At 37.7% G+C, this 142055-nt stretch overlaps 8 protein-coding genes and 1 pseudogene across 17 annotated transcripts; 3 read left to right on the plus strand and 6 right to left on the minus strand.

The window, feature by feature from the left end:
- The first annotated feature begins 30144 nt into the window (after positions 1-30144).
- LOC130738352 (rhamnogalacturonan I rhamnosyltransferase 1) lies at positions 30145-38254 on the plus strand. Of its 2 annotated transcripts, none has more exons than XM_057590323.1 (9): positions 30145-30569; positions 30654-30968; positions 33088-33155; positions 33237-33325; positions 33414-33576; positions 35558-35847; positions 36606-36810; positions 37129-37286; positions 37627-38254. In XM_057590323.1, exons 2-9 carry the CDS (start codon positions 30698-30700, stop codon positions 37898-37900), a joined length of 1518 nt encoding a protein of 505 aa, XP_057446306.1. In that variant the 5' UTR covers positions 30145-30569; positions 30654-30697; the 3' UTR covers positions 37901-38254. The 2 variants fall into 2 exon arrangements, with proteins under 2 accessions (XP_057446306.1, XP_057446305.1); XM_057590322.1 differs by having other exon boundaries at positions 30145-30539.
- A 1069-nt stretch (positions 38255-39323) lies between these two features.
- LOC130738353 (ABC transporter B family member 28) lies at positions 39324-50296 on the plus strand. 2 transcript variants are annotated; one of them, XM_057590324.1, is made up of 16 exons: positions 39325-39760; positions 41022-41209; positions 41375-41398; positions 41821-41922; positions 42201-42291; positions 42587-42687; positions 42786-42836; positions 42924-43052; positions 43163-43225; positions 43307-43586; positions 44141-44289; positions 44378-44467; positions 44565-44699; positions 49143-49199; positions 49472-49528; positions 49708-50296. In XM_057590324.1, exons 1-16 carry the CDS (start codon positions 39388-39390, stop codon positions 49942-49944), a joined length of 2127 nt encoding a protein of 708 aa, XP_057446307.1. In that variant the 5' UTR covers positions 39325-39387; the 3' UTR covers positions 49945-50296. The 2 variants fall into 2 exon arrangements, with proteins under 2 accessions (XP_057446308.1, XP_057446307.1); XM_057590325.1 differs by lacking the exon at positions 49472-49528 and having other exon boundaries at positions 39324-39760.
- A 1009-nt stretch (positions 50297-51305) lies between these two features.
- LOC130738358 (uncharacterized) lies at positions 51306-52841 on the minus strand. The gene is made up of 2 exons (XM_057590329.1): positions 52116-52841; positions 51306-51927 (listed from the first exon to the last, which is right to left on the minus strand). The coding sequence occupies exons 1-2, from the start codon at positions 52563-52565 to the stop codon at positions 51649-51651; spliced, it is 729 nt and encodes a 242-aa protein (XP_057446312.1). The 5' UTR covers positions 52566-52841; the 3' UTR covers positions 51306-51648.
- A 679-nt stretch (positions 52842-53520) lies between these two features.
- Positions 53521-60560, minus strand: LOC130738356 (putative pentatricopeptide repeat-containing protein At1g12700, mitochondrial). Of its 7 annotated transcripts, none has more exons than XR_009019350.1 (5): positions 58776-60560; positions 57309-57454; positions 55967-56010; positions 55790-55869; positions 53521-53702 (listed from the first exon to the last, which is right to left on the minus strand). XR_009019350.1 is itself a non-coding variant. In XM_057590328.1 (2 exons), the coding sequence occupies exon 1, from the start codon at positions 60398-60400 to the stop codon at positions 58778-58780; it is 1623 nt and encodes a 540-aa protein (XP_057446311.1). In that variant the 5' UTR covers positions 60401-60560; the 3' UTR covers positions 57171-57454; positions 58766-58777. The 7 variants fall into 7 exon arrangements, 1 of the variants encoding a protein (XP_057446311.1); XR_009019348.1 differs by having other exon boundaries at positions 55967-56004; positions 58766-60560; XR_009019345.1 differs by having other exon boundaries at positions 58766-60560.
- An 18531-nt stretch (positions 60561-79091) lies between these two features.
- Positions 79092-80529, minus strand: LOC130736646 (putative pentatricopeptide repeat-containing protein At1g12700, mitochondrial). The gene is made up of 2 exons (XM_057588449.1): positions 79303-80529; positions 79092-79241 (listed from the first exon to the last, which is right to left on the minus strand). The coding sequence occupies exons 1-2, from the start codon at positions 80527-80529 to the stop codon at positions 79092-79094; spliced, it is 1377 nt and encodes a 458-aa protein (XP_057444432.1).
- A 1164-nt stretch (positions 80530-81693) lies between these two features.
- Positions 81694-83724, plus strand: LOC130738354 (protein MAINTENANCE OF MERISTEMS-like). The gene is made up of 3 exons (XM_057590326.1): positions 81694-82418; positions 82504-83264; positions 83353-83724. The coding sequence occupies exons 1-3, from the start codon at positions 81764-81766 to the stop codon at positions 83707-83709; spliced, it is 1773 nt and encodes a 590-aa protein (XP_057446309.1). The 5' UTR covers positions 81694-81763; the 3' UTR covers positions 83710-83724.
- Positions 83725-91071: 7347 nt separating this feature from the next.
- On the minus strand, positions 91072-94346 carry LOC130736648 (pentatricopeptide repeat-containing protein At1g12300, mitochondrial-like; annotated as a pseudogene).
- A 9072-nt stretch (positions 94347-103418) lies between these two features.
- LOC130738355 (putative pentatricopeptide repeat-containing protein At1g12700, mitochondrial) lies at positions 103419-105150 on the minus strand. Its single transcript, XM_057590327.1, has one exon. It carries the CDS (start codon positions 105042-105044, stop codon positions 103419-103421), a length of 1626 nt encoding a protein of 541 aa, XP_057446310.1. The 5' UTR covers positions 105045-105150.
- Positions 105151-113968: 8818 nt separating this feature from the next.
- LOC130738359 (calcium-dependent protein kinase 26-like) lies at positions 113969-117332 on the minus strand. 2 transcript variants are annotated; one of them, XM_057590331.1, is made up of 5 exons: positions 117124-117332; positions 115863-116647; positions 115459-115758; positions 114589-114990; positions 113969-114499 (listed from the first exon to the last, which is right to left on the minus strand). In XM_057590331.1, the coding sequence occupies exons 2-5, from the start codon at positions 116446-116448 to the stop codon at positions 114234-114236; spliced, it is 1554 nt and encodes a 517-aa protein (XP_057446314.1). In that variant the 5' UTR covers positions 116449-116647; positions 117124-117332; the 3' UTR covers positions 113969-114233. The 2 variants fall into 2 exon arrangements, with proteins under 2 accessions (XP_057446314.1, XP_057446315.1); XM_057590332.1 differs by having other exon boundaries at positions 115459-115755; positions 117124-117331.
- Between the last annotated feature and the right edge of the window lie 24723 nt (positions 117333-142055).

Below are 142055 nucleotides of genomic sequence, written 5' to 3' on the forward strand. Positions count from 1 at the left end.
GGATGAATAACGGGAATGGTCCATCCAGGATGGATAACGGGAATGCTTCACTTGTGGCGAACGGGAACGCGTCACAAATCCGGATTCATGATTGCATATCACGCATACATTCATGCTGACTTGGATTGTGTGCTGGTTGTTTATTGAAGCAATGTTAGAGCCATAACATGCTAGGATTGTTTATATATATATATATATATCAACATATATCTATACCCCATATCACATGTTGAGTGTATATCTACGTATTTCTGTGAGTTGACCCTAGCGCCTTGGCTTTGTTTGTATGTTTGTGTTTGGGCGGTCAGCCTGCTGCCAGATGTCGATGGCCGACTGGTTCTCGATGGTCTCTCCCTCGGGGGGGATCAGATATGAGCTGCTGGATCGGGATGCCCCCACCGCTTGGGTGATTGATGTCCCTGGTCACCGAGCGACGTATAGGGGAAGGGTCATGGAGGACCGGACGGATGAGCGAGGACGCCTGACGAGAGGAGTGCTACGACGTATGGAGCTGAGTTTTGACTTGCCGCCCTCAGTTCATTGTGGACCAGGCACTGGACATGCACCACCTGCACCACCTCCGACTTCACTTTCTGTTGAGGAGGACCCAGAGGAGATCGAGCCTGCTGCTGCTGCTACACCTGTTGTGCCACCTCCGGCTACTGCCATCGCTTCTACCGACGTGGCGTCGTCCTCTAGGCTCGTACAGCCGAGGAGGGAGTCCGTTGTCCCATCCGCCTCACGTCTCTTATCTTTCTCTTCACCGCACGGCTACCGTGTGGACCCCTTGATGAGGGTGGTGGAGGAGGATGTTCTCACAGGAGAGGTGGATGTGGAGACCGGCTCGACTAGGGCGGTGCGCAGGACAGTGAGGAGGGAGGTTATGGACTTGGACACCGAGATGATTACGGTGGATTCCGACTCTGACTCCGAGAGCAGTGGGGAGAGCTACTCGCCGAGCAGCGATGAGGAGGAGGAGGATTGGTGAGCTGAGCTGGGAGGGTAGGTTAGGATTAGCGACATTTTTTGTGTAGAGCTCTGATCGTCAGTTTCTTTTTGGGGACAGGGTAGGTTCCGATGTGTGGCTTTTTGTGTGGTTCTTTTGAGGAGGATAACAGAGAGTCTGTCGGAGTATAGGGGTCTTTCTTTCAGGCCATTTTTGGGTGCCGACTTTCTCATTGGATGACTGTATTTTGATACTTTTACTCACAGTTCTGGTTTGTATATTTGCCTGCGGGCGTACTACTATGGAGTCACTGCGAGTTCGCGTGACATGGAGTGCAGCTAAGGCTGTACAGATGTATATATTGTATATCGGTTAGTTTAGTTGTTGGGTTTTGTCTTTATGTCCTTATCGCTTTGATTTAAAGGAAAGAAAACAAAAAAAAAATTACCTGTTTTCCGCGTAAAGTTTATTTTTTGTTACTAAAGTGACACTTGGAAATCGGGGTGTTACATTGTGGTATCAGAGCTTAGTCGAGTCTTTTGGGAGTCTTTGGGGAATAGTTCTTCTGTGCTAGGTTGTGTGACTCTGCAAAGAGTGAAAATTGATTGTCTGCAGAACGATTTTTCGTTCTAATTGATTGTATTATTATTACTTAATTATATGGAGTAGCTTTGGTGCTATTCTACGAGTAGGACTAACCGTTTTCTTGGGGCTAACAGACGATGGTGAACACGAATCAGCTAGCGGAGATGATGGCCACTATGGCCCAGGCAATGACTAACCAAGCGAATGACAATGCTTTGAGACGTGCTGCGGAGGAAGCGCGTGATCAACACCAGCGTCAGAGGGAGGCGACTCTGGATCAGAACAAAGGTTTGAATGACTTCAGGAGACAGGATCCACCTAAGTTTTCGGGAGGTACTGACCCGGACAAAGCGGAACTCTGGATAGAAGAGATTGAGAAGATCTTTGGAGTGTTACAGACTGCTGAGGGAGCCAAAGTGGGGCTGGCAACCTATCTGTTGTTGGGAGATGCTGAGTACTGGTGGAGAGGCGCCCGAGGGATGATGGAAGCCAATCATGTTGAGGTGAACTGGAATTCTTTTCGAACTGCTTTTCTCGAGAAGTATTTCCCTGACAGTGCTCGTGACGAGCGTGAATCACAGTTTCTGACTCTTAAACAAGGAAGCATGACCATTCCGGAGTATGCTGCCAAGTTAGAGTCTCTGGCAAAGTACTTTCGGTTTTTCCGTGATCAAGTTGATGAACCCTACATGTGCAAGAGATTTGTGAGGGGATTGAGGCCTGACATTGAAGACTCGGTGAGACCGTTGGGGATCATGAGATTCCAGGAGTTGGTTGAGAAGGCAACTGAGGTGGAATTGATGAAGAATCGGAGGTACAACAGGGCTGGAACAGGGGGACCGGTGAGGTCGGCACCACAGAGTTTTCAAGGAAGAGGAAGGTTCCAGGCGAGGAAGCCATATCAACGTCCTGCGGGGAGAGGGTTTACCCCGGGATCTTACAAGCCGATGGCTGCTGCTGCTACTTCTGGAGGGTCGGGAAGTCGTACCCCAAACCGCGAGGTGACTTGTTTCCGGTGTGGAGGAACCGGGCACTATGCAAACAATTGCACGAGGCCACCAAGATGCTACAACTGCAACAAATCTGGGCATCTGGCTACGGATTGCAAGGCACCAAAGGTTGAGCCGTCTATGAATGCTGTTAGTGGAAAGCGCTCAGTGGCGAAGGGAAGAGTGTATACAATGGATGGAGAAGAGGCTGAAGGAGCTGATGGGTTGATCAGAGGAGAATGTGAAATTGACGGTAATCTTCTAACTGTACTCTTTGATTCTGGTGCAACTCATTCATTTGTCTCTAAGGATTGCGTATCAAGACTGCATCTGCCTATTACTACTTTGAGTTTTGATCTTATGGTAACTACACCTGCTAGGACTCTAATTGCTAATGCCGCATGCATGCACTGTTCAGTAGTATATAAAGATAGAACTTTTCATGCCAACCTAGTATGTCTACCCCTTAAAAACCTAGATGTAATCCTCGGGATGGATTGGTTATCCCACTACCATTGTCTTTTGGACTGTAGTCGAAAGAAAGTGGTGTTCCCAGACTCGGATCTTTTCGAGTATCTTTCTATTAACCACATTAGTGCGTCGTTGAGCGAGGGCACTCAGAAGTACTTTTCATTGCTAAGTCTGGAGGGGAAGAAGGAATCGGATATTCGAGGTATTCCGGTGGTTCGAGATTTTGCGGATGTTTTTCCTGGAGATGTACCTGGACTACCGCCTGTACGCGATGTAGAGTTTGTGATCGATATTGTACCCGGAACCGGACCGATTTCGATCGCACCTTACCGTATGGCACCTGCGGAGTTAGTGGAGTTGAAGTCTCAGTTGGAGGATCTTTCGGCAAAAGGATTCATTCGACCAAGTGTTTCACCGTGGGGAGCGCCAATGCTTTTAGTTAAGAAGAAAGACGGAAGGTCGAGATTATGTGTGGATTACCGACAGCTGAACAAGGCGACGATCAAGAACCGATACCCGTTGCCGAGGATAGATGATTTGATGGATCAGTTGCGAGGGGCTGCTGTATTTTCGAAGATAGATTTAAAGTCAGGTTATCATCAGATCAGAGTGAAGATTGAGGATATACCAAAGACTGCATTCAGAACACGCTACGGACACTATGAGTACCTAGTGATGCCGTTTGGAGTGACTAATGCACCTGCTGTTTTCATGGATTACATGAACCGCATCTTTCATGAATTCTTAGATCGGTTTGTGGTGGTGTTTATTGATGATATACTGATATACTCGAAGGATGCAACGGAACATGAAGGACATTTGCGCCAAGTTCTACAAGTGTTGAGAGAAAAGAAGCTGTATGCGAACCCTTCCAAGTGTGAATTGTGGCTGAAGGAAGTTAATTTCTTAGGCCACGTTATCTCAAAGGAAGGCATAGCTGTGGATCCGGCGAAAGTAGAGACTGTTTTGGCTTGGGAGCAACCGAAGACAGTGACAGAAATCAGAAGTTTTGTGGGTTTGGCTGGATACTATAGACGCTTCATTGAGGGATTTGCTAAGATTGTTGGACCTTTGACTCAATTGACGAGGAAGGATCAACCTTTTGCATGGACAGAGGCGTGTGAAACAAGTTTTCAGACTCTGAAGGAATGTTTGACGACGGCACCTGTACTTATTTTGCCGCAACCAGAAGAACCTTACGAAGTTTATTGTGATGCTTCGTATCAAGGCTTGGGATGTGTGCTGATGCAACATCGAAAGGTGGTGGCTTATGCTTCGAGACAGTTGAAGACTCATGAGAAGAACTATCCGACTCACGATTTGGAGTTAGCTGCCATTGTGTTTTCGCTGAAAATCTGGAGACATTATCTCTATGGTTGTACTTTCACGATATTTAGCGATCACAAGAGCCTTAAATACTTGTTTGATCAGAAGGAGCTGAACATGAGGCAACGAAGATGGATGGAGTTCATCAAGGACTATGAGTTTACGTTGCAATATCACCCTGGGAAGGCGAATGTAGTTGCTGATGCTTTGAGCAGAAAGATGCATGTCTCGTCAATGATGGTTAAAGAGCTGGAGTTACTGGAACAATTTCGAGATATGAGTTTAGGCGTGACACCGTCTGAAGGAAAGTTGAAGTTCGGTATGATCAGAATTGCCAGTGGACTGATGGAAGAGATTAGAGAGCAACAACTGCAAGATGAGTTTCTGCTGGAGAAGAGGAACTTAGTGATTCAAGGGAAAGACCCGGAATTCAAGATCGGAACTGATGATATCTTAAGATGCAAGGATAGAGTGTGTGTACCCAACAAACCAGAATTGAGAAGGCTATTCATGGATGAAGGACACAAGAGCAAATGGAGTATTCATCTGGGAATGACAAAGATGTATCAAGATTTGAAACTGAATTTCTGGTGGCCAGGAATGAAGAAACAAGTGGCCGAGTATGTTGCTGCATGTTTGACTTGTCAGAAGGCAAAGGTAGAGCATCAAAGACCTGCTGGTATGCTACAGAGTTTAGACGTGCCAGAGTGGAAATGGGATAGTATATCCATGGATTTTGTGGTAGCTTTGCCAAGAACACAGAAGAGATACGATTCGGTTTGGGTGATTGTAGATCGTTTGACCAAGTCAGCGCATTTTCTACCAGTGAGGACTACCTACAATGTGGAGAAGTTGGCTGAGATTTATGTGGCGGAGATTGTGAGACTACACGGAGTTCCGACAAGTATTGTGTCTGATCGGGATCCGAAGTTTACTTCGCACTTTTGGGGAGCTCTTCATGATGCGTTAGGAACCAAGCTGAGGTTGAGTTCGGCATATCATCCACAAACTGATGGGCAAACTGAGAGAACTATTCAGCCGCTAGAGGATCTACTACGGGCTTGTGTGTTAGATAACAGAGGAAGCTAGGATGATCTTCTGCCATTGGTTGAATTTACCTACAACAATAGTTTTCATGCGAGCATTGGGATGACACCGTATGAAGCTTTGTATGGTCGAAAGTGTAGGACACCGTTGTGTTGGTATCAAGATGGGGAGAGTTTGTTGATTGGGCCAGAAATGCTGCAACAGACGACTGAGAAGGTTAAGCAGATCCGAGAACAGATGAGAGCTTCACAGAGTAGACAGAAGAGTTATGCTGATCAGAGACGTAGAACCCTAGAGTTTGAGGAAGGCGACCATGTGTTTCTACGAGTTACTCAGACTATGGGGGTTGGACGAGCTATTAAGTCAAGGAAGCTTACGCCAAAGTTTATTGGGCCTTATCAAATCACTCGACGTGTTGGACCAGTTGCGTATCAGATTGCACTACCACCATTTCTTTCCAACATTCACGATGTATTTCATGTGTCGCAATTGAGGAAGTACATTCCAGATCCGACTCATGTAATCGAGCCAGACAATGTTGAACTGAAGGATGATTTGACTTTCGAGGCACCGCCAGTGAGTATTGGGGATAGAAGAGTGAAACAGCTGAGGGGAAAGCAGATTTCGTTGGTAAAGGAGATATGGAACAAGGATACGGGGGATGCTACATGGGAATTGGAAGACAAGATTAAGGAACTGTACCCCGGACTTTTTGCTGAACTCTGAGTTTCGAGGACGAAACTTTCTTTTTGGAGGGGAGTATTGTAAGACCTGGATTTTCAGAACAAGCTAATTTCCGACTCACGCGTAGAATCAGTGTAAGCGTGACAGGAGTTTGATATTTGAGAAAGATTAATGAAGAAGAAAGTTCAGGAATTTCTTGAGGAATGTTGTGTAGTTGTTTTCGGAGTTAGTGCGAGTCGTCTGCACACTTGCCTTAGGGCGAGCGTGTCCAGAATAGGCTATTTCGCTCTTAAAGAAACGTTTTGAGTGAGATTTCGAACTCTTGGAAAATTTAAAGATTCTCTTTATTTTTCCATCGACCAGCGTTTCATTTCGGAACTCTGGACTATACGCACGATAGGTTTCACTTTTCGGATGTCCGCCGACGCTAATTTCTTTGCTTCGAAACCCTAGTTTTGAGCGATGGATGAAGACTTTTTCTATTCGGGACTTCTAACAAAGATTCCGTCCGCGTTGCCAGACTTGTTTCGACATTTCCAATCTTTCTTCAGTACAAAGTTTTGTCGTTTGAGCATCACAGCAAAAAGTAGTTTTTCGGGACAGACTAACTTACACCGCTTTTGGCGTTTTGGATATCGTTTTTCCCAAATCCTAGATATTTGTTTTGAGTTCTGGAATTCTGACGCCAGAATCTCTCTTAGAATTTCACGGTGAACGTGCTGCAAAAATCGGAATCGCGAAATTTTCATTTTCCCGCGATTTCACCCGCCTATAAATAGCGCGAAAAAGCAAAATCCTTTCATTTTCTTTCCTCAAGAGCCGCGAGTTTGGGAGAGCAAGGGAGGAGAAGATTTTCGCGAAAACTTGACCAATCTTCGTGCAGTTCGTCCCTACTTCTAGGTATCGAGGTAACTATCATGATTCTTACCTCTGATTACTGTTTCTGCTGAGTTTCTGAAGTCGTTTCTGTGCTCACAGTTTTGAGCTTTTTCTAAAATTGTCCGATTTCCTCGATTTCTTGGTTGGGTTATGTTCTCTAGGTTCCCAAGAGCCTAAAACCTCTGTCAGTAAACTCTGATTGCGATCCAGTTGACAGGGATCTGAAAAACTGATTCAAAATCCTTTTTGTCTCACATTTCGAAACTTTATTGTCGAAAAGCTATAATCTGACTTCGTGCCTTTAGGATTTGTTGTCACGGATGTCATGAGGATCATTGCTGTCAAATTTGTTTTCAGAACTGATAACTTTGAAGTTTTGAGCCTTTATTTTGGACCAAAATGCCCCTGGATAGCCGTATTTCAACCCGATTGTCCGAAAATTGTTCTGACAGTTTCTTTGCCTTAGTTTTACCCTAAAACTACCTTGTAAACTGATTTGATCGAAGAAAAAGGGCTTCTCTCCTTATGGCCGTGGGCTATTCCTAAAGGGGGGGAGGGGAGTTTTTCGTTTTCGTACCCGATTGTCGTATTCTGAAGCTTTAATGCTTTGTCTATCGTTTATGCATTGTATTGCGATCGAACTAATCGATTTTGTTTGGTTTCTGCTTTGTTTTCTCCGAGGTTCAGTTGAAGGAACTTTGGAATACTCAGAGCAATTGTTTGAGGAGAACTTTGTTTGCGAAGCTGGAACAGCTCGAGGTTAGGGCAACTTACTATATATTAGCTATGAATGCATGATAGGCGTCGATCAATTCGACTTATGCTTTACTTTGATGTTGATTATGTTGATGAACTGATGTTGTGATGTTGTGCTTTGTTGGATTGTGCGTTTTGACGCGACTTCGGAGTGGAGATTCATTGATCTGGTGATCTTTGATGTTTCGGGTTGGATGAGCAACCCTAGGCAAGTTCAAACGAGGGGTTTGGGACTTAGCCATTTGTTGGGATTCGTTGGTTTACTTAGACTTTCCCCGGGAAACTTCTTTTGGGTGGTTGGTTTTCGGAAAACCTAGAATGAATAGAATTTTGTAAACTAGAGACTTTGGGAGACTTAGACTTTGAGAAATAAACTCATAACCTGACTAATTCAATTCGAAACGTTTTTACTAAATGAATAGTCATAGGAGAACTAAAGGGGAAAACATTTACGAAAGACGGGGAAAAGTCGACCTTTGTTGTGGGTTTGGAGAGTTATCGGAATTGGGGAAAGCCACTAAGGTGAGCTATGGTGATGATTGAAAGTCACCGAGTACTTTAGTACTCTTGGGGAGTGTTGTGGAGCCGTGTTGTATTGACCGACACCTAGTGCTCTTGTTGTTTGGGCGGTGTTGTATTGACCGACACTAGACCCTTGTGTATTCTGTGGATGGAGTTGTGTTGTATTGACCGACACTCACTCCGAGTTGTGTTGTATTGACCGACACTAACTCATGGGTTTGTTGAGATTGGGTTGTGACCTAAACACTTTCGTGGTAAGGACGATTCGTTGTTTGGCTAACCATATTGCATCAATCGGGTGAATAACGGGAATGGTTCACCTGTGCATATCATGGTGAATAACGGGAATGGTTCACCTTGCATAAATGATGAATAACGGGAATGGTTCATCATATGGTGAATAAAAGAAATGGTTCACCAAGGATGAATAACGGGAATGGTCCATCCAGGATGGATAACGGGAATGGTCCATCCATAGTGAAGAACGAGAATGCTTCACTTGTGGCGAACGGGAACGCGTCACAAATCCGGATTCATGATTGCATATCACGCATACATTCATGCTGACTTGGATTGTGTGCTGGTTGTTTATTGAAGCAATGTTAGAGCCATAACATGCTAGGATTGTTTATATATATATATATCAACATATATCTATACCCCATATCACATGTTGAGTGTATATCTACGTATTTCTGTGAGTTGACCCTAGCGCCTTGGCTTTGTTTGTATGTTTGTGTTTGGGCGGTCAGCCTGCTGCCAGATGTCGATGGCCGACTGGTTCTCGATGGTCTCTCCCTCGGGGGGGATCAGATATGAGCTGCTGGATCGGGATGCCCCCACCGCTTGGGTGATTGATGTCCCTGGTCACCGAGCGACGTATAGGGGAAGGGTCATGGAGGACCGGACGGATGAGCGAGGACGCCTGACGAGAGGAGTGCTACGGCGTATGGAGCTGAGTTTTGACTTGCCGCCCTCAGTTCATTGTGGACCAGGCACTGGACATGCACCACCTGCACCACCTCCGACTTCACTTTCTGTTGAGGAGGACCCAGAGGAGATCGAGCCTGCTGCTGCTGCTACACCTGTTGTGCCACCTCCGGCTACTGCCATCGCTTCTACCGACGTGGCGTCGTCCTCTAGGCTCGTACAGCCGAGGAGGGAGTCTGTTGTCCCATCTGCCTCACGTCTGTTATCTTTCTCTTCACCGCACGGCTACCGTGTGGACCCCTTGATGAGGGTGGTGGAGGAGGATGTTCTCACAGGAGAGGTGGATTTGGAGACCGGCTCGACTAGGGCGGTGCGCAGGACAGTGAGGAGGAAGGTTATGGACTTGGACACCGAGATGATTACGGTGGATTCCGACTCTGACTCCGAGAGCAGTGGGGAGAGCTACTCGCCGAGCAGCGATGAGGAGGAGGAGGATTGGTGAGCTGAGCTGGGAGGGTAGGTTAGGATTAGCGACATTTTTTGTGTACAGCTCTGATCGTCAGTTTCTTTTTGGGGACAGGGTAGGTTCCGATGTGTGGCTTTTTGTGTGGTTCTTTTGAGGAGGATCACAGAGAGTCTGTCGGAGTATAGGGGTCTTTCTTTCAGGCCATTTTTTGGTGCCGACTTTCTCATTGGATGACTGTATTTTGATACTTTTACTCACAGTTCTGGTTTGTATATTTGCCTGCGGGCGTACTACTATGGAGTCACTGCGAGTTCGCGTGACATGGAGTGCAGCTAAGGCTGTACAGATGTATATATTGTATATCGGTTAGTTTAGTTGTTGGGTTTTGTCTTTATGTCCTTATCGCTTTGATTTAAAGGAAAGAAAACAAAAAAAAAATTACCTGTTTTCCGCGTAAAGTTTATTTTTGGTTACTAAAGTGACACCTGGAAATCGGGGTGTTACACCCGCCACAAAAAGCACTTCAATACCATCAAGAACATCCAATTAAAAAACTCATAAACCCATTAATTCATAATCTCACATCTTCCTTCATTAGTTTATCAACTTCTTCATCATGTCAGTGCTGCCACCGAAAACCACCACCAACTCCTCCCTCACTCCTAGCCACAAAAACCACCAGCACTATCACCCAAAAAACCAATGAACCAAAACCAGAAAAAACCGAATCGGTTTCAGTCAATTACCCCAGGTCCTTGATCTCAATCAGTTTCAATAAGTTCCAATCAATCATCAATATGGGTTTGGTTCAAATCTAGGGATTTTAGAAGAAGAAGAAGAAGAAGAAATATGGGTTTGGTTCGGATCTAGGGATTTTAGAAGAAGAAACATAGAACTACCACCACCTAGAACCACAGACCCTCCCACCCAGAACCACCGTAGCCCACCCTAAACCCAAAACCCAACCCACCTAGAACCACTACCCATAACCACCACTGTAGCCCACTTTAAACCCAAGACTCAACCCACCTAGAACCACTGCCCATAACCACCACTGTAGCCCACTTTAAACCCAAGACCCAACCCCAGAACACAACCCAAGATCCAGAACCACAACTTACCCGCCGAACCCACCCCAGCCTACCCCACACAACCCAACCCTAGCCCTCACCCTAATCACAACCCTCACCCTCGCCTTCAATCGCAAGCCTAACCCCCAATCACCCACCTCACATAACCGCGATTGAAGAAGAAGATAGAAGAGGCATGATGTTGGAGAAGGTTGGAAGAAGAGGTGGGTTTTGAACTGTTGCTGGCGATACAGGGAAGAGAAGAGAAGAAAATGTGAAGAATTGGGGGTGAGAGAAGAAGATATAAGAAAATGTGCAGATAGGAGAAGAAGATAAGATTAGGTTTAGTTTTTCTTTTAATGGTTTAGTTTAGGTGAATTTTATTTAGCTTGTTTCTTTTCAATTAATCATTAAGTTATTTTATATATTTTTTTAAATAAAATTAAAAAGCCACATTTTTTTTACGTGGCATGTAAAAAAAAGTCACGTCAGCATCCTCTGTTAGGTTTCTAACTTCTTATTGATGGATGGGCATTCGCTACCCTCTTTGAAAAAATGAAGGGTAGAAACGTTAACAAAAATAGAGTAGGGGCAGAATTTGCACAAACTTGAAACATCAGAGACCAAAAGTGTTTTTTAACTTAAAAAATGGTAGAATGGAAAGAAAGCACTTTCAGACTACCGAACAGAGCGTCATCAGCATGTTAGGAAGACTAACAGAGACCCAACCTAAGTGGGAGTATCGGTAAATAGTTGATTATCACAAGGTAGGAAAGCTTGAAAAGTCATTTTTTTTTCCAGATCTTTATGTTGTTTTCCCTCTCAATCTCAATTCTTTTGTATGTTGTATATCATATCTATCTATCTTCTATATATATATATATATATATATATATATATATATAAATAAAGACACTTGAACCTTATCATTAAATGCATTAAGCAATAAATTAATTTCTTTGCATTAAATACATTAAATAATAAAAATAAAAACTTAAAAAAACTACTTCTACTTTATTTTTATTTTGGCTAAAAAGCACTTTTGCCCCTGATGTTTCAAGTTTGTGCAAAATTTGCCCCTACTCTATTTTTGTCGATGTTTCTATCCCTCATGTTTTCAAACAGTGCACTGTCTACCTCTCCGTTAGTCATACGTTAAAAAACTAATGAAATTAGTTGATTTGATTTTTTTTTTTAATTTTTTTGGACCTACTACGTGGAAATTACAAGTGAAATTGGAAAAAGGGGTATAGGAGATTCAAACTCAAGACATGTAAGTAGCAAAACATGCATTTAACCAGTTCAGTTACACACATAATTGATATATACATCAAGCAAATTTAATTTATATCATTTCCTTGATCATCATCAACTTCATATACTCTTCTTCATCTCTCCAATTCACTAAGGAACATCTCCTGAGAAAGCCTGACTGAGGGAAAGGTAGACAGTGCACTGTTTAAAAACATGAGGGGTAGAAACGTCGACGAAAATAGAGTAGGATTGAATTTGCACAAACTTAAAACATGAGGGGCCAAAAATACTTTTTAACCTTTTATTTTTTTCGAAAATGAAAAGATGATATATATCAAAAAGAGCAGTTTGCTGAGAACAACCTTCTCAGATTAGGGAACAAAAGATAACCACAAGAAGACTAAAACTAAAAGATAACATAGTCTTCTAGTAAGAAAAAAAAAAAAAGAAAAAGAACAAAAGATAGAAGGGGCGTGCAAACATCTTGCAGCAGCAAAAGAAACAACAGCATCAAGAAAGAAACATCACTACTTTATTATTGATCATTATATTAATTAATAATTGTTAAAATTTTCAATTTCTCATATTTAAAATTAAATATTAATATTATTTTCATTTTAATTATTAATCACAACTTCAGGTGAAATTTTGCATAAAAATAATAATTAAAATTGACTACATTTAGGGGAATAACCCTTCTTTTGTAACAAAAATAATAATTTTTTTCAAGAATACGACACTAATCCTTTTATATATATACATACAAATGAGACTTGAACTTTATCATTAAATGCATTAAACCATAAAAAATTATTTTGTATTAAATAAATTAAATAATAAATGTAAAAAATAAAAAAGTACATCTACTTTATTATTTATTATATTAATTTTTAATTGTTAAATTTTTAATTTATCATATTTAAAATTAAATATAAATATTATTTTAATTTTAATTATGGATCACAACTTGAGAAGAATTTTTTAAATAATAATAATAATTAAAATTGACTATATTTGGTTGAGTCATGCACTGTCTATAGGGTTCTTTTGCTTTTCTTTTTTTTGGGTGCCTTTGTTGAGAAGCCCTCGCAAATCAGATTAGCTCTAGGTGGTTGAGGCATAGTTAAGTGGTTGGACTCTTTTGGGTTGATTTTGAGTCCTGCAGTGTTTTTTTAGAGAACAAAACAGAAATTTATTAAAAATAAGAAAAGGAGGTGAAGATGCAGATTCCGATTACTTTAATCCTAGGCTCAGGAAGAACGAATGAGTCATGCAGAGTTCATAGGGTTCTTTTGCTTTTTTTTTTTGGGTGCCTTTGCTGAGCTTTAATTTCTTTGGTTTTTCTCTTAGGGGTTGCTATTATTTCTTTGATGATTAGCCTTTTGTAGCACTAATCATCCTCTACCCATTGTATTCTTTTGAGCTTTGTTCCTAAAGCTTTCGTATATATGTCTGCCTTCTAAACAAAAACAAATTGAAAAAATTGAATTGTCAAAAACTATTCAACTACCTATATTAAATAATAATATCTATAAACTTAAAAATTTACTTCACTTTTGCATCCATGAAAACTATTAAGAATTAAAATTAATAAATTATAAAATAATATTTATTCATAAATAATTTAGATAAATATTTTTAAAATTAAAATTTCCATTATAAGGTATTTACTATTAACTATAATGTATATGTGTATTATGTAAAAAAGGTTCTTTAAATTTAATTTTTTTATTCATTATGTATTAGTAAAAATGACTTGAGGAAGCATTATGGAGGAAAATGATTATTACAAAACTTGAAAAAAATTTAAATTTATTAAATAATATTTTAAGCTATGAAATATAATTCAAAAAGTTGAAATTAAATTAAATTTATACCTGTCTAATCTGGAAAATTGTGGTTGTCGCTCCGCACGAATGACTTTTCCGATATAAAGTATAATGTACAAAAATATTTTATTACAATTTATCTGATGATATTGAAAACTTATTACTTAATTCAAAATATTTAAATTAACTGTATGATTTTTCATATTATTAATTTTTTTAAATCACTTCAAAACTAATTATTAAATATTAATTAGTAAATTTAGTAATATTAATATTAATTATTTATAAAATACAATTGAAATACTTTTTTATTAAAATGTCTAAGCACAATTATTTTCTATTAAATTATTATAATTAAAAATTATTCTATTTTTTTAACCCATAATAGCATTCAGATAATGATAAAAAAAATATTGTAAATAAACCCGTGCAACGCACGGGTGTTATATCTAGTAAATACCTATAACACACTCATATTACGCTTTTCAATTAAGATTCATAACAAGATCGTTTGAAATCTATTGGAAATTCATCCTCTAGGGTTCTATTTCGATCTCTAGTTGAGTCTTAGAATTCAAATGCTCGTTTCACTTCTCATTTTCTTTCACCATAGATTTTGGTGTGTGAAGTGTATGCAAGTGCGGTGCTTGCAAAGTCTTGAGTTTTGGATTTCAAGATAAACTTTGGTGTGAGGTTTGTATTTTTATCTCTCTCTTCCCTCCACAATTTTCAACCTAAAGGAATTTTTTAGAAAATCGGACCATCCTGTTTGACCGGATCAATAAAGATCCGGGCTGATGACTGATGTAACACCCCGATTTCGGTGGCGTCACTTTAGTAACCAAAAATCAAATAAAGCGAAAAAGCAGGTATTTTTTTGTTTTCTTTTTAAATAAAAAGACTTGTCGAAATAAAGACTCAACCCAATCGCGATTAACTGCGACTGATATACAATAAAAGCACAGCCCTTGCTGCAACCAAAATCATCGTCACGAGTGTCCTCAAGTGACGGAAAGTAACATCAAGTAACTAAAAGTGTTGCCCAACGGCAAACAAGTGCGACCCATAGTTAGAGTCATAAGTTTTATAAATACAGTCCTCCAAGAAAGTAACTCAGCCCAAAACGGCCTCCAAAAGACTTCCTACGTCCGACAAACTCCCTGTGATCCTCATGGAAGGGAATCACACAAAAAGCTAATAGTCGGGGACCTACCCTGCCCCAAATTAAGAAATGAAAATCAGAGCTATGACAACGAAACCCGATATACTACACCCCTAACATCGACCCTCATCCGATCCTGCATGAAGTCCGGGTCCACGTCGAAGGCTCAGTAGTAGTCATTTCGCTCCGGGTCTTCCCCGAAAGACGAAGCATCACGAAACAATCCGTCAACGGCATCTGACAAAAAAGGCATACATAGCCCCCCACACACAGGTAGCACGCGCAAGGGTCAACTTACAGAATATAGTATAATGAATACAAGACAAAAGGTAAAGTATAAGGGGGTATATATATGTTGTATATATATATATACATATAAGTTCTGCATTGTCTACTCTAAGGTATATACATAGCATGTTATCAAATCTCTAATACAATTCAATTATCAAAACATATAACGATGTATATCAACATTAAATCATCAAAACACATAACGATGTTTATCAACATCAAATCATCGAAACACATAACGATGTTTATCATCATCAAATCATCAAGATCTCAACAAATATAGTTAGAGTGCATGTTATGTCAATGCAACGTCAATTCAAAAGGTTCCGGAAGAAGTAGGCTGGGCACGACCGAGTCGGTCCTAACACTGGCATTGTGTCGACCATAACCCTCGGGTGTCACTTACAACCTTGACATAGCCGGATCAGTCCTAACCCTGTGGGTCGACTTTTCCCTCCGCTATGCCTGACAATCAACAGGTCGATCCTAACCATACGGTCGATCATATCCCCCATCGAATGCCCGAGTTACCCGAAGGTATATACTGTACCCGAAGGCATATACTGTACCCGAAGGCATATACTGTACCCGATGGCATATATCGATTCTGCGACAAAAGGCAGATAACTATAAAAAGAGCGCAATCACTCATGATAACTTCTCGAGTCATCCGACTCATCTAATTCGATGGTCAAAACTGCTCAGCGAGCGAAGAGTAACAATGTACTTGGAAACTTATAGTTCCCTGACTTATCCTTTAGATAGTCCAATAAATAAACTGCTCATCGAGTGGAAAAGTATAAGCATACTCAGAAACTTTTGAGCTTCCCCAAAGCTTCGATTCGGCGACACTTCTCATTTTCCAAAACTAATATCCAAATCCTAGAAGTTCATTTGAGATCCTTAACATTTAATTAAAAGAGTTTGAATGTTGTTTAAAGCATTATGGAATTTCTCATGAAAATCTTTTCTTTCCAAAACTATAAGTTCAAAAGATCCCGATATCCCCAGAATCCCATGAGAATGCCTTGAAACCACAAAAGAAGACAAGAGTCTGAACCTCAGTTCGTCTTGTCGAGATGAACCCTTAAGAATTCGCCACCAACGGGGCATAACTAACCGTTATTCCTCACATTTTGGTGGTCCACGAATAAACGATATAAATTGCACTATATGGTCAGCATATTCCAATAATAATTGCATGTTCCAAAATAATGCGCACAAGTATTCACATAGCCTAAGATTAACCATTTAATCACTTAGCAAGTATGGCATGTGAATCAAGTAATTGCGGTAAAACATAACCCAGTCCTATCCACTAGGAAGCAGCAAGACAGAAACCAGTAAACGGCCGAAGCCTCTCAGAAAACGGAGACTCACGTCTCATATTAGTTTCACACGGCCGAAGCCTCAAAACATTTTCTCCAGTCAAAGCGATAAAGAAACATAAATAAGCAAGTCGAAATTATCGACGCCTAAAGCATTAGCTAGCAGTGTAAGTTGCCCTTACCTCTAGTTCTTCCAGAATCACAGTGTAAGTCACACTCCCAAGCTTGCTCAATCAAGTCTAAGGTTTCCACAAACGAACCTTAGAGGGCAAACAAAGCAAAATCAATCAAAAAAAGTCGATACACTCGAAACAATACTAACTAACGTTAGACAAAGCTCAAGGAGTTTCAGAGTACCACATTTAGGCACGAATGGAAAGGCTTTTCCCGAATGGATGAGTTTTGACTCGATTCAAGTTTTGTACAAAAACACTTTATTCGCTAAAACATCCATAACTCGAGCTACAGAACTCAGAATGACACGAAACCAAAGCCAAAATTTCGACAACGGAGAGAGCTACGCTATAACTCACGTCATACAGACCCAAAATTTATTTTTGGACACGGTACCATGGCATATAAGTTTCGGCCACTATCAAAATAGGGCTTCCCGAACTTTTTCTTCGATCTAATTTAATTCCTAGGTATTCTTAGGCGATATCTAAGCCAGGGAAACCATCAGAAAAATTATCGGGTCGAAAACTGTCGCAGGGGTATTTTGGTCAATATTTTTAGCTCAGAATTTCAAAATTGGAATTTCAAAAAACAAATTGGATGGGGACGTTACCAACGACGTTTATGACAACTAATCCTACTAGCGCTAAGCTAAGTCGAGAGTTTTCAGCTTAAAGGATGAAACTTTGGCTCAAAATGGGTTTTTCAAGCATAATTGGAATTCGGCGGCATTTCGGCGACATTCGGCAAAATGTAATCCGCTAGAAGTACTCTTGGGTACGTAGGGAATATGTTTAGACACTAAAATCAAGTTATTTGGACAGTTTTACAAAAAGCTCAAAACTTTGAGCACAGAAAGACATAGAGAAAAGCGACAGAATTGACGATCAGAAGTAAGGAATAGCATCTATACCTCGAGGTCTACGCGTAGCAACGAACGGTGCAACGATCAGGCAAGAAACGACGAAAATCACCTCTCCTCCTTCCTCCTCCAAGCTCGCGGCTTCCCTTGGGTTTTTGGGTGGATTTTTTTGATTTTTTTCATTTTTCCACCTATTTATAGGAAAGGGAAAATGCGGGAAAATGATTATTTCGCGATTCCGATTTTTCCTGCGCATTCCTCTGTGAATTCTAAGATAGGTTCTGGCGACAGAATTCCAGAACTCGAAACAGGTTTCTTGGAATTAAAGCAAACGATCCAGAGTCGGTGTAAATCGATTTTACCCGAAAAACTACTTTTTGCAATTGATGTCGAATGAGAAAACTTCGTTCTGAAGAAAGATTCAAAACATCGAAAGAAATAGGTATACGCGTGTGAAATCTCCGTTTAAAGCTCCGAATAGAAAAAGTCTTTATCGTCAGTTGATTTTAGGGTTCTTGAACTATCAGGGGTTTAGTTTCGGCAAACCTCCGAGAATTGGAATCGGACGTTCGTACATCCCAGGGTTTCGTATCGAAACACTGGTCGTGGAAAGGAATAAGAGAAATTCTTATATTCCTCTGAAGATTTTTGGAATTTATTCCTATAGTGTTCCAAGGGTTAAATTAATCGTTTCCTAAGGTTCTTGTCCTAGGCGTAAACGAATAATACTTGCGTCATAAGTTTCGTCGATTTGAATCTTATCCTTTACCTTCTCGTGAAATGTCTTCTCTATCCATTTATTCCATTTAATAAACGTTTATCCAGTTTTCTTAATTCACGTCACATCGAATTTATTCGTGAATAAGAGATTTCATTAATTTATTCTAAGCTTAAAAACTTGGGTCTCACAACTGATTTGATCACTTGACAAAATCATTGATCCTTAAATAGGAAAGTACCGATAAAAAATTGATTGAAGCGTTCCATAACTATAATCACTTGGTTCATAATTGTCCCCGAAGGATAGCTCAAGTGGTAAGAGCTAGGGACATAAGGGTTGGGTGGGATGAGGGGTGAAGGGTTCCGGGTTCGAACCCGGAGGAGGGATTAATTTACTAACATTTCTAAAAACTAACATTTTCCTATAAAAACAAACTTGGTTCATAATTAGTGCTGAAATCTAGTTGAACCGGTCAACTGTTATTTTTTGCTTTTTTCATTGGTTTTTTTTAATAATTACAAATTTATTATTTATTTGTATCATATAAACTATATAGTATGAATAATCTATGATAATTTAAAATTTAATTGGGGTAAATTTCTTGTGTAAATATATTTCATATCATAGATTGTATTTGGGGAAGGATATTATGCCTAATATATCTACTTGGTGGAGCATTTTATTGAAGGAATGTAGTGCTATTGGGATGGCTGGGTCATTTTATGTGTGATTTCTTTTATTGTAAGGGATGGAAAATTGGCGATCTTAAGGATGTGGTACTCTTTTTCCTTGCTAGGTTTTTTCCCACTGGGTTTTGCTTAGCAATGTTTTAATGAGGCTCATTCTTAAGAACTAGTTCATAGCCATATGGCAGGGTTTCGCTTGGGGTGGTTTTCTGTGATCTGTATCTTGTACTTCTTTTCGGCCTTGAAAACTTTTACTCATGGTTCTTTATTAATAATATTACTTTCATTTTCAAAAAAAAAAGTAAATAATTTTAAAAATATTATTCAATTATTATTGGTTGAACCACAATTTAAACATAATTGACTGTTGTCTTGACCAGTTCAGTAACCTTTTTGATCATCTAAACATTGCATAAAAGTTGTGAGTGAAATATATTACTTTCACAAAGTCTAGTCTTTTTTAACCTATTCCTGGGGTTAGAAATGGGTTGAGTTAGACTAGACTTTGCTTAAATAGGTCTGACCTACTTAAAAAATTGAAGGCACAAGTCTGACTTGTTACTTGTCACATAATTTCTTTTAGGCTAGTGTGCCTTTTGAAAGCCTGACTTGACCTAATAGTCTATTTAAAAATCCGTTTTATAATAAGATATTCGAGTAGACTTACAATTTTTTTTTGTAAACATGTCAACAACCCTATTATTGAGCTAAAATATATTTAAATCATTATATCGTCCAAATTAAAGTAAATAGATCATCATTCCATTTCTGAAGAGATTTATATGGTTAAATCCTTACATAGTAACGTGTCTATAATCTATAATCTATCTATCTATCTATAATCTATCTATAATCTATAATCTATCTATCTATCTATCTATAATATATATAAAAGCAGAGTTTCTGCAGCCTTGAGGGTAAAAATGTAATTTAATACTTTAATACACATGAGTGGAAATTTTTCCATGGTCATATATGTAAATTTGTGAGTAATTCTGTATGAAATCAATCTTGGCCATTCATTGCTTCTAATCCTAACAGTTGATCATTTTTTTATGAAACCCTTTGTTCAACCTTTTCATATTCTTTTTTTTTCGAAAGCATAAAGATATATATTAAGCAAAAGCTTTGGGAACAAAGCTCAAAAGAGTACAGGGTAACAAAAGTGATTAGTAAAGCAAAAAGCTAATCACCTAAAATAGAAACGCCAACCTCAACCCAAAGACCCGAGATAGAACGCCCCACAAAAAGAAACCCCGTTCAAGAATATACAATGGAAATTCCCAAAATATAAGCACCAACCTAAAAGCTAACCCAAGAGAGATGATCAAGCTACCAAAAAAGATAAACTCCGATAGACTCGAAAAGGTCCTATCCCAATATGCGCGAGCTAATTTGAGCCACAAGACCTTGAAGAGCACACTCGTCAGAGCAATCATAAACCATTCCACACCTTTTCCCCATAAGTAAAGCGCACCTCGCCCTAGTCAAAACGCCTTTAGGGTCACTACCCTCAGGCTCCAAAAGCGCCAATTCATTACCCATGACGGCAAAATCTTCCACACTATCCACCAACTTAGAGTCGCAACAGTCCCTCTCTTCTATCGTCCGTTTCTTTCTTCCCCCTCGCTTCACCTTTTCATATTCTTGGTCGTTTTATTTATTGCTTTTGTAACTCCTGATTATGAATTATGGTTACAAAATCACCAAGAGTCTCTTGATTCTTCTCCCATATATAAAACATTTTTCCATTCCCCTTTCAACTTATTTTCATCTCTCTCATTTTGGTCTTCAACATCTCCATTCATGTACAAAATATTTCTTTGATTTGGATTCTCCAACAGCATCATTCCAGCACAAGAAGATCTTCCATCAGGTTAGAAAATTTTCTCTTGCATCTTTTCTTCTCCACCGATCACTTCTACTTCATCACTTTTCATTCTCAGGTATTGACATTTTTCTCCATCATCATCTTCCATCCGGTAAGAGCTCTTCTTTTTTCGCCTTATTTATCCTTTTGATTTATCTGTTCTGATTTCTCCATCATTTCTTCTCCAAATTTTGTTCTCATGCTACGTTCTTTCCAAACGGTCTTATTTTTTTTCATTCATTCTTCATCTCCCACTCCTGTAAGATTTAGTCTTTATTCGCAATATGCACGTTGTTATCGCTTATTCAATAGATGAAAGTTACAAATTTTGTTTTACTTTTGTAATTTATGCATGTTTTTATTATTTGCTGTTGATTATCAATATTATTATGATCTGTTTGTAACTTCTATTTCGTTTCAAAAATATGTTTTCTTCATAAACTATTAAAGTCATCTCCTTGATTACTTCTCTAATTGTGTTTCATTATTTTTCTTGCACAATTTTATGATGTTTGCTTCCATTTCTTTGACAGTTTAATCTACAACCAATGTAAGTTTTTTGCTTTTTTTTTTTCAATTTTGATTAATTTAATATCAACTTAATTGACCAAATGATAATCTTTTCTTCTAATCCGGTACAATGAAGCCTTTTTTCTCTTTTACATTTCATTGATTTAGTTTCAATTTGATTCTTTTTTCAGATTTTTCCATTGTTGTTTTCCATTCTTCCAATGTTACATCTTGAAAACATGTAAGTTTCTTGCATTTTTCATAATTTTTATTGTTTCATTATGAACTTAGTCGACTAAATGAGAGTCACCTTTATTTTATTTTACAACTTGGTGTGGTTTTGTCATCTTCATCGTCTACCTTAAGTTTCATTCAATTTATGTCGTTTTTAGGTGTTATTTACACTATGAATGTGGTCACTAATTTTACATTATTTTTTCAGCTTTCAGTTTTTTTTCCTTATTATTCCTTTTATCTATCAACTCTATTTGGTGAATTTTGTTTCAATTTTGTTTATTTTTCTATTTAAAGTAAATCCTTAAATTAAAAAATAGGCTTAAATACTCTGGAGGTCCCTAAAATTGTCTGCCGTATGAAAATAAGTCCCTGAAAAATATTTTTCCGATTCGGGATCCCTGGAATTTCTTTTTTAATCTAAATAAGTCCCTACCCGTGTTCTAAGCTTATGTGGCTCTTATTTTGCACAGTCATCAATTCCACGTGTATTTTTTCTTTTTCTTTTATTCCAAGTGTGTTAATGAATTATAATTAACAACTAAATCTCAAAAGTAATCCCTATCTACAAAATCTATGGAAAAAAATCCCTTTTGGGAATCTCTATCAGTGTCTGTAAAAAACTGATTTGCAATCGAAACACCAGAAAATTCAGCAACCACCTCTCAAACTTCAAAAATTGAAACTCTAGCAATCTTCACCTCTTAGTCGTAACAACAACTTAGAAATCTACGAAATGTATGGAAAAGATCTACATATCCAAGAAAATGCACAAGCCAAATCTGCAAAATGTATGAACAAGATCTAGATCCAACCTTCGCAGAATCCAAATCGCACAAGACCCGATTGGAAAAAGGAACAAGGTTACAGGGGTAGAAGAAGGGGAACAACAGGCCACACCACACACCCTTACTCTAGATCTGACCAGCTGAGCGTAGCTACGAGGGCAACAATGACCTTCAAGGGTGGCCGCAAGTGTGGCTTCCATGGTCACGACGGCTGGTTCGAGAGCGTCGATAAAGCTTCAAACATGGCTCCGAAAATGGCGACGAGTGCTTCGTACCGTGAGGACTTCCCATCGGAGAGGCTGGAGTACTCCTCTAGACTTTGGATAAGGAAGGTGAGGTGGGATTTTTTCATGGGTTTGGGGTTTTTTTTCTGGGTTAGAGCTTTTTCTACTTTCTTTTCAACAAGAAGATGATGAAATTCTTGGTATATTTCCTGGGTTGGTGTTTGTTTGTTGGGGTTATGGAGTTTTATCTTGAAAGAGATAAAAGGTGGGATCAAGAAAAAAAAGAAGCATAAGGAGGATGAAGAAGATGAACAGAACGTTGAAGAATGAGGATGAAAATTAGAATGAATGATGAGATTAATAAAATTAAGAATAAATTAGGATTAGAGGTTAATTAGATTAACAATAACTTAGGGTTAGGGATTAATTTTAACAGTTGGAAAATAAAAAATATATAAAATACACTTGGAATTGATGATTGTGTAAAATAAGAGCCACATAAGCTCAGAACACGGGTATGGACTTATTTTGATTAAAAAAGAAATTTCAGGGATTCCGAATCGGAAAAATATTTTTCAGGGACTTATTTTCATACGGCAGACAATTTCAGGAACCTCCAGAGTATTTAAGCCTAAAAAATATAATCATATATTTATTTTTACCTATGAGATTTTAAGTAATTAATTATACATATCATATGTGATTTTTCAGAGCCCGTTCGATATTCAGCAGACTTTAAATCTCAGCCGTTCGATATTCCCCTTGAACTTCCTCCATCAATTTTAGTATATAACTTTCTACTATTAAAGTCAAAATTATTTTAAATGAATTATTATTATTTAAATTATATGAGTTATGGAATATCTTAGGTCAAAATTAATATTAAATATGATATTAGTTATGAATTCCATAAGACACATATCATTAGTTTAGGTTTGTTGAAGTATTAATCAATTAATAATTAAACCTTAAAAGTTAAAGGTCGCTGAATAAAAAAACTCCTCTATCCATTCCTCTTAAACTTCATTCATCAATGTCATTCTATAGACTTCTACTTTAATTGAAATAAAAAAATTATTATTATTTATTTCATATGGGTTATGAAATTCAAAAACATATTTATATTTATTTATATATTGAGAAGTTTAGTAACCTAGAGGGTAAAATAGTCTATCAATAAACAATATTTCATATATTTATTTTTATCCATGAGCTTTTAAGTAATTATACGTATTATTTCATATGTGATTTTTCAGAACCGTTCGATATTCAGCAGACTTTTAATCTCAGTCGTTCGATATTCCCCTTCAATTTCTTCCATCAATATTAGTATATAACTTTCTATTATTAAGCTCAAAATTATTTCAAATGAATTTATTATTATTTAATTTATATGAGTTATGGAATGTCGTAGGTCAAAATTAATATTAAATATGATATTAGTTATGAATTCTATAAGACACATATTATTAGTTTAGGTTTCTTGAAGTATTAATCAACTAAAATTAATATTAATAATAAACCTTAAAAGTTAAAGGTCACTCAATAAAAAAAACTCCACTATCTCTTCCTCTTGAGCTTCCTTCATCAGTGTCATTCTAGACATCTACTAATAATTGAATATTACTTTAAATTAATTTATTATTATTTATTTCATATGAGTTATGAAATTCAAAAAGGTATGTTTAATACTAAATAAGATCTTACTAAAAGAAAAAAAAGACCACCACTAAATCTTTTCTCTACAACTATATAAATTAATAAGTGTCAATACTCATTCAACATGTGCACTTCACATAAGTTTTGTTGAGGCGTTTGCTTTTGTTTTTTCAAAGGCTCAAGCTTCAAGACATTTTTTCAAATACATATATCGAACATCTAACTATTGATGTACTAGCCTAGAATGTTAACATGTATTCTAACTTGCTTTTTATTTCATGATGATCTTCAACTTGATTTCATCATATAAAATTGAAACACCTAAAAATTTATTTTCTCATTGATTTTCTCAACTTTTTATTGTGTAGGATAACTCAAGCAGTTCGTATGTTCTATGTGTGAGAAATAAGAGATTTCAAAAAAATTCAAATTGTTAATGGTATTGAACTGCTCTTAATCGTTGAAAATGTATTCAATTTCTTTGTTTTCCCCACTTTCATGGTATCTAATTCAAACTATTTATTGTTACCATAGCAACGTGAACTTTTAAAATTGTAGTTTTTCAAATGTCTCAGCTTAATGATACACTATGTGCAAGACAAGTTTATGCAATTCATAATCTTATGGTTCAAATACATGATTACTTGAATGAGCATCTCAAAAACTGAAGAGGCTACAAGTGACACTACTCCTAAAGCAACATATGATTTTGTACAATTTAATATAGTTGACATCATTTTCATGTAATCGGTCATCTCTGAAGAAACCAAGGTTTACAGTGCTAATTTATTTTATAAAATAAAGGACATATAATACCACAGGAAACTAATTGCATCTTCCTAAATAACAATAATTCATATGACTTAATCTCTAACATTGCTTCCTTAAATGAATGACCCTAATACTATATTGTTTCTAACCTTTTTTAATCCATTCTTCATTACTTTACTGTGCAATCGTTCTCCTCAATAGCCACTGATACTCAATTTTCCCAATATGCATATTGCATATATACAAAACCTCTTTCGATATAACTTTCAGATGTCCATGTTCACAAATAAGTACTCGCAACTTACTACTTCTCTTATTTAAAATGAGAAGGTCCAAATTTACTTAGATTGTGAAAAAAATTTCTAGACGGATTTAACTTGATTTCATCCTACTTTATTTTTTGTTTAATATGAAACAACTATGAATTATTTGTAACCAAATAAAAGACTATGAATTATTTATTTTTTACATTTTTATTACTTTCAAGTTTATATATCAACGTTAATATAATTATAATTTTTACCAATACTTAATTTTATGATAAAAAATAGCAAAACATAATATTAACAAATTACAAATTTTAGATTGAGAAAAAGTTTGATGCACCGACGGTGTAAAGTTTTTTTACACCGTCAACCAATCAGATTTCAAGGATGTGAGAAAATCTCTCTTTTCATTTAATTTCTTTAATTGACATGTGACATCCTAGAAATCTGATTGGTTGACGGTGTAAAAAAACTTTACACCGTCGGTGCATCAAAATTAAACTCTTTTAGATTTAAGCACATATATTTTTGAATTAATATGAGTTATGAAATTTCATAGGAAAAAATTTACATTAAAACTTATGGAATTTTATAAGACACACATTATTAGTTTAAATTTGTTGAATCATTATCAAGTAATAATTAATATTAACAACAAACTTTAAAAGTTAAAGACATTCAATAAAAAAAAACTATATCCATTTCCCTTTGGACTTCATTCATTAATGTTAATTAGTCTATTGTTTTCTACTATTAATCTTAAAATTATTTTAAATGATTTTATTGTTATTTAATTCATATGAGTTATGGAATGTCATAGGGGTGAACTTAATATCAAATATGATATCACTAAAAAAAATATACATAATAAATACAAAAAAAAACATGTGATGCAAAAAAAACTCTCCCCTTGAACTTCCTCCATTAATGTTATTCTATACTAGCTTTCTACTACTAACCTCAAAATTATTTTAAATGAACTTATTATTATTTATTTCATATGGTTTATGAAATGTCATAGAGTACACTTAATATTAAATATAATATCACTCAAAAAAATTATACATAAATACCAAAATAATATAACAATATCGCAAACATGTGATGCGAAAGAAAAAACCATCTAATGTCAATAAAAAACTCATCTCTATCTCTTTCCCCTTGAACGTCCTCCATCAATGTTAGTTTTTAACTTTCAACTAATTTATTATTATTTATTATATATGATTTATGGAATATCATAGTGTAAACTTAATATTAAATATGATATCACTAAAAAAAATACATAACTACCAGAATAAATATAACAAACATGTGATACAGAAAGAAAAGGAAAATCATCCCTATCTCTTTACATCCTTCATCAATGTTAGTCTTATAACTTTCTACTATTAACCTCAAAATTTTTTTAAATAAATTTATTATTATTTAATTCATTTGGGTTATGGAATGTCATAGGACAAAATTAATATAATATTAAATATGACATTACTAAATATATATATATATATTTTCTATATATATATATATGAAAATATATATATATATATATATATATATATGAAATTTCATAAGACACATATTATTAGTTTAGATTTGTTGAAATATTAATCAACTAATAATTAATATTAATAAAAAACCTTAAAAGTTAAGGCCATTCATTAAAACAACTCCCCTAACTCTTCCTCTTGATCTTCCTTTATCAATGTCATTCTATGAACTTATACTATTAACTTCAATTATTATAAATAAATTTATTATTATTTATTTCATATGAGTTATGAATCTCAAAAAGACAAACTTAATGTTAAATAACATCTTACAAAAAAAATACTACTTTTATCTGTAAAGTACAATAAAATTGATATATCAAAAGAATAAATCCAAAACATCAAAAAAAGACAAATACACTCATAAAAAAACCTACGAAAAATAAAAAAATAAAAAAGTAAACTAACACTTCGACTAAAAAAATCTAATTATCACAAAAAAATATTGTTTTTTCTCTTTTTCATACGAATAAATAATTTTAAAAAACACAATACAAAATAAAAAAGAATGTTCCCGTGCAACGCACGGGTAAAAAGTACTAGTTTAAACATAAATAAGCATTGATGATATAATTTTGAGATATTTTTATTAATGTATAATATAAAAGTAATAGAACTAATTATTATGAATAAAGGGTGAGCAAGGCAATAAAGGCAGGAGGGGAGAGAAACAAGAGATATAGAAATAATGTGATGAGATACTCTGCTAGGTGCAATTTCCCCTGTATTTATAATATTAGATTAACAGTGTAGAACAAGTATATATATTGGTCTGGATCATGGACTCGTCATTTAACCCTAACTCTAAACCCAAATGGGCATCCAAATATTCATAATACTCCCCCTTGGACTATATCTTAAGAATGTGTCTCATTAAAACCTTACTGGAAAAAACGTAGTGCGATAAAAACCTAGTTAAGAAAAAAGAGTACATCATTCTATAGTTTGTTACTCTACATTGCCTCATTAAAAACTTACCAAGAAAAGTCCAATGGGAAAAAAATCATGGTTAAGAAAAAAAAATACAATGTATTTTAATTGAGATCTTTGAGCTGGCGAACTCCAATATTCTGGATAAGCTTTTCAAATGTTGTGGTTGGAAGAGTCTTCTTAAATAAGTTTGACAAATTATCACTTGAACTAATTTGTTGGATGTCTATGTCACCATTCTTTTGCAGATCATAAGTGAAGAAGAGCTTTGGTGATATGTGCTTTGTTCTATCTCTCTTGATGTATCATTTTTTTGTTTGAGCAGTACATGCAGTATTATCTTTATATATAGTTGTTGACAATAATTTTCCAAATGACAAAACATAAGTATAAAGCACGTATTGAATCTCAGATATGCTCAAATTGATCATGTAATGTTAATATTTCTGCATTGTTAGCTGAGATTGATTTTATAGTTTGTTTCATATATCTCAAAGAAATGAATGTACCACCACATGTAAAAACAGGTAACCTATTTGAGATCACTCATTATGTGGGTCCTGCATTTGCATAATCAATGAGGTCAAGCTTGAATTTTATTTGGAAAATTAACTCATATTCATTGTGCATTTAAGACAATGAAAGACTATGTCAAGTATGACTAGCAATATACATTAACGCTCTTAATTGTAATTCATGACCAAGTAATTTTTCATCCCATTCTCGAGGTATAAAAAGGAAATTGATTTTCATCTAATGACCTTACAACCAATAGAGTACACAATGAACATGATAAAACTATTTTAGTACCTTTGTTGCATAATTCTCTTGGAATATAAATACCTCGTCTTTTAAATATTCAATTGGTAAGTCTAGACAAAAAAAAAATTCCCAAGTCTTTCATCTCAAATTATATTTGTAGGGAATTTGCACATTTTAGGAACTCATCCGGAGTCCTAATAAGTTATTCTTATTTTTATGGCATATTCAATGTCATATCCCATCATAAATATGTATGAGTTTATTAGGTCATTTTGTGACAATTCTTAAGCAAATAATAATCTAGATTGCTTCAATCCAGTGATTTGTTCTTTATTGAGAACATGAATCATGTGATTTATGCATCTTATAACTTCCAAGGAGTTTCATATATATTTTTTTTTATCGGCCCAAGGAGTTTCATATAGATATCATTCTCAAGTGAGCCATACAAATGAGTTGTAACTCCAAATATCCACCATAATAATCATGTGCGTCTTAAATATGACAGCATTATTTTATTTGACTACAAAAATTCATTTATGCCTTATTATCTTTACCCCTTTAGGGCATAGATAAGAGGTCCAAAAACCCTTATATTCAGCAAATGAATTCTTTCTTTCTATTCATGGCCAATCACATCCATTAATTATATTTATTATATTTATTTAAATTAGCCAACTTCTTAGATTTATAAAACTTTTAAGTGACATAAGTATGTACTTTTTAACTAAAAATATTTTTTAAAAAGTCTTAACCTTATTATTTATTAACTAAGTCTGACTTGTCCTTAACTTGATGCATAGACTTAGGGGTGTTCATAACCGAACCAATGCAATACAAACCGAAAAATCGATCCAAAAAAAACTGAAATCTAATCAAACCAAAAACCGAACGGATTCAAAATTGAGAAAAACAAATTTTTTTTATTGGATTGGATCGGATTTCGGATTTAATTTTTAAAACCGAACCAATTCAATCCAAACCGAATATTTACAAATACATATAATTTTATTTGTACATATATCATATCATTCGTACTTACATATTTATGTCTTTATATGTTTATAGAATTATTATATAACACATGCTATGCTTATTTATATGAAGATATATTAGTAAATAAAATTTTAAGTAATAATTTGAAAAATTTTGAAAATATATCATCTATTATAGAGGATTAAATTTTTTTCTTCTTATTATTTTAGGGGTACTTGATATTTATACCTTCTTTGAAAAACCGAAATTCAATCCAATTCAAACCGATAAAAATTGTATCGGATTGGTTCGGATTTACAAAAAGAAAAAAACCGATTATATGATGTAGTGACAAAATCGAAGTGATTGGATCGGATGAATTTTTTCTCAAAACCGAACCAATCCAAACCCATAACCCCTACCTATAGACTCATGTCGACGGCCTGACCTACTTCCATCCCGATGTGATATAGGATCATTATCATAACATCAATCATGATTTGATTATGATACTTTTATATTTTGTCGTACAAGTTCAAATCCAACCCGAATAATTGCAAACGGGTTTATGAAATAAACCGGGTGGGTACATTAAACGGGTTTATGAAGTAAACGAAGGAAATCGAAATCGAAGAGAGAGAAAGCAAACTTCTTTTTCTCTGTGGAAAAGAGAGGAGAGAGAATTTCCATTGAAATTGGCCATTGGCGAAAAGGGTATCCAAATTTTCATTGCATTGCATTGCATTGCTCGGTGTTGAGATTCGATCAAATTCCCTTCACCTCCTTCATCTTTTTCGATCTTTATCTCTTCTCGCTCTCACCATCTTTCTCTATAACAATTTTTGTTTCAAAAATAGAACTTTCTGGTTGTCGGTTCTTGAAAATCTTCAAATTCTGTTCTGCAAAAGATCAATTTTTGAATCTGACCCACGATTATTTGCCTCAAATTGAATTCTGGGTCGGTTTCAATTTCTCCAATATGGCACATTGTGATTCACTTTGGCGCGTTGTTTGTGCCCGAGGTAGGGCTCATGGGGTTCTGAATTTACAATGTAATGTGTATGTGTATGAATTAGGATTTATTCTGTTGTTATTGTTATTATTTATGTGCTGATTTTGTTGGAAACTGTGTGAAGGTTTGAACTTTGGATGAAGTGGCAATGTGGTTTGTGGTTGAGAAATGGAGGTTAGATCAGAGGGTATACAAGTGAAGTGTGATAAACTTCAGGGTCCTGTCATTCCGAGGACGCGTTTGCGGATTTGGTTCATTCGTGTGTGTTCAAGCATTGTGTTGTGGACGTGTCTGGTTCAGCTAGTGACAGTGAGTGAACTATGGCATTCTCATTTGATTTCTGGGATTACTAGTGGTATATATCACATAGCTCAAATTCAACTGCCAAAACAAGTGGATAATGGAGTTGCTCAAGTGCCTCCTACTTATCTTCCCCCAAGTTAGTTTCTTGACTCAATTCTTGTCTTAGTTTCGTTTGCTTAAATTATGAATCTGAAGATGTTATGCAACCTTGATTCTTGAATATAAATTAATTAAGCAATGAAATTTATGTGTATAGATCATGCGTTATGATTATTGTAGATGGTTGTGGTCCCCACTCACTCATTACTCATAGTGCACATTTTGATGAAACTTTGTTTTTCAGTGCTTTGCTTGTTTTAAAGACCATATGTGAATGATGAATGTATTGATGATCCTCAACTGGTATTCATTACTGGGTTTTAGAAATAGGGAGAGGATCAGTCATCAGATCTTAGTGAATTCGAAATGTCGGTACTTATTTTGTTTTTATATCATCATGCTTTGAGGACTTCCTGCTAAAGAAGAGTTTCTTTATACTGATTTGTGGCTTCAGGTAATTGAGCCAAGATGATACTAAATAGAAAGTAAAGAAAACTATTACCTAAGGTCTACTGCATCCCACTTTATTCCTTTAAATTATGAATACATGGAGAAAATTTTCAATACTTTAATAATATGTACTCCCTCACAAAATAGCTCCGTGCAATTTGACTGTTTTCTTCCACTACTCTAAAAAAATTTCAAAAGACAAAGATCATATATAATGCTCTGATTTGAGAGGGAGATAGTCTTGCATGTACTTTTGTAAGTTGAAAATTGAAATCAGTGTTATCAAATAGCGGCTATAGCGGTCGCGACCCGCTATAGCGTAGCGGATTTTAGGGCCACCGCAATCGCTACGCCGCGACATAGCGGCCACCGCGAGAAACGCAATTGCGGCCGCGACAGCTGTAGCGGCGCTGGAAGCTGAAGCGGAAATAGCGGATTTTGAGGAATACTGCACGTTTTTTAATTTTTTAGGGTTTTTAAATATGGTAATTCTTGACTATTGGGCCACCAACTTCCCAATTAACTCCCCATTAATTCTTTTTTTCTATATTTATGCTTCATCATGAAGAAGAATCACGGCAGGATTGAAAAGGTTTTCAAAATCCTAATTCTCCTTCTCTCATCCTCCTTCTACAAGCCCAATTAACTCCCCATTAATTCTTTTTTATTGCATTTCCTTTTTCGGTTTCACTGTTTTAAGAATTGTGTTTGGTTTATGTTGTTTTATGTCTTTTGACATTTGTTTTGAGCTGGTGGCAGCCTTTAATAATTAACATTTGGTTGTTAAAAATGATGATTTTATGCAGTTTTTTATTGTTATGTGATAAGCTGCTGTTTTTTATGCAGTTTTTATTTGTTCATTTCAAATGTTTCTGCTCTAGTATTGCAATAGATGTCTGATAAGCCACTGTTTTCTTATAATATTTTACTTATTTTAACCGCTATGCGGTTTCCGCTATTTGCCCGCGACGCTATCCGCTATATGAAATAGCGGATTTTGGTCTCACCGCGATGGTCCGCGATCGCGATTTGATAACACTGATTGAAATAAAAAGAGATAAGTTCCAAATATTACTAAAAAACTCCAGTCCCAGTTTTTGTCTTCCGTGAAGCATTTTACATAAGACAAAGAATATATACAACGCCACATGTCTTGATTTTACTGGGACTTTGGGAGAAGTACATATTATAGGAGGACTGAAAATTTGTCTGCATATATGCTTGTGAGGTAGACTTACATGCACTTTTTAAAGTTGAAAATTGTGATAAGAAAAGATAAGTTCTAAATATTACTAAAAAAGCTCAAGTTGCAGTTTTTGTGTCATCCTTCTACTGTAAGTCTGTAACTTCTCTTAACTATTTTATATGTAATAGATATCATTAGTAATGATTATGATTTATTTGAAGCTGATTCCATGAGGTATTTTACTTGTGGGTTATATTTGGATACTAATATCATCAATTTCCCAAATAATGGTCTGATGTTGTGTCTTATTATTGAGTTCAATATTTTGGTTTCAATGTTACGTATTTTTAGTTGGCAAAAGGAGTATGCTAATGGGTATAAATTATATATATACAGCACTATTTTTATATATGTGGTTTTGATTGATAGGGGAATAATTATATATTTTAGGTCGTTTTACCTTTACTTTTTTTTAATCCATAGTCATAAATGTTTAAGCCTTTTGCCTGATAACTTGCAGGAAATTATACAAGTAATGGCTTTCTAAGAATTTCCTGTAATGGGGGCTTGAATCAAATGCGTGCTGCGGTATGTATTTCCTAATCTGCCATTTCTCTGCTTATATTGTATGATAAGCTTAAATACTTATTTAGAGGTATGGTATTTCAGATCTGTGACATGGTAACAGTTGCTCGACTTTTGAATCTCACATTGGTTGTGCCAGAGCTTGATAAGACATCATTTTGGGCAGACCCTAGGTATGTACTATTTTCTGAAGAAAGAAATTGTGTATTCTATAATTTAACCTCCTTGTCATTTTAAAGTTTTGTATTTTTCCTTTTGCAGTAATTTCGAGGACATTTTTGACTTGAAGCATTTTATTGATTCTTTAAGAGATGAAGTTAGAATAGTGAAAAGAGTGCCCAAAAAGTTTAGTAGCAAACATGGATACTCTACCCTGGAGATGCCTCCTGTTAGCTGGTCAAATGAAAAATATTACTTGGAACAGGTCTGCAATTTTTATTAGTTGCATTTGAAAGGGGAAAATATTATATGTTGTACATGATGGAACTTCTTATTTCCAATTTAAGTTTTGATAATGTGATTGATTAATGATGCTTCACCGTCATTTCTATGGCTTTAGAATATACAGTTTTAGGACAGGATGACTTCTTTTATTTGTCAACCTAATGGAATGTCATGCTAATTTGTGCTAAGAATCCTTAGATTGCTTATGAGGGGGTAGTTTCCTCTAAATTTCTAATTTTCCAATGCTTTTTAGACAAGGTCTTTGAGTTGTTCCTAGCTTTTATGATTGTACGGCATCGGCATGTAGTTGTTGTCTTATTTAGTAGACTGTTACATGAAGGTAGGGTGGATTGTATATATCTCAGTAATTGTAGTTTCCAAATTAATTGGGGCTTTGGAACTAATTATTATCACTGAGCTATTTGTATGGATTTCTCGTTTTAAATCATGCTTTAAATTTTCCTAGAGAGGTAAAAAGTTTTATTATCAACAGAGAGCTGAGGACAGCCCCCTCAGGTATGTGAAGGGAAACAGAAGAAAAGCCCCACAAAAAACCTTAAGAAAAGAAAAAGACGTCACCCTTCCAAAGGAAACAGGAAAAACAAAAACCAAAAATGATCTGAAAAACCAGCAACATATAGAACCCTGAAAAAACCAACCGAAACAATTCGAAAAGAAGCAAAGCCCCAAAGCTCAAGACGCTCGCATCTCCCTAAGTTCCTCCTCAAGGCCACGAATCGGTTCCTCATCGCTACCGGGAAACTCCAGTCTTGATAATTTTCCTACAAGCCACACCTTCTTGGCTCTTGTAAAATAACCACCAAACAAAGAATCCCTCGTAATCAATGCTCTTTAAACAGATCTCCCTGCACAACCACCTCCTGAAACTGGAGTAGAAATGGAAGACGCCAGTGGAACCATATCATCAATAGAATCATCCCCCCACATGACCCTCACAGGGAGCTGGAGAAACCCCACGGAGTTTGCGACCCCTCTTAACGTTCTTAGGACAACCATGACCCCGGGGTTTGGGAGTTATTTCTTTCACAATATGCCTCCTGCGATCCCTAATACTTCCCTTTGCCAAGAAAGCATCTTAAATCATGCTGTAATTACTTAATGTTATTTGTGTTGTAGTTACTATTAATCTTGTTATGTGATGTACCTAGACTGAAACACAGTGAGAACTTGTGTTATATAAATAGTGAGTGCAGTAAAATTACTCATGTTTCTCAATAATTTAGTACCTCTTTATTGTATGTAGATGTCCATAGTGTGAGGGTGAATTGAGATCACAGTTAACAATTATTTTAACCTTCCATATGAGATGTTATTTTTGAAGCAAGGTTTCATGCTTCATATACTTCTTTTTTAAAAAATAAATCTTGCAGAACCCTACTCAATTATAGATGGGTTGCATGTTTTTCCCTGTGAATGACCCCATGTCTCTGCCGATTTATCTTATTGTATGAAATGCTTGTAATTTTATATTTTCTATGACACTCCCCACCCTAAAAAAAGTTATTTATTGCTTCCGCATCAGCTCAGAATTTTAAAATCTGCAAATTATTGAATATCTTATTGTTATTCTTCCTAAATATCTGTGATTCAAAGAGATGTCAGGAGTGGAAAATGCATGGCACAGGAGAACAATTGTGTTTAAGTTGTTGAAAGAAGAGTCTATTGGGGTTATATTAAGAATATATTTGACTTTTCAATTGAAATAGTGATCAGTCATATGAAGAAAATTACAAGTACTAATTCAAGTTATGTGTGATTACCAGTATTTACAATCTAGCAACTAATATGAATTGCTTCTGACGTAGCAAAGCTAACCTAAGTTCTAGAAATATTGTTTTGTAAAAGTAGGGGAAAAATAAATAGTCTTCCCCTCCCTTATTTTTGAGTAGTACATACTACATACATAGAGTTTAATACAATGCTATCGATTCCATATGCAGATTCTGCCACTTTTTGCAAAGCATAAGGTGTTACACTTCAACAAAACTGATACACGTCTAGCAAACAATGGTCTCCCACTTGATCTACAGAAACTCAGGTGTCGGGTCAATTACCAAGCACTCAAATTCACTCCTCAAATTGAGAATTTGGGGCACAAATTGATTCGGATGCTTAATGAGAAGGGACCTTTCGTGGCGTTACATCTGAGATACGAGATGGACATGTTGGCCTTCTCAGGCTGTACTCATGGATGCACTGATAAAGAAGCTGAGGAGCTCAAGAGAATGAGGTTTTTCATGTTTTTTGTTTGGCTCTATGTATTGGGTTTCAATTCATTCTTGCTTCTGCCATTAATTAGTTGATAGATCAATGTTTCATATCCGATAGCTGCTGGGGAAGATGCAGGTTGAGTAGATCATATTTTGTTTTTCTATCATAGCTAAACTACCATTGATCCTGTCATTAACCAAATATCCCAAAAGCTTAAGCTACTGGGTGAAGACACATGAATGATTTGATATTTTATTTCTAACACGCCCCCTCACGTAAGAGCCCACTGAGCTTGAAGCATGGACAATGCACAGGCCCACCTATGATGTGCTGAAGTTCAACTTTTTTATTAGAATAGTGGGGGCTTCAAGGAACAAAGAAACTCTAAACCACTTAGTCATAGAGGTTCTAATACCATGTCATGAACCAACTATCCGAAAAGCTTAAGCTATTGGGTGAAGAGTGAAGACAAATGAATGGTTTAATATTTTATTTCTTACAGATCTGAATTAGTAAATTATGTTTCTTGTTGGATTCAGGATGAGAAATAGGAAGATTGTGTTGATAGTCAGTCATTTGGTGGTAGATGCTAGTTATTTGTGCTTATAAAGACATCTTCCTTCATTAGTTATATAATATGTTGGATCGAGAGTATTTTGACACATTGATTACTTGAATTCCTACAACTGAATATTTTCTTTTATCTAAGTTTCTACAATGAGCTCACATGTCAGGTGTCATATTATATAAAATGCTGATTTTGCTTCTACGAATCAGGTATATGTTTCCTTGGTGGAGAGAAAAGGAGATAGTTTCTGAAGAGAAGAGATCACAGGGTCTATGTCCATTGACACCAGAGGAGGCGGCCCTCATTCTGCGAGCCTTGGGTTTTGGCAGGGAAACATGGATCTACATTGCAGCTGGTGAGATTTATGGTGGTGAACGTAGACTTGCACAACTCCGAGCTGCATTTCCACGAATTGTGAGTTCATGGATATTAATATTATAACCACCTCCTACACGCAAAAAAAAAACATTTTTCTGTTTCTAGTTGGGTTCTTAAAATGGCACAGCATGACTAAGTTCTACTGATGGATTACTGGGGATTATGCAAAATTCAAGGAAGATTCTACTAAAACCTTTCCAAATAAACACATGATCTTCAGAAGAAAAAAAATACCATTGTGGTTGAAAGTTGTTCTTTCTAAGTAGTTCATTTTTCTCTTCATGATGTCCTCATTTCTGGTCTTTAAAATTAGTCCACCCTGCAGCATGTGACTCTGCGCATTTGCGATTTCAGGTGAAAAAGGAAATGTTGCTGACCCGTGATGATTTGCAGCAGTTCCAGAATCATTCATCCCAGATGGCAGCCTTGGATTTCATGGTTTCAGTTGCTAGTGACACCTTTGTTCCAACCTATGATGGGAACATGGCAAAGCTTGTAGAGGGTCATCGCAGGTATAGTATATTTACCCTAGAGTGTTGCAATTCATTACAAAAGGAAATGAGACGAAACGAACATGAAACACAAGAATGAACATGTGTCTTTACTGGGTGAAATCTTGATGTTTGACACCATACATGGGTGTTGGTTTATTGAAAAAAACTACATTGATACATTAGAAATAGTTTCGTAATCTATTTATAATAATAAGGATTTCTATCTACCCTATCAGATTGCAATTTGATTTTGAAAATGTTACTAACACACCCTTTAGAACTCTCTTTCCAACCTACTCATTTACTAAATATGTTCGCATTTCTCTTTGGTTTCTTACTTATCAGTTCATACATGCAGGTATTCTGGTTTTAGAAAAACAATCTTGCTGGATCGAAAAAAGCTGGTAGAATTGCTTGATATGCATCAGAATGGAACCTTCTCATGGAATGAGTTTGCAGAAGGTGTGAGACGGGTTCATGAAACGAGAATTGTAAAGCTAACTCGGCGAAGAGTTATATTAGACAGGCCAAAGGAGGAGGACTATTTCTATGCCAACCCTCATGAGTGCCTCTGTGAGGAAACAAATTGTGATGACTTGCTAGGTCCTCACAACTCTACTCAAGTACCATGAGTTAGGTTGATTCTGAAACTCAGAAGCTACTCATAGAAGCTTCTTCTCATAATTGATTCCGTCTTCAGAATCATTTGTAGAAAGGTTGTCAAAAATGCATTTGGTTGCTTAGGTGGCTGTGTTAAGGATCAAGGTTACAGCCATAAGATCTGAGATTTCAGTATACAAGAATTTTGTAGGAGGAAAGCAAAAGTATGAAAAAGAAAAGAAAAAAAAGGAAAGTATTATAGCTTCTATTGTTGTTTGCAATTTGCAAAAGATGCCCCTTCATTGGCCAATATTTATTTGTCCCTTGAAAGTTCATTTAATAAATATTGGACAATTCACGTTGGGTATGCTCATTAAAAAATTAAACTACGAGTTTTCATTCTAAAGGTAAGTTTACAGTAAAATATAACGTGAGAAGTTACATTTTATAATTTTTAGTTAGTTTTTTAGATTAAAAAAAAAGGAAAGGAAATAACGCCTTGGGAAATAAGTTCCTAAATAATCCAAAGCCAGCAAAGAGGGCATTTCTTGTGGAGGTTTTTCATGGGAGATATTCTACCAATTCATGGTGGGTTTCTTTTTCCCCTCTCTTTAATGGGAGTTTTTTTCTTTAATATTTTAGGATTTTTTTTTTAATTCTATCTTCCTTGCCTTCTCCGTCCTCAGTAGCTATTCTGATAAGCTACAACTGATATTCATGAGACTAATATTTCGCTCCACTGTCAATGCACTAAGTTGTAGAAGGTTGTCTAAAGAATTTTTTCCATTCACAAGGGTTGAGAATTGAACCCCAACCACTTAACAAAGGGATGAACTAACTAGTAGTATTATTTGTTTTCTTCAATAAAAGAACATTTGAGTGGTTTCTACTTCGGTCACCTCCATGAGCCAGCACATGATACTTACAAATTGTCACCAACACAATCTTCACGTCGGCTGTGGGAATTGAACACGCAACTTTCTAAAAGATAGTAATTTGTCCTTACTAACTGAGCCAACATATGCTTGTCCTTCCGTATACTCCATCTACCCTTAATATAAGAACCAAATGGGGGTGCACCATTATTTTTATAAAAATCAGGTTGAATTTGCCACCATATAATTTATTTTTTTGACAATATTCTCTTATTTAATTATAAAATGTCACATTAATTATAATCTCTCATTTTCACTCTTTAATACTTACCTATTAGCCTATACATTGGAAATTGAGTTGGGTGATTTTGGAAATTTATCATTATTTAAGAACAAATTAAATACAATTAACCACTTTCTTAAGGAGTGTAAAAACTAATTGGTGGATTCTAATATTAATAAAAGTATTACTATATAAGTAGCAAAAGGAAGAACAAAACAAAGAAAAAAGACAAAAATATCTAGACTTTTTAATTTTAAAAATAAAAGTACATAAAACAAGATTAGAGATTTTTTCTATTTTCTTGTCCAAATGAAAAGTTGTAAACTAAAGATAACTAACTCTTCTTCTCCACCATTTCTCCATGGCGTTTACAACAGTGTTATGGCAGTGCCACCCTCCACCTTCACCTTCTTCTTCTCCTTCTTCTTTCAGAACTCTGAAACCAACACTCTCATTCTCACTTCCACGCCGTCACCACCAATTGTGCCTCTCCTCTCGTTCCTCAGCCACAACCCCGCCGCGTGCCTACGTCACCGGACCCGCATCCGACCCGATTGTCAGCGACCCGGACCCGAAGCTTGACGAGCTTCCACCGGAGAAGCCGAAGCCACCCAACGTCATTACATGGGAACTCCTCTCCACTCTGCTGATGAAGCACAAACTCCGCCTCGCTGTCACTGCTGCATCTCTCTTTGCCTGCTCCGCCTGTACCCTATCCATGCCCATTTTTTCTGGTAACACTTCAATTTCACCTTGATTGCAATCCAAAGTAGTACATGTATTAAATTCAAAATATTAATCTAATTGAAGGAAAATTGATTCAATGATGATATATAGATATTTTATTCAGTTTGAGTTTGGGTTACTGAAGAAATTTGTGTAATGGTTGAAGAAATTGATTATGTTTTTGATTCAATAACTGTTTAGAAATGTAATGAATATTGGTATTGACATTAGTTCAATATGAAAGTTCTGGACAGTGGAAAGTGTTATGCTACAAGAAATACACTTTTTAAGATTAGGGTATAAGCTCTGAAGCACGAACACGCCTCGGAAGGGGAGTGTCCAAGTGTCGGATATGTCTTGGAAGTGTTTTAATAAAAAGTTGTTTTTTTCGGCTTGGACATGGCTCGGACAGTTTGAACACTAAGCTGACACTTCTTCATGGCTAGACACCCAAAGTGTGTGTGTTCTGTGTTCTTGGGAGTTTTGTGTTTTGTTCCATCTGATATTGCGTTGCTGTTTTTCCGATGAGTTTTGTATTTAGTTCTATGTTCACATGAGTTTCTCCCATTCTTGTGATTTTTACTGGTTTGTTTGAACTTTGAACTCAATACACAATTTTTACTATGCGCTATTCCCCTGTTTTTGAATTTTTTAATATATGTAAGCCGTGTCCTAGTGTTGTACTTTCTGATTTTGTCCGTGTCCGTGTCGTGTCCTGTGTCCGTATCCGAGTCCGTGCTTCATAGGGTATAATTATGACATAACTAGGATTCAAATTTAATGTACAAGGGTAGATTAGTTTTGTGGAACGTTACCACATATGATTTGCTTCATGGGGTATAATAATGGCATAACTAGGATTCAAGATGTTGAAGGAGTGGTTTGATCATAGATGAGGATGTTTCTTTTTGTAATTTTTGCTAGTCTCTCTTTTTATCACCTAATTTTTTTTGTTCTCTAATTGCTGCAGCTGCATGCCTATCAAATATTGTTAGGTAAAAAACTGCATTTAAAGAACTTAACTATTGAAAAAAGGACTTACCTGTTTGATCAACTCGTAGCAGAAGGTTTTCTGTAACTTTTTTTTATCACAGTTGATCAGACTCTTGAAACTTGTTGTGTTCAGCAAATTTTTTTATTGCTCTATTAAATATTATAGCATTTACGGTACTGCCTTTTATCTTTTGATACCTTTTTATCCACAGTTGATGCGTGATTTCACTATTGATTGTGTTATATATGCATTCTTATGTGGTGTTGTTCTGTCAGGGCGTTTTTTCGAAATTCTCATTGGTGCCAGACCTGAGCCTTTATGGAGGCTGCTCAGTAAAATAGGAATCCTATATGCCCTGGAGCCACTTTTGACTGTAATTTTCGTTACAAATATGAACATAGTATGGGAGAAAGTTATGTCAACGTTGAGAGCTCAGATCTTTGGAAGAATATTGATTCAGAAGGTAAAATCAAATCTTTCTAACTGTCCTGCTCGTTTTTATTCTTTTCTATCTTTTATTTAGTTCTTTCTGATAATGCTTGGCCATATTTATTTGTTAGAATGTGTATGGTTGTTTGAGTTATTGGACCTAAGATATTTACTTTGGGTGTCTTTTATATTTATGCAGGTTGAGTTTTTTGACAAATACAAGGTATGTAAATAAAAAACAAATCATTGGTGAGTTTTTTTATTTATATGTACTTTCATTTTTCCGTGTTTGTGGGACTCTTGGCCTATTTGGGTTGAGAGCTGGGACCGTTAGTTTTTAAACAAATACTAGATAATCACTGTTCTGTCAGTTACAATTATTTGTTTTTGTCTCTTGATCTCTGTCTTCCTTCCTTCTCTTTCTCTGTCCTTGTGTCTTGTCTTCTTTCTTTCTTTCTCTCAATCTTTCTCATCTATTTCAGTGACTTACTCTCTTTGAAATGCCATTTTATTTGTATTAATATGTTTTTTGAAATAATTTTTTTCACTTCACTAAGCATAATACTACTTTGTTTCTTTGCTTTATAGCACACTAACCGAATGGACATGTAAACTATTGAACTTTATTGGGTTTTCTCCTTATAGGTGGGTGAGCTCACAGGTTTGTTAACATCTGATTTGGGTTCTCTTAAAGCTATTGTCAGTGAGAATGTTTCAAGGGATCGTGGATTCAGGGCATTATCTGAGGCAAGCAATTCTTCACCAATGAGATGTGAGCTTTATGTTTCCTATGTTTAAGGATGTGTATGATTCATTCCTTTCTCAATTTGTTGGGTTGACTTTCCTTCATTTCTTTAGGGGTGGTTTTTTTACTACAATTTTACTCTAATTCTGTTGTTTGAGTATGGAAGAACTGCTCCATTCATTTTTTGTCAATTAAATTGTACTCGTGTGTATTTTAGTTTTTATTTTGCTGCTTATGTTCATCTGTGTCATTGCTGCTTCTGTTTTCTTTGTTCTTGTAGGTCACTGGAACGATGTTCATACTTTTTTATTTATCTCCTCAATTGGCACCAATTCTGGGTGTTCTGATGCTTGCAGTTTCCATTTCAATTGGTAAATTTCTATTGCATTTGATGATAATGATCAAGTGATTGTAGGTTTTCCTTTAGTATTGTTGTGATTTCTTCTAAACAGAAGAAATACAACCATCCATCTATTTACTCCTCCTAATTGTTAAGTGCTAAAGGTGACAGGCATCATAATTTCATAAGTAGCATACTTATACAAACTCACAATTGTTTGTAGCTTGAATCACAAATACAAATAGTAATGTGTTTTTTTTGCCAATTTTTTTATTTTTCATTTCATTTTTTCTTCCATGCTATTGATTGTTTTTTATTCTCTGAAGCTGTCTACAAGAGATCAACTTTGCCTATATTTAAAGCACATGGGTTGGCCCAAGCTTCTATTTCTGATTGTGTAGCAGAAACATTTTCTGCTATTCGAACAGTGAGTTCCCAGTTCATATTTTGAAGATAAACGTCTCTCTTATTTTAAAGGCTTCTACATGTAATTGACAGCTGAAACAGTGATTTGTATACATACAGGTAAGGTCCTTTAGTGGAGAAAAGCGGCAAATGTTTACATTTGCAAACCAGGTAAGATTACTTAAAGACAAGTAGCTATTGTCAGAAAGCGTATGACACCCTCTGGATACTTTCATGTTAATTGTGAGTTCCATACAGGTCCTATCTTTTCAATCAAGCGGAATAAAGCTTGGAACTTTCAAGTCTGTAAATGAATCCTTAACTAGAGTTGCTGTTTATATTTCTTTAATTGCATTATATTGTCTTGGAGGAAGCAAAGTTAAGGCGGTAAGCAATTCTAGCTCATATACATCTTTCTCTTATCGTTTCTTTTCGAATGATTTCCACCATTGAAATTATCATGGATTTTCTAAGCTGCTCTTAATTCTTGCTCACAGGGTGAACTATCTATTGGAACTATGGCATCTTTTATTGGATATACTTTCACTTTAACATTCGCTGTAAGCAAATTGAATTGTTGACTTCTTGTTTCACTTTAATTTTTTCATCCTCTTTTAGCTGTCTGATATTATGTTTATCAGGTTCAAGGACTGGTTAATACTTTTGGAGATCTCCGTGGAACTTTTGCTGCTGTTGAGAGGATCAATTCTGTTTTGTCTGGAGTTCAAGTTGATGATGCCCTTGCCTACGGCTTGGAAAGAGAACTGAAACAAAAAGCACTGGACGATGAAAACTATAAGTTGTTCTTCTCTGATAGTCCTGATGAGAAAAACCAAAGAAGTTATTTGCATTACATGTCAGCGCTGAAAACATCTAGCAATGTGTATAGCTTAGCTTGGTCTGGAGATGTTTGTCTTGAAGGTATCATTATTGCAATATTATTATCAGCTATGATGTGTGGTTTTATACTTTTAGTGTATGACTTTCTATTTCTATCTCAAGTTATTAACAGCCATGTTTGCTATTTGGTAATGTTCTCGCAATGGGAGCTTCCTTGGCTTATTTTTCCCTTTTAGTGATGAAATTAAATTTAAAAGTTTCAATAACTAAATGAATGAAATTCATGAGGTGCTCTGACTGCATGTTGCTTTCTGCCTGAAATGATATTTAAATTATACTTCTGAGGTAGAGTCGCAGTGATCAGAGGCTGAAGAAGAAATAATATCATTCACCTTCAGTTTTAATTATTTATGTCCACTATCTGATATTTGAAGCTTATGTTTCTTTCTTTATCTCACTCTCTCTCTCTCTCTCTCTTTTTTCTGCACAAGTATTGGTACTCATTCTTATGGATGTGAACAAGTTCTATAATAATCATGATATAGTTTTAGATTATGTTGGCATAATAGATCTCATTTACTTTGTGACACATACTTTTTCTGCTCTGCCAATGATGAGCTTATATTATTTTGCAGATGTGTATTTCTCTTATCCTTTAAGGCCAGATGTGGAAATCTTACGTGGCTTAAATTTAAGACTAAAATGTGGAACTGTAACTGCACTCGTGGGTCCTAGTGGTGCAGGCAAGAGTACAATTGTACAACTGTTGTCTCGATTTTATGAGGTTTGTTTCTACTTCTGAACTTGTAAGTTGAAGTTTTAATTTGTTTATCTCAAAATATACATGGATCAAGTAAATTTTTTTTCTGTAGCCAGCAAAAGGTTGTATAACAGTTGCAGGAGAGGATGTTCGAACATTTGACAAGAGTGAATGGGCCCGGGCAGTCTCTATCGTAAATCAAGTATGTAACCTAAAAATGGAAAAAGAAACAAAATGAATTAATGTTTGATATTGAACATACTGCTTCATTTGTTTACAAACAATACTATGTTATACAGGAGCCTGTTTTGTTTTCGGTGTCTGTTGGAGAAAATATTGCATATGGGCTTCCAGATGATGATGTTTCTAAAGATGATGTGATTAAGGCAGCAAAAGCTGCAAATGCTCATGATTTTATAATTTCACTTCCACAGGTTGGTTTTAATAGGAAAACCAGAGAAAGAGAAAAAGATTTGCATATGAAATATTCACTATGAATTGTTAACCGATACAATGAGGATTGAATCCTTATATAGGATTGAAGAAGCTTGCTCTACAAGCTAAACTAACAGCTAAGCTAACTCTAACTGAATGGTAACAACCTCTAACAGAATTGACAGCTGTTCCTCTAACAGAATTGACAGCTGTTCAAAACAGAATTAACAACTGTGTCCAGCTGGCATTCCAGCTGGCACACACACACTAAGCATAACCAATATTTTCATATCACCTATATACTCTAATACACCCCCTCAAACTGAAGGAGGTGACAAAAGCTGAAGCTTGTCAACTACATTCAGTTTGTCCTTGAGCTGTAGAAACCTTGTTGGGGAGAGAGCTTTGGTGAAGATGTCAGCTTTTTGATGTTCAGAGGGCACATGCTGAACAAGGAGACTCTTGTCCTGAACCTTCTCTCTTACAAAAAATATATCCATTTCCATATGCTTAGTTCTGGTGTGCAAAATAGGATTGTGAGTCAGCAACACTGTGCTCATGTTGTCACAATAAACTGTAGGAGTAGTAAAGGGAATTTTCAGTTCTGTGAGTAAAGATTGCACCCATAACAGTTCTGCAGTAGTATTTGCTAGACTCCTATACTCTGCCTCAGTGCTTGACCTTGCAACCAGAGTCTGCTTCTTAGCTGTCCAAGAAATAAGATTGGAACCAAGAAAAACACATGAGCCTGATGTGGACCTGCGATCATCAGGGTCAGATCCCCAATCAGCATCACAGTAGGCAATCAAAGGGAGAGGCCTGGTCATGGAACATGGTTGAAGAAGTACACCATGAGTAAGAGTGCCCTTTAGGTATCTTAGAATCCTTTTGACAGCTTTCCAATGCTCCTCATGAGGTTGTGCCAGAAATTGGCACACCTTGTTGACTGCAAATGAGATTTCTGGGCGAGTAATGGTTGCATATTGAAGTGCACCAACTACACTTCTATACTCAGTAGGATCCTTTAGAACAGAACCTTCATGTTTGGAGAGTTTGACGCCACATTGCATAGGAGTGGAAATAGCTGCAGCATCAAGCATGTTGACTTTGGTGAGAAGGTCTGAAATATACTTAGTTTGATTCAGCAGCAAGCTTCCACTAGTCAAATGAGTGACTTGAACACCCAAAAAATAGTCAAGTTGACCAAGCTGTTTTAGAGCAAAAATAGAATGAAGTTGAGTTGTAAGTTGTTGAATGAGAGTCATAGAAGCCCCAGTGATGATGATATCATCCACATAAACAAGCATGTAAATGCAGCCTTGTGAGGAATAGTAGGTGAATAAGGAGGGATCACACTTGCTGGCTTGGAAACCAAACTTGATGAGAACCTCTTTCAGCCTATGAAACCAAGCTCTTGGAGCTTGTTTGAGGCCATAAAGGGCCTTTTGCAACTTGCAGACCAGATTCTTGTCCTTGTGCTCAAAACCAGGAGGTTGTACCATGTACACCTCTTCTTCCAACACACCATTAAGAAAAGCATTGTTGACATCCAGCTGTTGTAGTGGCCAGCCTCTTGAAATAGCAAGTGAAAGGATAAGTCTCACTGTAATAGGCTTCACTACTGGGGAAAAGGTCTCAGAATAATCAAACCCTTGGACTTGACTATAGCCTTTAGCCACCAGCCGTGCTTTGTACTTGTTGATAGAGCCATCAGGATTCTCTTTGATTCTGAAAATCCACTTACACCCCACCGCTGTTCTGTTAGTTGGTAGAGGAACAAGAGTCCATGTACCATTGTTCATAAGAGCTGTGTACTCTTCTTGCATTGCCTTATACCACTTAGCATCCTTCATAGCTTGCTTGACAGAAGTTGGTTCCATGTGAGTAAGTAACAGAGTGGGTTGTAACCTTGGCTTGACAATTCCTGATTTGGCTCTAGTTTGCATAGGATGACTGTTAACAGCCACTGGAGGAGCTGCAACAGCCACTGAAACAGGAGTATCAGCTGGCTGATCATGAGCAGAAGATAATGCTGGGGAAGTATCTGCAGAAACTGATGAAGAAGGAACATCTGCTGAAACAGTAACACTTGGAGGCTGCTGCAGTTGTGGTGAATCAGCTGAACCTGGTGAGGAAAAGCCAGAACTAGCCAATGCAGGTGGTGTAGTGTGTGAAACTATAGGGATAGTAGATAAAGGGAAAAACTCAGCTGAGGTAGAAGAAGTAGTCTCATCAGGAAAAAGACTAGGATAGGGAAAGCGATGTTCATGAAAAAGAACATCTTTAGAGATATAAATTCTACCAGATTGATCCAAACACTTGTATCCTTTGTGATTAATTGAGTACCCTATAAACACACACTCTTTGGAATGCAAAGACAATTTAGTAGAATTATAAGGTCTAAGAAAAGGAAAGCAAGCTGACCCAAAGACCTTTAGACTCTTAAAATCAGGATGTTGACCATACAATTTGAAGTAAGGACTTGCACCTTGTAAAGTTGTTGTAGACATTCTATTTATGAGATAAGTGGCAGCAAGAAAAGCATGATCCCAGAAATGCAAAGGCATTGAGGCATGAGACAACAAAGCTAAACCAGTTTCAACTATATGCCTATGTTTTCTCTCTACACTCCCATTTTGATGGTGAGTATGTGGGCAGGTAAGTCTATGAATAATTCCCAACTTCTGAAAATGAGAGGATAAGGGTTTAAATTCCCCTCCCCCATCAGTTTGGACACTCTTAAGTTTGTGACCAAACTGCAACTCAACCATAACTTGAAAATTGATAAAAGTAGCACAAGTGTCTGATTTTCTCTTCAAGGGAAATATCCAAGTATATCTAGTACATGCATCAACACATGTTAGAAAATATAAAAACCCACAAGAGGATTCCAGAGAGGCTGGTCCCCACAAATCAGCAAAGACAAGTTCAAAAGGAGTATTGTAAACTGCAGTAGAAGGAGAAGAAGGTAGTCTATGAAGTTTACTCAGACAACAAGCCTTGCAAAAGGAAAACACACTTTTATTATTTGGAACAGAAACATTACACAAAGAAAGAGTATGTTTAAGTACATCATGATGAGGATGACCTAATCTTGAATGCCACAAATCATAAAGAGAAATGCTACTACCACTATTACAATGTGCTGAACCAGAAACAGTAGATGAAACAGGAGCAGAATGCACATCATTATTGCACTGAGTTATACTAGAAACAACAGGAGAAACAGAAGCAGAATGCAAACTAATAGCAGAAGTTGCTTTATTTGCTGCAGACTTGGAAGCTAAGCAAGCCTGTGAAGACCTTGACAAAGACTGAGAATGTAAAGAGGACAGAGAAGAAACATTGACAGCAGGTTGTGAGCTAGCTTTGGTGAGTGGTCCATCAAAGTAGTATAGACCATCATCTCCAACAGCACCAGTGAGAAGAAGCTCATAAGTGTCCTGATGACGAACACAACAATGATTGGCATGAAAAGTGAAGAAAACATTATTATCACGAGCAAAACGACTAACACTAACAAGATTTTTAGTTATAGAAGGCACAAGAAGAAGCTTTTTAAGAATTAAACTAGCTGTAGGATTAAAAGAAGAAGGAAGAGTGGCTGAACCTATAGACTGGATTGGCAGTCCTTGACCATTTCCCACCAGAAGCTGATCCTGTGTTGGTGATGGAATATGATCCACAAAAATGCCTGGATTGTTAGTCACATGGTGAGTGGCTCCAGAGTCAGGGCACCAAGCTATCTGTGATGAATTCTGTGTAGGAACAGTAGCTAACATGGCCTGAGGAAGCATTCCAGTAGAGACTTGTTGCTGTGGTGGCCTAGGAAATTGAGGTGATGGAGCAGAAGGTGCTGAGAACTGACCCTGAGGAGTCCAAGGACGAGCAAATTGCATTCCAGCAGCTTGTGGATAAGGCATTTGTGGAATACACCAAGGAGGCCATTGAGGCATGCCAGAAGGTTGAATAGCACCTGAACCATACTGAGGAAACACTGAATTACACGAAGCATAAGGAGAAAACCCAAAATTGGCTAGAGATAAGGCCAATCAAGTGTTTATAAGGATTGTGCAAACCTCAACTCTTGAGCTAGCTTTTGTGGTTGAGTATAGGCATCCCAATTTCTAATATGGTATCAGAGCCTATCCTAGATCCATTTGTTGTGTGGAGACCTCCCATATTTGGGCCACCCGTTGTTGTTCCCACGTTCCAGTCTGTTCAATCCTGGACGTGAGGGGGTGTGTTAGAAGTCCCACATTGGCTAGAGATAAGGCCAATCAAGTGTTTATAAGGATTGTGCAAACCTCAACTCTTGAGCTAGCTTTTGTGGTTGAGTATAGGCATCCCAATTTCTAATAGGTTTGTCTTCTAGGTATTTTGATGCTTTTATTATATTGGTTAAATTGATAGTTACCTTACATTTCATATTTTCTGGAAAGGGCTATGACACACTTGTTGGTGAGCGTGGAGGCCTACTGAGTGGAGGCCAGAGGCAGGTACAAACATGAAATAGAGGTTACATATAGGCTTAAATATGCTTTTGGTCTTTGCATTGTTGCGAACTTTTGGTTTTAGTCCCTCTTTTTATTTATTGTTTACTCAATAGGATTTAGGTCAAATAAAAAAATGAGGGACTGAAACCAATAATTCGGAATAATTCGGGTACCAAAAACATATTTAAGTCTTACATATATCGTTATTCCTTTACATGGCATGCATGTTCAGGAACAGATACATTTAGAGGTTCTTGGCTCTATCAAAATTGCAGAGAATTGCTATTGCCCGAGCTCTCCTAAAGAATGCTCCTATTCTCATACTCGATGAGGTGATATTTTTTTTTGATTCTTAGCATTTCTAGATGCTCTCCATTTTTCATTTTGTCCTAACAAAGAGGTTGCCTTAAGTAGAAGGCAGAACTTGATGCAGCCATGAAAAACCTTTTCTGCTTTTCTTTAAGTTGACAGCAACCTGAGTAATTGCTTTATATGTTCTCTGCTGCCGCAGGCCACGAGTGCCTTGGATACTGTAAGTGAGCGCTTGGTACAGGATGCTCTCAACCATTTGATGAAGGGGAGGACAACATTAGTGATAGCTCATCGATTAAGCACAGTTCAAAATGCCTATCAAATTGCACTTTGTTCTGATGGGAGGATTGCAGAACAAGGCACCCACTTTGAGCTATTGGCTAAGAAGGGCCAATATGCTTCACTGGTTGGCACTCAAAGGCTTGCATTTGAGTAAATCATATAAAGGTGTTAATGTTTCCAGTTACACCAAATAGCATTACAAGTGACAAGTAGCTGAATCATTTTCCACCTTGGTCAAGGTTCCAAACCCAACAAATCATCTTTGGTACTAGCAAGGCTAGTTTTTGCCTCAGTGAGTGTCATCTGATGACAATTGGAGGTTGTAGAAGGGTAATTATTGGATTGAGTAGTGTATAAGACAGAGGGGAGAAAAAGAAATGGTTTAACTAGCTAATGGATGATTGGGACATGTATTGGTGTTTTGTTGTAGTTAGAAGTCCTCATATTAATAATGGATAATGGATTGCAATTTCTATAATGTAGGATGAGGAAATTCTTCTGCACAACTTGCATTTCTGTTAGAAGTTGACCAATGAGTTCTGTTGCATACTACATTGGCTGAAAGATCCTAGAGCCATAAAAATGAAGTTTAAACACACCTATAGAGCCGTAACTTTTCTTCATTTGATTGACCAATGAAACACAGCCAGAAAAATGCAGAAAAGAAATAAAAATTGACGGATGAAAGATTCTGCAATCTACAATTGGAACTAGAAACACCACTCACAGCACTCAATTTTGTCCCATACATTTTTAGTTTTAATTTCAATTTTATTTAAAAAAAGGCTTAAATAAGTTTTTCATCCCTGCAAAATACATCATTTTTGTTTTTCATCCATTGAAAATGTTTAACATCTCCCAAAATTACCCGTTTTGCTTTTAGTCCTTGCCCTCATATTTTCCATCCAAATATAAAGAATAAACACAATTAATACAAGAGTAAAAAGGAAATCAAAATAAGGTAACATAAATCAAAGGTGTGAGATGATTTCTAGAGTTACTTAAGCTTATTTTAGTGAGCCCTGATCTCCATTTATAAATTTCATCTTAAGGAATTAATTTTAAATGAATTTCACTATTTTGGTTCTATTTTATGACAAAAATAATGATATTGAGGTGATTCTTATCTTGTTGGAGAGCTAGACAAAATTCTACAACTCTTATGAGCACCACAAGAGCTAAATTAAGTGTTCTCCCTTTACACAACCCGTATGTATTTGTGAAGTGATTGCTAGAGGTCTATTACATTGTTATACAATAGTCGAAAATTATTATTTTTTTCTTCTTTTACGTTTGGCAATGGCTGAAAGAGAAGTCTTGACGGAACTGCAAAATGTGTGCTTGAGGTCAAACAGCCTCTTGCATAAAAAACTGGGTATTAGATGCGTAGTTGCGTACTATAGACCAAGTGATCGGTACGGGCTCCCCTCTTAATTATACCACCACGAAAATTGATTTTATTTTAACTGCACCTGATAAAAAATGTATTATACTTCTAAAAACAGAATTAAGAACTTATTCTCAGCAATTCCCACGAGGGCATATGATTAATGGAGAAAAGATTACTGTGTTTTTTGTATAAGCAACACAAAGTAGAATTGCTATGGGCAGTGCTATACAATTGCACCATTTCGCTGAATTTCTGATTTGGATATAGTGACTATAATGAAGAGGTTCTAGCATGACTACAAAATGCTATACAAAAAGCTTACATTACATATGACAGGTCACTTGGCTCAAACAGCTAAACTAGTCTAGTTTTAACTGTTGCCTTCATTGAACCTCGAATTGAATTTCCAATGTGCATACCATGACTATAAATTGGTTTTAAACTAAATCCAAATTTTGTGAGGAGATCTTAAGAAGAAGAGGAAGCAATGGAGATTTCAGCATTTAGGATGGCAATGCACTCAGTTGGAAGGCTAAGGAAGGAATTCAAAAGGAAATCATCAATAGGATCAACTGTTGCAACACCAACCAGTGTGCAGTTCCCAGCTTCATCCAATCTCTTGCCTCTTCCACTCTTCACTGTCCCTTTTGATTCTTCAGTTGTCAAAACTGTCTTCACCAACAGTGGTGGAGCCTTATAGAGACTCCCAATAGAAAACAAGAACTTGGCCTTGAACTCAAGATCAACCTAGTATAAGAAAATATAGCAATGACATCATCAATTGCTTGGTTATATATGGAACTAAATTAAAAAGGATATCTATGGCAATTGGCAAGTTAGAACAAGTATTAGGCTCACTGAAAATTCTGATTTTGACTACCTTGGTTGAGATTGAATTGAAGAACAACTACAATTACCAGAGCTTGATGGCTTACCTTGCCAGATTCCTGGTTAACACTTCCTTGGAGTGCTTGTGGAACTATATCAATCTTCAAAAGTGGAGGCAGTGGTAATCCAAGAAACTTGGTTGTAGAACTTGTCAGTGGTGGAATATACAGAGTTTCAAGATCAAATGAAACAAGAAGGTCATTATTGTTAGCTTGATTTTCTGTTACCTTTGCACCAGGCCCAGTTCCCATTCCTCCTTCTGCATCATATTCAAAGTCAGGGTACCATGAAATTCCAAGCTTGCAAGCTCTCTTTGTCTTGAAACTGACACTATAAGCCTCAGTTGTTGGGGTTTCAATGGCAGTGCTGGTGGTAATGGTTTTTTGTTGCTCATCACTGGAACATAAGATGATGGTTTTGATTTTAGTAATCTTTGGTTTCTTGGTGTAAAATCTGCATGGAATTGGTGGGTTTAGGGAGTTTATTTTACAACTCATCTAGTGTCTAGTTATTTCTTGCTGAAAGGAAAGGAGATAGAGTTCTGGAAATATTTTATTTTGATGAGAATGTCCAATTGGACTTTACCAAAACCAGAAACTCACTCAATGAATGGTATGGTTATGAATCTTATCTTGTCATTTGAGGTCTCCGTTGGTGCCATCTATAATCAACACTTGGCATTTGGCAATTCACTAGTATAGTATTGATGACAAAGCAAAAAAAATAGTTCAAATATATAACATTTTTTTCAATGCTACATGTTACCAACAAAAATGGTTAGAAATACAAAAAAAAAAATCTAATGTGTCAAAACTAACTATATATTTAATAGAAATCTTGCAAGTGGTTGATAACAATTGTTTTAGCTTTAGGTGTCGGTCCTAATGATTGAATCGAGAAGTAATCTAAGTGATTAATTCATTTAAAGAAAAAAACAGGTGGATATTAGAGTTGGTTAGAACCGATCAAAATGAGTTATAGTCAATGTTATTAAACCGGCTAGAACTGCTCATCTTAAATAAAATTTAAAAATTTCAAGGAAGCATATTTTTAATTCAAATTAGATATATATTTTTTTTTAATCCAAATTAAATATATATATATATATTATTCAAATAAATATCAAATATTTTTTTATCCTTTTATTCATTTTTTATCTTATAAAATATACATTTTGATAACTCTATGTCAATTTAAAACTTAATTTGACTTAATTTGAAAAAATCATATAATATGAAAAATATGTACTTATTTAAAAATATATATATGTACTTGCTAATTACCGGTTCACGACTGAAGCATTGAACTTTGACTCAATGAAATCGGTTAGTGATCCCGCCACTGTAAATAAATATGCTAGACGTGTTTAATTGGGACCGGTTACACAGGTCCAATGACCGAGCCAGTTTTTAATCAATGGTGATAACTGATAACTACCACAATTTTAGTAACTTTTAGTATTTTCTTAAGTTGTTTTTTTTTTGGTTTTATAAATTGAAAAGAGAGGTGCCATGACAAATTAGACTACTATGCTCGCTCCTTTCTAACTCAATTCATTTGAATTTCAATATATCTCTAGTGAATTTTGTGCCATGACAAGTTAAGAGCCTGAGTTCTGATGCTAAAACTGCATGCTGCAAAATAAAGGCAGATGAGTTTTATTAGAGTAGAATCTTCTCGCTTTAAAGCCAAATCCAATGTATAAAATTGAGGATAATATGTAAATTAAAATACTGAAAGTGCAAACCAGAAAAATACAGCAATGCTAAACAGTACGTAACATGGTGAGTCGAAATCCAAGAATTTCAATTGAAAAAATCGGATGGTGACATTTGCATTCTTACATTTCTTTTTTTGGAATTTCATAACAATTACCATTACTGATTAATAAAACTCTAAGAAGTTACAATGCACTGAGCAACTTAATCAAAATAGCGAACAACACTAGCTGCACAACTTGGGGGCAAACAGGTTACAATATTTTCAAGCACTGAGCTAAGTTCAAAATCCACTCAAGGAATGAACAATGAAAACCCTACATCCTACTCTATCCACATCTACATTTCCTTCCCTAAACACAATAGAGTGACTATCTATCCAAATAGACCAGACCACTGCATTACCAAATAATCCACCAGCAACATTTTCTCTGTTTCTCATTGGAACAACCAAGGTATGGTAAAAGATGCAGTCTACAATCATCAGGAAGAACAGTTGAGTATCCCAGCCATTTCTAACACTACTCGCACACCACCGATGCGAACGGGCAAGATTCTGGAACAAGGGTAGTTATAGCAGTTATTAAGTAATTTTATCAGTTATTAGTCAGTTTATTTCTTTTAGGATTTAGGAGCAGTTTATTGTTGTTTGGAGCAGTTTGTTGCTGTTAGGAAGTTATAAATAGGGAGTTCCAATCAGTTGGGTGATCATTCAGAATTTGAGGAAATTGGTTCTTAGGGAGAGACGGGCTCTCGACACCAGTGTTTGTATAACTATTCTATAATATAATTCTATTCCTATCAATTTGGTATCAGATTACCATCCTGGTGCTGTGGTGCAATTGAATCGTGAAGAAATGGAGAATGAGACAGCAAGTCACAAGAGGGAAGGTAAGACAATTCCAACCTTTGATGGTAAAGAGGCTTACTGGTGGTTGATCAAAGTGGAGCAGCACTGTGAAGAGAAGTTCTCGGAGGCTGAGATGGTTTTGACGGGATGCTTTCTTCTGGTGGTATTTCTGGAAAAGAAGCAACCAGAATGTAAAATGGTGGGATTTTGTGAAGGCTTTACTGAAGAGATTCCAACCAGAAATGGATCCTGACATACCAGTATATGTTGATGATTCTGGAGAGGAAGAAAGCCCAAAGAAAAATGAAGTCTTGGAGAATACAAGAGAAGGCCATCGAGTAGAATCAAAAGCAGAGATGACAGAGTCCACAGTAGAGGCGGAGAAATGCTTAACCTTTGAGATGCAAAGACCCAATCTTGAAGCAGAGGTTGTAAGAAGAGGTGATGGGGTTTGTCTAGGACCCCAGTGAGGAAAGCATCGGAAGATCCATCGACAACCAAAGACAATGAAGAGACGTCGGCCACTGAATAAAGAAGGGCAGCCAAGACAGAGGAATGGGATGATCTTGTAGAAAGAGAGGAAGACAGGAATGAAAAGGACTGCGTTAAGTGGTTCGGCAAACTTCAAACAGTGGGATCCAGGAGGTGCTGGTTAAAATTGCAGAACATTTGGAGCAGCCAACCTACATTCAAGGAGCATTTCCTACTTCCCACCTTGAGGACAAGGTGAATCGTTTAGGGAGGGGTAATGATAGGGAGAGACCCACCAGTTTCTGGAACAAGGGTAGTTAGAGCAGTTATTAAGTAATTTTATCAGTTAATAGTCAGTTTATTTCTATTAGGAGCAGTTTATTGCTGTTAGGGTTTAGGGAGTGACTGGCTCTTGAACACCAATGTTTGTGGAAATTGGTTCTTAGGGAGAGACTGGCTCTCGAAACATGAAAGATTTTTAAAAGACTGAATAAATATTATTTGGCCGAAATATAAGTGAGTGTATCTGCAATTACTTTCAAAAATAACTTTAACTACCACATCAAACATAGACAACAATTTCCTTCACCAAACTAGACTACTAGCCTGGCTCCTACATGAAGGAAAGATGGGAATTGGGAAACCACCATGATAAAATAACCATAAAGAAAAAAGAGAGTACCAGTAGTAAACTAGCAGCAAGCACAACAGGGTTTGGTGTTATTTCAACTTCAGCCTACTTCACAGCATAGTTTACATCAGCTGCATGAGAAGCAAGATCATTTGAATATTTTGCTTTTATTATTTTTGACACAATCAATCAGGTAAGGTTCCTCTGTATTGGTTTAATATCTAATACCTATGAGAGTGTCAATCACATTAATCGCATTGCTTAGACTGTTCCTGGCAATTAAGAAGCGAAGAGTAAAGCAGTTCAAGCAAATTAGAGAAAAACTTCAATAGGTTCAGTAAAACAAGAACGATAAATATCTACACAAACAACAATACCTACAATGCAGGTTAATTACTAATATTAACATAATTTCTTATGTTACGATTTAGTACAATATTCAAATAGTCTTTCAATGTTTATGCTTCTGAGTTTCTTTAATGCATAAACAACTCCAGAAAAATGCTGTCTTCTTGATATTAGTGCATATCCAATGCCATGTATAGTTTCATCTCATGGAATCAGGTTGCAAGATTCTGTTATCTATTAGAACAGATCAGTTAACTCTCTTCTTAAGTCTCCTATAGGTATCAAAACTCTGCTAAATCAGAGATACTTTTGTACTTTACCCTTTAAATATATTCATATATCTCTCATTTTCTCTAAAACACTTTCCCTCATTGTACCCTCACAAATCTGAAACTTGAACCATCCACTAAATTAGTATAATTAGTGGTCAGGTCATAACAGCTACAATTGCTATTTTTATAACACTAGTTAAAGAGAGAAATTGATATACAAGAAAGAAAAAAAGATTAAAGAGAGTAACAATGTAACAGAAGCTCCCTAATTTCCTTTCTCTAATTCTACCACTTCTTCTCTAATGCTACACTTGAATCTGATAAAATATTTCTCTTACTATTTCATCAACATAATTGTACAATTTATAGACATAATAAAGAGATAAAAAACAAATCTATCTAACCCTCTATCTTAATAGATACTAATCTAAAATAAAGAAACTAGATACTAATCTAAAATAGAGAAACTATATCTAAACCTTATCTCTATTTCAATGAGATAAGATTAATAAAAAACTCAATCTAAACAAACAATCAACAGCTACGCTCGTACTAAAGCTGTGTAATGAAATATATCCGAATTTTTCCTAACACCAGTGAAGATACCACATGTGTTATCAGTAAGCATGAGTCAACACTCAACCGCAGCTCTTGAGAATACATTATAAGAAGGATAATGAAAAATATGGTAGAAACATGAGTAAATTGGCCCTTTCTAATTTTTAAAAAATAACCTAGGAATCTGACAAAGAATTCATAGAAAAATTTCATGCCTTGCCATGTAGTTGTAGAAGATTCCACATGAAGGAAAATCATAGGAAATTAGGAGTTGAAATTAATATAGTAATGATATGATAATTTAGAGAACAAAGGTCATGTTCCAAGGGGAAATTACAAAAAAGGAAAAGAAAAAAAAAAGAAACAGATGCAAAAAAGTGAAAGAAAAGTACCAGATGAGTGCCTTTTCTTCCGGCTGGTAACAATCAGCTTAAACTACCCAAATGATGACCCTTACTCCATTGCTTGAAAATTCAAATGTAATTTCAAGGGAGAAATGAAGTTGCTTCACCTTTTACCTTTTGAAGTTTAAACACACCTAGAGCCATAAAATAGCAGAAAATAAATTAAAAATTAATGATGAAAGATCTTGTAATCTAGAAATCTAAAATTGGAACTAGAGAAACACCACAACTTAAAAGACAATGGTTGCAAGTAACAGACACCAAATCTCCCAACTAGGTTTGAATAATGACGGGTTTCCCGTCATTTTATTCAGATATAGCATAGTAATCTCTATGTCAGATTGTGTAAAAGAAGTATCAAGAAAACAGATCTAAGCTTAAATGGAAAAGCTGTCTCGAAAGAACTTTCCATTGATTTAATAACTTACTGATTTCATCAAGTGAAATTTCAAAAGTTTACAATGAGAAGGATGCAACTATGAAAACATTAATTAGTGAGAGCAAATTGAAAGTGTTAGCCGATCTTGCAGAAATTGATTCGAACACTATTTAGTTAAGAAAAATATAAAGTGATATAAAAAAAAGCATTAGCATTTATACCACAGTTTATTTAGAATAATTTCTTTTGCTAGGAATACATAACCTGAATAACATAATATGACTCAATGTGTAAGAAGTTAGATGGCTATCTTAATATATTGCTATTAAGGCTGTGATTTTCGTGAATAAAAAAAGAAACTTGAAGAGGAAAGGAAAAAAGAGGGAACTTTAGCAAGTGAATCTGTTTTGATTGTAGAATGGAAACTTCAGAATGAATCATTAAAGCTGGGAATAAAATTAATTGAAACAATCTATTCAGTTATTGTTGGGCTTCTTTCATGGAAAAAGAGACAATATATCATCATATATGACACCAATCAAGAATTCAAAACCAAAGTTACTACCGAGCAAGAAAGGGAAAGATCCTCATAAGAGTCAACAAAGCATATTGAATCTACCAAGGGGAGAAGGATGACAGCCATGTTAAGTCTCACAATTCAACCAACAACAATGACAATTAATTTAAAAAATATGAGACAGCCAAAATATCAGCAGAACAGCTTTAAGGTAAAACATCAATAAATGAAAAAATTACAAACCAATCAGAGAAATTCAACCGTAACATTAATGTAATTTGATATTGCACTGAGATGTTTCATCTTCTTTTATCCTTTCAGTAAGCCTATAGCAACCATTTGATGAAAAGTTGTTTTGCCTTACAGTGTTTTTTTTTTTAAAAGAGCACAGATAAGCTTTAAGAAAATATCAGTACTTGTTCTCGTTGGTTGAATTCAATAAAAGCTTAGTTCGTCTTCTTTTTTATGTGTAACTATTAGAAGAATAAGAAATAGATGGCCCTCATCAATATTAAAAGTAACTTAACATGTAATTAGAAAGCCTCTTACCTAATTTTACCTTCACAATAGATCTCTAGCAATCATTTCACGAAGAAGCTTCTCTGCCTTATCATTTTCACCTTTTTCAAAAAGAGCAGAAATAATTGTTTCAAAAGTTATTGGATCATGGATGCAACCATTGTCTTCCATTTTCGACATCAATGTCAATGCTTCATCAAACAAGCCCTCTTTACAAAGTCCATTGATCATAGTATTATATGTCCAGTTATTCAAATTATAGCCTTTTTTAAAAAGATCCTGAAAAACCTCTTGTGCATCCTTAATTCTACCACATTTGCATAGTCCATCCAGAAGTATATTGTATGTGCACATATCTGGCTGAATACCCTTGTCTATAATTTTCTTGATTAAAGCAATTCCCTTATCAACATGATGACCTTTGCATAAAGCATCCAAGAAAGAATTATAGGTGATTATGTCGGCTGGTTGACCTCTAACATGCATCTCATCAAGAAGCTCCCATGCATTAAAGACTTTCCCTGTTTTGCATAAACCATCAATAAGAGAACTGTAGGTTACTTTATTAGGAATAATCTTTTCGTAATCCATTTCTTCAAGGAGATTCAAGGCTTCGTCCACCATTTTAATCTTACACAATCCATAAATCATAATATTGTAGCTCTGAACATTAGGAGTCACTCCCCTCCGAGCCATAGCATTGAATACATCCCGGGCTTTATTCACTTCATTAACTAGGCAATACCCATCCATCAAGGAACTATAAGTAACAACATCAGGTTTCACACCTTGTTTAATCATCACAGCTAACATGTTCTTAGCTTCTCTCACCTTCCCTTCCTTACCTAAAGCATCGACCAATATATTATACGTAACAACATCTGGGTCTATGTTTTTCAATACCATTTCATCTAGCAACCCAATTGCTTGTTTCAATTGACCAACAATGCAAAAGCCATATATTAAAGCACTGTAAGTGACAACATTAGGAGATATTCCCTTGGCAATCATTTCAGAATATAAATCAAAAGCATGACTTACAAGTTTAACTTTACACAGGCTATCGATGATGGTGTTGTACATTACAACAGTAGGTTTAATCCCTCGCCCTTCAATCCGCCTAAGCAACTCCAAAGCAGCTTCTGTTTGCCCCATTTTACATAGGCCATTGATCAAGGTCGCGTAAGTGACTTGATCCAACTGAAACCCCTGGGCCAGCACGTCATCATGAAATTGGAGCGCTCTGTGGAGCTTGCCGTGAAGACAGAGACCTTTGATGAGAGTATTGAAGGTGATGGTATCTGGGTGGTAACCCCTCTTGAGAATGTTGGCCAATACAGAAAATGCGGAAGTGGTTTGACCTAGGTAGCAGTGGCAATTGATGAGGATGTTGAGAGTGACAAAGTTGGGCGTAATTCCAGTGATCTCCATTTGGCGAGAAAGCGATATAGCGGTGGAGTAATGCTTCGTCTTAACAAGTGAAGTTAAAACCTTGTTGAATTCGATGATGGGTGGGGTAATCCGCATTTGGAGCATGCGGTTGAAGAAGGAGACAGCATCATCAACATTGTGAAAGGAATGAGTAACAGAATGAAAGTGAGAGTGAAGAAAAAAATTGGGGTTTGAAAGAAAGGGAAACCTCTTTAATCTCAACCATGACAACATTGTGTATTGTACTATTGTAGGAATGGAACTGGAACTGATATCCTTTGCGCTTTCAAACCCTTTAACAATGGGAACTGATATCCTTTGCAATTTCGTGAGAATGGGAGCTGATTTGTGATGGAATAATTGACAAGAAGGTTACAATTTTGTCTATGTTATTTTTGTTTGGAAGTTTGTCAATGTTATATTGCCCAATCAACAAAACCCCTTAATTTTGATTTAAAAAAAAAAAAAAACAAAACCCCTTAATTTTTGGATGAAATGTAAGTGGACTTAAATTAAGCGTAAAAAACACTTTTTTTTTGTGACAAATGGAAGATAAACACTTTTTATATGCTACACCCTAGGTTCTACAAGAATAAAAATAAAATGAAATGAAGGAGCATTATCATAAATCTACATCTCCATTGACAAATTCAGCCCATTTTTTAACCGGAAAAAAACTGTGGGAATTAAAATCACCCCAACACATTAGACTAGGAGATTAAAACTATAATTAAGCCTATAATTAGTTTGCTCTGAAGGATAGCTCAAGTGGTAAGAGCTAGGGACATAAGGGTTGGGACGTTGGGTGGGGTGAAGGGTCCCGGGTTCGAACCTGGAGGAGGGATTAATTTACTAACATTTCTAACAACTAACATTTGTCTATCAGAAAAAAAAAAAAAGTTTGCTCTAAAGAATTTGGGTTTATGAGGTTTATTTTACTTAAAGGATTTGGCTTATCCAAGGTAGTCTAAACGTCAAGGTTATTTAGGCACGGGCACTAGTTTTAATGCCATCCCCTATTAATCTTATGTCATTCATTTTTTTTTTAAATTTCTTTAATGCCCTCTGTTAAAAAAAATAAACCTAACCCAATCTGAAATAAGTCATGCACTCTCCTTTCACCCACACACTCTCTCACGCATTCTTTCATCTGCACTCTTGCCTCTGCTGCCGGTCACCACCCTTATGTCAGCAACCACGCACCCGCCAGCCACCCGCATTTCCCGTCTTGTTCCTCTTATCCACCACCAGCAACCAAGGTACGAGCACTAGTTTTAATGTGAAATGTTTCGCACTTTGTAAGTCCAAACCGAAGGCGCGTTCATTCTCTCATCATCTTCTTCTTTGAGTTTAAGCGTTTCACACTTAGTAAGTGTGAAGTTTTCATTTTTTGATCGTTGTTTGTATTTCACACTTTAGAGTGCGAAATTGTTGTTATGTTCACACTCTAAAGTGCGAATTTTTCCTTATTTGCGAATTTCACACCTTTATGTGAGAATTGTTCCTTTTTTATTTTTACTCTTTTCCATTTTAGGATAGGTAGTCATGTCTTTTGTGCTCATTGCGGAAGTCAATAATGTGGTTGAAGGGGTTCATAGCAAGGTGAATAATATGAAAGAAGTAGATAATGAAGAGGATGCCTTGAAATAATGGGGTCACATATTGAAAGAGGATGACAATTTAATGTTTCAAATAGATGGCATGAATCCAACGTCTCATGTTGTTCGGGTAGATTGTACAGAAGTCTTTACCACTAGTATTGCATGAAAACAATTGTTATGACTCTTTTGGCGGTCAAGATAGAATAAGAGTAGGATAAGATAGAGAATTAGATAAAGGCAGGATATGATAAGAGCAGGATAAACTATTTTCATATCTTGTATTTGAGGTGGACAAGAATAATGATAAGATATGATATAAACAGTGGAAAATATATCAAATTTTCTTTTGAATAAAAAATCAATAATATTTTTTAAAAATTAGGTTTCTAAATTAATATTTTTTTTAAAAATGATTATTCTATTAAACTTAGTTTTTTTAATATTTTTATAAATGAGCCTATGTTTTAAAATTAACTAAAATTAAATAAATTTTTATCAATTAGCCTATTTTCATTTTTATTCGAAGGGAGCCTATTTTAATTAAAAGTAAACACTATTTATTTAACCAATTGGTTTTAAATTAGTATTGGTAAGTGATAAAAATACCAATAAATTAAATTTGAAATATATTATTAAAACTATTATTTTTTCAAAATTACTTTATACTTAAACTATAAATTACTATATAAGTAGAGAAATAATTTAAAATAAGAGCAACTGATAATATAACATAAGTCTATATTTACTACTAATAAATCAACATTTATAAGTGAGTAGTTTATTTCACTGCAAGTGAATAATAATTTTATTTATTTTTATTATAATATTAATAAAAAATAATGTTAACTATGTACTAAGTATTAACAAATGATAATGATAATTTAATTATTTTATATGAGTAAATTCATAATTTTCACATTAATAAATTAGTTCTTTTAATAATTAAATTTACGAGTAATTAAATAATTTTAACTTAGCAATAACAACTAGTAATTGAAAAGTTATAAAACTAATATTTTTATATTTATTAGTTATAATTATTTTAAATTATATAAAATATTAATGTTGAAATAAATGAATTTAGGGTTAGGGTACTAAAAAAGAATCGAAAACTGTTATCCTATCATGTCAAGATAATTTAGCTTATCTCCCCTCTCGAGATAACTTTTACACATGAATAAGATATGATAAGGGTTAGGATTTTGTTATCTTATCCTACTGGCCCAAAGACAGCAGATAAAAGTAGGATATGATTGCATTATCATCTGTTTATTTTGTCCACCAAACGAGCCCTTAGTTTCATTAGTATTTCTTAATGATATCGATATTAATGGCAAATTCTAAATGTGAGGATTTCGGCTTTTTTATTACCTACAGGAGTATATATATAATTGTACAAGTTTTTTTTTTACTCATTGTTTCTTTTTTTACTCAAAATATCTATACACGACTCTGGACTTATCTAAAGTGAACACTTACTTTATAGGGTAAAGTAAGATATCACACTAATAATAGTGATTACCTAATTTAAAAAATAAATAAAAATAATCAAATTAATTGATGTGATGACTTACTTTACCACATAGTCTAACTTAAATTAGAGTCTAAAACTGCAATTAAATCAACACCTTTCTTGTTTGAGCTATTTTTCTTTAAATATTTGATTATTTTCCCATGATAGCTGCATATGCTTTAACTAAACTGGGTTCAAGGGAGAAGGAATATTGCAAGATTTGGAATTCTCCCCTTGGGTTCATGGTATCTCTGATGGAGAATGACTAGTGTCCTGTTTTTGGCTTGATTCGTCTGGTTTTTTTTTTTTTAATTTCAACGTACCAAAAAAAGTTCAATGGAGAATCATTCAAGTCATAAACTAAATTTCATAATACCCTAAATATGTTAAAAAATGCTAGCAACATTCACTTTAACACTACTAGATATTACTACCCGTGCGTTGCACGGGTTTATTTACAATATTTTTACATTACATAAAATTATTATAGTTTAAAAACTAAATATACACTAAAAAGAATTTTAATTATAAGATATAAAAATAAAAAAATAATTGTGTTAAGACATTTCAATATATAGTATTAGTGTTCTCTTTATGAAATAAGTAGTATTAACCAAATTTAACAATTAACATTGAAGTAATTTTAAAATTTAACAATATGATGAAGTTTTAAGTTAATTTGAAATATTTTAGATTAAGTCATAAATTTTTAATATCATTAAATTAGTTGTAATTAATAACATTTTTTTATTGTTTACCGAGAAAATTATTTGTTTGGAGAGACAATAATAATATCCCAAATAGGTGCACCCCTGTCAAGACCAACAACATAATTTAGAACAAATAAGAAACAAAACCTAAACCATCCGGAAGGAAAATCAACTAAATAACAAACAAATAGTTTAAGACATTAAGTAAGTGGTTATACATCAAGGAAAGAAGGGAATTTGAAGTTCTATATAAGCTAAGAGATAAGATGCATAAACATACAAAATTCCTAATGTATGCTTAATTTATGTAAATTAAAATTACATAGCAAAAATTAGATCTATGAATATATACCTTGAAATCCCACAGAGAGACCCCAAAATGACCCCAAACCTCATAAGTCATCTTAGATCAAATTACTAGAGCCTAGAGAGCTATTTAAGATCAACATATGAAAAAATGAAAAGATAGACGAATTAGAGAATTACCCAGTGCTCTAATTTTCTCAAGGTTCCCTTTGATGGAACATGAATTGTCTTTTCACCTTCAATAGCTTGTTAGCATATAGGAACGTAATTATATTTATAGTCCAACCCTAGCAAACCTCTTATGCAAATAAAAAGTAAATCTCAATTAGGAGAAAATGGAGTAGGAAAGAAAGAAAAAAAAGGAATTATTATTTTTTTCCAAACCAAACAATTTAGCATGTCATTGTTTCTGAATCTCGTACTAATCGGATCGGATAACATCGTATGCCAAGATCCAACTTATCACTCAAAAGCTCCAATCACATGAATAATAGTCCAAGATGCTTAATCAAATCGTTAATTTCAAAATATGAATGAAATTTAAAATTGAAAAGAAAAAACTGAGCAATGCAAGAGATCAAATGATTTTAACATCGTATGATAAACCAATCAAGTTTTGATACATTCAGCTCATATCGGTTGTTGACATGTCCAGAGTACTTTGGGTAGACAATGTCCGTAAAAAGCTAAAATTTTGAAGAATTTGGAGGGGAACAAAAAGAACTTGAAGAATGGGTATGGACTATGAAATCGTGCGTTTAAATAATGATTGAGTAGGAATTATAAAAGGAGAGAGGACTCACCCAATAATTCATCCATAACGTAGATAGGCCCAATGCTATTCAGTCGTTTTTATGAGTAATATAGAGGTAGTGGAGCTAGAATGAAGCTGCACACCCCTTGAAATTAGTAAATTTACGTTTTAAAAATTGTAATTTTTAGCAGGTGAAGTGACAATTGTTAAGGCCCCAAAACTAAAACTAATGGAATTAAAGAGTGGAATCTTAACGGTGGAAAGGACAAATAAAGGACCATTTATATTAAAGTAACCGAATGAAATTACTTGTGCCAGTGCCATTATATCAACCTGCGTAGGAGATGAAAGGTTGATTTTTTTTTTTTAATTTCATCTTAAAGCAGGTGATGAAGATAAAGGTGGGGAATTTGATCATCTCATATCATTAATACTATTTTTCCAAGTCTTTTGTATTTAATACTTAGCTCAAGTGAGCTTTACTAATATACTAGAAATAATACCCGTGCGTTGCACGGGTTTATTTACACTATTTTTTTAATATAGTATAAAAATTATTACAGTGTAATTAAATTTCTTTTGTATTAGTATTAAATTAATTTTAAAAACTTTGGTTGTAATATATTTTATTGATTTAGGTTCTCTGTTTTTAGATTTATTATTGTGGTTTCGATTGCAGAGGTGCTGATTTATCATATATCCGGTTGTAAACATTGATACTCAATTATTGTCCCCATATGTTATTCTATTTTTCAATCATAACTAATCTTTAAAAACCAATTTATTAATTTGAAAAATCCTTAAGTGAATTTAAAACATTTTAAATCAAGTAATAAGGTTTTAATATAAGTTATAATAGCATATTTTTTTTATACATTTTTATCAACAATAAAATAATTTTAACTTTTTATTGAACTTGAAATAATTTTAACTTAAAAATTATAATAAGTTATAATTTTAGTATCGTAAAATATTATTCAGTAAATTTAAATTTATTCAACTTTTGTTATAATTATTTTTCTCTGTTATGCTTCCTCAAGTTATTTTTACTTTTATATAATAGATCAAAAATCATATTAATTTTTTTTAAATAATATACACATTCGATACAGTAATGATAATATCTTATAGAGACATTTGTTTTAATTTCCAACTATTTTTTCGATATTAATTATTAATAAATATTTTTTATAAGTAATAAATAGTGATAAGTTTTATTTTTTATTTTTTTAAAATATCTCAACTTATGATTAATAACTAATAAGATTTATAATTATTATTAAAAATAATGTAAAGAATATAAACAAATTATTATTAACAATCTATTATTGTCATTAATGTAAGGTAGTCAATTTCAATTATTATTATTTTTTAAAAATTCACCTCAAGTTGTAATGAATAATTAAAATTTAAATATTTCATTTTAAATAAGAGAAATTGAAAAGTTTTAAATTTTAATATTTACTTTTAAATATGAGAAATTTAAAAGATTAACAATTAATAATTAATATAATGAATAATAAAGTTGATGTAGTTTTTATTTTAGTTTTCAATTTTTTTATTTTATTTTTTTATTTCAAAATAAATTTAATATTTTTTATGTGTTTAATGTTATTTTTTCAAGTCTATTTTACATATGTATATAGATATATATATATATATATATATAGAATTTTTTTATTTTAAAAGTATTTATCTAAATTAATTATTAATAAATATTATTTTGTTTTTAATTTTGATTTTTTAAATTTGTTAAATGCAAAGCTCAAGTCAATTTTAAGTCTATGAATGTTGTTATTTAATATAAGTAGTTGAATAGTTTTTTATAATACAAATTTTTTCAGTTTTTAATTTCTTAAATTATTTTTTTTTAATTTTTTTTTAGATAAGCCAAACATTATATTGAAATGAAGTACAAGGGGTACTTCAACCCAATACAAAAATTGAGAAAAACAAAAAGTGAGAAAAAGCAGGAAAAAGCTCAGAGGAGCAAAAACAATAAAGTAAACACCCATCCTAAAATCTGCATCAACCACAATTGCAGCAAACTTGATACAGCGAAACAAGCTCCAAACCGTGTGCTGTCCAAAACCAAGGAAAAGAAGCAGCACCTCACAAAAGTACACAAGACCAAGAGCTCACAATTCCAAATAAAATGCCACTGAGTTGAGAAGCCAAAATCCACCTGCAATAGCATCAAAATAAGACAGCCACTTGAATATCACTAGGACCCTTCAATGCAATGCGAGTTCGCCTTGTTCCATTGCCAAGAACGACGCTTTATAAGCTCAAGAATTGTGCCCAAATTTGCAGAACCTCCCTTGAAAATGACATTATTCCGCATTAACCACAGCGACCAAACACCCGCCAACCAAATAGATCGAGACAAACACCGTTGAGATGCATTCCTGCCAAGCACAAACTGCTGGAAATGATCACGAACATTGCTGCCAATCAAAACCGGGGAACCCAACCAATGGAAAATACCATGCCAAACGCTGCTCGCAAAAGGGCACTCAAATAACAAATGGAAACCAGATTCCAAAGTGTTATTACAGAAAGCACAATTGGCTTCACCATGGGAACTAAGTACATGACGCTTCAGCAAATTCTCTCTACAAGCAATACGGTTCAACATAACCCTCCAAGCAAAGGCTTTGATATTAGAAGGGGCCAAGGACTTCCAGATAAGCATACAGACCTCATCTGGCTCAGGCAGAGACGGTTCCCGCAGTAGGCAATATGCTGAATTAACGGTATAACTTTCATCACCGCAAGGCAACCACGACCACACATCATGAACTCCTTCATAAAGTTGTTTAGCACCTATTTCACGCAGCAACTCCTGTTCCCAAATCAATTCTCTTCCTACCAAAGGACGACGCCAAAAGAGATTCCAATGCCATACCTCTTGATCCCACCTCCCGCATTCACAGACACGATTCCACCTCAATTTATTTTTTAATGTATTTAATATATAAGTATGTGAGCTTTTATGATTTAATGTATTTATTGCATGCAAAAAACACAAGTGTGCTTTACATATATATATATATATTTTTAACACTCATTTAATTGGTTGAAATTTGTGAGTCCACTAAAAATAAGGGTGTCACTTCAAATTTAGTGGGTGGGGTGAATAGCTCACATGGTTGAGGTTAGGGGTGTTCACGGTTCGGTTTGGACCGGTTTTAGATAAAACCAAAAACCGATCCAATCAAAATTCATTGGTTCGGTTTCGATCAATTGTTAGCAAAAAAAGTTTCAAAACCGAACCAAACCGATCCAATGATGAACGGTTTGGATCGGTTCGGTTCACCGGTTTCACAATTTTTTTTTTTTTTTACTTTTAAATATCAATTCCACAACTTTAAATATATAGCAAACACATATGATTCTCAACTTAACAATGCATAAAAATGGAAAATCAATAACTCAATCATAGCTTAATCACAAATCCATAATTCATAATCAACAACTTAAGTCTTAACAATGTAGAAATGTTTAAAGTAGTGTTTAATATTAGTAACATTACAAATTAATAATAGAAAACAAAAACATAATAAGTCTAACAAACATAAAAAGTCTAACATAAACAATATTTCTTCAAAACATTTCTTTAATAAATACATATATATATTTAAATATTTTATTAATAAATATATATATCATCGGTTCGGTTCATCAGTTCATTGGTTTTTAATTTTTCAAACCGTGAACCGAACCAATCTTCATTGGTTTTTATCGGTTTGGATTGGTTTTTAACCGAATAACAAAAAAAATCAATCCAATGGCTTTGGTTCGGTTTGGTTCGTCGGTTTCATCAGATCGATCGATGCGATCCGATGAACACTCTTAGTTGAGGTAAGGGTAATTGGTTAAGAGTCAAGTTTCGAACCTTGAGAATGAATAATTTGTACTAATTTTTTTTGGTTACATGAGGGAAAGAAATAATTTGTAACTAACAACTTAAATTTTCCTATAAAAAAAACCTCAAATTTAGTAGGGTCCATGATTTTTAACCAATAAATGAGTGTTGAAAAGAAAGCGTTAAAGTAAGTATTGTTACTTGTTGACTCTGAGCTCTTCTCTAATTCTCCCTGAAGCCCAAGGCTACGATCGTGCTTTGACAAGAGCTCGCAGGGACTTCCTTCTTGTCAAACAACTTGGGGTCGTCCCTGTGGGCTCTGATGAGGAAGCTATTCTCAGTCTTGCCGATCATCTAGTTGCTAATCATTCAAGGCTCTATGGAGGTTCTTAGTGAAATTTTGTTGTAGGGTCTTGTCTCTCGAGGTGTTTCTTTGGGCTTTGCTGGTTTTCTTTTCCCTCAGTCATTCTAGTGTTGTTGCCTTTTTTTTTGGTGTTTTCTTGTTTTTCAGGGCGCTTTTGGTTTTTCTTTGTTAGGCGGGCCGATTTTTCTGTCGCTTAATAGCTTCTAGGGTCTTGAGAGTGTCTCTCTCTTCCTTTTTGCTATATTAATAAATATATATATTTTAGCTTTCTAAAAAAAGTAGAGTACCGCTATATCACACGAGGAGCATATGCACGAGGAGGCACGAGTGACGTTGATTAGTTAATGAAACCCACTTTTTGGACCATCTCTCTCCTTTCTCTTCTTTCTTTCCATAATTTCCTCTGCAATTTTTGCTGCGTGCAAAAACAAAACCCATCTTGAGGTTGCTATTCTTTTCACATCTAACCTCAAGTTGTGCCATCGACCCATGCGAACCAAAGCTTCAAGCCCGTAGCCCCAGCCCCATCGTACCAACCATCAAACCCCTACTCTGCCGTCGGGACAACCTCCAACCACCGCGTTCTCCACCTCTCAGTTCAGATCTGACCCACTTGCGCTGTTGTAACCTCCGCCGTGGTCAGCCATTGTACTACCGTAATACACAACCAGAAGTCAGCAATCAGCCACCGTCGATCCCATAACGTCGTCGTTGAACCTTTCTCCTTCATGAGCGAAAACCCCAGCTCCGCATCATACCCTTCTGTGCGCTCGAACCACTCGCTCCCTCCGTGGTCTCTCTCCTTTTCTCTGCAATTAGGACAAAAGTCTGCAATTTGAAGCTCTATTCATTTAAATTTGGTTCTTCATTTTGATCAGAGGAGACAGTGTCACAGTTCAGATTTGTGTGATGTTGTGACCGGAGGGATGATGCAACATCAAGATTGCCCTTGTTTTATTTTTTTTAAGAAAAAAAATGGTCCTCGTGCGTGATCGTGCGTAGAAGGCTCGTGCCTTTTAGCATTTTCCAAAAAAGTATTGTTACTTGTTAGCCCTCCTTATTTAATTTAATACTATTTTTTTTACATCGGAAAGATAAATTGCACCCGTCAGGAATCGATGCCTGGATCTCCCCTTACCCAACTCATATGCCCCTCAACTCCTACCACTTGAGTGGTCCTAGGGGACTATTTAATTTAATACTATAAAATAAAGTACTAAAAATTGTTTAGTAAAAAATCTTAATGAAGGAATCATTTGAAAAATATTGAAAATAGGAAAACGGATAGAATGGGAATCTCAGTGAAGCTTCCTTTAACTGCTTCAAATATCTGTGGTTTGGTTTTTCCCTAATATGGTGACGTCCCACTCAATCGAATGTACAGAATAACCCTAGCAATCCACACATCAGCAACTTAGTTATATGCACCAGCTAGTAACCCATTCAAATTCTGCCCTGCTTGAACAAAGCCTAATATTTGAGATAAACACCACACATGTCCACATGGAGCAATAGAAATTGCAAACAAGATTAATAATCTGCCAATTTAATTGGAGATAGGGAGGCTCTTGTTACTAAGAGAATGTTTCCAGGCTTTGAATCTCTGATCAAACCCTATTTTCATGACAACACAAAATCACCTGCATTAGATACCTAAATAGAACCCTTGCTCATGTTACAGAAACTGCCCATTCTTGTCTAATCTATGAAATAGAGCACCTCCCTCCCTCCAAAACACACACACACACACATCCATCACCAAAAGAGCAAATCATTCCTTTTCATAAACTTCCTTAGGGTCTACAACATTTGGGTGCCCAAATAACCTAGTCATTATCTCAAACTCAACTTTTACACTCCTCAAATCATCTAAACTAATCAGCTTACCTTACGCAATTGATTTGTAATTTGTTGGTCAAAAACCTCTCCTATCAACTGGTAGGAGCATGCTTTCATGACAACAAACCGTCCCTAGTCCAACTTCTTGCCAAGAATGTATCAATCGTTCAAATTGGAGGTATATAACTTATGTCTAATATGGTTTCAGTCAAGCTTGCAACTTTGTTTACCACAAAACTAAGTTCTAGTCGAGTTAGAGAATGATATTGGATTGCAACAACTGTTGAGCCATAAAGTGTAAGATTTGAAAGAGGAGCTCCAAGAAAATTAGGTAACCTTGAAGAAGTATCCATTGGAGATGATATAGTTTTGCAATCAAGCATATTAGTCTTTGCTAAAGATCACATATGTCTTTAATTTGATTGGGTTAACAGAAGAGAACCGCCAGAAAGTGATTTGACCTAAACTTCAAGAAAATAGTATAGACTATAGAGTACCAAGCTGTTTCAAGGGAAACGCAGAACTAAGTTGATTAATAAAGCAAGGATATGATAATTTAGAGAAAAAACCTCAGGTTATTGGACTGCAACAACTATTGAGCCATAAAGTGTAGGATTTAAAAGAGGAGCTCCAAGAAAATTAGGTAACCTTGAAGAACTATCCATTGGAGATGATATAGGTTTGCAATCAAGCAGATTAGTCTTTGCTAAAGATCACAGATATCTATACTTTGATTGGGTTAATAGAAGAGAACCATCAGAAAGTGATTTGACCTAAACTTCAAGATAGTAGTATAGAGTACCGAGCTGCTTCAAGGGAAACACAGAATTGAGTCTGATTAGTGGTCAGGTCATAGCAGCTACAGTCGCATTTTTTGCAACATTAGTTACATGGGGAGAATTTGATATAAAAGGAGATAAACATAGTTAAGAGAGTATCAATGTAACAGAAACCCCATACTTCTACACTCATTCTAAAGCTGTGTGGTTAAATACATCAGATAATTTTCCTTACACCAGTAAAGATAACACATGTGTTATCAGTTAGCAAGTTAACACTCAACCCAAAAGCTCTTGAGAACACATTATAAAAAGGATAAGTGATAAATATGGTGGAAATATTTGGAGTAAATTGGCCTTTTCTAATTTAAAAATAATAATCTAGCAATCAGATATGTCCGTCTAATAAGAGATAAGGACCTCCATGTCCTTCTATCCAAAATAAAGAAACACCAGCTTAATAAAAAAATTGACAGTCCAATAACTCTATTAAGAAGACTTGCAACAAAGAAGTCAACAGAAAAATTCCATTCTTTGCCATGTAGTTATAGCAGATTCCACAGGGAGGAAAATAATTGGAAATTGGAACTAAAATTTATTAAGGATATGATAATTTAGAGAACAAAGCTCTGGTTACAATGTGAGTTTGCAGGAAAAAAAAATTCAGATTCAAAAAGGTGAAAGAAAATACCAGATGAGTGCCTTCTCTTCCAGGTCGTAACAAGCACCTTAAACTACCCAAATGATAACACCTAGTCCAGAGAATGGTGCAAGGACCTTCCAAGTGAAAGTCAGAAATATAAGCAACATAGAACCAGCAATGTCCATTAGTTTGAGCTCAAGTCCAAAACTGAGCCCTGCCCTGTCAATGGACTAAAAATTGAACCCTTTTTAGCAGCCTCACAATCCAAAACTCATGAACTTCAATATGTTTCACTGTCTTTAACACCGACATACCTTGCTCTCTTTCTGCCATGGTCCTGCGTCTCCAGGTAGTGAGTAATCTGGAACCTGATAAAAACCTCAAACTAATCAAAATGTACGTCTCCATTTCCGTGTGTATCTACAATTTTTCCCTAAAGTGCGTTGACCTGGGATGTTTATTCTACTTAAGGGATTTGACTTCCCTAAAGTGCGTTGACTCACTTTATTATATAATAAAGTAAGTAAGAACAATCCTCCTCGCACACCACGTTCTGGTGACCCTAGTTCCAAGCCAACACTAACTCATCACGTAGTGTCGATGCCTCATCAAGGTAAGGGCTCCCGCCCACATCAAACCACATAACCCCCCCCCCCCCAAGCCACTTACTAGAACTATCACGAAGAAGGCCACCACCTCCCATACAGTCCTCATGCTCTCAGAAACTTCCATCTGTATTCAGTTTAATACAACCCAACGACGGGGCTCTCCACCGGCTACACATCATCTGCGAACCATCATCCACTGTCGACGTGTGTTCAAACCGAAGGAAGTCGTCGTGATCATCGCAAATCTTTCTAAACATTATATGTTAATAAATTATGAACAAATTATATAATATTGCAAATATGTACTAACTAATTACCGGTTCAAACAAGGCTGAAATATTGAACTTTTGATTAAATGAAGTCGGATATAGTGATCCCACTATTGTCAAAAAAAATATGCTAGACGTGTTTAATTGGGACCAGTTACACAGTTCCAATTACCGATCTGTTTTTTTAATAATGGTGATAACTACCACAATTTTAGTAACTTCTTGAGTTGTTTTTTATTTTTAGTTTGGCTTAATACATCAGAAGGCCCCTAAAATTGTAAAGGGAATCAGTTCCAGAACCTGTAAAATTTTTGCATCAAATTGGGTCCCTAAATTTTTTTTTTTAATTCAATTAAGGACAAATGTTGCCAGACTTCAATTTTATCCTAGTCGGCAATTCCACATGCTTTTTTATTTAATTTTTAATTAAAAATTTATTTTTTAATTCCAATTCTTTTTTTTTTTGAAAAAGCAATAGCATTGTTGGATTAATTTCAAGCAAAACTCAGTACTAATACACACTATATTCTCATTCTCATACTATACAAGAATTGTTCAATCAAAGAACAGAGTGACAAACCAAAAATTTCATGCTCTCTCATCTTGACATTCTTCCATTTCTATTCCTATTTCTGATGGCAAATTGGGTAGCTGAAGAACCAATCATAAGCTTCTTCACCCAAAATTTCACATCCTCTTAACCAAACCTAGAACCTATCACCAAAACAATCCCAAACAAAAACCCTAAAGCCATTCCTTAATAGCTTTCTTTCCCTGACACAAACGAAACAAAGAAACCCCAACACCACAAAACAACAACACTTTCAGAAACAGGTCCATCCTTGAAACCCTCCACGACCACCAACCCGCAACGTAGACCGACGCGAACCATGCTAACTGCTTCCCCCTTTTCCTCCTAGTCGGTTTCCCTCTCCAGCCACCAATGAGGCGACGAAATCAGTTGGAATCGCCGCGTGCGATTTTACCGGCGAGGGAATTCAGAGGCTCCAACAAGATCTTGAGATTGAATGCGACGGTGGAAACCAATTGAAGCATCTTTTGGTTTGATGGTTGGGACCACCCACGCAGCCTCCTGGCGCACACGATGGTTGGGTGCGGCTGTGAAATACGGAGCGAGGTGGGATTGTGGAGGCGAGAATTGATGGTGATTTGGGAGATTGGGAATGGAAGAGGGTGATCTGAAATCGAGAGGAGGAAGTGGGTTGTGCAAGTGTAGGGTTTCAGTGTCGCGATAGGTAAGAATGGGAGTAATTCCAATTCATTTATTTAATCAGAAAAATAAAATAAAAAACTTCATAAAATCCTAATCTAATAATCCCTTAACTAAACAATTACATAATCTAAATAATAAACTAATTAAAAAAAGGGATTTTATTAAGTTTTTTAATTTTTTTTTCTGATTTAATAATTGAGTTGGAATTAAAAATTAATTTTTTTTATAATTTTTTAATTGAAAAAATTGAAAAAGTCACGTGGAATTGATGACTAGGATAAAATTGAAGGCTGAAACACTTTGACCTTAATTGAATTAAAAAAAATTCTTAGGGACCCAATTTGATGCAAAAATTTTACAGGTCCTGGAACTGATTCCCTTTATAATTTCAGGGACCTTATGATGTATTAAGCCTTTTGGTTTTATAAATTGAAAAGAGAGGTGCCAAGAAAAATTGGACTATTCTGCTTGCTCCTTTCTAACTTCATTCATTTGAATTTCAATATATCTCTATTGAATTTTGGTCATCCAAGTTAAGAGCCGAGTTCTGATGCTAAAAACTGCATGCTGCAAACTTAAGGCAGATGAGTTTTATTAGAATGGAATCTTCTCCTTATAAAGCCAAATCCAATGTATAAAATTGAGGTTAATATGTAAATTAAAATACTGAAAGTGAAAACCAGAAAAATAAAGCAATGCTAAACAGTACGAAACATGATGAGACGAAATCCAAGAATTACAATTGAAAAAATTGGATGGTGACAATTGCATTCTTACATTTTGTCTTTTGGAATTTCATAACAATTACCATTACTGATTAACAAAACTCTGAAAAGATACAATGCACTGAGCAACTTAATCAGAATAGCGAACAACACTAGCTGCACAACTTGGGGGCAAACAGGTTACAATACTTCCAAGTTCCAAGCACTGAGCTAAGTTCAAAATCCACTCAAGGAATGAACAATGAAAACTCTACATCCTACTCTATCAACATCTACATTTCCTTCCCTAAACACAATAGAGTTACTACGTATCCAAATAGACCAGACCACTGCATACCAAATAATCCACCAGCAACCTTTTCTCTGTTTCACATTGGAACAGCCAAGGTATTGTAAAAGATGCAGTCTACAATCATCAGGAAGAACAGTTGAGTCGGGGTCTCCTCAACTGATTGACAGAATGAGCACATTCAAAATTAACAGAATCCACAAGATCTTCAAAGTGAAAATTGTCCAGCCACATAATACAAAGCCAATACATGGCAAAAGAAAAATGCTTTCTATCACGAAAGATGTTTAAAAGACACATGAATAAATATTATTGTCTGAAATAGTACAGTGTCATGACAACATCAGAAAAATCATTAAAGCATCACCAAATCTAGTAAACTAAACCATGCACCAACGACAAGACAGTAACAAAATTACAAAGAAAGAAACACATACAATGAAGCTGTTTGCACATGTATGCCAAAATTAAGGCACAAGACACGAAGCTGTTGGATTCAGCAGTGAAGAAATAAATCTGTATTTCAGACACCAGATTATCTCAAAGATGTGATAGTTAGACACACCAAGTACCTTTTACAATGAATCCACAGTACACTATCTCCATTCATTCCACAGTACACTATCACAATGACAATGAGACTCGCACCAGTCACCCCACAATACCCAAAATAATGCAACCTAAAAATGTGCATTGCAATATGGTGTGTCAATTTCTTTCACAACCTTTAGAGGAGTACTGGAAGGCAGTCAAGAGAATATCTTAAAGAGTTAAAGGTACCATTGGCTATGGTCTTGTTTTAAGGCCTTCTTCTCTCACATCTTCTATTCCTCCTTGGCCTTTTGTGATGTTGGTTGGGCTGGTGATCCAGATGATAGAAGATAAACTTCAAGATCTTGTGTCGTTTTTGGTTCTAATTTAGTTTCTTGGAGCTCAAAGAAACAAACTCTAGTTGCACAATCCAGCACAAAAGCTGAATATAGAAGCGTAGAAAATACAACTGCAGAAATATTACCGGTACATCCACTTTTAACAAAACTAAAAATCCCATTTCAAATACCTAGAGTACCTAGAGTGCACTGTGAGAATATGAGTGTAGTGGCTCTTACTCGTAATCCAGCTCTACCCACACGGACTAAACATATGGAATTGGCTATCTTCTTTGTAAGGGAAAAGGTTCTGAACAAAAGCTAGCTTGATTGTTGAGCACATTCTTTCACTTCATCAAAAGGCTGATATTTTTAACAAGGCTCTATCTCCAGCTCGGTTTGCTGCATTGAGATTTGAGAGACAAACACAATGTGATAGACAAGTTTGCACTTGTTCTCCCACCTTGAGTTTGAAGGGGCATATTAGAGCATATAGTTAGTTGTATTCTGTTTTCAGTTGTGCATTATGTTATTCAGATAATGTTGGTTTTCTGTTACGAGTTTGTTCGTAAAAATTAGCCTTGTTTCCTATTTAAGCTAAAGACTTCAGCTCTATATATAGAGCTCATCTTGTACTTCAAAATATCATTGAATGATATCAGAAACAAAATTCAATTTCTCTCTCTCTCTCTCTTTCTCAACCCAACTCATTTTCTTAAGGGCAGAAACCCTCACAAAGCCTCTTGCATACTCTCGTTTTATTGAGCTTTGTTCCAAGCTCACTGTGTGTGCCATAGCAGCGGTTCATTAACACAGAAGAGCTTGAGTAGGGAGTAACAAGGTATATAAGTTAATAATGTAAACAGGGTACTGCTAGAGTGCATATACCACTGTTAGAGTTCAATTAGACTTGGTTAGCTTAGTTAAAACTGGTTCAGAAGTTTGTTAGGAGGATGTAACACCTCAATAAGACTGGACATAATGCACTTTATCTTTTATTGTCTCTTCTTCACCCTTTCATACAGACACCAAAACTCCAAACTAGGTTTGAATAATAATGGGTTTTTGATATCCTGTTATAAAGAGACACTATAGAAATCTTTATGTCAGGTTGTGTACAAGAAGTGTTGACAAAATTTGTATAAGCTTAAACAGAAAGGTTGTCTCCAAAGAATATTCGATTGATTTAATAATCTACAGATTTTAATCAAGTGAAATTTCCTAAAGTTACAACTGAGGAGCATGACACTATGAAAACATTCACTAGTGTGAGATAATTGAAACTTTTAGCTGATCTCAAAGAAATTGATCTGTACACTACGTTTTATTAAGAAGAATATCAGGTGTTATAAAAAAAAGCTTCAGCATTTACTGCCACAGTTTCTTCTGTTAAGAAAGCATAACCTGAATAACAAAAAATGACTCAATGTTTAGGAAGTTAAATGACTATCTTAAAAGACTACTATTTAGGCTTTGATTTACGTGAATAAAAAAAATAAACATGAAGAGGAAAGAAAAAAAAAGAGCATTTTAGCAACTTTTTTTGTTTTAAATGTAGGAATGAAAACCTTTTAACTTCAGAATGGATACCTAATGCTGGAAATAAAATTAATGGTAAAATCTATTCAGTTTTTGCTTAGCTTGTGTCATGAAAAAAAGAGACCATATATCATTTTATATGACAACAATCAAGAACTCCTAAAGTTACAACCAAGACTTCTAAAACACTAACCCATTAAGCAAAAAGGGGAAATATCCTCCTCATAAGAGTCAACAAAGCATATTGAAACTACCCAAGGAAGAAGGATGACAGCCATGTCAAGGCTCAAAATTAGAGCAACAAGTATAGAATTAATTTAAAAACATCAGATAGCCAAAACACCAGCAGCAGTACAGCTGTTAGGTAGCTCAACACCTCTTGCCCAACAGTTAACCAAAATCATAAAAATTTCAACAGTATTAAAAATGTAATCTGATAAGGCTCTGATATGTTGAATCTTCTTTCATCCTTTCAGCAAGCCTCTAGCAATCATTTGATGAAAATCTGTTTTACCTTATAGAAACATTTTCAAAAAGAGCACAAATGAGCTTGAAGCAAATTTCAGTACTTGTTCTTGTTGGTTGAATTTGATAAAGGTCAAATTTCAGCGAAAAGTTGGGTGGACTTGCACATGGTGCACAGTTTAAGCAAAGTCAAGTGTGACAGGGAGTGTTAGATCTAAATCCATGCACGTACTTTTACCTAATAGTTTAAGCTTTTGAGAGAAATGGATCATGGAAATTACAACATCAAAAATGAATTTCACAACATATGAATTCGACAAAAACAAAAGTGATAGTGAAACAATTGCTCAGTTCGTCTTCTTTTTTCTGTGCTACCAAACGGGAAAAAAAGATTGGATGCTGAACATCAAAATAAAAAATAACTTACCGTGTAACTAGAAATCATCTTACATAGTTTAGCTCTTAGAGTAGATCTCTTGCAATCATTTCATGAAGAAGCTTCTTTGTCTTATCATTCTCGCCTTTTTCAAAGAGGGTGCAAATAATTGTTTCATATGTAGCCTTCAATTAAAATATCCTGAAAAACCTCTTGAGCATCCTTAAGTCTTCCTACTTTGCATAGTCCATCCATAAGTATCGTGTATGTGTGCACATCTGGCTGAATACCATGGTCTTCAATTTTCTTGATTAAAGCAATTGCCTTCTCAACATGATGGCTTTTACATAAAGCATCGAATAAGGGACTATAAGTTATTTATTACATTGGGTGGTGTACCTCTAGCATGCATCTCATCAACAATCTCCCAAGCATCAAAGATTCTCCCTAATTTGCACAAACCATCAATAAGAGAACTGTAGGTTACTGTATTAAGAACTATCTTTTTGCTATGCATTTGTTTTAAGAGATTCAAGGCTTCATCCACCTTTTTAATCTTACACAACCCACTAATCATGATAGTGTAGCTATGAACATTAGGAGGCACTCCCATTTGGGCGATGGTGTTGAATACATCTTGGGCTTTGTTCACTTCATTAACCATGCAATACCCATCCATCAAAGAATTATAAGTGATAACATCGGGTTTCACACCTTGTTTCATCATCACAGCCAACACATTTTTAGCTTCCTTCAACAGTCCTTCCATACATAAAGCATCAACCAGTATATTAAAGGTATAATCATTTGGATAGATATTTTTCAATACCATTTCATCTAACAAACCAACTGCTTGCTTCACTTGACCAACAATGCAGAAGCCATATATTAAAGCACTGTAAGTGAAAACATTAGGAGATATTCCCTTGGCAACCATTTCCGAATATAAATCAAAAGCATCACTTACACGTTTATCTTTGCCCAAGCTATCAATGATTGTGGTGTACATTACCACATTAGGAATAATCAATTGCCCTTCAATCTGTCTCAGAAACTCCAAAGCAGCTCTTGTTTCCCCCATTTTACATAGGCCATTGATCAACGTCCCGTAACTGACATGATCCAACCGAACCCCCTGAGCTACCGCGTCGTCATGAAATTGCAGTGCTCGTTGAACATTGCCGTGAAGACAGAGACCTTTAATAAGAGTAGTGAAGGTGAAGGTATCTAGGTGATAACCTCGCTTGAGAATGTTGGCCAATACAGAAAATGCGGAAGTGGTTTGACCTAGGTGGCAGTAACAATTGATCAAGATGTTGAGAGTAACAAGGCTTGGCTTGATTCCAGTGAACTCCATTTTGTGAGAAAGCGAGATAGCGGTGGAATAATGCTTCATCTTAACGAGGGAAGTTAAAATCTTACCGTATTCGAAAATGGGTGGGATAGGATGCATTTGGAGTAAGCGGTTGAAGAAGGAGACAGCATCATCATGAGGATTGTGAAAGGAAGGAGGAACAGAATGAAAGTGAGAGTGAGAGTGAAAGGAAAGAAGTGAAATGGGGTTAGAACGAAAGGGAGAGATTCTTCTTAATCTTGATAACGTTGACGACATTGTATTATTATATGAATGGAGTAGCACAAACGGGGGAGTTGGGTTTGGCCCCCCCTATGGGGCTCCCCGCCCCACTTAAAGTGGGGAAATTACTGGAACGCCCCCCTTTAATAGAATACGGAAGCAACATTTCCGTATTCAATACGGAAGTCTTATATCCGTATTATATTAGTATGTAAACCGGCAAGGGTTTATTCAAACCCATTTCAAACTTCATTCCGTATTTTGCCAAGCTCTTCTCCCCTCTTCAACCTTCGATCTCTGTCGCTCCCCTTGCTTGAACCGTGTACTTGAAAGGTTCCATCATCTCCATCAAAGCTCTTCACAACCCCATTCTCAGAATTGAAACCTAGAGGTAAGGATTTTTGGATTTTCCCCATTTAACTTGAAATTATGTTAATCATTGAACCCTAGGGTAGTCGATTGTTGCTTGTGTAGAGGTATTGTTGGCTGAAATGTCTTGAATGTGGTTTGGGTTTAGGGCCGATAGCTCATTGTCGTTAATGGCGTTTCTGGGTAAATACGGATCACAGGTTTCCGTATTGAATATGGAAAATGGTATTCCGTATTCAGTATGGAACATGGTTTTCCGTATTGAATACGGAAAAACGTTTTCCGTATTCATCTCAGAACCAAACCCAACACTTATAATTGATTCTGGGTTCAGAATCAATTATAGAAGATTTCCAAAGCATTTGTGAGTAGTTTCTAGATGCCATAATTGATTATTAGGAAAATAAAAGTTGATCCAAGCATGCATAATCCACAGAAGATCCGATTATCATCTATGTACTTATAAAATTCTAGGAATTTTCCATTTGCTTGCATCATGTTTCTGTCTATGGCTGAAATGGTATATATAGTGAATGTTTGCTCTGAATATATAGTGAGAATGAAGAACAGAAAGAGGTCTCATGCTTCTAGTGAGGATGTCGGGGCTACTGAGGATAGACACCGGCGGTTACATGCTTCTAGCCGGCGCGGCGATCATGCTGCAACCTCTCAGGCGGTGGAGGCTTCAGCTCCAGTTGTTTCTCCGCCGTCTCCCATGATTGAGGTTCCTCTGGTTGATTATTCGCCGTCTCCCACGGTTGAGATACCTACAGTTGTTTCTCCGCCCTCTCCCATGGTTGAGTCATCAGGCGAGGAGTCCTCAGACGAGGAGTCCTCAGGCGAGGAGTCCTCAGGCGAGGAGTCTTCCGGCGAGGAGTCATCAGGCGAGGCCTCATCCGGCATGGGAGGATCTGACGAGGATAGTATTCCTCCGCCTACTGTTGATGCTGATGTCCTGCCGCCAGAGCAGGGGGCACAGGGTGGCGAGGAGGACCTGATCCAGAGGTTGCCGCCGTTTCCGGGGGGGCCTGTTGAGCTATCGCTCCTCACCCATTATGCTGATCACAAGGCTCCTTGGGCGTGGCATGCACTCCTACGCACAGACGAGCGGTATGTGGACCGTCGACAGTTGAAGGTGGCCACAGCTGGGGGGAAGGTTTGGAACCTTGCTTGTGATGGTGATTCAGACAGTCACAGGCGGGTTCGAGAGTTGATTGAGCAGACGGGTCTTCATCAGCTACCCTATTGCAGCTACCCGGTGACAGATGCAGGCCTTATTTTGGCCCTTGTGGAGCGATGGCATGAGGAGACTAGTAGCTTCCACATGCCGTTTGGGGAGATGACTATCACCTTGGACGACGTGTCGGCTCTTCTCCATCTCCCCATGGGGTCGAGGTTCTATACGCCTGGGAGGGGGGAGAGGGACGAGTGTGCAGCGCTCTGTGCTCAGTTGATGGGAGGATCTGTTGGTATTTATGAGGCTGAGTTTGATACGAATAGGTCCCAGACTATTCGCTTTGGGGTCTTGCAGACCCGGTATGAGGCTGCGTTGGCGGGTATGTCTTAATTATTATTGTATTGTCTTTGTATCTATTATTGTTGTATTGTTATAAACTATTAACTTAATTCACTTCATTGTAGAGCACCGATATGAGGACGCTGCACGGATTTGGCTGGTGAACCAGCTAGGCGCCACGCTCTTTGCTAGCAAGAGCGGAGGCTACCATACGACCGTCTACTGGATAGGGATGTTGGAGGATCTTGGTCGAGTGTGCGAGTACGCGTGGGGCGCGATTGCGCTCGCTACGCTATACGACCAGCTTAGTCGAGCGTCCAGGAAGGGGACGGCCCAGATGGGAGGTTTTAGCTCGCTCCTGCTAGGATGGGTCTACGAGTACCTTTCTGACCGCGTCATTATCCGTAGGGCGGATCCGGAGTACTCGCAGGACCAGCCTAGGGCGCGGCGGTGGGCTATGTCCCGGGTCGGGCATGCAGGCCTTGATGAGAGGCGAGTCATGCTCGATGAGCTGACGGTGGATGACGTTATATGGACCCCATTTGAGGACCATCGGGCTCATCGACCACGGGATCCGAGGGCCATGTATTCTGGCTACATCCGGTCGCCATTTGGCCGTGTTGTTCGACGGCATCTACCAGAGAGGGTTCTGCGCCAGTTTGGCTTCATACAGGATGTCCCTCGACACCCCTCTGAGATCCAGACGTCTGGGTCCCTTGCTGAGACCGCAGATGCTGCCTTTGCTGAGTTTGCGCCGCACCTCCGCCCTCAGGGGATCCCCGCTACATATCCGGGAGAGGCTGTGGAGGATTACATGAGGTGGTACAGCGCTGTGTCCCATCGGTTCATCATCCCTGATGATAGGAGGGAGGAGTTCAGTGCGGTGGTAAGTTTGAATTTTATTTTCCATTCAATTGTGATTTTTTGTTCATGATATTTTATTTGTATCTAATGTATCTACATTATTTTTGCAGACTGTTATGCGTCGGGCCGTGGACTTGTTGGAGCAGTCACTCGAGGTGCCAGATGCTCCTGCAGAGGGCACGCATTCCCGATCCCTCACTGAGAGGGCGCTGGATCTTATTAGATCCAATGCCTTCATTGGTACCCAGGGGGTAGCCTTTGCTGCTGTCCGAGGAGCTAGAGCTGCAGGAGGCAGAGGTCGTGGAGACAGAGCGCGTGGAGGCAGAGGCCGTGGAGGCAGAGCCCGTGGAGAGGGTGCTCCTGCAGAGGGTGCTCTTGCAGAGGGTGCGCGTGGAGGCAGAGGCCGTGGAGGCAGAGCCCGTGGACCTAGAGGTCGTAGAGGGGCCGGTAGGGGTCGGGGCGAGTGATTGACTGTATATTTGTATATTAGTGTACTCAATCAAAAAATACCTGTACAAAGTGATTAATCACATGACCAACAGCTATAACAGGATGTACATCCGGTGGACCTTCTCCTCTTAGTGGAAGGTATGACCAACAACCCGTAGAGGAGATGGATATGAAAACCACTTGGAACCTGGTTGCTACAAGGTATCCCATCTCTGGCAGTTGCATCCATTTATCCTCGGTAGCCGGATCACCAGGAGGAAGAGTGAGTCGGGAATGTAAGGCATTAACCACATGTCTGGACCACATTTCATCATACAACCCTCTGTGTCGTTCAAGTTCTTCTATCAACGCTGCCCTAACCCATGACCAACTTTCCTCACCTGATGGTAGTCCGAGTAATGCAGCAACGGCTCTATAGCCACAGTTACCATCATCCTCAACATTCTGAACTGTTTGTATATATGGGTGGAAAAAGGCTGAAAAATGACCCATGAAATAGCTTGTATCAGACTTCTTCACACGCTTCTTCTTCTTTGGTGGTTGTGAAACCTTCTTTGCCTCTCTGATCTCCCTATCAACATGTTCAAAACCTGAAAGATCACGAGTCAAGGATCCTATTGCTTTATTCTTAGGTGGTATTTTCTCATTCGCCTTAAGAGTGCGCTTGGACCTTATCTTAACCGCAAGAGTACAAAGTGAACTGCTTTCAGGACAATAGATCGCTTGAAGCTTCCTTCTTACCATACTCTGCCCTCCAGTATCCAAAGAACTGAAATAATGTGTCAATGCCTCAACTTCTAGTTGCATATCTCCATGGTTCATGCCGCAAATATGGTTGCTGGTAGTATCTGCAACAGGTTCAGGTACATGCTCCCAACTCAGTCTCTTCCAGAATGGATGAATTGACTCATATGGAATTCTTTCATAACCTGCAAGTTCACAAAAGTGTCACTTTCAATAACAAATAGAATTAATTGACAAGAGAGTGGTTGACCGGTGACCTGCAAGTTCACAACCGCAAGGTAGTCCATGAGTCTCTCTCAACAAGCAATCGCATCCGCCGTAGGACTTCATTCTTATATGTTCATCGTCGATGAGCTGCAGGCATTTGTTTGACACAAATCCTCTAATATTTGTGTAAAATGGGAACATGAAAATGTGATCAATTCTGTGAATACTGCGCTCAAACGATGCTAATATTTCAGTATGTCGATTACATGTCAAACTATGCGACGCATCCCATGAAGTGGCCAGGTCACCCTTGCAATCCCGTAACATCTTCTTCAAACTGGCATGTGCACCTTCAGCCCTGCAAACAACAAATAGATATCTTATTAACAACAATCTATCAAATGAACAAACAACGCATAAATTAAGCTCATGTAATTTTTTTACCTGTTACTTGTTGTTGTTCCAAAGTGCATCACATGATTTGTCCATGCCTTGGCGAATTTCTCCTTGTGAACCAACCATGTAGTAGAACAATAGGAGGTAAAGTTGCTGTATTTTGCCTTGCACATATTAAACAATTGCATCCATTTCACTTCAAATTCTTCAACTGTTGCAGCATCCACCACCTCTGCCCACTTCATCATAACCAACTCAGCAAAATCATCTGTGCCAACATAGAGTTTGCACTTTGCCAAAACACACTTGTTGATGTGCCACAAGCATAATAAAATTGTAGTGTTAGGAAGGCTTTGCTTAGCAGCACTCAATAAGGCAAGATCCCTGTCAGTAACAATCACCTTAGGCAACATGGCTTGATCAGCTAATAGAGACTTCATACACTCCAGTGCCCAAACGTAGTCATCTGTGCCCTCATTAACAATGTAGCAAAAGGCTATGGAGTATGTCTTATCTGTGGAAGTCAGTCCAACAATCTCAAGCAAGGGAATTGCATATTTGTTTGTCTTGTATGTGCAATCCATAATCACTACATATGGAAATGTGTTGAACAGTTTGATAGCATTTGGATGAGCCCAAAATACATCCCTAATGACTTCCGATCCAGGCTCATGTCTTTCAAAGTGGACATACTTGTCACCGTCCAACTTCTTCAACAAGTGTTGCATTTCTGTCAATCCCCCGCGGAGGGATTTTCTTAACCTCTTGCAAACACCATAAATCTGAGATATGGTAGTCAAGTTTGAAGGATTGTTTTCCTTCAAAGTCAACAACATCTTTCTCGGTGGAACCCAACTCCTTGTCATTTTTCCCACTTGCTCCTTCTCTCCGGGTTTTAGACGACCAACAAAATTGTGCCCAAGTAGTGACCTAGCTGGTTCATGGTTGTGTATACCTTCCATCACCTTTAGCCGCCAATCTCTATCTATGCCATTTTTCCTAGGTCGTCCTTTTAGTCTAAAAGGACAACCTGTCTTTTGTGATCTCGTCCCTTCAACAAGGTCAGGGTCTCTATAAGGAACATATTTACCATGCTTCTCGCACCCCAACATGACATAAGCTTTTCTGCTTCCATTCCCACCATAATCTGACTTTGTGATCAACGTAACATATCCATTTTCAATCGCAATTCCATGAACCCAATTGATAAGATCATCACGGGTAGGGAAAATCTGTTATAATAATAAGAATTGATTACAAGGGTGATCAAGACATAATAAGAATTGATATATTACACTCTCAAAACAATGCAAAAATATGTTCAAAGAATACCTGATCAGTTGCAAATAAATGCGAGACATCTATACTTATACACGGGGGCACAAATGCTGGTGGTGGCACCTCTGTAGTGGCCTCTTCAGGTTGACCATTGTGAAATCCAGCTTCAATCAATTGTGACTCACCAAAGAAAAATGAATCTGTCATCCCTGGAAGAGAATACAGAAAGTTACATTCCATACTCAATACGGAAATCTACTTTCCATACCGAATACGGATTGTTACTTTCCATACTGAATACGGAAAGTACCTTTCCATATTCAATACGGAAGATAACAATCCGTATTATATCACGACTCAGAATTCAAAAACCCATCTTCTAACTACTTAAACTACTTAATCTAACTACTTAAACTACTTAATCTAACTACTTCCACTACTTAATCCTACAAAATAACAACAAATAAACACATAGACTTACCTCTACTACAACACTTGTTGTAGTGGTGGAGAGCTTGGGAAATGAAGGAGTGGATGGTGGTGGAGAGCTTGGGAATGAAAGTGAGGTAGGAGAGGGTGAGAGAGAGGGTGGTCTGGAGGCATTGAGGAGGTTCAGGGGGGCTGGTGAGGGGTTGGTGAAGGTTGGTGAGGGAGGAGTAATGGTGGAAAAAGGGGGAATCCTGTCAGAGTTAAATACGGAAAATACCTTTCCGTAGTCATCAAAATATAATACGGAAAGTACCTTTCCGTATTCAGTTAAATTGAATACGGAAAGTACCTTTCCGTAGGGCACTTTTGGGTTTAAAAAAAAATGGTGGGGCGCGCAGCCCCATAGGGGAGGCCCCAAACCCAACTCCCCACAAACGGCGATAACACTGACGGCGGAGGTGACCTTTTTGGTTTGCAAATTGCAAGGGGGAATTGTGAGAACTGAGAATACATCTTTTTTTTTATGAAACCGGCCACTGTTCCTAAAATATGGATTTTAAAACCTATGTTATCACAATCAGGATTTTATGGGATTTAACCTAAAATATTATTCTCTCCACTCTAAAACTATTGTAGTTTAAGGTTTTTGCACAAAGTTCAAGAGTTTATTAATTTATGTTATAATTTGACTGAAACACCATTATTTAATATGAGTTATATGAAAGAGAGAAAATGGAAATCATTGGTCAACTAATTGGTGAGAATTGTGATTGGTGGAAATAAGATGTGATATTTATGAGATACAATATTAAATGAGGGCATGAATGGAAGAGAATGATATAAAATGCTTTGGATATGTAAAACAACAATGGTTTTAGAACAAAATAAAAAAGTTAAAACTATAATAATTTTGGAACAGAGAGAGAACTATTTTGTACGAACTCAAGAAAATGACTAGATGCTCTCTTTTTCAATTTACTTTTTCTCTCCTCTTCTTACTATTCAAATATGAACTCAAACTAGCATTGATCTCATGTTATGCCCGAAAGAAATATAAGTACTTTGTCGTTATACATCAGACTTTTTCATATTTTATCCCTCATTTTTCTTTTTTAAATACGTATATCACATATTTAATTTTTTTTTTCCTAATCCTAGTTACACTCTAATTTGTTATGCTTTGTATCAATATACCAAAATCATTTTAATCTTCCAAATTTATCCTTTAAAACTATTTGATGTCAATTTTTTATAATATATTTGGTATCATTTTGAACGTAAGATATTACATTCAATTTTTTCATTTTTTATATAAAAAATAATCATAATCATTAAAAAAAGACTTTGTGAGCATACATCTTAATGGTAGAAAACTCACACAATTAATTTTTATTAACTATTCTAATATCATTAAATGTAAAATTAATACAGCAGTTGTTTTCAAAAAAAATTCATAATTGACTTTTGTTAATTACTTTAATATCATTGATGATATTAAATGCTATATTAATATATCAATTATTTTCGAAAATAACAAACTATTTAATAATTAGATTACAAAAAATCAGAAAATATAAATATGACATCATCTACCTACTGATTATAGTATGAGAGAGAAAAACTTATGTAGAAAGACATAGAATAAGAGGTGATACTTGCCGGAGTTGTCACTTTTTAGTTTCGGAAATAGTATATAGTTGTGTGAGGGGAATGTCTGTGCGGACTTCTTAGCTAACGCGGAAGCAACTCAGGAGCGTGATTTTGTCCTCCTCCAGAATCCCCCCACTATCATGGAGCATTTGCTTTTGGCTGACCAACTGTTAGGCAGTAAGGGGTTTCTTTATTGTTTTTTTTTCCTTTGCTCTCTTTGTTGTTTTTGCATCAAAAAAAAATCTTAAACTCAAAATGATATCAAATATGCTATAAAAAATGGTTGTCAAATAGTTTTATTAAATCACTGATTTGGAAATTAATCAATTCTTTTTTATTTTATGTTTTTGTATATACATCTGGAAGACTAAATTTTATATATTGATTCAAAGCATAACAAATTAGAAAAAAAAGGGAATTATAATGTAATTAGGATTGAAAAAAAAAACTTAAATAGGTGATATATCCTATATGTATTTTAAGAAAAATGAAGAGGAAATATGAAAAGATTCAATGTATGCCGACAAAGTACTCTTACTCCATCAGTGTATGGCGCAGGATCAATACTAGTTGTTTATATAATTATATGAGATTGACCATGTTACTCTATGTTTCATAAGAGATTTGGGTTTTTTTTTTTTCAATTTTGTTAATAATAAAATACATTAGAATAGAGACATATAATAAAACAAGGTATCACTCCTTAATGCAATTATGATTTCTTATAAAAATTTCCGTTTTTCACAATTCAGAAATTTGAAAATTCCCGATCGTTCTAAAGTTAGTAAGGAAAAATAGAAAATATCCCACTAAATTAGTAATGTGGGTTAATAAATCGAACACATTGTCCCCGAATGATAGCTTAAGTGATAAGAGTTAGGAGAAATGTGGGCTGGGTGGAATCGTATATTGATTTCTCAGCAGCAAACTCACACAGTTATCTTAGACATTTATTTGCTCTGGGGAGTTCACTTCTTTGACGCTCCGCCCTGTAGGAACCTTTTATTTTATGATTGCACGGGTATTTCAGTCCCGCAGCTACCAAGTGTAGTTTGTTTCGTGTTTGGGCTCTATCCCTTCCAATAAACAAAATAATTTAGTTTTAGTATTTCCAAATTGTAACAAAAAAAAGTTACTTATAATATTTTATATTTATATATTAGATTTTTTTGACAGATATATTATACTAAAAATATATATTTTTAAAAAGTATATTTTAATAATAAAATAATAATTTTATCTATTTTATTTTAAATTATAATATATTTAAATTATTTGAAAAGTATTTCTCATGAATTTCACGGACTAAAATACTAATCATAATAAAATTTAAAATTTCCTGCAAAACTGCATAAAAAATAAAAAATCGTAGCAAATTGAGGCGAATTAAAGATATTAGAAGTCGCAGAAAAATAATTAACAAGTTATTAATTTCCTGCTGTTTGCGGTTAATGCAGCATGTCAGCGCTGTGATGCTGACATTGAAGACCTTGATCATATCTTCAGATGGTGCCTTGATCTCTCAACGGTTATGGTCTCAGTTTCGCTCTATCCTTCCCCCTCTTGCTGCCTAAATTGACTTCACTGTTTGGCTTCATGATCTGTTGTCTCACTGTCATCGTGTTCTCGGCATTGCTCTATTATGGTGGATGTGGTGTTGGCATAACAACAGTGTGTTCGATGATCAAACTTGGCCGCTCAATCAGGTACTTTGTAGTGCTCTTAGGGATGAAGTGTTATGCCGGAAAACTTTGCTTCCCGAGCAACAACAGCTTGAAGGAGACCCTCCAGGTTCGAGTTCTCAATCTGTCTCTGTTACCGTTGATGGAAGTTGGATTCCAAGAAGGGGTATGATGGGTTGTGTGGCTATTATTAGAGAAAAAGATGGTACCTGGATCTCCGGCGTGTCAACCAGCTATAACCAAGGAGGGGCGTTCCTGGCCGAGCTTCTGGCAGTGGAACTAGGCATTACGCATGCTATCGAGCTTGGGTACAAGGATATAAGGTGTTCTACAGATTGTCTCCAGGTAACAAATGTGTTGCAGACTAATATGAATGTTGGGCATTTCTGGGACAGAGATATCATTAACCGGGTGCGCTCCGCAATGGGGACGGTGCAGAGTTGGCACTTGCAGCTTATAGAGAGAGACAAGAACAACACAACAAATCAGCTGGCCAAGGAAGCTGCTAGAGAGGAAGCCAATAAGCGAATTTAGAGGAATCCTCCTTCATTTGTTTATGCATCGCTGTATTTGGATGCGATTAGTTAGTTTTCCTCTTATGTTAATTTTCCTCTTGTAACACAAAAAAAAATTCCTGCTGTTTCTCTTGTGAACCATTTTGGGGAAATTCCCATCAAATTTCATAATATTGTGGGCAAGTTCTGCGATTGTACCTACAAATATTTTTGAAAAGAAAACCCACGGGCTAGAATTAAGCATGAAAAGTACTATTATTACATGCGAATTTACCTTCACATTTGTATCCGCATAAATTTTGCATTCATTCGAAAATAAGGAGCATAACAAAACATGAATTTAATTAAAACTAAAATGAGAGTTGTAGTGCATCTTTTTTATCTGTAACAATCATTCAAAAATTAAAGATTGGATGGTCAAAATCAAGTTTCTAATAATTTAATATGGAACTAGAAAGCAACTTACCTAGTTGTACTCTTAATGTAGACTTCTAGCAACCATTTCACGAAGAAGCTTCTCTGCCTTATCATTCTCACCTTTTTTAAACAAAGCACGGATAATTATTCCATAAGTTACAGCATCAGGAATACAACCGCTGCTTTCCATTTTTGACATCAATATCAATGCTTCATCAAACAAACCCTCTTTACAATACCCATCGATCATAACTGAATATGTCCGGACATTTAAATTGTAGCCTTTAATCAAAATTTCCTGAGCATCCTTAAGTCTTCCTACTTTGCATAGTCCATCCATAAGTACAGTGTATGTGTACATATTAGGCTGAATACCTCTATAATTCATCTCATTAACAAGCTTCCAGGCATCAAAGGATCTCCCTAATTTGCACAAACCATCAATAAGAGAATTGTAGCATATTGTATCAGCAATTATCTTTTTGGAATGCATTTCATTTAACAGGTTCCAGACTTCATCCACCATTTTAATCTTACACAAACCATTAATTATGATAGTATAGCTCTGAACATCAGGAGTCACTCCCCTTTGGACCATGAAGTTGAATATATCTTTGGCCTTGTTTACTTCCTTAACAAGACAGCACCCATCCATGAGAGAACTATAACTAACAATATTAGGTTCCAGACCTTGTTTCACCATCACAGCAAACACATTTTTTGCTTCTTTCACATTTCCTTCCTTACATAAAGCCTCAACCAATATATTAAAAGTACGAACTTCCGCGTCAATACGTTGCAACACCATTTCGTTTAACAAACCAACCGCTTGTTGAAATCGACCAACAATGTAAAAGCCATTTATCAATGCATTATAAGTGACAGCATTAGGTGGAATTCTCCTGCAACCATTTCAGAATATAAGTCATATGCATCACTTACAAGTTTAACTTTACACAAACTATCAATGATTGTGCTGTACATTATCACATTAGGCCCTTCAATCTGTCTCAGTAACCGCAGCGCCGCTCTTGTGTCTCCCGTTTTGCATAACCCATTGATCAACGTCGCGTAACTAACTTCATCCAACCGAAATCCCTGTGCAACCACATCATCATGAAATTCCATGGCTCTTTGAACCATGCCTTTAAGACAGAGACCTTTCATAAGTGTATTCAAGATGATAGTGTTTGGCTGATAACCTCTCTTGAGAATGTTTCCCATTACAGAAAAAGCTGAAGTAAGTTGACCTAAGTGGCCGTAACAATTGATCAAGATGCTGGAAGTGACAATGTCAGGCCTAATTCCCTTAAGTTCCATTTGGTGAGAAAGGGATATGGCAGTGGAGTAATGCTTCATCTTCACTAGGGAAGTTAAAATCATACTAAATTCGATGATGGAAGGGGTAGGATGCATTTGGAGCAAGCGATTGAAGAAGGAAACAGCATCATCAGGATTGTGAAAGGTATATTTTAGTACAACCCTAGAAAGGTCCTGTCCGTTTCCATTTTTTTAACCCTGTCAGTGATTTAAATTATCACTCGTCGGAACTCCGTCGATGACATGCTTCAAACGATTTACAAAAAAGATGACATTTTCAATATTTTTTCTGGCGACGGACCTAGGTCAGACGGCGATACAAAGACAAAGACTAATTTAAGGATTAATCAATTCAAAAAAGTCATTATTTTAAAATAAGCTGATGGCATATTATTTGGAAAAGTTACTTTAGAGTGCATTTGTTTAAGCTTTTATTTAAAAAAATCACTTTTTTCATTTGAAACAAACACAGTCTTAATTATCTTATCAAGGTTATAAATGTAATTAAAATTATGGTTCTGTTCTAATGACTTAGAGTTACCCAACACAGCACACATAACATAATTGTCTTGTTCTATCCTATTTTGTCATGTTCTGTTCTGTTTTATCTTGATCTGTTCCGTCACCGTCACCAAACGCTACATAAAAATTATAGAAGAAGAATCGAATCATTTGAAGGCCCAGACCATCTCTTTGTGGGAAATGGACAGGGTCTGTCTACCAATGACATTGGTTCCTCCTTTTTATTTTCTTCCTATAAACCAAACACTAATTTCAGTCTTAAAAACCTACTCTATGTTCCCTCAATTATTAAGAATCTTGTTATTGTTAGTAAGTTTGAAAAGGATAATAGGGTTTTCATTTTTTTTTTTGATTCATAGCCTAATGGCTAATACATCTAAAGTCATTGGTAGACAGGCCCTGTCCATTTCAATTTTTTTAACCCAGTCAGCAGATCCAAATCATCATTCGCCGGAGCTCCGGTGAGTACCTACTCCAAACAATTTACAAAGAAGATGACATTTTTTCAATAATATTTCCGACGAGGGACATAGGTCAGACAACGACGCAAAGACAGAGACCAATTTGAGGACTAACCCTTTCAAAAAAATCATTATTTTAAAGTAAGTTGAAAGCATATTATTTGGAAAAGCTACTTTAGAGTGCATTTGTTTTAACTTTTATTTAGAAAAATCACTTTTTTTCATTTGAAACAAACACAGTCTTAATTATCTTATCAGGGATATATGCGTAATTAAAATTATGGTTATGTTCTAATGACTTAGAGTTACCTTACACAGCACACATAACATAATTTTCTTGTATCATCCTGTTCTGTCCCGTTCCGTTGTTCTATCATGTTCTGTCCCGTTCCATTCTATTTTATCATGTTATGTTCTGTCACCAAACACTACCTAAGAAATTACATAAGATGAATTCTTTTGAAGGCCCAAACCATCTCTTTGTGGGAAATGGACAGGGCCTGTCTACCAATGGTATTGGTTCCTCCTTTCTATTTCCTTTCTCTAAACCAAACACTAATCTCAGGGAAGCACGGACACTTCAAAGCAGAGGCGTGCCCGCGTGTCCGACACGCGGATGACACGGACACGTTGCGGACACGCCACCGACACGTGTCAGACACGTCTGAATTTTAAAATATTATTTCTTGGCTCGGACACGGCTTGTACAGTGAGCTGACACACCTTTGTGGCTGGACACATATATGGGACACTTGTGTTGTTTTTTTATTATTTTTTGACTTAAAAAAATCAAACAAATCTTATCTAATTAAAACTGAAACAAACCTTATTAAATCAAATCTTGCCCTATTTTGTTATCTGTTGATTTTGTTTGCCAAAGGTAAAAACGATGCTACTATGTTACTTCTTTGAGTTCTTTCTAATGTACATGCTACTATGTTACCCTAAGAACAGAAGCAGATTACTCATTTCTTGCTCTGTTTTGTTTGCCACTGTTATTACTTTCTTACCTCTATAGGCATTTACCCCTTGTGCCCCGTATTTCAATATATATTCAATTTTCTCATAAAAAAACTCTTGATTTTACTGCTGATTTTGTGAACATATTATCATGTTGTTTTTTTAATATATATATATATATAGATATAGATATATTTTTAAGTCGTGTCCCCATATTCTATTTTTTGGAGTTTAGCCGTATCACCGTTCCCGCCCGTGCTCGTGTTCCGTGTCCGTGTCTGAGTCCGTGCTTCATAGTTAAAAACCTACTATATGCTCCCTCAATTACTAACAATCTTGTTAGTGTTAGTAAGTTTGAAAAGGATAATAGGGTCTTCTATGAGCTTCATCCTCATTTGGGCCTTGTAAAATCTCAGGACACCAATGGAGTCTTGCTCCAAGGCAAAGTGGGATCGGATGGCCTTTACAAGTTCTCTACTTGAGGCTAAGCCACACCAATCGAAGACCTGCTATTTTTACTACATATCAAATTCATCTAATTGTACTGCCAATGTATGGCATTCTAGATTCGAACATCCAAATCTTGATGTACTTAAAAGGGCTCTACATTTCTGTAAATACCCATATCAAATAAAATTGAAGATGAGTGTTGTAAGGCTTCTGTGCAAGTTAAAGCTCATCGTCTTCCTTCTCACCCCTCTACTACTGTGTATTCATCTCCTTTATAGTTGGTTTATAGTTACTTGTGGGACCTTCCCTAAAATCTATTGGCTATTTGTATTATATCACCTTTGTGGATGATATACATGAATTTATTTTTTAAAATCGAAGTCCGAAGCTCTTTCTTTCTGCCTTTGTCAAGTAACCAATTATCTCAAAAGTCTAAGCTATTGGTAAAGTCCACCTGAATGGTTTTATATTATATTCTAACACGCTCTCTCACGCAAGAGCCCTTTAGGCTTGAAGCAAGGACAATGCATAGCCCCACCTGTAAGTGCTGAAATTCAACTTTTTATTAGAAAAATTAGGGGCGACATGGATGGAACTCTAGACCACTTAGTCATAGAGGCTCTGATACCATGTTAAATAACTAATTTTCCCAAAGTAAAGGCTTAAGCTTTTGGGATAATTGGTTGCTTGACAGGGTATCAAAGTCGATGGGTGGTGTAGCTATGATAACAACTCCTTGTGTCAAAAGTCTTCCTAATGGTGAGGTCAGATGGCGTGTCCCGTTGACACGGTGAAGCTAACGACGCTACAAGTATGGATAGCATCAGTACCTCGGTAGAGGGAATATGGTAATGTGGCGATGACTCGCATTTAAGGGTAAGAGATTAAATCTTCTTTTGAGCTGCAATTATCATATAGGCTAATTTGTCCTTATACTCATCAACAAAATGTGAACGCAAGCATAGACATATTGTAGAATTGTATTTATCTTTGCTTGCTCATGCTTCTATGTCTACTAAATATTGGGACTGTGCCCCTTCGATTCACCTGGTTCCTGTTTCAAATAATCATCCAATGCAAACTATGTCCAAGTTTGGAATTGTAAAATCCATACTTCACCCCACACTCTTAAATGCTCAAATAGAACTGCTACTGTGAAACAGACTCTTGCTCATCCCCAATGGGTTGCAGCTATGAAAAGTGAGTATGATGCATTGATTAATAACAAGACTTGGTCATTAGATCCTCTTCCTCCACTTAGAGAGGCTATTAGATCGATGCAAGTGGGTATTCAAGATTAAGGAAAATCGCGATGGATCAGTCAATAAATACAAGTCTGGTCAACACGAGTTTGATTATACTGAAACTTTTAGTTCAGTACCAAACCTATTATTGCTCAGGTTGTTCTCACCTTGCTTTAACACAACAATGGCCTATACAGCAACTGGATGTCAACAATGCCTTTTCAAATGGCATTCTTGAGGAAGAAGTATACATGCCATGGTGAAACTGACAAGAGCATGGTTTTTAAGTTACATAAGGCTCTTTATGGCCTAAAACAAAACAGGCTCCTCGGACCTGTTTTGAAAGGTTGACAACAGCTCTAATTCACTACTTGCAAATGTGATCCTTCACTTTTGGTACTTTCTAAGTTTGGATTATTTATTTATATGTTGATCTATGCGGATGATATCATCACCAGGAGCAATTTCCTTCATTCAGAAGCTCAAGCTCATTCAACAGTTAAATGATCAGTTCTCTCTCAAGCAACTGGGACATTGACAGTGGGGATGGGGGAAAAAGAAAAAGAAGTAAACATACCTAAAACCTCCGGGGCAGTGAGCTTTAGAGAAGGTTTTGTACACAGCACTTCCTTATTCAAATCTTTAACCAAGTCATGCCAACCATATATCAGAAATCCTTGAACACAGACATGATAAGTGCATTTATAAGGCAGCGGCAATTCTCATCCACATTCACAAGTCTAGGTTTTCAGTATCATCTAATAGTCCTTTTAAATTGACCATGGTATATAAGTATAACTATAAACATTAATTTGTAACCATTTAGCTAGAAGACGAGCTCTCATGCATCATTCAGTTTCCCAGCTCGACACATTCCATCAATCACTATATTGTTGGGGAAAATCAATGAAGAAAGTGAGAAAAAATGAAGATGCAATGATGTGCACAACTAGCTTATATCTGAAAATAAATTCATTTCATAGCAACACATTACACATATCTTGAATTCAAAAAATGACTATAGCAGCAATTTGAAAATTGCTATATCAATTTAAAGATAAATTCGCTCTTTCTAATATAATAATATTGCTATATCAATTTGAAAATTCAACCGAATAAAAGATAAGAACCTCCTGAGCTTCTATGCAAAATAAAGTAACTCCAACATAATATACAATTTTGACAATAGTCTTTATATTCAAGAGGAAGGAGAATGGTAGGAACTAAGAACTAAAATTATTATAATAATGATGGGGCATTTTAAAGAACAAAGCTCTAGTTACAGTGGACAATTGCAACAAAAAATATTTCATGTGCAAAAAACTGAGAAAAATTCCAGATCAGTGCCTTCTCTTCCAGGTGGTAACAACCAGCTTAAACTAACCAATTGATTATATACTCTCCATGTCACCACCATTCCTTTCATATTCAAATGTAACTGTAAGGCGAAAAGAAGTGTTTTACTTTTCATCCTTTCTAAACACAACAAGAGACATAAAAATGCAGAGAAGAAATAAAAAATACTGATGAAAGATCATGTAATCTGCAATTAGAACTAGAGAATACCATAACTTAAAAGACAGTGGTTCCCTGTTGTTGACACCATGCTTTTATAGGGATAGTAGTAGTAGACTCTATGTCATGTTATATTTAGAAAATTCATCTAAGTTTAAACAGAAAACTGTCAGAAGAATAGTCTTTTGATTTTATAATTTTAAAAATATTTCATCAAGTGAAATTTCCAAAATTTACAACTCAGGAGCATGCAGCAATGAAAACATCAACTGGTTGAGACAATCGAAAGTTTTAGCTGATCTAAAGAAATTGATTTAAACACTAAGTTTTGTTAAGAGAAATATCAGGTGTTACAGAAAAATCTTTAGCATGTAATAAAGAAGGCATTTAGTAAATAGATCTGTTTTGTAAGTAGAAATAAAAACCAACCATGTAAGGTCGCTTTATGGGTCACCCTACGCCATTGAGCTCGATCAAAAACCAGATTATGGGGATTATTATTGGTTATAAAATCTCAGAATGGATCAGCAATGCTGGAAATAAAATCAATTGTAACAATCTTTTTAATTTTTGCTGGGCTTGTTTCATTAAAAAAGAGACAATATACCATCTCATATGAAACAAACCAAGAACTCCAAACTAAAGCAACTATCAAGACACTAACCCTATAAACAAAAAATGGAAAGAACATTATAAGAGTCAACAGATAACATTGAAACTACCCTGGGGTGAAGGATGGCAGCCATGTCAAGTACAAAATTAATTAAAAAACATAAGACATCCAAAACATAAGAAGCGGTGAGGCCATTATAAAGCTTAATTACTCTGACCCAGCAGATACAAAATATGCAAACCAACCATAAAAGTTCAACAGTGACAGAAATAGTAATTTTCTATGGCACTTAAGTTTTTTATCTTCTTTTTTCCTTTCAGCAAGCCTCGAGCAACCATTTGATGAAAAGTTGCTTTGCCTTATCACTTTTTTTTTTCTTTAAAAAAGAGCACAAGTAAATAATTCAAAAGTTATAATACTGATCATCTTTATAGTGCGATTCCAATGAGGGACTATAAATGATCATAATCATAACTAAACAAGAGAAATGAAATCTGAGCCTTTTGGATAATCCACATTTCTTATATTTCTTTTATTCATTATTTTATGAATGTCAATTTTAAACGATCACAAGAAAACAGTCTCTTGAAATGTTCACTACCAAAATAAACCATAGTCATAGAAAAAGTTCCAATTAATGTGCAGTAATGACCAAAAGGAAAATATTAGCAACTTCAACACATAAGACAAATCAGATGATTCAAACAAAAATGTGCTTGTGTTTTTCACTCTTCCCTTTGAAAGGAGACCACAGGTGCGATGGGGCATATTAGATTTAAAACCATTCATGTACTCTCACATAGTAGTTTAACATCATGTCCAACGCAAACGGGAAAATCTGGCAGAAAAAGAAACTTTGACAAGCTTGCTTCTGCAAAGATGTTTGCACTAGAAACTCAAATGGAAAACAAAAAAAAAAGATAAATTTTTATGCCACAGACTCCAATCTGCACCACACTAGTGAACAGACACCAATGATCCTTAATAAACTTAAAAATTACAAAAACAGCACGACCCAGAAGCCAAAAACAGCACATATACAAAAATAACAAGTGAAAACAGCACAAACCCCTAAGGACAAAACTACAAAAGAAAAGTCAAGTTCAACTATCAATAATATGAAGCAAATAGAATCAAATCTTTATGAAAACCCTCATCTGCATGACAATACATTAGGTTCCTAAAGTGAACCCTGGCTCAAATTTCAGAAAACTGCCCATGCTTCTCTAATTTATGAAATGGCACCCCTGCCTCACAAAGATACTAAAGAACAAAACCTTCCTCTTTCAACGTTCCATGAGATCAACAACAATTGGGTGCCAAGAAAGCCTACTCATTATCTCAATCTCAGCCTTTACACTCCTCAGATCATCCAAAGAAACCAACCTATCTTTAGCAATTAGTTTGCAGGCCATAACCATCCATTTCAAAGTCATAGTACTTGAAGAAGCTTAATGACACTGATATTTGATGAAGGAAATTTTCATAAAGCACATGATACCATGAATCTTGTCAAACAACCAATTATCCCAAAAACTTAAGTTGTAGGGAAAGGGTCATATGAATGGTTCTATATTATATTTCTAAAACACGCCCTCACACAAGAGCCCACTTGGGCTTGAAGCGTGAACAATGCACAAGTCCACCTACCATGAGCTCAAATTTCACTTAAATAATGGGGGCGGCAAAGGATCGAACTCTGTCAAACAACCAATTATCCCAAAACCTTAAGTTGTTGGGTAAGGGTCATATGACAAATCTGAACAAGTCATGACCTAGGACCACCATTCTCCCTATTTTCCAGCTGATCTGCAAAACAGTGATAATACAACTTGCACCGACCACAACAGAACCCCAAAATAAGACAAACTAAACATGTTCATTGCAAATAACCTCCCTCCCTACGGCTTCCCCAAAGTAATCACTTCTACCAGTGATAAGAAGGTCCAGAAGCCAAAAACAGCTCATGCACAAGGATAACAAGCTAAATCAGCACAAACAAACAAGAAATAAACATCAACACAAAAATACAGTTCAGCTATCATTAATTTGGATAATTAATAGAGTAAAGTGTAAGAGGTAAAGAATTCCAAACAATCAAATCAGTTTCAGCTTGGTTTATTATCTGAGAAACTGACAATGACCACCGACTGAAAAAAGAATATGTATAGGGAGCAGATCAACAGTAGATTGAGAAGAAAAAGGATAGTTATGTGACTCATGTCAAGGCTAAAATAACTGACCATTGTTATCATTGCAATAGCAAAAGGAACATAACAACACATAAATTTAATTAAAACTAAAATGAGAGTCGTAGGGCATCTTCTTTCTTATGTGTAACACTTGAATTTGATAAAATAATACTTGTATTTCATTGATAATACTTGACTAGACTACAATATATATAGACTAACAAATAGATAAAAAGAAACTAAATCTATCTAAACCTATCTCTATTTAAATAGATATTATCTCTATTTAAATAGATACTAATCTAAAATAGAGAAACAAATCTAAACTATATCTCAATGAGATAAGACTAATAGTAAACTAAATCTAAACAGATATTCAACACTCCCCCTCAAGCTAAAGCTTACTTAGCTTTAAGCTTGTAACAAATCGAACCCAAGAAGAAAATTATCTTAATAGATATCCCTTAATAATGACAGTCTTGGCGAATTTCTGAATTGAATAACCTTTCAAACTTCTAGTAAATCCATGGCGATAAAAGCCAACTTCTCATACTTCAAATTGAATAATCTTTCGAACTTCTGCTAAATCCATGGGCAGGCAAAAGACAACTTCTCATACTTGATCTGGCTGAAATTGATGCAAGACAAAAACCAATTCTTCTGGAGTATCGTAGGGTAGCTGAGTCAGCAAACAAGGGCGAAAAACCAGCAACAATACGCCCGAAAACAAAACAAGGCTGAAGCAACAACTCACCAACAACAACCACACAGAAATAAAACATACTTGAGGTCAATCGATTGATGGCTTCTAAGACAAACAATGGTGTCAACTTTGACACAGACAACTCTCAAACATTAGAGAGCGGGCCAGCGCAACTCGCAGCTAGAGCCCTAAAACCAAAACCAATAACTCTCAACTAGAGAGTGGGCCAGAGCAACTTGCAGCTGAAGCCCTAAAACCAGAAAACCAAACAATCGAGACAAAACAAACGAAGGTGACATTGTCACCTTCAAAACCAAACAAAACCAAATTGCATAAAGTCAGCCAAGATCAATATAATAAGAGCATCACGAACCATGAGACGCAAACTAAGAACTCAAACAGCAAGAAACATCGCAGATGAGAAAACACAGCAGACCCACAAACCAAACTGGAAGAGGAAGACCAGACGACCATTAACGGTGGCGCCACAACACACGTCAAATAGAGGACCTTAAAAACCAAACCTGACCGAAACACAAATAGGACCAGCGAGAACAATGCAGCGCAATACAATTAGATCCAACCAAACACTTCTTGAATACACCCTCCACCAAACCAGCAACAAGGATAACGATTGTCGGCGGTGGTTGACTGTGGTCTCTATTAGGATATTTAGCAATATCCAACACTTCCCTTCAAACTATAGCATATATGTCATATGCATAGCTTGTAACAAATATAATTAAGATTTAACAATATTCAGATCTTCCCCTCAAGCTAGCGCATATATGTCATATGCATAGCTTGTAACAAATATAATTAACTTGAAAAGCAGCTGCTGCCGGAGAGAGATATTCCCAAAGATAGAAAAACAACCAGAAATCAAAGAGGGGTTGATTAACCAGCGAGAACAAAGCAGCGGAGCAATACAATTAGATTCAACCTGACGCTTCTGCCTCTCCCAAAAAACATTAGCACATACTGGATTATGGAGAAATAGGAAAGCAAAGGAACACAACAATCTAAATCAGATTGTTGGATACTCCAAAACACGATGCTATTAAACAATCACCATAAAAGCATCATTCTTGAATACACCCTCCACCAAACCAGCAACAAGGATGACGATTGTCGGCGGTGGTTGACTGTGGTCTCTATTAGGATATTTAGCAATATCCAACACTTCCCTTCAAACTATAGCATATATGTCATATGCATAGCTTGTAACAAATATAATTAAGATTTAACAATATTCAGATCTTCCCCTCAAGCTAGCGCATATATGTCATATGCATAGCTTGTAACAAATATAATTAACTTGAAAAGCAGCTGCTGCCGGAGAGAGATATTCCCAAAAATAGTCCAAAATTTATACACCAACAAACCACACAATGCAAAACCAATTCTCCACTTTAATAGAGAGCAAAAATCTTTTCCAACTCCAAAACCACATTGTGCCAACCAAAACCAAGAAACCAAAACAAGAAACTAGAACAACCCAACACACTAATTGAGAACTGGATTGGACCAAAGAGCCACATGGTACTGCTTCATTCTGGCATCATCAGAAACTTCCAATATCACCATCCCAACGCATTGGCATTCCATATTTCCACTTCATGTAACCAATACTCTCGCTGGCAGTGAAGAATTATTATGTCATTCCAATCAAGAATTCTTGAGTAAACAATTGTTGAATCAATTCCCACAATTTCTTCCAATCACGCAACTGCATTAAAGGAAGGAAAATCTGGAGAAAACAACATCTGGAACAGAACCAGGAGGGAGAGCCAAATATCCTGACCAACTAGACTACAACGGACGAACATGTATGTGGTCGTCGCGTCGAGTTCAGGTTTGTGCGTTACCTTCACACGCCGAAGAAGAAGGTGCGGTTGTTTTAAGTATTAAGAAACAAGGGTCAATAGGGTTCCAAGACAAAGGGGACCATAATCAGAAAGAAACGAGGCCGTAAGAAAAGGATAGATCGAACAAGCGCGGAAGCACAGGACGAGTGAAAATAATCCAAAGAGATTTGGAAGGTCACCATGAGGGGGCTCACGGGGGAGGAGCCCCCTCACAGCGGTAGGATCGAAACTCGCTCTGACACCAACTTGAATTTGATAAAATAATACTTGTATTTCATTGATAATACTTGACTAGACTACAATATATATAGACTAACAAATAGATAAAAAGAAACTAAATCTATCTAAACCTATCTCTATTTAAATAGATATTATCTCTATTTAAATAGATACTAATCTAAAATAGAGAAACAAATCTAAACTATATCTCAATGAGATAAGACTAATAGTAAACTAAATCTAAACAGATATTCAACAGTAACAATCATTGAAAAAATTACAGATTGAATGGTCAAAATCAAGTTTCAAATAATTTAATATGGAACTAGAAAGAAACTTACCTAGTTGTAAAGTAAACCTCTAGCAACCATTTCACGAAGAAGCTTCTCTCCCTTATCATTCTCACCTTTTTCAAAAAGAGCACGAATAATTATTTCATAAGTTACAGCATCAGGCATACGACCGCTGCTCTCCATTTTTGAAATCAATGCCAATGCTTCATCACACAAGCCCTCTTTGCAATACCCATTGATCATAACTGTGTATGCCTGGACAGTTACATTGTAGCCTTTTATTAAAATATCCTGAAAAATCTCCTGAGCATCCTTAAGTCTTCCTACTTTGCATAGTCCATCGATTAGTATAGTGTATGTAAAGACATCTGGCTTAATACCCTGATCTTGAATTTCTTTGATTAATGCAATTGCCTTGTCAACATTAAGGCTTTTGCATAAAACATCAAGTAAAGGGTTGTAAGTGATAACATCAGGTGGTGTACCTCTATGATGCATCTCATTAACAAGCTTCCAAGCATCAGAGATTCTCCCTAATTTGCACAAACCATCAATAAGAGAATTGTAGCATATTGTATCAGCAATTATCTTTTCGGAATGCATTTCATCTAAAAGTTTCCAGGCTTCATCCACCATTTTAATCTTACACAAACCATTAATTATGATAGTGTAGCTCTGAACATCAGGACTCACTCCCCTTTTGACCATTAAGTTGAATATATCTTTGGCCTTGTTTACTTCCTTAACTAGACAATACCCATCCATCAAAGAACTATAACTAACAATATTAGGTTTCACGCCTTGTTTCATCATCACAGCAAACACATTTTTTGCTTCTTTCACATTTCCTTCCTTACATAAAGCATCAACCAATATATTAAAAGTATGAACTTCCACGTCCATGCGTTTCAAAATCATTTCGTTTAACAAACCAACCGCTTGTTGCAATTGACCAACAATGCAAAAGCCATATATCAATGAAGTATAAGTGACAGCATTAGGTGGAATTCTCTTGGAAACCATTTCAGAATATAAGTCATATGCATCACTTACAAGTTTATCTTTGCACAAGCTATCAATGATTGTAGTGTACATTACCACATCAGGCTTAACCAATTGCCTTCTAAGCAATTCCAATGCAGCTCTTATTTCTCCCATTTTGCATAGCCCATTGATCAAGATCGCGTAGCTAAATTGATCCAACCGAAATCCCTGTGCCACCAAATCGTCATGAAATCGAAGCGCTCTTCGAACCTTGCCTTTAAGACAAAGACCTTTCATAAGTGTATTCAAGGTGATTGTATTTGGGTGATAACCCCTCTTGAGAATGTTGGCGAGTACAGAAAATGCGAAAGTGATTTGACCTAGATGGCAGTAACAGTTGATCAATATGCTGAGAGTAATAAAGTTTGGCGCAATTCCCTTAAGTTCCATTTGGCGAGAAAGGGATATAGCGGTGGAGTAATGCTTCATCTTCAGTAGGGAAGATAAAATCATACTAAATTCGATGATGGAAGGGGTAGGATGCAATTGGAGCAAGCGGTTGAAGTGTGAGACAGCATCATCAACATTGTGAATGGAAGAGGGTACATAATGAAAATGGGAGTGAAATGAAAGAAGAAAAGTGGGGTTAGCAAGAAAGGGAAATCTCTTTAATCTGAACAAGGAAGACATTGCAGCAATTGAGATTCTCTGAGGCCGTTTTCAGCTTCAATTTGCCAATGCGGCTTGACTACCACTACGCTGCTCTGTGAGGTGCATTTGGGGTTGTTTATTTTACTGGGTTATACCTCCTGTACGGCTGTACCCATTAAAAATGGAAAGAATTATACCATGTTTTCCACTTTTTATGAATTGTGAAAGTTTATTATGGCAGAAAACATGATTTTTTTTTACTACATCGGAAAACAGAAAACATGATAAACCAACATAATAGTATAAAATTTCTTTTTTTTCTTTTTTTTATAACTAAAATTTAGGGTGAGAGAATGACGAGTCACTCTAGATAAAAATGTTGTCGGATTTGAAGTGCGCTTAGCCGTTTACACAAAACTAACATTTAGTTTTCCTTAAAGGATTAATGGGGTTCAAAAACTGCTTATTTTTAGATGGATATGGAAAAAAAAAATCTTATTTTATACTAAAAAAATCAACATTCTTTCGTATATTATCTATTTCTATTTAAACACTAAAACTAATATCTCGGGTTTTTCTTTTTTAATTCACACCCGAATACATCTAAAATAATTTTATGGCTCATTTAGTATCTTGTATTATATAAGGCTTGATAGTATTAGGTTTGATAATATAAAGTCTAGCATTAGGTCGAATAAAAAAATTGATCTTATACCGTGTTTGGTAAGACCTTGTATAATTTATTTTTTATATAAAGTTATACAATATTATATTTAATGAAGTATTGAATAATGATGTATAGTATAAATATTATTTGTACACTAGTACTATTTTTGATATATAATTCTTTGTTTTTATGCTTCTAATTTCTCAAGTTTATTTAATCATTTTTGTAAGAAATAAACCTCTTGATGAAAGCTTCGCCATAACTGTTATATTGTACAACTATCAGCCAAATTGAATTGAATTTACTAAAAACCTACAAACGCAGAAAAACTCAATGATTAGATACCACCAAAGCTTGTTTACTCTATTTTTCATCATCCATCAAGCCTTCATTTTTTGGCCCGTTGAAAAAAAAAACTAAACCTGTTATGAATACTAGTCCCAACCGCCACGTTAGCTCGACCTCGACAAGCTTGAGGCCGAAGCTGAGGGGCAACTGTTATAGATACTAGTCCTTACTGCCACATCAGCTCGGCCTCGGAAAGCTTGAGGCCAAAGCTAAGGGGCAACTGTTATGGATACGAGTTCCGACCTTCAAGTCAGGCCAACCTCGGTAGCAGTGCTATTAAACTCGGCCCGGTGATCGACTCGGTCAAGCAATGAGTCACAGGTCTGACCACTGGGTAACTAGTTGAATTGGTTGACACTAAAAAAGAATTTAAAAATTCATAATACCATAAAAAAATGTTACAAAAGCAGTCCAATCCAATATGTGAATACCCCTAGTCGTAAATACATATCAAATCGTGTTTTTTTAACCACAAATATCTTTTTTTTTTGGAAAACTAAAAGATTATATAAATATAAGGGACAAAGCCCATAGTACCAATACAGATAGAAACTAGCAAGACAAAAAAAGAAGAAAACCAGTTACAGCAAAAAGGAAAACACAAAACAGTAAAGAAAAAAAGGAAAAACAACCAACATAAACAAGCAGCAGCAAACTCCCACTTCAAGGTTTCCAAGGGAAAGTCACGAACTCCCCAAAAGCTTAGACAAAATTTCGAGAAGTAAAGATGGATAGAGCACATCTTCAAACTCAGCAACCAACAATAGCAAACTGCCAAAGAGAAGCACACACAGAAAAGGGTAGATTGAATTAGCTTGCAACCCGCAATACAATCACAAGATCCATATAACAATAGCAGCAAGAAACTCCCATGAGCCAAACAGATAACACACAATTGAAACCAGGCCCCTAAAGAGATCACCAAAGACAATTAAACCAGGTTGTCTATGCATAACCACAATTTTTCAACCCTATTGCAGCCTTCCTTAGCAAGTTTATCAACCTCCTCATTTGATTATCTGAAAACATGATGAATGCCTAGACAGTTTACTTGATATGCCAAGAAATCTATGTGATTAAGGGTATTCAACAAAGAACTAGACCGCACACAAGGAGACAATGCCCAACCTACTGCCAAGGTTGAGTCACTTTCAATGACTATGTTATTTAGGAGAAATTGGTGACAGAATTGCAGTGCAACAAGGATGGCTTTAACTTCCGCTTCGAAATCCCATCCATGGCTACAACTCAATTGCTCAGAAATGAAAAGCTAAGCATTGAGTGATCCGGCGAAGCATATTCCAAACCAGTGAAATGGCATGTGCTCTGGAATGAAAACCTACCAGACAAAGGAGAAAATGATATTCTGCGTGTGAATTTTCTTAGAAATATAACCATTCATGTCACATTTATCAAACAACTTAAGATTTTGAGCATGACATGGTATCAGAACCTCTATGACCATGTTGACTAGGATTTGATCTTTGTCGTCCCCAATTCTTCTAAAAAAAGTTGAACTCAACACATATGGTAGGTTGACATGTGTATTGTTCACGATTCAAGCCAAAATGAGCTCTTGCGTGGGGAGGCGTGTTAAAAACATAACTTTGCATGTGTCCTTAACCCAACAACTTAAGCTTTTGGCGTGATTGGTTCATGACAGATTTGAATATATACTTATTTGATTTGAATTCAATTCTTCTGCTTCTTTTCCCTTTATTTTTGTCTCTAACAATGAATTTTTTAGCAGGTATATGATAAATGACTGACGGCAAAAGATGCATACACAACCCCTTTTATTTTTTTAATAGTTTTCAGTGTCACGACATAACATTAATTGCTGAACCATTTACCAAAATATAAATGACTTTAACTATCAGACTATTGGTTTGGTAAGCTCTAGTAGAATAAGCATATTCTTAATGCTCCTCCACTTGAGTTATCACGTGTTCAATAATATAGTGATAATCATTTACATTGTACTTTTTAATTATCCTGGTCAGTAATGTTGTCTAACCACTCTGATAAATCTTGTAGAAAGAGATTAGGAGAGGAAAAGAAAACTGTTATGTAATCTGAATATTATTCATTGAGTAAAAAAGAAAAGATACAAGGAGGATACATATATATTTATGGCCTGATCTAAATGTAATAACTAACAGCTTGTTATATCTGTACATCTGCCTAACCAACAGCTTTGACAGCTGTGCCAAACCATCAATAACAGAAAAGAGAGAACAGCTTGTTATAACTGACTAAAACAAAATGCTAACCATCAATAACAGAAAAGATAAAGCACAAATACATATACATGAGTACATACACTTTTTAATAGAATAGTTATGAACAGAAGTTACAGCAGTTAGTTAGCTATTAACAAAAGTTAATAGAAGATAGTTAGTTATTAACAGAAGTTAGCAGCAATTAGTTAGTTATTAATAGAAGTTAACAAAAGTTAGTAAGTTACCAACAGAAGTTATTTCTCCTGTTAGTCTTCTCTCATTATATAAGAGAGAAAACATGTAATTCTAGACATTCAACTAATGACAATTTGTATAGTGTCAATTTCCCCACCAATTCCTTCTCCACCGTGAAATAATATTCCTCTTTTCCACCTATTCTTCTCATTCGATGTCGGAGAAACTTACTGCAAGATTTTCTTACTATGGAAGTAATAAATTGAACGATCATCAAGACGCATCGTTGATAGGATTAGGGGAAAGCCTATTGTAAGAAAGGTATATGAGAGAAGGCAGAATAAGTAAGTTTAGGGACTAAAGTAGAATAATAAAGTCTCTAAGGACTAGTTGTATTTTCAGGAAGTCTTAGCTATAAATAGCTAAGCTGTTATGTTAGGAGTTAGTTTTTGGATAGTTGGGAATTTGTAACTGAATACTGGTATTCAGTTAGACTGTGAGAGAAACTGGTTTCTCTCTCCCTCTGTATCGTTCTCTTTCTTCCATTCTATGCAATTCATCTCAGTTTTCATGGAGATTCTCTCCATTGTTCTGTGATTTTCTTCCTAATTCAGTAGTATAGGATTACCAGTTCTAACAATCGTTTTCACGGCTTTGTGGTAGATCCCTCAATGCCACCCCGTTTTTCAACAGAACAGGATTGTACCAATGGTGTTGTTAGTCCAACCTTTAATGTGGTAGAGGCTATCATCGTGGAAGAAGTGGCCGAGGCCGTTTTGGCAGAGGAAACTTTCAGCGAAGTCCTCTTCAATGTCAACTTTGCTACAAAGTTGGTGATGATGTTTGGTAGTGCTTCCATTGCTTCAATCAGCCCTTTCTCCCTCAGCGACCTTCACAACAGTTACTAACCACAAACTCCTCGTCAACATCAATATTCTGGGTTTCCTCCGTTTCAGAATTTATTTCAACAAGGGTTTCATGGCTCTACAGGTGTATTTACTTCCCAGTCACCACAGGAAAATGTTGTTCACAACCAAGGTTCTTCTCAATCACAACCGCCTACTTCTAGGGGGGTACCATTGTCCTTTATGGGAAACTCATCATGTTACTTCTGATTCTAAGAATTTACAGCAGATGAATCCTTTTGAAGGCCCAGACCATCTCTTTGTGGGAAATGGACAGGGCCTGTCTACCAATGGTATTGGTTCCTTCTTTCTATCTTCTTCCTATAAACCAAACAGTAATCTCATTCTTAAAAACCTGCTTTATGTTCCCTCAATTACTAAGAATCTTGTTAGTGTTAGTAAGTTTGAAGAGGGATAATAGGGTCTTCTTTGAGTTTCATTCTCATTTGGTCCTTGTAAAATCTCAGGACACCAATGAAGTCTTGCTCCAGAGCCAAGTGGGATCCGATGGCCATTACATGTTCTCTGACTTGAAGCTAAGCAACAAAGTCCAAGAACTGCTATTTTTACTATATATGATATAGTTCAACCTCTTCATCTAATTGTACTGCCAATGCATGACATTCAAGATTAGGACATCCAAATCTTGATGTACTTAAAAGGGCTCTCAACTATCAATAATATGGAGCAAATAGAATCAAATCTTTATGAAAACCCCTCATCTCCATGACAATACAAACCCACTTGCAATAGGTTCTAAAGTGAACCCTGGCTCAAATTTCAGAAAACTGCCCATACTTCTCTAATCTGTGAAATGGCTCCCCTTCCTCACAAAGATACATAAGAATAAAACCTTCCTCTTTCAAAGTTCCATGAGATCTACAGCATTTGAGTGCCAAGAAAGCCTACTCATTATCTCAATCTCAGCCTTTACACTCCTCAGATCATCTAAAGAAATCAACCTATATTTAGCAATTGATTTGCTGGCCATTACCATCCATTTCAAAGTCATAGTATTTGAAGAAGCTCCAGCCAGTGATTCAAATATACTGTTATGCTTAATAATTTAGAATAATAAATAAAAGAAAGTCTAAAACAGGTAAAAAATAATAACAGGGACAAAATGCAATCACTATCACACAAAATATAATTTAAATACTGTTAAAAGGATAAATATATGGAATCTAGTCCATTTCCAAATCCCAAGAGGCTCATTTTCACTATCGCCATACTATCAATTTGAGCTTAATGTAAACCTGGTATGGGGCGTATTGTATGGATATAAGTGAATTAGAACCTCACCCCAACTTAAACTCACTATTGAAATAGGTAATTCGAACAAACTATCTTTATGCACCATATGATCACAATTTATAACCATATGGGAGCTGGAATAGCCATATCAGGATTTCAACCAAAGGATGGCAGCACTTTGTTCATCAATCTAAAGTCTACATTGATGAGAATATCTACAAGAAAATACACAGAAAAGAAAAAAAGTCAAGTTCTACTATCTAATTTGGGGCGAATAGAATCAACTATAATAATGTCTGGGTCCAAATAATCATGCTTATTTGACCTTTGTTTTTAATCCGAAAAGCAATAACAATGAGCACTGACTGAAAAAAAAGCTTTAAATTGGTTGAAGCACTTTGAAAGTGAGGTGGCTGAGGGTGATCGATAGTTATCTGTGTGTCTATTGTAGGCAGCCTCCTTACATTGCATTTCAATTGATTGATTCTATGAATTGAATATGTGACCTCCTTACACCAAAGCAACTCCAACCATTGCACCAAAGCACCCCCTTCAAAAAGGACACTTATGTCAAGACTCATAATGAACAAATCAATCATTGTTACTATTACAATATCAAAATGAACCTAACAAGTAAGAACACATGACTTTTAGTTAAAACTATGGAGGAAGATAGCCCAATGTGCAGTCCATAATACTTTTCCATGTGTATCTATAAATTAAATAAAGATTGGATGCTTGCCTTCAAAACTCAATAATTTGTAACAAGAAAGCATCTTACCTAGTTTAATTTTTCCAGTAGACCTCTAGCAATTATTTCACGAAGAAGTTTTTGAGCCTTGTCATTCTCACCTTTTCCAAAGAGTGAATGAATAATTGTTCTAAAAGTTATAGAATTAGGAATACAATTCTCATTTTCCATTTTCGACAGTAAGTCCAACGCTTCATCAAACAAGCCTTCTTTACAGTATATGCATGGACATCTATATGATAGCCTTTGATTAAAAGATCCTAAAAAGCCTCTTGCGCATCCTTGAGTCTTCCTTCTTTACATAGACCATTCATAGGTATAGTGTATGTGTATACATTCGGATTAATGCCCTGGTCTATGATTTTCTTGGTCAAAGCAATTCCCTTATCAACATGATGGCTTTTGCATAAAGCATCCAATAAAGAATTGTAAGTGATTACATTCGGTGGTTGACCTCTAACATGCATCTCATCAACGAGCTCCCAGGCATTAGAGATTCTCCCTGATTTGCATAAACCATCAATAAGAGAATTGTAAGTTACTGTGTTAGGAATAATCTTTTTGGAATCCATTTCTGCAAGGAGATTCAGCTCTCCATCCACCATTTTAGTCTTACATTCAACCTCTCTTGAGAATGTTGGCGAGTACAGAAAATGCGGAAGTGATTCGACCTAGATGGCAGTAACAGTTAATCAATATGCTGAGAGTAACAATGTTTGGCGTAATTCTAGTGATTTCCATTTGGCGAGAAAGCGAGATAGCTGGAAGGGAAGTTAAAATCTTGTTAAATTGAATGATGGAAGGGGTAGGACGCATTCGGAGTAAGCGATTGAAGAGGGAGACAGCATCACCAGGATTGTTAAAGGAATGGGGAAGAGAGTGAGAGTGAAAGGAACAAAGTAAAGTGGGGTTAGAAAGGGAAACCTCGTTAATCTGAACAATGACGATGACATTGCAGCAATTGAGATTCTCTGAGGCCGTTTTCAGCTTCAATTTGCCAATGCAGCTTGACTACACCTACGCTGCTACTTGGGGTTGTTTATTTTCCTTAAGGGGACTAGTGGGGTTCGAAAACCCATTTTAGATTGATAAAAAAGATTTTTTTTTCTCATTTTACACATAAAAAGTACACATTCTTTTGTATATTATCTAAATAGAAATGGTTTAAACAAAAATAGTTGTCAAGGATAAAAGTTTCAAAAGTTTTATATATAGATTGAAGTACTTCTCATAATTTTAACGTTCATATTCTATTTTTCATAAAATAAATATTTTAATTACCATTAAAATATTTTTATTTTGAAATCAAAATATTTTTATCAAGTAAATTCATTGATTCGAGAGCCTCCGTCTCGTTTTCATGTGTTTGCTGTGCTGATCAGATGCATTTGTGATCTGCTGAAGCGTGATTAGGTTATTCGGGATGAGCATATCCTTCGTGAGAGGAAAATGTCTGCTTTGATTTCTTAGCCAAAGAGGGAGCTCGCCAAGACTCTGACTTCCTCCTAGTCCAGGACCCCCTTCCTGGCATGAAACATTTGCTTTTGGCGGATTGTCTGGGTGTTGTGACGGTTAGGCAGTAGGGTTTTTTTCCTTCTTGTTGTTTTTTCCTTTCTCTTTGGTTCTCTTTATTGTTATGCATGCTCAAATCCTTGATTGGCTGCAAAATTACTAATTTGATTTGATTTATTTTATTTTAGTTATTTTGTAATTAATAGGATATCATGTGATTAATAAAATTTAATTAGTAATTCATTGCTGTAGATATTTTCCTTTTTCGTTAATTTTATTCTAACCATTAAGTGTGACTCTTGCACTCTATTATATGGTATCCGATGAAGCAAAAAAAAAAAATATTATATGGTATCAGTCTACATTCGATCCTTCAATGTTTTTTTCATCAATGACTGCCATCAACCCTTCAAACCAAGCCTGACCATACTTTCTTCATGTTAGAAGTCCCACATTGGCTAGAGATAAGGCCAATCAAGTGTTTATAAGGGTTGTGCAAACCTCAACTCTTGAGCTAGCTTTTGTGGTTGAGTATAGGCCTCCCAATTTCTAATATGGTATCAGAGCCTATCCTAGATCCATTTGTTGTGGAGACCTCCCATTATTGGGCCACCCGTTGTTAATCCCATGTTCCAGTCTGTTCAATCCTGGACGTGAGGGGGTGTGTTAGAAGTCCCACATTGGCTAGAGATAGAGCCAAGATAAGCTTTATAAGGGTAGTGCAGACCTCAACTCTTGAGCTAGCTTTTGTGGTTGAGTATAGGCCTCATAATTTCTAATAAGCTTTTGTGGTTGAGTATATGCCTCATAATTTCTAATATGGTATCAGAGTCTATCCTAGATCCATTTGTTGTGGAGACCACCCATATTTGGGCCACCCGTTGTTGATCCCACGTTCCAGTCTGTTCAATCCTGGACGTGAGGGGGTGTGTTAGAAGTCCCACATTGGCTAGAGATAAGGCCAATCAAGTGTTTATAAGGGTTGTGCAAACCTCAACTCTTGAGCTAGCTTTTGTGGTTGAGTATAGGCCTCCCAATTTCTAATACTTCACTCATCTTATCAACAAACTTGGATTTATTGATGAAACTATTCTTAAACCAGTACCAAAAACCTGAACTTCTCTAATTGGATTCATACTAAATAGACACAATTTCTCTAATTGTTTTCATACAAACAACAAATTTGCACCGTCAATACAGTTAATAGTACATTTGTGTTACACACTTCACCAACTGTTGAAAAACTCCTAGTTCTACTTCTATTTCGTAATTTTGTACTCACTAGAAATACATAACATCACATGAGAATTGAGAAGGAAAACTGAAGAGCAATTTGTATATACCACTTCTCAATTTAGGCACAAATGAGAAGCTTCAGCAGACAAGAGATGATCTCAAAGATGTAGGCAGTTGAGTGCAAGATAACCAACGGATGACTGATTCATTCACCACAAGGTCAAGTTGTACACAATCACCAAGTCCAATTGTCCTGTTTCTCTTACTGTGGATTCCCAATACTCTATGTCCATTCATCCCACCAGCCCTTTTATTCTCTGCAGGCTTGTGATCCATTTCTTTAACATCATGTCCAACACAATGGGGAGAGTCTGGTGGTAAAAGCAACTTCCCCAAGCTTGTTTCTGCCATGAATTACAAATAAAACAAATAAAATCAGATCAAGGAGCTGTACAAATGTAAAGACAGTTAAAATGAAACACTCCACACATACCTCTAGCAATTGCATTTACATCTGACATGTTATTTGAGCCCTCTAATTTACAGCTCTTTTGCTCAACAACAGAACTGGGGCTCAGAAATGAAAAGCTGAGCATTGAGGGAACAGGTGAAGCAAATTCCAGGGAATCGCCCATGCTCTGAAAGGAAAACCCACCAGAAACTAAACAAGGAGTCACTGGTTCTCCCAGAAAAGACGAAAATGATGATCTGCATGTGAATGTAGGTGATTGAGCATCACAAATAGGTGATCCGGTGCCGAAGCTGATGTCCTGATTCCTGGACATAAAAGAGGCAGAGAATGAGCTGCCACCAACATCCCTTTCTTCACAACTTTGGGTATTATGTTCACTTAGTTGTTCAGGAATTGTTTGATTGCTTTCCATCCAGCAATGATCTAGAAAGGGAAAGTTTAGATGAAGATTAGAAGTTACACTCATTTGATAATTCATTCCGTTCTTCTTCTTTTCCCCTTTTTTTCTGTCCTAAACAATGGATTTTTGAGTAGGCACATGATAAATGACGGACTGCAAAGGTGCATATCAAACCATAAACAACCCTTTTATTTTGTTTTATTTTAATAAATTTGAGTGTAATGAAACCATTTACCATAATCTAAATGAATGTAACTATCAGACTATTGGTTTGGTAAGCACTAGCAGTATAAGCATATTCTTAATGCTCCTCCACTCAAGTTATCTTGTGTCCAATAATATAGTGATAATCGTTTACAAAGAAATTTTTAATTCTACTAGTTTGAAATGCTCTCTTACCGACTAACCACCCCTGATAATCTAAATAGAATAGTTTCAACAGATAGACATTAAAAGTATGGAGGGGGAAGAAAAACATAAAGTAAACGTACCTAAAACCTCCTGGGCAGTGAGCCTTAGAGAAGGTTCTGTACACAGCATTCCCTTGATCAAATCTTTAGCTGACTCAGAAACGCGATCCCAAGGTTCCGATGGGAATCTCAGGGCAGCTGCCTTAACAGCTTCAAATATGTGTGATTTGGTTTTCCCCCAAAAAGGAGGCATCCCACTCAACAGAATGTAAAGAATAACCCCTGCACTCCATACATCAGCAGCTTCATTATATGCACCAGCTAGTACCTCTGGAGCTATATAGAATGGACTCCCGACTAACCCGTGCAAACTCTGTCCTGCTTAAGTAAAGCCCAATATTTGAAGATAAACACCACACATTGATAGAAGCAATGGAAATTGCAAAGAAGATTAACAATCTGTGAAGTGAAAAGGAAGTAAATACCAGGTTTTATGTAGGTTGCAAGCCCAAAATCGGCCAATTTAATTGGAGATGAGGAGGCTTTTGTTGCTAAGAGAATGTTTTCAGGCTTCAAATCTCTATGAACAACCCCGTTTTCATGACAATACAAGACAACCTGCATTAGGTGCCTAAAGATAACCCTGGCTTCCGATTCAGAAAACCGTCCATGCTTCTCTAATCGGTGAAACAACTCCCCTCCTGCACAGAGCTCCATCACCAAATGAACAAAACCTTCCTCTTCATACACTGCCTTGAGATCAACAACATTTGGATGCCCAGATAACCTAGCCATTATCTCAATCTCAAGTTTCACACTCCTCAGATCATCCAAAGTAACCAACCTATCTTTAGCAATAGATTTGCAGGCCAAAACCTCTCCTGTCAACCTGTCAGAGCATGCCCTTATGATGCCAAATTGACCCCAACCCAACTGCTCCCCGAGAATGTATCGATCTTTCAAATTAGATGTATAATTTGCATCTAATATGGTTTCAGTCAGGCCTGCTACTTTGTAACAGTTGTATGAGGTACAAGGTTCAATGCAGCTGCTGCTCTTGGCAACAGCCATGCCAATTTTCTCCCTCCTCGACAAACCCAGGAATATCAGCACAATTTGACTAACTGACCCTAACGAACTCAGACTGTATTGTTGAAACTTCCAGCTCAGGAGACACTCATCCAGATTTCCACCTTTGGTTTACTAGCTTACATACCAAAACTCTCCACTTCAGAGTCAAAACCTTTGAAGAAGTTAACCGATGACTGATCTGCAAAACGGTGACAATGAGACTCACACCAACCACTGCACAATACCAAAAATAGGGCAAACTAAACAAGCTCATAAGTCATAACAAATAACCCCTCTACACTTCCACACAGTGATCACTTCTGACACTGATCACAATTAACAATAATTTGAAGATTCAAGCTTTCCCAGCTTCATTTTCACAAAAAAGAATCACAAGCACATTCTTCTAGCAGAAACCCCACCAGAAACCCAACCAAAAACTCCAAAAGAAAAAAGAAAATCGTTTTTTATGCTACCAACACAAAATTCCAAACAGAATCACACCACAACCACACACACCAATGATCATCAATAAATCCTAAAACGACAAAAGCAGAAAGACCCAGAAGCCAAAACAGCTCAGAAACAAGGTTAACATGTGAAAACAGCAAAACCCTCATAAGAATCCACCCAAAACAAGACAAGCTCAGATCCAAGCACAGCTTAGGAATATACCTTGAAGATTCTATAAGGCTAAGCTTGAGGAAGTAGCAGAGAGAGAGAAAAGGGAGAGTGAGTTGAGCTCCAGAAGAGAGAGAGAGAGCATCCATGGAGGGAGGGAACATCGGGTGCTGTTTGGAGGCTCTCAACAGCAACGCCAACGACAATAACACCAACTTCGTTGTCGGCTTCTTGCTTTGTTTGGTTGCGCTTAGTTTAATGAACCCCTTTTCCTGCATTCATGACTATCATGAGATTCTCAATTATTTCTTATTTGTTTTTAGATAAGAGATGTATTTTCTCATTCCAAAAAAAATAAAGATAGAATATTTTGGTCTTCACCAAAGTATTCCCACAGCCAAGGTTGTCAGACTCGTTTTGGGTAGGTAGACTCGACGAGACTCGAGTCTACTTGAAATGAAAATTTACTAAGTATAACCCTGTTATATGAAAAATAAATACAAACATATAATCTAATTATAAGAGCATCCAAGATGCATTTAATCAAATAAACTCAAAATCCAACTTCATAATAAAGCAATTAAGCAAAGTTTAACAAAGTACCACACCATAAGCTAAGTAGTAAGTACCAAAATAAAGTACATACTCAAAGTACCACAACAAAAGCATTAAAACAAAGTACATAAAAGTCAGATGAAAAGTCATTCTTCCATTCCATGATCATCATCATCATCATCTTCAGATTCTCCTCCATCATCATTGCCATCGGCATCACCTTCATCAAAATCAGATGAAAAGTCTTGTCTAATTCCACTTGCATTAGTATGACTAATACTTCCTTCAACTTCATCCAAATCAACATTAACATCATTATCATTAAGATGTTCAAGTCCAACTTCTTCATTCAGTTCATTGACATTAACATCTTCTCCTTCCTCAGTTATCCACTCATCAGAACCTGACATTCATCTCACTCACAGAAATGAAAGAACATGGAAATGAAAAAAAAAACAAAAGAACTCACAGAAATAGAAGGTACACGAAGGAGATGAAATCAAATCAGGAAGGAAGAAGGAACAAACAGGGAATAGGGAACAGAAGCAATTAATTAAAGCAAATTAGGAAGGAAACAAAAACAAAGAAGAAGGAGATGAAAGCAAATCAGGAAGGAAGAAGGAAATGAAAAAAAAAAAAAACGCAGAGGAGAAGGTTGCATACCCACGAACGAAGGAGATGCGACACGCAGCGGCAGCGCGGGCGGCGGCGCGAGGAGAACGCAGATCCTTGAGTGAGGAAGAACGAAAGCAGAGGAGAGGAGAACGCAGAGAAGGTACGAACGCAGAGAAGGTATGAAATTAGGTTTAGTTTTTGGGGATTTTTTAACTTAAAAAAAAAAACCCTTGACTCGGTGACTCGGTCTTGACTCGCGAGTCAACCGAGTCAGACCGAGTCTGACCGAGTTTTGCTAGAAAACGAGTCTGACAGCGAGTCGACTCATTTTTCCTATGTAGACTCGCGAGTCTACCAAGTCAGCGAGTTAACTCGCGAGTCTGACAACATTGCCCACAGCCGACAGCCGTGACACTAATCTCTCGTCCCACAGTCAGCGCACTAAGCGGTAGAGACTGGCCAAATAGAGATAGAATGTATTCTCATTAATTTTTTTTGTTACAATATTCTCATTAATTTGAATATGAGTACTATACGTATAGGAGCTAAGATTCTGATTATTTGCAGTTTTTGAAAATTATTTTATGTTTTTAAGGTGTTTGCAAGCAGAATATGGATGGTGCGTTCAACAGTGATAAACAACGAATGGGAATGGGGGGTTTGGTTCGAGGGTCATTGGGTGAGTGACGCTTTGGTTACATGGCAGGCCATCGTGATGGTGACCCCCTTTTGGCTGAGATTTGGGCTCTGCAAATTGGAATCAGGTTCATGTGAGATGCAGGTATTCGTGATGTAGTGTGTGAAGTGGATTGCTTGTAGATTGTGCAAGTTCTTTCTCAAGGCAGGGAGCAGTTTCATCAGCTTCCTTCTGAGTTTCTAGAGGTCAAGCAGCTACTAGAGAGGTCCTGGAGAATCCAGTTGTGCATATTTCTAGGGATGCTAACATGGCTGTTGATTGCCTTGCGGCTTTAGGTTCAGAGAGTCAGTGTTTGGATACTCGTTCAGAGGACTCCCCCCCCCCAGCTTCAACCTATCTTGGCGAGGGATCTGTTAGGCTTGTAGTATTTTCTACTTTGTTTTTAATTTTTCAATGTACTAAAAAAAATATTGGAATAATTTTAATTTTTCTTGTTTCAAAAATTATTTTTAAACGGAGTTGTTATTTTCCGTTTGAGATTCATTTCTATGCACTAGCGATACAAATAAGTTTTACACAGTCATTCAATCACAACCCTCTATTTTGTTAGCTCATGATTAATTCTGAATTTAATAATATTTAAAATAGGAAATGGAAGGATGTGATTGAATGACTGTGTAAAACTTTTTACACTGTTAGTGCATATAAATTAATCTCCTTTAGTTTTTACAACTAAAATATCAAAACAATATAGAGACAATTTTTAAATTTTTTTCATTTAAATTTCTTTTATGAAAACAATTTTTAGATAAAGGAAAATAACAAATTAACCCAAGAAATAATAAAGTAGAGATTTTTTTATGATGAAAAAGAATTTAAAATTTAAAATAAAAAATTGAGAATTTAAAGTAACAATGAATTATTTATTGAGTGCACCAATCTCGACTTGCATTGCTTAAAGATTTAATGTTGGGTTGAATTTCACTCGCGGTCGTGAATCAAAAGATACACAAGATATAATGAGAAAGAAGAAGGAGATTCCATCATAATTAAGGTTTCGTTTGGATTGAGGGAGGAGGATGGAGTGGAGCATAAGGGAGAGGAGGGAGTGATAGATCCATTGTTTGGTTTATTTAAAATTGAATGGAGTGGAGTGGAACCCAGTGGTACACATTCCATCAGATACCACTACTTTCTCTCATTTTTCCACCCCCAAATTTAGGTGAAATGAGATGGAATAAAATTTGCTGAAGTACTAAAATTATGAAATTACTTCTTCACCCTCATGTTACCACAAATCTACTGCCCCTTCAACATCAGATTGCCAATTTTTGAAAGGTGCTTCCTTTCTATTGCTTTCCTCTTAACCCTATTATGTGCTCATTGATTTGCTTAATTTTTTTCTTAGCACAAATCTGGTGCGTTTTTTACTTTTTTTTTATTTGTTTCTGTGGTGTGTCTTTGATCAGAGAGTGATCAAGTTACCCGTTGACGAGGGGTAGGAGAGGGGGGATCTGAACGTGCTGAAGGGCTCCTGAGCTGGTTCCGTCCCGGAGGGGGTTCCTGCAAGGTACTCCGATGCTAAAGTCAGTAAGGAAAGCAGTGAGAATGGTGAATATGGTGAGAATACGTTACCTTTCAATAGAAGAGGGGCTCCTCTTTATATAGGGGAGGTGGGATTAGGGTTGGAGCCATGCAACGTCATGCATGGCTCGTACGCAGGGCATAGCCTGCCGTTGGATTATCTGTGGTACCTGCCAAGAAACAGTGATCCAACGGTCTGGGGCCCCTATGGATCTGTGCCTGCCTACCTACTCCCTAGGGAGGTTGGCCTAGGTCAACCCCTATTCGGTGGGCCCTAGGTCTTGTCCTTACCCTAGGTGGTAGGGCCCAGAAGCAGGATCCTCTCAGGCTCCCTAACCGGGGACCTTCATACTAAGCCATCCCACGTCAGGGACGTCCTTGGGGGGCCACGGTCGTCCCGGGTACTCTGTCCGTCCATGGTCAGGGTTCCCCGGAACAGTAGCCCCCTAGCCTTGGTCCGCTGTTCTAGCGGGGCAAAGGTTAACATGTCTTATGCTTAAGGTGTTATAGGGGTCCTTAGAACAGTAATTTAAAGATTTAAACCTTTATTCATTAAGTTTGGGGGGCCGTTAGGCCGTTACATTTATTATCCCTAGAAAGGGGGGGTTACTCGCATGGACTTGTAGCGGAGGCGAACGACTCCTAGATCTCTATCAAGATCCCTCCTCGCTGTTAGGAGGGGAGCCAGCTCGGCTTGGATTTCCTCAGCTGCTTCCTTCTCTTCCCCCTCGCGCTCCGAGATGGCTACTTCTAGCCCCCAGATCAGCATGTTAATCTTCGAGCGGCGCCGATGTAACTCCCACATTTCTTCCGCCAGCTCCAAGAAGATTAGTAGTCCTGCCCTTAGTTGGGGATCGGGCCTCACCGCCAGAAGTCTGCTGATCAGGGATCTAATCTTACCGGAGGTGGTGGCCTGCGTCTGGTAAGTGTAGTACAGGTCACAGTCAAAAGCCTCAGCCTTGAGTGCTTTCAGGCAAGTTTCCGCGGGGGTCATCCTAATTTGAGGGGAGTGTGTAGCATGCAAATGGGGAGATGTTGCTATTTATATCTGAAACGTTCCTGGAAGGTAACACCCATTGGTCTTTTCCCAGGAGTTTCTTTGGGGAAATGAAGAGGGCATTAAATGCGGTGGCCGGTGGTCAACGCACGTTTTTACGTAGTTGTATCCACAGTTCTGGCCGACCAGGGACGATTCCGACCGTGGCGGCCCGGTACTTGGACGACCAGTTTTGGACGAGTAGGTCTTTCCGGGCGAGGTAACGGTTTCGCAGTTTGAATTTTGAATAGCTGAAAAGACGTGGGTTGGTGGTGACGTTGAAAAAGAGAGAAGGCGCGGGAATAGGAAGCGGCGTGAGGCTCTGGGGACCCGGTGCATTTAATGCACCTGGCTCTTGAGAGGGTACGTGTCGTTTCCGGGAGAGTCATGTCGCTTCGTGACCTCTCTCCCACGTGCTTTTTGAAGCGTGTGACGCTTCGCCGTCGTTGCCTCCCTCCTGACGTGGCAGGGGCTGATTTGTTGATTCGCCTGCGTTCCTCCAAGCGTCATGATTAGGAAAACCAGGGTTGATGAAACGTCACGTCTTCGCCCTAGTTTTCTATAAAAAGGAGAGGGGGAGGATTCATTTTCACTTTCGCGTCCTTGAATTCCCAGAGAACTCTCCTCACCTCTTCCGCTAGTTGCCGGCGCTTCACGGTGGTCGTCCCGTTCACGCGGTGGTCGTCCGGAAGCTCTTTTCTTCCTTCCTCTTAAGTCCTTGTTTCCCTTGCTCTTCCCTCCTTCTATTTTCGTTTATACTTTTCTTTTTAAGTTTTTTGGAGGTATGACGAGTGGCTTACACTGGGGGAGTTGGTTTGGTTTCTCCTCCCCTTGTGGTCCCTTTTGCGGCGGGGAAGAGTATTTCAAAGGGTCTTCGCCGTCGCACAGTTATGCTATCATGCCTGGGGCAAAGATGGACCCCGGGTGGGTCATTCTTTGAGCCGATTCAAACGAGCTAGGCGTTGATACGACGTTCTCCCTTGTGTAGGTTTCGTCATGGTGAGACCGACTAAGAGGAAGAGGGGTAAGGCTGTGGCCGAGGTCCCGAGGGAAGCTTTTGCCTCTAGGCCCCGGCCAGAGGCGCCCAAGACTAAGAGGATCGATCGGGATAAATTCCCTAATCTGGAGGGGGATGCTGCCGAGTATGATAAATGGTGTCGTACCATCCTCAGTCTCCAGTCGGAGTTCGCCAACGAAGACGAGGGCTACTTCTGGAGTCAGCGCTTTATGTCGCAGACTCAGGTCGGCCTCAGCCACATGGCGTACTCGCCGAATAAGCTTGAGCGGTTGCCCCATACCCCGCTGTTCGGGGTATATATGCACATTTATACCATGAAGAAAGTGAAGGTGAGGATGTCGTTCACGGATTTCCAATGCGACGTCCTTCGTCATATGGCGGTTACACCATCGCAGCTTCACCCTGGCGCTTGGGGCTTCGTGCGCGCTTACAAGGTTGCTTGCGTCCTGTTTGGCCAGAAGCCGTCGATCCCCCTGTTCTTTCATCTGTTCGAGGTGGCCCATACTCAAGGACATGGTGGGTATGAGATTGTAACTCTGAGGTCGGGAAAAGACCTCCAGATTTTCCACCCGTTCGCAGAGTCTTACCGGGATTTCAAAGATCGATTCTTTCGGGTGACGCCTACCACTCGGCCTCCTTACTGGTGGTTTGAGAAGGCCCCGAGTAGGGCTAGTCGGCCCCGGTTCCCGTTAACTTGGAATGCCAAGCACTACGACGTGAAGCTTAGTGCCTTTGGTTTTGCGGCCGAGGCCTTGTCGAAAGGAGACTTGGCATTCAAGAATCTCCTGGTCGCCGCAATACGGAAGGAAGTAAGGGATGATCCACCCAAAGAGTTTTGTATCCGGCCGTTGCGTTGTTATGATCTTTGCACTTTTAGCGTTCTGAAGAACGCGTGCCTATTGCGCGCTAGAGGTAAGGTGTTATTTTTTTTTGTAAAGGTGTGCCCGTCTTGCGATCTTTGTTTGATTAACCGTTCTGCTGGTTACTCTTATGCAGGTGCTAATATGGAGCTTAATGCTGCTTTGATCGCCGCGCTGCAGGTGCCAGTTGATGAAATTGAGACCGACACTGAGGGGGACCAGGAGGACGGGGCTCCTCGAAATGAGGAGGAAGGACTCGGCAATCAGGAGCAGCAGGTAACCGGGACCGACTCCATTGGGGGCGGTTGAAGCGCTCCGGCCCAAGAGGATGAAACAAACGACAAGAGGTTGGAGCCCCAGGGTGGTCGGACGAGCCCCAACCGTTAGCAGGAGGGTTCCCCCGGGGGGGATGAGGGCCGCTCAGGGCGCCAAAGTAAGAGAAGGCGTCACTCGTCTGGCGGAGAGAGTCGCTCCCCTGAACGGGTGACTCCAATCGCTCAAGTTCCTCTGCTGAGGTCGATCTCCATGTGGACGGTGGACATTCCGGAGCATAACGACCAGGTCGATGCGTTGGTGTATAACGAGTTAGATAAGGCGTTCTTAGGCCAGAAAGAACCCTTCAACCTCATGAACTATGACCTGAAGGCCGTGCTCCAGACTGCCTCTGTTATTCGGCATGTGCAGCAGGGGGTAGTGCTCGAAGTGGAGGAGATCAAGGAGCGGGCGGGTGAAGCCGAGCAGAGGTCCGCTAAGGTGGAGAAGGAGCTGGCCGGTACCAAGAAGGAGGTTCAAGATCTGACTGCTGCCAAGGTGAAGCTGCAAGGGGAGGTGCATGATGTAACGACCAAGGCTAGGCAGTTCGTGGAAAAGCTGGAGCTGTGCGAGAAGGACAATGACTGGTTGCGGGTCCGGGCCGAGAAAGCCGAGCAGGAGTTGAAGGAAGAGAAGGCCGCTTGGGAGAGAGAACTCAAGGAGATGGAGATCCTGAAAGTGAAGAAAGCTGAGCTCGAGAAGAAATTCGCTAATCTGGGGGCTGAGAGGAAAAAGTTGAGGTCGAATCTGAAGGAGATACATAAAGCCTCCTTTGACAATGCCTTGGCTCAGCTTGAGGTGGTCCATCCGGGACTGGATGTGGGTCCTCTTCATTATAGAAAGGTTGTAATGGGGGGGGGGAAGATTGGTACTCTAGACGAGCAGAATAAGTTTACTCCAACCTTCCCGACCGAGCAAGCCCCTTGAGCCTCTGCTTTTCTAATGATGACGGTGGACTTCCCGTTTTGTAATTTAGCTTGAACTTGTTTTTAATTGTCGTCCTGTGTATGTATAAACTTGTTGAATCGCCTTGAATATAATCTAAGTGTTGCGTTCTTATTTCTTTAATCGGTTGATTATTTCTCCGTTCGATATGTTGTCTAATATTGTGCGCCCGGAGGGTCTCGGTGCTCTGAGGGTCGTCGTGCCCGACGAGTCTTTGCATTAAGTGCCCGGAGGGTCTTTGTGCCCTATGGGTCTTAATGCCCGAAGGGTCTTTAATTATTTCGTGCCCGGTGGGTCTTTGTGCCCGGAGGGTCTTTGTAGTCTCAATTTCTTAGTCGCTTGTCGACACGATCACGTGTCTGGTCGATCTAAATAACTCGAATTCAAAATAACAAACTTCTTCATTTCTGCGTTTAGAGTTAACAGTTCTAGCCGTGTACAAACTTGGATAACATGGGCGTGTACCCTTGATTAAAAAAAGACTAAGTTAAAGGAAAACATAAAGATAGGTAGGGGTGCACGGTCGGTAATGCCCTAGCTGTAGTATCTTCTCAGATTGGTTGCATTCCAGGTGCGGGGAATCTCTTTCCCGGCTAGAGTCTCCAGCTTGTATGCTCCTGTGCCGGTTGCTTCGGTCACCCTATAAGGGCCTTCCCTGTTGGCTGCTAGCTTTCCGCGCTCGGTCGAACGTGCTCCGACGCTGGCGTTCCGCAGGACCAAGTCTCCAGTGGCAAAGGGGCGGAGAACTACTTTCTTGTTGTAGCGAACAGCTGCATGTTGCTTTGCGATCAGCTTTCTGCAGTTGGCGATCGCTCTTCTTTCAGCCAGGAGGTCAAGGTCCTCCTCTATGAGTTGGTCGTTCTGAACGGGGTCGAATCCAGCTGTTCGAGCGCTCGGTTCTCCTATCTCAGCCGGAATAACCGCTTCTGTGCCAAAGGTGAGGCGGTATGGGCTCTCCCCGGTAGTCGAGTGCGGTGTTGTGCGGTATGCCCACAGAACGTGGTCGAGTTGCTCGGCCCAATTGCCTTTGGCTTTCCCCAGTCTTTTCCGGAGGCCTCTGAGGATGACTCTGTTCGCCGACTCAGCCTGCCCGTTTGTTTGGGGGTGTTCGACGGAGGTAAACCGCTGTTTGATGTGTAGCCCGTCCATTAGTTCCCTAAACCCTTTAGAGGTAAACAGGGTCCCATTGTCTGTGACCAGGACCCTGGGTACGCCGAACCTACTAATGACGTTCTTGTAGAAGAAGCGTTGTACCCGAGCTGAGGTAATTTTTGCTAGTGGCTCTACCTCGATCAACTTGGTGTAGTAATCTACTGCTACGACCAAGTGTCGGAGCTGACCCGGGGCTGTGTCAAATGGACCTAGAAGATCCATGCCCCATTGGTGAAAAGGCCAAGGGCTGACCAGAGATGAAAGACGTGCAGGTGGAGCGTTGTGCAGGTCAGCGTGCCTCTGGCATGGGTCGCACCGCTTAACATGATCCGCAGCGTCTTTCTCCAAGGTGGGTCAGTAGTAACCGGCTCAGAGTACTTTTCTGGCAAGGGAGCGTCCACCCGGATGGTGACCGCAGCTGCCCTCGTGGATTTCCGCTAAAACATAAGCCGCTCTGTCCTTGGGCAAGCACTTGAGAAGGGGGGTGGAGAATCCCCGCTTGAAGAGGTCGTTGTTGGTCAATTCGCAAGTGTACGAATACCTCCGGGTTTTAAAATATCGAACCACAGGGATTGTGAGTGAGAATTGTTGATTTAAGTCTAAAGTTTGCGAGTTCTTAAAGCAGTAAAATTCAGAAATTGGTTTTGGTTGTTTGTGAGTAAAGTTTTGCAAAAGAGCAATGTTGATAATGATGTAAATAACAAATGATGGGAAATTGCCTTGGGTGTTTGATCATCTAATCCGTTTTAGTCCACCTATCCTATGCATGTGAATCCTTGATTCCACTCTTGTTGTTATAGCCTATGTACTTACTAGTTGATTCCTCATAAAAGTAATTCTCTCAAATTGAAAGTTAAGCCCAATTCCTTGCGTACTTAATCATTCATAAGAGGTATGATAGCATATTTATTCAGGCCAACAAAACCCTACCCTCACTCTATTCCTAGAAGCAAGTATAGAAGGGTCTATTCCAATTCATGTCCCTAAATCATAACAAATTTCCATTCTATTATAATCTAGTCTATAGCAAAGGTGCACCAAAGCTAAACATGCAATAAGGAATTGAAATACAAGATTGAATCAGGACTCATGCATAGAGATAGGATTTAACAAACTAAAATTTCATAGAATCTCTTAACCCAAAGCAAAAAGAGAACTAGCCACTCAGGGCTAGTGAATTCATAAAGGAAATGTAAAGAAAACCTGAGAAGAAATACAAGTTGGAAACCTCCCTTGGTCCCAAAGTTCTCCTCAGCTCTCAAAACTTGATAAAAAATGAGTGAAATGACAAAATGTATCAAAGAAATTGGCCTAAGCCTTATTTATAGGCAAAATGAACGAAACTGGGCGCTCAGGCGCCAATTCAGAGCGCCAATTGCATATTGAGAAACATGCTCTCTGACCCTATTGGCGCCTAGGCGCCCATTCCCAGCGCCTAGGCGCTCTAGCTCGCTTGAAAATGACTTTTTGGCTTCTGAAACTCCTCTTTTCAATTCTCTTTATGTTCTTCATCAATTCCATGCTTCTTGGCCTTCCTTCTCCTTCAGTTTCTGCACTCCAACCCTAACCAACAAGACAAGGAAGATTCTAGAAGCTCCAAGAGTTCATTAGCACAAGAAGTCCCTCATAAAACATAACAAAACCATGCAAGTCCTAAACTTTACTTAAAATGCAAGAGAACTACCTATAAAACTACCAAATTACCAAAACGAAATAAAAACTAAAGAAAAGAATAAAAATGCATGAGAATGCATGAAACACTACATGAGACTCAACAAAAGACTCAAAACAACCAAAGAAATGACCCTAAAAACACTACTAAAATAGGGTCATCAGTCGTCATTGATTATGGTGTACCAGGAGGAGCACCTGACCAACTTCTTGGCTTGGGCCTTGTCTTCTGGAAACTATCTAGTTCTGAGGTACTTGAAGATTGGGGATCTCCAGTCTTCATCCATATCGACATGCATCGTCACCTGTCCCGACGGTCGATTGGGGTTGGCGACATAAGGGAGGGCCAGGGTTCCTTGAATGACCGTCCCATTCAAGCCGGGTTTCCCGGTGCTGGCCAGTTTGGCCAGAGTGTCTGCGCGATCATTCTGGGCTCTTGGGACGTGGCGGAATTCTACCTTGCTGAAGGTTGAAGCTAGTCACTTCAAATGGGCCAAGTACTGTTCCAATATGGGATCCTTAGCTTGAGCTTCTCCATTGGCTTGTGAGACGACCAGAAGCGAGTCGCAACAGACAAGGATTTCCTTTGCTCCCCGGTCTCGGGCCGTGACCAGCCCCGCAATGCAGGCCTCGTACTCGGCCTGATTGTTTGTTGTTGGGAAGTTGAAACGGAGGGACTGTTCGACCACCATCCCGGTGCTACTTTGTAAGACGATTCCAGCCCCTCCACCTTCCTTGTTACTCGAGCCATCTACGTTGACTACCCATGTAGTCTCAACAGGGGGTTCTTCTTCGTCCGTGAGCTCGACTAGGAAGTCGGCGAGGACTTGGGCTTTAATAGCTTTCCTGGGTTCGTAGCGGATGTCATGCTCGGAGAGCTCAATGGACCAGCTAACCATGCGACCGGCCAGGTCTGGCTTATGGAGGACCTGTCTGATCGGCTGGTCGGTGCGGACGATAATGCGATGAGCCTGAAAGTACCTCCGCAGTCGCCGAGCTGTGGTCAGCAAGGTCAGCGCTACTTTCTCCAACATCTGATACTAGAGCTCCGCTCCCTTCAATGATCGGCTGACAAAGTAGACAGGTAGTTGTACTCCCTCCTCTTCTCTGACCAGAACGAAACTTACTGCCTTTTTCCCGTACTGCCAAGTATAGGTACAGTGTCTCCCCTAGTCTAGGGCTGGTCAGGATGGGAGGGGACGAAAGGATCTCCTTCAGCTGGGTGAATGCCGTGTCGGCCTCCGCCGACCATTCATAAGTTGCTCCATTCTTCAGAAGGGTGTAAAGTGGTAGTGCCCGGAGAGCGGCCTTTGGCAAGAAACGGCCGATCGATGCCATGCGACCCGCTAGTTGTTGGACTTCTTTGACGGTGCGTGGGCTCTTCATATTCATGATCGCTTGACACTTGTCGGGGTTCAACTCGATTCCGCGGTTGGTCAGCATATATCCAAGAAATTTCCCGCTTTGAACGCCAAAAGTACTCTTGTCGGGGTTGAGGCGCATGTTATGCTTCTTTAACTGCTCGAAGACGACTGCTAGGTCGGCTGCATGATCTCCTCCCCTCAGGGTCTTGACTATGATGTCATCTATATATACCTCTACAGATTTTCCCATCAAGTCCCTGAAGATCCGGGTCATCATCCTTTGGTAGGTTGCCACTGCGTTCTTCAGGCCGAATGGTAGCATAGTTTAGCAGTAAGTGCCCCGATCGGTGATGAAAGCAGTTTTCTCCTCGTCATCCCTATGCATAGGGATTTGGTTGTAGCCTGAATAAGCATCCATGAGAGAGAGGTATTCGTACTCGGAGGAGTTGTCTACAAGCGCATATATGCTCGGCAGGGGGAAAGGGTCCTTAGGGCATGCCTTATTGAGATCGGTGTAGTCGACGCACATGCGCCACTTCACGTTTGCTTTCTTGACCAAGACCACGTTGGAGAGCCAAGTAGTGTACTTGACCTCCCGAATGATCCCGGCCTGAAGTAACTCTGTGGTCTGTTGCTTGATAACTTGCTGTTTCTCGGCGCTCGTTTGTCTTTTCTTCTGAGCGACTGGCTTAAACTTCCGGTCGACTGACAGCTTGTGGCTGCAGAATGCTGGGTCGATACCGGGCATATTTGCCGACGACCAAGCAAATAGCTTCCCATTGGATAGCAGTAGCTTTTCCATACGCTTGGAGAGATCTCGGGGGAGGCCACGAGCTATGTTGGTGGTATTTTCCGGAAGGGGACCGACTTGGATAGGGCGAGACTCCCCGTCAGGTTTGAGGCGCTGATCGTCCCTAGACTGGTCCACCCGGGAGTCGAGGTCGGTCATGAAATTGGTATGCTGAACATGGAAGTTGTCTTGCTGGTCTTGGGCTTTGGATTTCTTTCTCTTCCTTTCTTCTCTGGCCAGCCTGCAGCTGGAGTTGTAGCAGCTCCTTGCCATTTCGAGATTGTCGCGTACTGGCACTGCCCTTCCTGCCCAGGGGTACTTGAGCATCAGATGGTGGGTGGAGATGACCGGCTTGGCCTGCCAAGAATGGCGTTGTACGCCGTTGGACATTCCACCACCAGAAAACGAGCTTTAATTGTCCTGCAAATTCTATGATCTCCCAGGGAAAGGCAAGTATCAAAATATCCTAAAGGTAGGACTCTGTCCCCCATAAACCCAATCAAGTCATGGTCGTAGGGGAGCAGGTCTTTCACCGATAGTCCTAAGCTTTTATAAGCGTCATAAAACATAATGTCAGCGGAACTACCTGTGTCGATGAGCGTCCTTCGAATCTTACCATTGCCGATCAGGGTTTTAATGACGACGGGGTCGTCTTCCTCGCCGGTGTCCTCGCTGTAGTCGTCCTCCGTGAAAGTGATGGCCACCTTATGCCTTGGGGGATGGAGGGATCCCGGGCGGGGGCTTCCGGCTGCGGACATGATGACACAGGTGCTTCTTTTCCGGCTGTTACTAGTGGGCCCGCCTGCGGCCCAACCTCCAGCGATAGAACCAACGCTGACTAGATTGCTCCCATGATGTCTTCGAACTTCATCCCGGCCGTGTCGGTCGGGGCTTCTTCTGCGCTCGCGGCTTCTTCCACGCTCGGCGCTCCAGCGACGTGGTAGCGCCCTGTCCTGACGATCGGTAGAACGACGCCTTGGAGGGGTTCGGGCACGGTGCCTTGGAGGGGTGGGTGTCCGTTTTGGGGGAGGCGAGTGCGGGCGGGGGAGATCACCCGAGGACAGAGCCACATACCTAGACAACCTGCCTGCTCTGATCAATTCCTCCACCTTGTCCTTGAGGTTCAAGAACTCGTCTGTGTTGTGGCCCGGGCTGTCAGGAGTTCAGTGGAGTATAGCTATCATACTTCTTCCGCTTCGGCTTCCGTTCGTCCTGACCCTTCCGTCGGGACTCCCGGGTCGAAGGCTGATCTTTATGCTCTTTCATCTTCTGCGGTCCTTTGATCGCGAGCGTTTGACTCGCGGCTCGTAGGGTCGCGGCATCTTCCATGTTTATAAATTTCTCTGCCCGGGCCAAAAATTCCTCTAGAGTGTTGGCCGGTTTGCCATCCAGTGAGGTCAGGAAAGGTCCTGGAGCGAGAGCTGCGGTAGCCAGGACCAGCCTAGTGTCGGAGAGGAGACCGGTGATGTCGCCAGCCTCCTTGTTGAACCGATTGAGAAATGTCTTCAGAGACTCCTTCTCTTTTTGCTTAACCAAAGCCAAGGTTTGCGCGGTCTTAGGTATACTGCGGACCGAGGAGTACTGGGATAAAAATCAGGACACGACCCCATTCCAGTCGTGCAGGGAGTTGCTCGGCAAGTTCTGAAACCAGTTCATGGGCCCCTTCCCGAGGCTCATGGGGAAGCATCGGCAGTACAAGGGGTCGCTGGCCCCGGCATACTGCATCGCACCTACGAAGAAGTTCACGTGTTCTTGTGGGTCGGTGTCTCCTTCATAAAGTTTCACCTTGGGTCGTGCCCACCCCTGGGGGAAAGGGAAAGTCATAACTTCAGGGGATAATGGGCCTCCAATCGGTGCTGGGTAGGTGACAACTGCGTTGTTGGACCTTGGTCGGTTGTGAGTCCTGCCCCGAGTCGGGGAAGGGATCCTTCGCCTGGAAGGGCTCCAACGGGGAGAGTGGTGTCTCCGGGGTGTATGGCTAGCCACCCTCTCCGCCGTGGGTGCTCTGCGGCGCTCCTCCTGGTAGTAGGGGGTTCGCTTTGGGCCTCCGCTCGTCTCCCCTTCCTGGGAAAACGCGGGTTGAGGGCGCGAGCGAGTCTCCTGCTCCTCAAGCTGTCGCAGACGCGCTCGGAGCATGAGAATTTCCTCCTGAGCGTCTCAGATCCTGATGTTGTGGACTTGCTCCCTTCCTGTCTCGTTGTCCTCTTCCATAGCTCAGATGCGGGCCTCCAAGCGGCAGAGTGCCTCGTGGGCGGCACATGGGGTAATGGCCGCGGGCTCCGGTGAGTGACGGGGTTGAGGCTGAGGAGTTGGTGGAGGCGGGTGTTGGGGTTTATGTGAGACCCAAGTTTTTAAGCTTAGAATAAATCGAATAAAATTCCTATTCACGATTAGTTTGATGTAACGTGAAGGAAAACCTGAACAAGTGTTTATTGAATGGAATAAATTTGTGAAGGAGAAAGTTCAGGAAAAAGCTAAGGATTGTATCAAAGTCGATAAAAGTTATAGCACGATTAGTATTCGCTTAAACCTAGGGCAAGAACGCTAGTAAATAGCTAATTTGTACTTAAAGACACGATGGAAACTAATTCCAAAAATCTTCAGAGAAATGTTAGAACTTCTCTTAAATTCTTCCATAACAAGCGTTTCGATACGAAACCCTGGAATGTACGAACATCCGATTCTAATTCTCAGAGGTTTGCCGAAACTAAATCACTGATAGTTCAAGAAACCTAAAATCAACGGACGATGAAGACTTTTTCTATTCGGAGCTTCAAACAAAGATTCTACACGCGTACACCTATTTCTCTTGATATTTCCAATCTTTCTTCAGAACGAAGTTTTCTCATCCGACATCAACTGCAAAAAGTAACTTTTCGGGTAAAATCGATTTACACCGATTTTGGATCGTTTGCTTTAATTCCAAGAAACCTGTTTTGAGTTCTGGAATTCTGTCGCTAGAACCTATCTTAGAATTCACAGAGGAATACGTAGGAAAAATCGGAATCGCGAAATTTTCATTTTTCCGCATTTTCCAAAACCTATAAATAGCAAGAAAATGAAAAATTTTCAAAACCTTCACCCATTTTGAACCCAAACCCGCGAGCTTGAAGGAGAAGGAGGGAGGAAGAGATTTTCGTCGTTTCTTGCCCGATCGCTGCACCGTTCGTTGCTACTTGAAGACATCGAGGTATAGATACTATCTCTCACTTCTGATCGTCAATTCCGTCGTTTTTCTCTATGTCTTTCTGTGCTCAAAGTTTTGAGCTTTTTGTAAAACTGTCCAAATAACTCGATTTCTCTGTCTAAACTTATTCCCTGCGTGCCCAAGAGCATGTTTAGCGGATTACATTTTGCCGAATGTTGCCGAATTCCAATTCTGCTTGAAAAACCCATGTTTAGCCCAAGTTTCGTTCTTTCGGTTTAAAACTCTCGACTTAGCTTAGCGTTAGTAGGATTAGTTGTCCTAAACGTCGTTGGTGACGTCCCCATCAAATTTGTTTTTCGAAGTTCCAATTTTGAAATTCCGAGCTAAAAATATTGACCAAAATACCCCTGCGACAGTTTTCGATCTGAAAATTTTTCCGAGCTTTGATTCGTCTTAGTTACGACTAATGATAACCTAGGAACCAAGTTTGATCGAAGAAAAATCGGCGCACACAATTATGATGTGTGGCCGAGAGCTCCTCCATAGGGGGAGGAAAATTTTGTTTTTCGAAAACTTGTCTTAACGCGTTAGATTATCGTACTTCGGAGTTTATAATGCTTCGTGTAACCCTAGTACTTATTGTTTACTGAGTTTCTGACTCATTGTGATTGATTTCTGTGAATTTTCTCTAAGGTTCGTTTGAGGAACTCTATGGAGTCGGAGAGGAAGGTTGTGAAGGAGAACTTGAGGAACACCCTGGAGGAACTACAGGTGAGGGCTACTCACTGAATACTAGATAATGCTTTAGGTGTCGACGAATTCGACTTGATTTACTGTTTATGCACCTGATTGTGTTTGACTGGGAAAAATGTTTTCTGAGGCTACGGCTGACAATTGATAATCATTTATCGCTTGAATTGTTTTTGAGATTGATTCACATGCTATGTGCTAAATGGTTAATCTAGGATGTGTTGACATTGATTCACATGCTATATGCTAAATGGTTAATCTAGGATGTGTTGATATATGTGCCATGACTGTTGGATTGTGTTACTTTGATTATGAGATTACACATATATCTGTTGTACGTCAGAAAGGATAAACGGGCAGTTATGCCAGAACTTATCATGAGAGTTTGGGAAAGTTTGACGGGACGGACCGAGGTTCGGGCCCTTAATAATTTTATAGTGGATTGAGACCTTCTCTGGGAATTAATTGGGATTATGGGAGCTTTTAAACTCATAAGATTAGAGACAAAACTAAATGGAAACCATTCCACAAGGAAAATTCATAATACATTAAACAACCTCTGAACCCTTTAAAGAATGATAACAATCTCAGATGAAAGCTTAGGGTTTGGATATTAGTTTTGGAAAATGAGAAGTGTCGCCAAATCCAAGATTTAGGAAAACTAATAAGTTTCTGAGTATTTTATACTCTTTGCTCGATGAGCAGTTTATTTATTGGACTATCTAAAGGATAAGTCAGGGAACTATAAGTTTCCAAGTACATTGTTACTCTTCGCTCGCTGAGTAGTTTTTGACCATCGGAATTAGATGAGTCAGATGACTCGAGAAGTCATCATGAGTGGTTGCACTCTTTTTATATTTAATTGTCTTTTGTCGCAGAATCGACTTTTACCTTAGGGTATTCTTTTTAGAGACAATAAGTTAGCTAGAACACGTGATGACGTGACGAGTGAGGTCGGAGACGTTGTTTGGCTAATCACTTTGCATTCATGCACACATTTTGAGGTTTATACACGGCAGGAAGTCGGACCTCGATGGATTCCAAAATGGTCCTAAGACCCGGATTTCCATATAAGAACACTACGGTGATTCTTAGTAGCAGACGGAAATGGCAGACCTACGGGTTCACTGCTGATCTGACTACATTTTGTTTGGTTTAAGAGACACCCGAGCAGAAATGGTCCCACCTTGGCCGGTGTTAGAGCTGACTCGATGGTGCCCATCCCTCCGGAATGCATCTTGTCAACCGGCATCTCATTCATGCACCATCCATACTGACTTAGTTGCCGAGTGTGATTGTTACATGTTAATCTTATTTGATACATGCTAATTGTCATTATTCGTCTTTTATATTCATTGGAAATTATACAATTTATAATGCTATCACAAACTTCTAAGCCTAAGTAGTTATTCCTTAATCTTTATCTACTGGGTGTATTACTTATGTAATTCTTTGAAGTTGACCCTCGCGCGTGCTACCTGTGTTTGGGGGCTATGTATGCCCTTATTGTCAGATGTCGATGGCAGATTGGTTCGAGATGGTCGTCCCTTCGGGGGGACTAGGTTTGAGATGTTGGATCAGGACACCCCGGGCTCATGGGTGGTCGACCCCGCCGGTCACCGAGCTATCTATTCGGGGCGAATAATGGAGGATCGCGTCGACAGGATGGGAAACTTGACGCACGGAGTTTTGAGACGCTACACCGTCAACTTCAACCTACCACCAGGTGTGCACTGTGGACCTGGAGTCGTAGTACCACCACCACCGTCGCCTTCGGACGACGAGGACCCCTCGGAGGAAGTGCCTGTGGGAGGGACTTCTTCGGACTCTAGCTCACCTACTGTTGTCGTTGCTGCCGACCTTGGTTCGAGACCTGGACCCGTGAGATCAGCCCAGGAGGAGATTCCAGTAGCGAGAGGAGAGATGATCGGAGACATCGACCTAGTCGTATTGGATTCAGATTCAGATGACGACCATGGTGATGCATAGTTGGGAGTGCTGTGGTGTGCTCCTCTAGTCAGGATTAGGGTAGGAGTAGCGTTGTGGCTCTGGTCTTCAGTTTCTCATTTTGGGGCAGGGTAGGTCCCAGATCGTTAGCTTTTTGTGTGGTTTTCTTTATGGAAATCACAGATAGTTGGTCGGACTAGGAGGTCTTCGGGCTGTTTTGGGCTGACCTACTTTCGTTGGAGGACTGTATTCAGAATACTTGACCTTTTATTTTGGTTTGTACATATTTGCCCACGGGCACTACTTTTTCGTCACTGGAGGTTACTCGTGACGTGGCTTGTTACTTACAGCGGGGACTGTAAATATATCTGTACATTAGTCATGTTTATCTTTCGTCGATGAGTCTTTATTTCGACAAGTCTTTTATTTACTTAGAACAAATATCAAAAAAAAATATTCACGTTTTTCCGCTTTGTTTTCTTTTTGGTTACTAAAGTGACGCCACCAAAATCGGGGTGTTACAGTTTAGGAGGAGGGGTTCTGCGATCCGCTGAATCGTTGATGGTCTCCACATGGCCTTCAGGAGTTGGTATAGGACGGCGCGAAGTCTGACGTGTTTCCACCATAGTTTGCTAGCAGGTGACTTGAGGCGACGGCACGCGATGTTGGGAAGAGTTTTACCAGATCCCCACAGACGGCGCCAATTGATCAGAGAGTGATCAAGTTACCCGTTGACGAGGGGTAGGAGAGGGGGATCTGAACGTGCTGAAGGGCTCCTGAGCTGGTTCCGTCCCGGAGGGGGCTCCTGCAAGGTACTCCGATGCTAAAGTCAGTAAGGAAAGCAGTGAGAATGGTGAATATGGTGAGAATGGTGAATATGGTGAGAATACGTTACCTTTCAATAGAAGAGGGGCTCCCCTTTATATAAGGGAGGTGGGATTAGGGTTGGAGCCATGCAACGTCATGCATGGCTCGTACGCAGGGCATAGCCTGCCGTTGGATTATCTGTGGTACCTGTCACGGAACAGTGATCCAACGGTCTGGGGCCCCTATGGATCTGTGCCTGCCTACCTACTCCCTAGGGAGGTTGGCCTAGGTCAACCCTTATTCGGTGGGCCCTAGGTCTTGTCCTTACCCTAGGTGGTAGGGCCCAGAAGCAGGATCCTCTCAGGCTCCCTAACCGGGGACCTTCATACTAAGCCGTCCCACGTCAGGGACGTCCTGGGGGGGGGGGGGGCACGGTCGTCCCGTGTACTCTGTCCATCACGTCCTGGGGGGGCCACGGTTGTCCCGGATACTCTGTCCGTCCCTGATCAGGGTTCCCCGGAACAGTCTTCAATGTTGAGAAGATGAGAGCTATGGCTGTGTGGGACACCGGGCTTGGAGGGAGAAAACTTGGCGTTCATGGGGCAGTTTGCTATTTTCTTTGTCCCCTTTATCTTGTATTTTGCTTTTCGGATTTTCTTTTCTTTCCCTACTTTGTGTCCCATGTTTTCCCTTGTTTCCGCTGTTCTGTTTTATTTCCCTTGACATGATATATTACTCATAAAGTGTAATTATTTGGTTTTTAAAAAAAGAGTGATGGTATATGAATTTGAGAATTATATCTGAGAATCATATAATAAACCAAAAGAAATGAATTATATAAGAAAAGGGTAATACAGGAATAAAAGAATTATAGTTTATTATGTTCTGCCCATTATTCAAACAATGGAGTGATAATTTTGTTCCACTGCATCATAAAATATCCAAACAATAGAATGAGATTTTCATTCCGTTCTGTTCCGCTTCATCTCATTTCATTATGTTATATTCTGTTCAGCTCCATTACGTTATGTCAATCCAAACATAGTCTAAGGGAATTGATAAACCAAGTGAAGATCGCTACAAGAAACCAAGAAATACAAGGGAATAGATTATAAAGCTAGGTTAGTAGCTAAGGGTTATACTTGAAAATACAAGGGAATAGATTATAAAGCTAGGTTAGTAGTTAAGGGTTATACTTGAAAAAATCAAATAAAAAAAGGATTAGATCTTATCTTAAAAGTAAATACATACGGTTAATCTCACCACATATAGCAAAAATTTCTGCAGAGTTGAGTCAATGAAGATGAAATTATACGTAATTAAAAATACTCCAATGGATTGGTGATTTTGTTTTACATTTTACGTTTGACCCATAACATTTTAAAATGTTAGTCCAATGTATTTAGAATCAATAGGGTGGATAATTGTCAATCCGGGTAAAAAAACTCATCCTACCAAATTTAATTAATTTTTTATTTTTAAATGGATTGAATGGATTTATATTTCGATGGATTGTATGGATCATGAAAAATGATTTCTTTTGACATTTCCACTATGTATTTTGTCATTTTATAGATATGATGATTATTAATACGTATGAAAATGCTAAAGATGAATGGAAAAAAAAAACACAAGGGAGAATTTTTCAAAACAATTGTAATAAAAATAAATTATTATATCTAGAATGGCACTTCCTCTCAACCAATTTGATTACTAAGGCAATGGAGGAACAAGTACATTATTTTATTTCTTTAAAAAAAAAGTACATTATTTTTAAAAAAATTCATTCAACAATCGGGTGGACAGGGACACCACCACCATTTTCTGCAGGTGCAGCAAACAAGATTAGTACCATATGGTGTGGTATCCACCCCTAGTGCATATGCTAACCCATGTGCATTTTCCATCACTTTTGTGTTTCCCTTGCCTTCTACATTAGCAGCCTCTTGTACTTTTTCTATCCCTTGTGCAGTTCTCACAAGATCAGTGCACACAATAGCAAAAAGCAACACCAACAACTTCAACACCATCGTTTGAGAATCCATTATATCTTGACTTAGTTTGTAGATAAAATCAAGAAGGCTCACTTTTTATCAGTAAAATCAATCTATACCTATTTATAAGGGATGAGTTCATTCAACAATGAGATTTTTAAATATACTTTTAATTTTACACTTTTATTATTTAAATTATTATATAATAATATTATAATCATATAATAGTTTTCCATTTCTAATATTTTTAATATATCTATATTTATATCTATATCTATATCTATATTAAAATTGACTTGACTTTTTAATTTAACTATTATTTATTTTCTATCTATATCTATCTATATATATATATATATATATATATATATATATATAAAGGACACTTGAACAATAACATTAAATACAATTAGCAATTAAAAACTTTATTTTAATTAAATACGTTAAATAATACAATTATTGAAAGAGAAACCTACATGAAAACAACCCTCTCATATAGTAGAGAAATACAGGACCAAATCCAGTCATCACGTACAAACAAATCTATTAAATAAGACAATTAAAAATTATAAAACAAACTAACTTCACTATATTATTTATTATATTATAATAATTACTAAATGTAAAAATTTTCAATTTCTCATATTTAAAATTAAATTTTAATATTAATCACAATTTGAGGGAAAAATTTAATAATTAGAATAATAATCACTCACTTGAACTTTTGTACTAAATATATTAAGAAATAAAATTTTCATTCTGAATAAAATTAAGAATGAAATAAATAAATAATTAGAAAAAATTCAATTTGTCATATTTGAAATTAAACATTAATTTTATTTAAATTTAATTATTAATCAGAATGTAAGGAAAATGTTCAAATAATAATAATAACAATAACTAAAATTGAATATTCTTACATTAATAACCATATTGGTTAGTTGTTAATAACTGTTATATTTCTAACTAATGAGAAATTTCAACGACGCTTACACTTTGGTTTTGTGCGCTTTCAGAGTGATGATGAGGCATGGACGGCGATTCGAATGTTTAATGGCTTGCGCCTAGAAGGTAATTACCTCGTGGTACAGAGAGCAAGGATCCAAAAATCTCCTCGGTCGACAAAGGTGCCGTCTCCTGAACGCCATCAATTTGAAATTCAAGGGAAAGTTTGGTGACCAAAGTCATTGCCTAAGCAGAATAACTCTGTACAAGATAGAACCAAGGAGGATGACGAATCTGAAAAATTGGCAGCGTGTCAATTGCGCTTCACAGCCGCTGATTTGGATGAGTCTTGGTTCCAACGCTTTGCACAAGCACGTACACTCACGGCAAAGCCCGTCGATGTTATACAACATGATCTGGCAAAGATAGGACTGTACAACTTCCGCTTGATTCCACTTGGTGCTAATGAGGTCCTGCTTGAGTTTGAGAATAAGGAAGAGATGCTGGAAACAATTTCGGAGTGCGGAAATTTTTTGGCGCAGGAATTGTCTGATGTTAAACCTTGCACAGTTTTAACTTTTGGCACTGCACACTTCGTTTGGGTCCGACTGTGGCAAGTACCGATGGGTTTATGGAATGAATCTTTTTTCAGTGCCATGGGTAATAGATTGGGTAGTGTTGTGGAGTCAGATGCAGATACCAAGTTACGACTTAGAGCCGACTATGCACGCATTTTAATTCGAATGCATTATCCCCTTTTACACTGCTTTACTATGGCTGTGGATGTGAATGGCGTTTCCAGTATAATTTTGGTCGAAAAGGATGTTTTTGCCTATGATTACGGTACAGTACATGGCATGCCGTCAATGCCGTGGAAAATCTATAATTCAGAGGAGGATAACCTTACTGAGGATGATGAGGATTACAATGATGCTAAAGAGACAGAGGCAGCCAGGCATGTTGACGTTGCTATAAGTCCCAACGACAAGGATTACGAATCCGTCGTTGATGTAGAATCTGACGAAGAAGATGAAGTGTACAGAAACGAGAGAATGGAGGGCCTCAAAATCTTGGCTAGTTCGTTCTCCAAGCGGGAAGAGGCAGCCCTTGCGTTTAATGACGATGGTGGATGGACGTCCACACCGGAGGCAGCGGTTGTTCCGAGGGTGGCACCGGCGACGAGATTGCCTGAGGAGGATGTTTTGAATTCAAATCCCATCGTGAGTAAAGAGGCCATCAATACAGAGGAGAATTAGAAGGAATAGTTGTAGGTCTTGCTGGATTCAGGTTATACGTTACAAGAAATTGAAGACTGGAGGAATAAAACACGTGAAGAAGGAATCACGTTAAAAGGAAATCATATCCTTAATGAGGTTTTTCAAAATTCTGTTCCTAATAAAAATAAAAGATTTTCTGTTACAGGTTACTCTTTTAACTCACAGGATTTGTTTCTGAATTATTATTTGCCTTACCAATCTGATAAGTGGGACCCATTTCAAGTTCAAGTTCAAGGGCTGAAACCATGTTTGCCTCACGGATTAAATCAAAATCAATTATTTTCACCCACTTTAGCTTCTCAGGAAAAGAAAGACGTCGATGTATTCGTTCATACATCTCCAAACCAAATTTTCAGGCAGCAATTTCCAATTGTGAGTGAGAGCGGTCCAATACAAACAACGCCAAAAAGCGCTCTTCCCCTTACGTGTGTGGATTCCGGCGCACCAGAGTCTTCAGTAGCTGTGATCTCCCCGAATACAAATTAATCAAAGAGAAGTTCTCAGCGGGGGCGTCCTAGGGGAAGCAAAAATAAACCCCAACCCTAGCCTGAGGATTTTTTTAGAGCCTGTAGCAGGTGAAGATGGTGTGTCGACTCGCGCGCAAAGAGCTTGACTGATAGGGAAACAATTGGGACTTAAACCAAGAGGGTCAGAAGCTTTGATGCTGAGAGGCTTAGAAGCTCAGATTCGTGAAAACCATCCCCATCTCAATTAGTATGTCAGGGCCTTGGATTACTTGGAATGTACGGGGCTTAGGAGAAACAACGAAAAGGGAGGCTGTGAAAAAAGCAGTTTTGCATTTGAAACCAGAACTTGTGTTGCTTCAGGAAACAAAATTAAATGACCAGCGGCAGCATATTGTGGAGACTTGGACGCAAGCTTTGCGTATGAGTCATGTTGAGGTCCATTCTGTTGGGTCAGCGGGTGGTCTTATATATGTGTTTGTGGCGGGAGAGCTCCATCTGTGTTTTGTCAGTAGTGTCAGACATATGGTTTATTTTATTGACAGTGATAATATCAAATATTGAGCAGTCGGTTTTAGTGGGGAATGTTTATGGTCCTCATACTTTGGCGGAGCGCAGGTTATGCTTTGAGGCTTTGAAAACACATATACTGAACCATGATGGATTGGTGTTTCTTGGTGGTGATTTTAATGCAGTTCTGTTGGGGTCGGAACGTTCTTCAGGTGGAGTGTTGGATGCTGGTGATGAAGCCTTTTGGCAGTTTGTCCAGGAAACTAATTTAGCTGATCTGCCTCTAGCTAATGGAGAGTACACTTGGTATTCAAGTCGCAACGATGGTTTGTGGAGTCGTTTGGATCGCTGGCTGGTATCTGATGAGGGGCTCTTATCTTTCTCTAATATTTCTCAAAATGTTTTTGACTGGAATGTTTCTGATCATAGGGCAGTGGGATTGTTGTTTAGTTTACTTAATGCTGGTCCTAAACCTTTTTATTATTTTAATCATTGGGCGGATGAAGCCGGTTTTAATGAGTTGGTTGAGACTTGGTGGCACTCTGCAGTTTATCAAGGATGGTAAGGGTATGTTTTACAGCAAAAACTAAAAGGGTTGAGGGGCA

Source organism: Lotus japonicus, chromosome 2 (genome assembly GCF_012489685.1).
Source record: "Lotus japonicus ecotype B-129 chromosome 2, LjGifu_v1.2".
In the NCBI taxonomy this organism is placed as follows: Eukaryota; Viridiplantae; Streptophyta; class Magnoliopsida; order Fabales; family Fabaceae; genus Lotus; species Lotus japonicus.

Bases quoted from the DNA above. Each gene is read 5' to 3' on its own strand.
- LOC130738352 (XM_057590323.1), top strand. From the start codon at position 30,698: ATGGAGGTTAGATCAGAGGGTATACAAGTGAAGTGTGATAAACTTCAG. The intron at 33,577-35,557 runs GTCTGCAATTTT...TTCCATATGCAG, and splicing joins AAAAATATTACTTGGAACAG to ATTCTGCCACTTTTTGCAAA. The intron at 37,287-37,626 runs GTATAGTATATT...TCATACATGCAG, and splicing joins CTTGTAGAGGGTCATCGCAG to GTATTCTGGTTTTAGAAAAA.
- LOC130738353 (XM_057590324.1), top strand. From the start codon at position 39,388: ATGGCGTTTACAACAGTGTTATGGCAGTGCCACCCTCCACCTTCACCT. The intron at 43,587-44,140 runs GTATCATTATTG...ATTATTTTGCAG, and splicing joins TGGAGATGTTTGTCTTGAAG to ATGTGTATTTCTCTTATCCT. The intron at 49,200-49,471 runs GTACAAACATGA...TCAAAATTGCAG, and splicing joins TGAGTGGAGGCCAGAGGCAG to AGAATTGCTATTGCCCGAGC.
- LOC130738358 (XM_057590329.1), bottom strand. From the start codon at position 52,565: ATGAGTTGTAAAATAAACTCCCTAAACCCACCAATTCCATGCAGATTT. The intron at 51,928-52,115 runs GTAAGCCATCAA...TTCTTATACTAG, and splicing joins TTAACCAGGAATCTGGCAAG to GTTGATCTTGAGTTCAAGGC.
- LOC130738356 (XM_057590328.1), bottom strand. From the start codon at position 60,400: ATGTTGTCATGGTTGAGATTAAAGAGGTTTCCCTTTCTTTCAAACCCC.
- LOC130736646 (XM_057588449.1), bottom strand. From the start codon at position 80,529: ATGTCGTCAACGTTATCAAGATTAAGAAGAATCTCTCCCTTTCGTTCT. The intron at 79,242-79,302 runs GTAATAAATAAC...CATGTTGAGAAG, and splicing joins CTAGAGGTACACCACCCAAT to GCAATTGCTTTAATCAAGAA.
- LOC130738354 (XM_057590326.1), top strand. From the start codon at position 81,764: ATGGGAGGATCTGACGAGGATAGTATTCCTCCGCCTACTGTTGATGCT. The intron at 82,419-82,503 runs GTATGTCTTAAT...ACTTCATTGTAG, and splicing joins GTATGAGGCTGCGTTGGCGG to AGCACCGATATGAGGACGCT. The intron at 83,265-83,352 runs GTAAGTTTGAAT...TTATTTTTGCAG, and splicing joins GGGAGGAGTTCAGTGCGGTG to ACTGTTATGCGTCGGGCCGT.
- LOC130738355 (XM_057590327.1), bottom strand. From the start codon at position 105,044: ATGTCTTCCTTGTTCAGATTAAAGAGATTTCCCTTTCTTGCTAACCCC.
- LOC130738359 (XM_057590331.1), bottom strand. From the start codon at position 116,448: ATGGCTGTTGCCAAGAGCAGCAGCTGCATTGAACCTTGTACCTCATAC. The intron at 115,759-115,862 runs GTATTTACTTCC...GCTTTACTTAAG, and splicing joins TGCAACCTACATAAAACCTG to CAGGACAGAGTTTGCACGGG. The intron at 114,991-115,458 runs GTACGTTTACTT...TTCCCTTTCTAG, and splicing joins CACTGCCCAGGAGGTTTTAG to ATCATTGCTGGATGGAAAGC.